This window comes from Abramis brama (assembly GCF_963993115.1).
Source record: "Abramis brama genome assembly, chromosome: 21".
In the NCBI taxonomy this organism is placed as follows: Eukaryota; Metazoa; Chordata; class Actinopteri; order Cypriniformes; family Leuciscidae; genus Abramis; species Abramis brama.
In genome coordinates, this window is record NC_139983.1 from 26,385,308 (window position 1) to 26,529,486 (window position 144,179).

Consider the following 144,179-nt stretch of genomic DNA (forward strand, 5'->3'; position numbering starts at 1 on the left):
AGTCAGGTTTCTGGGCTGTCGCTGATAAACACGGAGTTTGAGCTCCCTCCAAAGATTCTCTATTGGGTTTAGGTCTGGAGACTGGCTAGGCCACGCCAGAACCTTGATATGCTTCTTACAGAGCCACTCCTTGGTTATCCTGGCTGTGTGCTTCGGGTCATTGTCATGTTGGAAGACCCAGCCTCGACCCATCTTCAATGCTCTAACTGAGGGAAGGAGGTTGTTCCCCAAAATCTCGCAATACATGGCCCCGGTCATCCTCTCCTTAATACAGTGCAGTCGCCCTGTCCCATGTGCAGAAAAACACCCCCAAAGCATGATGCTATCACCCCCATGCTTCACAGTAGGGATGATGTTCTTGGGATGGTACTCATCATTCTTCTTCCTCCAAACACGTTTAGTGGAATTATGACCAAAAAGTTCTATTTTGGTCTCATCTGACCACATGACTTTCTCCCATGACTCCTCTGGATCATCCAAATGGTCATTGGCAAACTTAAGACGGGCCTTGACATGTGCTGGTTTAAGCAGGGGAACCTTCCGTGCCATGCATGATTTCAAACCATGACGTCTTAGTGTATTACCAACAGTAACCTTGGAAACGGTGGTCCCAGCTCTTTTCAGGTCATTGACCAGCTCCTCCCGTGTAGTTCTGGGCTGATTTCTCACCTTTCTTAGGATCATTGAGACCCCACGAGGTGAGATCTTGCATGGAGCCCCAGTCCGAGGGAGATTGACAGTCATGTTTAGTTTCTTCCATTTTCTAATGATTGCTCCAACAGTGGACCTTTTTTCACCAAGCTGCTTGGCAATTTCCCAGTAGCCCTTTCCAGCCTTATGGAGGTGTACAATTTTGTCTCTAGTGTCTTTGGACAGCTCTTTGGTCTTGGCCATGTTAGTAGTTGGATTCTTACTGATTGTATGAGGTGGACAGGTGTCTTTATGCAGCTAACGACCTCAAACAGGTGCATCTAATTTAGGATAATAAATGGAGTGGAGGTGGACATTTTAAAGGCAGACTAACAGGTCTTTGAGGGTCAGAATTCTAGCTGATAGACAGGTGTTCAAATACTTATTTGCAGCTGTATCATACAAATAAATAGTTAAAAAATCATATATTGTGATTTCTGGATTTTTTTTTTTTAGATTATGTCTCTCACAGTGGACATGCACCTACGATGACAATTTCAGACCCCTCCATGATTTCCAAGTGGGAGAACTTGCAAAATAGCAGGGTGTTCAAATACTTATTTTCCTTACTGTATATATATATATATATATATATATATATATATATATATATATATATTTATTTTTTACATCAATTCCATAGAAGAACCAATTGGGTTCTCTGAAGAACCCCCTTTTTTACTGTGAAGAACATTTTAAAAACTTGCAGTTTTTTCCACAATAAAGAGCCTTTCGTGCAATGGAAAGATTCAACGGATATTAAAAGTTATTTGTGAAACCATCAATGCCAATAAAGGACCTTTATTTTATTTTAACGAGTGTAATAACTTACGAATAAGAAAAAAAAAAAAGTATAAAATTACAATTACGAGATATAGTTAATATTGTGATATATCACACTAAAGTCACTTAGTGTGATGAAATATTAAGTCTCAGTTGTATTATATAAAGTCACATTGTGAATATACAAATCACATTGTCATTAATAAGTCATACTGTGAGAAATAAAGGCGCAGATGACACAGATAAAGTCTCAATTAAGGGCCTAGCAGACATTTGTCAATATTAAAAATAGAAGTAATTGCATTCAAGGTGAACTGGAAGTTCCAGCTATTTATACCTTTTTTTTTTCCATTTCACCCTCAGTTAGACCCCCTCAAGTCTGAGAGTAGTTAAAGATGACGTTTCTTTGAGGCACTCTGGGTAAAAACACATAAAACCCATTCATCCCTCACAAATTTGAGTCCTGCACTTTACACCATTGTGGCCCTCTTTTGCAGTTTGTTCCTCCCACCTGCTGTTGGCATATATTGACTGAGCAAAAACATGAGACCGAAAAAACAACATACAAATTTCCTGTGTCTCTGCCTGCACGTTGAAAGGCTGTATCTGAGCCATGCAGGACCGTTATGCCTCTCAGAGAGAGCAAAGGAGAGACATAAATCAAGGCTGTTTCATGTAAGATATGAGATTTTCATTGAGCCTTTCAAATGAAGCCTTTTATGTTGGGAAATGACTGACAGTTGTAATGGTGTAATGCTCACAGAATGAGCTGAATAGAAAGAGGCAGTGAGCCAACTCAGATTTGATCATGAAAAACCAGCCTCCAAAATAGAGCTGGCAGCGCAAACCCAGCTGATTCTGCTTTAATGCAGCTCATAATGTGGAAAACTGGGAGCCCTTCCTGTCCATAATTGTGGGGTACCAACATTAAAATGTGGTGGTTGCTTTAAAATGAAAAGCTTCTTAGTGCAAAGGAACTCCCTGTTAACAAGGCTGTAAATTCACAAGGTCGAAGCAGAGAGAAGAACTTCAGTTCTCTGAGGAGTAAGAAAACAAACCATGGCCACGTTAATATCAGTGCTGAAATATGAAAAGTAATGTAAAACAACACTATTCCTTTATGAAGCCATAAAGATACGCTTAAAGTGCTAATCTATTGCATTTCTATAGTTTTGTAAAGACAAGAAATATCTACTACTGGAATATAATGAATTTAATATGATGACAATATATAAACTACTGTTCAAAGGTTTGGTGTCAGTTTTTAAAAATGCTTTTAATCAGCATGGATGCATTACAGTAAAGACGTATTCTTTTACAAAAGATTTCTATTTCAAATAAATGTTGTTCTTTTGAACTTTCTATTCATCAAAGTTTCCACAAAAATATTTATCAACATTGATAATAATAAGAAATGGTTCTTGAGCACAAAATCAGCATTTTAGAGTGATTTTTTGAAGGATCATGAGACTGAAGACTGGAGTAATGATGCTGAAAATTCAGCTTTGCCATCACAGAAATAAATTACATTTTGCAGCACTGTAAAAAAATGCTGTACAAAAAACTGCCAAATGTTTACAGTAACATGCTGTTTTCCATTAAAACAGCAATATACCGTAGAAAAAATGCATTCTGGGTTTTCGAGAAAGTAGCCTACAGGTATATACTGTGAATTAACAGTGCTCAAAGTCGACACTCAGCGGCTGTGTTCCAAATCACACCCTATTCCCTCATTCACTATTCCCTATATTAGTTCACTAATATAGTCCACTTGACTGAGTGAATCATTTCATAGTTAATTCAGTTAATTTAATTTAAGTTAATTAAGTTAATTGAGACACTGATGAACACCTGCTGTTAACAATCAGAATCACTGAAGGAAAGAGAAACTAGAAGAACAGAAAAAAAGACATTAAAAGACATTAAATCTTAGCAAAAGATTTTAGCAGAGGAGGATTAAACAGCTTCACAAACAGCATTAACAGTTGCACTTATTACTAACCAGTTTGACTTCTGATTTCTGTCAGGCGTCTACAGAAGTTCTTATTAAAAGGTGGCAGAGAGAGTCAAAGATGTCATTTTATTTTCATTTGATGTTACGTTACCATGATGGCGATCAGTGATTGCTTTAGTTGGGCTCTTGACCCTTGACTTTTGAACATTAGTTTTTCTTTGGCTGCTGCAGCTGTGTCTTTAAAATACATTTGCCATGGCAAAAAAGCTGAAAGAAAACAGGATCAGATGACAAAGGCTGTTTGTTAATGGTCACAATCATCATATAGTGGCCCAATTCACTGATCTAATTTATTGTCTAATGTTTTTATATGGGTGATGTTTTGTATTGTTGATTTTGGTGTCATTGTGATTTTACAGAACAAGATCTATCAGGGATTTGACATCCAGAAAATATGAAGGATTTTAAAAAGTTTATACTCAGAACATTTTGAACTTCTAGATCAGCTAGACACACACAGGCATCAAGAATCGGCAAATTAATCTCAACAATGGTTACAATCATAAGTTTTATGCTGCAATGAATGTTGGGTACCAGCATAGTACAAAACAAAAATCAGCCATGACTCCCAGGATACATTGCAGCATGAATAAATTGTGCAGCTGAATTGTCTGGCTATTTTCTTTAATTTGCACTTTTTGATTTTATTTTTGCTGTTGGTTTTGTGTTGAATTTTAGTAGCGTATTTTGTGATGTTCAGATTTGATGTTATCTTTTTTGCTGATTGTCACCATTGTTGAGATTCATTGGCTGATTCTTGATGTTTGTGTGTGTCTAAGTGTAGACAGTATAAGACTTCATAACCATAGACAGTATAAGAAATGGACACAGTGACCCCATTGGATTCAACGAAGAAAAGTGAAGTCAATTAGAAACACTCACTTCCTGATGGCCGAGCGTACTGCGCAGACTCAAACTGAGCTTGACGACGTAGATGTCACTTGAGCAAACTGTCTGTCTTCTAGTAGCTGTGCCAAGAGAAATCTGAATCATTCCCTTCCGAAACTTGCAGAGACGGAGAGCGTGAGTATGAGGTGTCCATGAGCTAGGAGCAGGAGCAACTTTTGCTAAGTATTCTGATTGATTACTTTGTCATTTTGCCTCCACGTTCCCCCGATTGCGCGCGAGCTTCTCCTCTTTTCCATACAGTAATTTCTCTACTGTGCGACAGAGAGTCACGTGGTTATGACGCAATCGTTAGCCTATTTTTACAAAAACTGTTTCTACTGGGCCATAACGTAAGATACAAGGTAATGGAGCCTTTTATACATTTTCGTGTTTCTTTAGAAATAAATAATGGACAAATGGAGTCTTTAAACGCCTCAGATGTAAAGTTATTCGCTGTCAAAGTGACACCAAAATGAATGGGAGTCAATGGAATGCTAACAGCAGGTGATGGTCTGCTAATCAATGGCGGCGCCCAGGGAAGCTTCAATGTTTTCCGAAACACTGCCCCCCTGTTCATAACTGATTTTGCAGCACTGCTCGATCTTTTGTTGTAGTTTCACAGTATCTACACATTTCTGATAAGGGATTATACACAGGCTGAGATCAGTGATCCAAACATTATGTAATGTATGTATTCCTTAAATCTCATATTTGATCTCCAAAATGACATATTAAAATATTTTTTTTCCTGTGAAAAAAAAATCTTCATGCCTTAAGATAGCTTGAATGTACAGTAACACTACACCCTTGCTTTGTTTAGTATACTCGGAACCATGAATATGCAAATGAGCCCCGCCTCCACTCACTCACTCACTCACACCAGCTCAGAGATCCACTCGGTCAGCTTTACTGTCGTAAACGCTGCACAATGGTATCGCTCTTTACAACATCGGACACATAAAGGTAATTAATCCCGTTCGCCATCTCAGAGTCAGACAGCTACCTTCTTAGAAATGCATTGAACAACTTCAAGTCAGTGGAGAAAGGCATCTCATAACATCGTAATATACATCATATGCATAATTCACCCGCTATATTGCTGAATGTACCTTATTTTCATATAAACAGAAAAATATACAGGGATAACCTGGCTTCTCTTGAGACCTCCCTGCTTCGCAGTTAATTAAATGCTAAAGCCCGCCCACATGTTGACGTGATTGGTTACAAGGTAGTTTGTGACGTCAGAAACACCGGCGATTTCAAACCGCGTTTTTGAGACTGTCTTTGTTCAATGCAGTTTCAAAGAGAAAACACTTGCACATGGTTTATCTCAAAGCATATTAAAATACCACATAGACATATTTTGTTTAGGAATTGGGTAGGATTACATGATGTAGAATATGGTCATGCATTAATATGTGCTTTATAAGTACTAATAAACAGCTAATATGCATGCTAATAAGCATCTAGTTAATGGTGAGAATTGGTCCCCAAACTAAAGTGTTACCAAGATTTATAATGTTGTATAAGATGTAGTAGTTGTAGATGTAGTTGGTTATAGTCATCTATCAGTCCTTATTTCCATGGCTCTATATTTCCATATTACTTCCCTGGATAATTGTATGGCACAAAGCACAGGAGTTGGTGCCATGGTGCCTGCTGGGCATGTTGTATCTGGAGTTATGACTGCATATAAACGAAGCACCATATCTGCTGGCTTTTATGATGTGGAAACTTTCCAAACAACTACTGTTGTGAGTGTGATTTAGATCAACCCATTAACAATTAAGTTGCCAAAACTGTGACTACACACATGCCAAGGGCATCTCCTTTCAACATTTCCCATGGAGACTTCTGGAGGTTCCTGGAAAACTAGTGTTCATATTGCAAATGGATCAGATGACCCTTTGCAATTGGGGAGGAGCCACCTTGGAGTCCTCCATCTGCTGCCTATCAAGGGAATGAAGATCATCTTCAAGTGTCCTTGTCTTGAAAAGCCCCTGATAGAACAACATGATGGAAGGCAATTAATGATCCCTTTAAAGTCATGTAGGAAGATTCTGATCACGCTGCATCCTCATGCATTTATTATATCAATTGAATTTGCATGTGACTTTAGCAAAAAAAAATGTTAATGATGGCTTAGAAAAGCACTTTTGTTATGGCATTAGTTTGAAATCAGAAATTATTATGCTCTCTCTTTTTGCACATGCATAATAATGGTTAATTATTGTTGAAGCTATGGTGTAACAGTTAGCATATACCCATGACTTTGTACCAATAGTGCTGCTGATGCAGGTTTGGTAATTAATATCCTAGTTCTTCGTCTCTTTACTTTCCAGTAATTCTATACTATCCTGCAGGACATGACCAAAGTCTATGTCATAGTATGAGTAACTGAATATCACAGTAAATGTCACAGTAAACTGGACTATCCGATAATATTATATTATATTATATTATATTATATTATATTATATTATATTATATTATATTATATTATATTATATTATATTATATTATATTATATTATATTATATTATATTATATTATATTATATTATATTATATTATATTATATTATATTATATTATATTATTACAAGTAAGTATTATTTTCCAAATTACAACAAATAATAATAAAAAAAAAACTTTCATTCATTGCTGATAATTTTGGCCCCAGCATCTAAAGGATCTCATTGTGTATTTTCTGGTTAGCCCGTACATTCTCTCTTCCTGTGTTTAGCTGAGGCAGCTATCTGGATCATCCACACACAGATTACCCTGCTAACCATCAATCCCTTTTCTAACAGTTGAGGGGATGAGACAAGCTTTTGGCTTCTATCCATGGCCTTCTCTCTCTCATCAGCTTCTAATCTGCTGTGTTTGAGTTAGGAGAGCCACAGTCCGTGCCATTCTGGACCCCGTCCACCCAGCAGGCCCAAGGCCCAAATGGCCTTGTATCTACCTCCATGCTGTCCACATCTGCTACCACTCTCAGAACCTCATGCCCTATTGGGTGTACAGAGCACACGGACACACAAACATATGGATACGCACACAACCAGGCTTGTGCCATTTCTCATGCAAGTAACTGCAGGCGCCTGGTCAAATTCATCCATCAGTCTAAGACGTCCTTCAATCTGGACCACAGCTAATGCATTAAAACAACTGTGTAAGAGCGACTGCAATCATTGGAATGTTCTTTAAGCCAGCAGAGAATGCAATCAATCTTCAAAATATTACTTTAACCACAAATGTACATGCACAGAGTGACAAACAAAACAGGCAGAAACCATACAGCTAATTGGACACATGTGAGAATGGTATTATTAGTGTTTTACTTCGATTACATGCTGGTTTTGTTCCTCCATAGTGAAATTGTGATTCTGTGTGTATTCCCTAAGTGAAAATAAGAGCTAACAGACTATGTAGCGAATCGATCTTCAGTATTGAGTGTTTGTAGTTATACTTGTACCATATTATTTTAAGATGAAAGCCACACTGATCCAGGCCATTTGTCCACTCTGAGAAAATTTCACATGCTGGGAGAAGCCTGTTATCATCTTCTGTTGCATTTCTTTTGTCTCATATGTATGAAAGCTAATTTCAGCCATATCATAATATATATATATAACATCATAATATCATAATATATATAATATCATAATATATAAATCCTAATTATGATTCGAAATCATAAAAATAAAAAGTCATGAATATGATATGTCAATTGTTTTTGTCATATTGTGACTGTTTTTTGTCAATTTAGACTTATAATTTAGACTTTTGTCAATTGTTTTTTGACATTATTTTAATTGAAATTATGAGATAAAATGTCAGACTTTCACAGTCAAAATGAAAAAGTCAAAATTAAGAAATAAGAACAAAAGTAGAAATGATGACAGTCAAAGAAATTTCATGTTATGAAATGAAATTTCACATTAGAATGTCATGATTTAGAATTTTTATCTCATAATTAAAGTTTTTGTAATAATGACTTTTTATGATAATTTACCAAAGCATGATTTTTTCCCCTTATGTCCATACAAATGGCTTATTCAAATAACACTTCATCAAACAAAAGCTTGATTAATATCGATATCGTAATTACACTTGTTTTTAAGGTGTCCCAGTGTAATTATACATTTAAGTACTGTGTAATAATAATGAAGAACATGTGCGTACTATAGGGTTAGTGTTAGGATTTGGTTTTAGTTTAGGGTTAGTTGCTTGTAATTATGCATAAATCACTGTTGTTACTAAGTACATGTAAAATATGTAAAATATGTAACAAGGACACTAAAAAAAATAACAAATTCCTCAAAAAGTGCTAAATTACATTAAATTATAGAAACTTAAAGGGCCGTTGAATGCTTGATTCTGACTAGCTGACGAATGTCCTAAGTATGCAAAACAAAACATTTGTTAAAAAATCCATCCACCACTTCTCAGCCAGTTTTTTTTTCCTATAACAAAAGCTGTTGACATTACGTCATCCATAGTCTGGTCTCAGCTCTATGACTGGTGGTGGCTGCGGGCCCTTGGCAGTGATGACATACGAGTGAGACCCGTGCAGTGTGGGATATGCTGCCCGCTGCTCCAATGAGCCAGAAGCTCCCTGCCTCAGCACTGCTGCGAGAGAGCAGATAAGCACGGACGGGGGTTCGCTGCTCCCATTTAAACTGCACAGTGCCGCTCTGCCTACACTCAGCCTGGGAACCACACAGCAAAGAAACAAAGCACCCTCCCGGTGAGGAGACTGTATTATCATGCCAACCAGCGAGCAGCCAGCGAGACACAGGGAGCTAGAAACCCTTTAAAAGCACAGCAGTGGAGAGCAACACAGAATGAAAAACTCTTTGGATAGGATTAGTTTATCAAAACGTCATTTGAGTTATAATTATTAACATAGGACGCCTGTGATGTCATGGCCTGTGATTTTACTAAGGCCTTGTCCACACTAATACGTTTTCGTTTGAAAACGCATCTTTTTTTTCTCCGATTTGGCTCCGTCCACACTGAGACTGCGTTTTTATTAATGAAAACGAAGCTTTTTGAAAACGCTCTCAAAAGTGGATAAATTTGAAAACGCCGTTTTCGCGTTGTAGTGTGGACTGTGAAGCCGGAGGTTTTTGAAAACGATGACGTAAGTTTAGTCATGTGATCCATGTTGTACCAATCATGTTTACCGGGCTGTTATTGTGGCTGTTATGTGCTTCACTTTTACACTGTTGCTAAAATATGTTACTTTGCACACTCTTCAAATCACAGTCGTGCAAAGATGACAGAATATGTACTCACATTTGCTGTCCTGTGGCAATACAGGAGAGCAGTTGCGTTTTAGACCAAACATATGGTGACTGAGTGCGACCTGGACGCATCAGTGAATGGTGAGATATTTTGCTAAATAAAATTATCCTGTCAGAAGAATTGCGCGATAACTTTATTATTTCTTTTTCCATCTGTATCATCTCAGTGAGCTTTTGTGAGGTTTTACGCATGCGCAGTAAGGTGAATTTAGAAGTTTCTCATCCACACTGAAACGTCGGAAAACGCCTGAAAACGCTAGTGTGGACGGAGAGCGTTTTTAAACGAAAACGCCGTATCTGGATTAATGTAGATGTAGCCTAAGATGGAGCGTCTATTACCTGGAAGGACAAGTGATCTGTAAAACCCATTGAAAATATTAATCAAGATTATGTGGCGTAAATTTATATATATATATATATATATATATATATATATATATATATATATATATATATATATATATATACTGACAATTGGTTTGTGTTGTGCACCTGTTATTTTACCCAGGAAGTTAATAAGGTGCACAAGGCAATGGAACGATAAAAGTTAGCTTTGGGTACGTTATGAAGGTCAAAAGAAATGGAGAAGCAATCACAGGAATTCCTGTCCGGGCAGGATTAGAATTACACGTACAAGTACATCTGTGAAACAAATTTACCTGATCTCCTCAGGGAAATCTAGTCCTGTGCGAATAGCGCTTAGAGGCAGACAGACAGACAGATAACGTCTCTCACAATTCTCCATGTATCACCAACTCATCCAGATTTGGTGTTTGCATTGTAGATGTGCTTTGCAGGCCACGGGGGAGTGTGTTCCTCTTCTTTAACAGGACTGTATTAACCCTATGCTAATGCACCAGATGTCCAGCTCAAATAAATCAGTTGGTAACAGAGTCCACATCTGCAGTGGAGGGAGCGAAGGGAACTCAACACCTTTAGCTTCTTTCACCATAAACTATTCAGCTGCTGCTTCTCATCCATCTGGGTGCAATTTTGTAAACGAACAAAGGGTACGAGCTAAATGGCTGCATCCTATTAACCAATCACCTGAATTAACAGTGAAGACCAAAGGAAGAGAGAGGGAAAATTATTAGGCTGCCATTCATTTATTCAAAGGTGAAGTGTGTATGTTTTCAATGTTAAAATGCTGAAACAAGAATTAAACCACTTGGAGTTTGCTCTGTCCCAACTGGCACCCTTAGCCTTTGTGTGAATTTACACTTTGCTGCATTGACTCTTGGGTAAGAGTCCGCTGTGAAGTCTGTAGTGCACCAGTGCAAACTTGACAAAAGTGTGCACAGAGGCCCACAAAACACCCTGCTGAAACATAAAAGCAACAAATGGGACACTTGTTCAAATGTTTGGGGTCAGTAAGATTTTTAATAAATTAAAACTTTTATACAGCAAGGATACACTAAGTTGATCAAAAGTGAAACTAAGATAAAATTGCAACAAAAAATATACTATACTAAAATATATATAACAATGCTGTTCTTTTGAATCTATTCATCAAAGAATCCTGAAAAAAGTATCTGGTTTCCACAAAAAGATGAAACAGCAATAAGAAATGTTTCTTGAGCAAATCATCATATTAGAATGATTTCTTAAGGATCATGTGACACTGAAGACTGGAGTAATGATGTTGAAAATTCAGCTTTCCCATCACATGAATATATTACAGAAAACAGCTCTTTTTAATTCTAATATTCTTTCACAATATTACAGTTTTTGCTGTATTTTAGATCAAATTAATGCATCCTTGGTGAAGCATAAGATACTTCTTTAATATATATATACTGTATAATGTATAATGTATATATATATATATAAAAAAACATACCAACCCCAAACTTTTGAATGGTAGTGAACTGAAAATCATATCTGTTATACAACGAACGCTGGTATAAACCTTTATCCATGAATACATCCAGTGATTAGCTGTCCAGTACACTCGATTTTAATAAAGCATTCATTTATAGACATTGAGGCAATTTTAATTACTCTCATGTGACTGTTAACACTCTGAAATTTTCATGGCTAAACTATTAAAAACACTACACGGCTATAAATTGCATTTACCACATACCAAAGATTATGTAAAAAAAAAGAAATCCCTATATAGTAATATTTCTGTTGATATGATGAGATAACTTCCAGTGAGAAAAGCTTAAAATTGCTAATAATTAAACAGCCTCACCACCTTGTACTGTACTTCACACTGTCCAGAATTCAGAGGGATACTACATACATATTCATGCCTTCTATTTAATTAATTTTTGTTAAATATGCCGTTTATGTATAAAACCATGCTTCTTTTGGCCATTTTACAAGCTGTGTTTGAGAGAGCGTGGTATGAATCAAATGAATCATTCCTTTTGGTTTAGCTGATGAGTGATCTAAAAATGATCATCTCATAGGATTATTCAATGCTCTACAGTTTGTGGACTTAAGGTCATCACACAAAATATGTTTTATGGTCTATGAGAGGCTGTACATTTGTCTTTGTTGTCTGCGGCTGCCATTAGATGATTATTTCTTTAATTCTTATTTAAAATGAGGTCTATGTCCATGTGGAACCTCTGGATGAGTGATTCGAGACACACTACTGGCGATGTGAACCAGAAATAAACAAACATTTTGTGCTCTAGCAAAGCGATACTTGCCAAACCCAACATATTTTCAAGTAGTTTAGTTTTTCCACTTTGGATTTGTAACCAACCCCCAGCAGCTGTCAGGCCTGTGAAAGGTCCAGACACACACATAAACACACACATGCAAATAAACAGCTCTGCTGAACACTGCCTGAGGCAACTACGACATACCTACAATGGCCATTACTTGAACATAGATAAACAGGTACAGCTGTAATTGCAAACAGACTGTCTTATCCATAATAAGCTAGATTACAAGGGTTGCACAAAATCCAGAATGTAATTAATGAGGGTGAATTGACTTGAATTAGGGGAATTGGAATTGAATTTAGAATCAAAGGTGTCCTGTTTTCACCATTATGGTCTAAAAAACATTAAATGATTAAAAAGAGCTATATTTTTAGCTATATATTAAAACATTGATTATTAATATAAACTAATGTTTTTGGAAAATACTCCCTTTGTTACTGTATGATCATATTTTAATTGGTAGTTCATACTGAAAATCAAATGTATTATTAAAAAATACACTTGCACTGTAAAAGCAGTTCTATCCATTTCTTTGAATCTAAGTTTAAAGCAATTTTATGCTATAAAAATGTAAGTGCAGTTCTTCATCTTGTTTCACACTTTGGTTCTACCAGAAAGACTCGGGAGAATTATTTCAACAAATCGTACATTTATTGACAGCTCAGCAAGCTGATAATATACAAAGTCATTTGGCGTAGGCCCCGTCCGTAGTGCATAATCCGAGGGTATCGGATCTGCAATTCCTGCCTAAAGATGAAGGCAGGGGCGCAGCCGACCCCCCCGGGAGGTATGGACAGGACCATCCTGGTGGTGGTGGGGAGGATGGGGGTAATCGTCGCTTCAGTATCTGCGAACTCAAACGTGTAAGTACCGAGCTTTTATACAGTGAGCATAAGAATATGATTGGATAGAAGTGAAGCAATAGTTGACGTAGTAATTGAGTCTTCCCGGCAGAACTTATGCTAAAGCTTTCATTTCTAATTCAGTTCATATTGATAAACTGAACTGAAATTTAAAAGCCATTCTCAATTTACTTATGAATGGAGCACAATCCTATTGTTTACATTTTAATAATGAGCTTTAAAAAAGCATAGCACATATTCAGAAACTGTAGGAAGAAAAAAACTTGCTTGTTGGAGCTGTGGCTTAGTGGTTTGTGCACATACTCTGACAAATATTGAGTTCTGGTACTCATATGGGCAAAGTCCCTTTCAAGGAAAGTCTGTTAACTCAGCGGCCATATTTGCAACATCTCCGGGCAGTTATTTCGGGCATCCAAAGTCATATCTATTTGAATGGGGGAATCTTGAAATCTCAAAACCTGCTTAGCAGCAACAAATTCTGACATGAACTGCCCCATAAATGATGTTTCTTATACTCTATTAGCATTAAAAAAGGGTATTTTTCAAGCTAGACCAGCAAATGCGCACATGCAGTCCTAAGCACGAGTCTCAGGTTGGGAACCGGAGCTTCTAACGACAGCTCCAGTGACACAATGACTTTACTAATTATCGATTGGCTCTTTTATTTTGAAGGCGGGATGTATTCCACCATATTGTGAGTTGTAGTTTCTCCCATTCATAAGTAATAGGATTGCACCGAGTGCACCTTATACGTTTACTAGAGTATCTCTATAGTTTTTGAAATGGGTGATTTGAGTTCAGATTTGAGTTCACCCTCTCTTTTCATCCATCATTAGAGAGCATCACTAATTAAAAACAAAAACAAAACAAACTCTTGATAAAAAAAGTGAAATTAGGTAATGCACAATGTTTACTGCAGTGCTTTTCAAGCTAATCAAAGCACTATAGCGAAGTGTAATATTACAACAAAGGAAAGAAAAAAAAATCAACCAAATTTATTCTTCAAAATCAAGTCTGAAAGACACAAAAGTTGAAGTAAGAGCTGATATGGGTGCATCAGAGCAGCACTAGTCAGATGCCACGTCTGTTGAGAAACTCTTTCAGCGCTAAAGCCTGGCCTCACCTCAGCTAGCTCTCAAGCCCTGTATACTCACTTAATACCCTCCTCTGCTTCCTGCCCCAGCCTCGGCCTCCTGTCATGCATATCAATGCTGCATGAGAGCTAGAACAGAAGGATTGAGGATTGGGCCGAGCACTGAAGCCTACACAACAGTCGGAATCAATCAAGTCTCTAGGATTACTGCTCCACTGAGTTGTGATCAATAGATCCACAGCACTATCCCCCTACCAGGAGATTGACGGGGGTAAATAAGAGTCCATTGGCTGATGCCACACCTCTTATGTAGCCCCCCCTCTGCTCCGATCTTCCATGAATGCCCACACCAAAAGGGAAGGCTGGGGAGCAGAGGGCAGGTTTTGTAGTAAGTGGGCAGAGCAGAGGTTCCTCTTTGGTCCAGCGCCTTCACACAATGACCACAGAAGAGAACAATTATTCCTGTTGTGGCTTTAAAATGTCTCGACAATTGAATAGAGTGAAAGAATGATTGATTGATTGATAGACAGATAGTCGCAGAGACAGAGGGGGAGGAAGCGCAGATATAAGAAACGTCCCTTTCTGATATCTTGAACTTTAGGACAGAGTGAGTCTTGTGATATCAAAATGACACTGAGATGAACAAAGTGGGGTTTTAATGAAAAGCAGGGGGCTTTTTCATGCGTTGGCAGCCGACTCAAATGTCAGAGCTGAACATACATTAAGCACAGAGCTTACGTCAGTGTGTTTTTCTAAGAATGACCAGAAGGGGGCACTGCTGTAGTTTTGAATGGGATTTAAGGGGAGACAACTCAGCAGTGAGGCTGTCACACATTTTGAACACACACAAACACACACACACACACACACATACTGTGCCAGGCCAAACATTCCTGTTTACAAATAAATTCCTTACATATGCCAGATCTACAAGAAACATCATACATATCTCCTCACATTTCCTAAAGTATGTGCAATTCACATTAACATAAACCAGTCTATGGAGGTCTTAGCTGGTTTGAGGTGGTCTCTTAACCTCAGACCATGTTAGTGACTGCATAGCAACACCCTGGCAACCACACACATCGTAGTGACACATTCTGCATGAGCAATTGTCAGAAAAAATGTACAACAAAATTAAAACAATTTTTTACAATGCTCATTTATTGGTCTTAGCTGGTTGTTCAGCTGGCATCCAAGCCTGACTAGCTGATAAGTGTCCAAAACCCCTATAAAACCTGTGAAGACCAGCCACTAGTTATCCACTTTAGTCTGGTGTATTCTATATTTCCTCCAGTAATGATTCTGGTTTGTTTACTTAGCATAGGGTTTGCCTAATTTGGCTTGTGTCATGCATTTTGATAAAAACCACAAAGTATGATTTAATGCACTTTGTGTGGTGTTTTTTTCAGCATGGAGTCTGGTTTTATGTTATTTTACCCTAGTAGTTTTGTTCCTGGTTCAACAGTATGTCATGCCATGTTGTCATCTGCCTAACTTGTCTAGCTTCTACCAAATTTGCACCAAAATATCACAGAAGTTGGACTTTTATGCATTTAACATCAACAACATTTACCCATCTGTCTGCATATGAATAGACCTGTGACCACTGTTAGTATAATTGAGATGCTATTACATTTTAATAAATATTTCAAATCTGAATAGTTTTAGTTATCTATAATAACCCTGCCTGCAACCCACTTTTGGGTCACGGCCCAATAGCTGAGAACCACTGGCTTACATAACCAGCAGGCCTTGTACTTATTACAGTGGCGTCATTAAACAAGACACAGCACATCTGGCTAATGCTACAGACGACAAGTAAGAGTAAGTCTAACCTCATGAGAGCCATAACAGCGGCAGATAAAGACTTTAGCAGAGGCACTGACCTCCTGCGCATGGCTTACCTGCGGAACAGCTGCAGTAATGTCCTCAGTCAGGTAATTAGTCTTGCATTAATACACACACTGATCTTATCTGCTCTATTAGACGACCATACGGCCACAATGATTTATGCTCCTCTGAACTCTCTTATGCTGCCTGCAGTTCAGGCTACATAGTTATATTGGTGGAAGGCGTTATTCAACAGACCCTTAGGGAAGGCCAAGAGAGCTCAGCTTTAATACTGAGGCAAACGCATTGCTGACCTTCTGAGATCGGCAGGATCAAATGGTAGTTTAGTGCAGTTTAAATTGTGCTGTGACACCGCCAGGCTTCAAATTAAGACATTTAGTTGGGGGATTCAATAACAATGAACAGCAAATGTTGATTTATGCATTTGTTTGTTTATTTGGTGATTAGTGCTGAATAAGGTGCGGCCTCACACAAGAACATCTGCATGATTGCGAGTGTAATATTGCATTAATAGAGTAGTTTAATTATAACAAGAAGTTGTTTAACTTGCCTTTTAAGGCTCGTTCACACCAAGGACGATAACTATAATGATAGCAATAAAGATGACGCTGTAAAAATCATTCTAAATGTAAAAGAATAGCCGAGTCAACACCACAACTAACAACAACGACAGAGAAACAAAATAATTGGAATTACTTTCACAACCTTTTTTTTTTCCAGCTGATGAACAAAATAGTTATCACTATAGTTAATATTCTTGGTGTGAACGGGTCTGTAGACACAATATTCCCAGTGTTTTTTCTTCTTCGCCAACAAAAATAGTTATAAATGAAGCCAAAAATCAGCTGTGCTTCTCAGAGAAACCCAGTCATGTACTACGTCAGAAAACTTGTTGCCTTACTGCCTTATTAGACAATGACTTTGTAGGCAGCATTTGTGCATGAAGATAACTCATGAAACTTCTGAGGCAGCATAACGGTATCTATAGCAAAGTAGAGCAAGCTTTGGTGATAACTATGCAAATATTGAATTACTACAATATTAACAAAATTTCTTGCTAGAACATTGGTCAGAAACACACATTTACACATAAACTGATGACCAACCGCAACTTTCAGACGCCATCTTTATTTTTAAGCTCAGCTGTCACAGAATGGAAAGCACAGGATTGTGGGATATCAAAGGCAGCAAAGAATATATCTGCTGCCTTCAAAGATCAAGGGATCTCAAGAGCTAACACTGCATTCAGACGTGCTTTGATGCCTTGAATGCATACTCCGAAGGCAGCATTTTTAATCTTTCAGACGCAGCCAAGGTGTTTAGTTCCTGAATGAATCTGGGGTTTCCAATGAATCGGTTAAGTGAATGATTCACTGATTCATAACACCCCAATAGTCACTTGTTGCCACCCACTTTTTTGTCACCTTTTTCTGTGAAAAAAAAAAATTCAATTTGTTATTTTTCTGTTTGTGTTCTTTGTACTGAGCTAAATGGTCAGTCTGTGACATTTACATGCATATTCGCCATACTTCACCAAACTTGAACATTCATACGCAGATGTGGTCTCCTGTGATTGTATGCGTATGAAATGAAGTCAATGGATCACAGTCTAGCGTGACATTGAGGTTTGACATTCTATCTGAAAGACAAACACTAACAAGGAGAGTGATACAAACAGTGAAAAGTCATTGTGCTTTTGGACAGCACCTCAATAAGCACACTTCCCAACTGTATAGTATGTGAAAAGAGTAGTATGTCCAAATTCACAGTATTCATAAAACAATAGGCAAAAATTCATATTACTACTTCAGGCAATATTTTGTAGTGCACATCCAATGGACACTTTACTATCCATGAGGCCACGGGAGAGGAATTGTGAATGGCGGTAAAGTGAAGCAACTGACGCTGTTGGTCACATAACAATGACAACATGACAGATGTAGTGCAGTACATCTGATTGAAATTCATACTACATTATATAGAACATACTTTAACATACAGGTCATGAACTAATTACTAATAAGTACCTACTCAGAGAGTGTGCGACTTTGAACGCAGACTTTGAAGTCTGATGCTTGACCAATCAAATTTGAGGGCTGATTAATTGTTTTATAATCTATAAAATGGCTAATTTACATTTAAAGGAGGCGTGTTTGTGTATACTAAATACTAAAAAAGTATGATAATGGCTTAATTGACATAAATAGACTGCACCATTTAGCAAAATGCACCTGGCTAAATTGGATTGCTGGTGTCTTCAGTTTTGAAATACCACATGTATTTGCCAGTTCAAAAAAAAGTCAAGAAGAGGAAGAAACAAAATAAGATAAGTCTTGAAAGGATTCTGTAAGAAAAAGGAAGTTAGCGCTCTGCTAACTGTCAAAGCATGTTCATCTAATTCAAATGAGAGACACATCTATGAATGCCAAGAATGGACTGGCAAATGCATCAGCTACTGTGTAGAATGTCGAACAGTCAACAGCGAAGGTAAAGCGTTCTGAACATAACGCACTCTCAGTGACAGCCACACTTAATGGCTTTAGTGCAGAAGCTTGAGACGCAGCTAATGATGGCCCCGGCCCTATTAACTTCACCCACGCTGAAAGACACATAGATTATTTATGCACAGAAAGATGTGTTGTACTGACATTGATGCAGAAAAATATATGACAGCCAAAGAGTCGCGCACACGCTAGCACAATGGTTTGAATAATGGCAGGATGACAGGCGGAAGAGAAAGGTGTGATTTAATGCAATTCAATGGTTGTTTTATTTTGCATTAATGCAGTCTGTGCTTTTAAAGGCTGATTCCACTCATTACGCTCCTCAGGTTATAAGTTTGGTCGTTCTTTGAAAGTCTTGTTTTGTTTTGTTGAAGCATAGGCTTTCTTTAGCCTTTGGTTGCAAGCTTGTTTATTGAGAGCTTTCCTCTAAAAGGTCTCAAAGAAATCGAATTCTCTTTCAAACATCCCACCTAAACCTTTGGAGAAACTACTCTTCAGAGTAATGAAGTAATACTTGTCTGGAAAAAAATGATAATATTATAAAGATGAACCATGGCAGGCCTTCACTCACATCATTGGACCCCACAGTTTGAAACCAGATCTTTTCATCTCATGCTATCGACTAAACTGAAGATCAACCTGTAGGCCAACTGGTACCCCAAATGTCCCCTCCCCCATACCATTCTTCACCTCTGATGTGCACATGTTTGTCTTTCGTTAGCTTTCATCTCTCTTTTTATTGAACTTAACCACCGGCATGAATGCGTCTGGCTTTGATGTGATGCTCAACCAAGCATAAATCCATATTTACCCCACTGCTCATCTCCAAGCTAACAAACATTAGCCGTGTTGTTTTTTGATTAGCACGGGCTGAAGTCAGTGGTGTAAACCTGAAATGTCTGCCTTGACTGCTTTATCCGAAACGGATGAACTTGAATCTGACAACGATTTACGCACTGTTGTTGTACGTATCGTGACAGTTCGGAAATAAAATGTCAGCCAATGATGCTAAATATGAATGGGTTAGTTCACCCAAAAATTACAATTCTGTGATTACTTACCCTGATGTCGTTCCAAACCTGTAATACTTTCATTAATTTTCGGAATGCCCGTTCACAATGCAAACAATGCACTCGCGTTGCTTCATACAATTGAGGTTAATCCACTGGAGGCTTGAAATTGGTAGTTGTTTAGCTGTCAATGGAGGGACAGAAAGCTCTCAGATTTCATTAAAAAGATCTTCATTTGTGTTCCGAAGATGAGCGAAAGTCTTAAATAATTACTTGCGAATAAATAAAGACAGAATTTTCATTTTTGGGTGAACTAACCCTTTAATGATCGTGTTCGAAAAAACGTACCACCTACACTAAACCAAACCGATAGTGTTAACAAAAGCAACAAGATGCAAATAAACATTTTCTGAAGCAACCATTCCATTTGCGCTTGCTTCTACAAGTCTTAAACTCATTTATCATGAATCGTGTTTCACAGGACTCGTAATCCTGCTCCGACACACTTACCTGTTATACCTTGCACACCTTGAATAGCTGATTCAGGTGTTTTTGATTAGGGTTGGAGCTAAACTCTGCAGGATGGCAGTCTCTGCCCCTTTAATATTGAAAGCGAAAGTGCCCTTTTCGAACGTATCACGGTACACAGCGCAACATGATTTCTATGCATGCCACTGATTTGAAGGACACTTAAAGCAACCAATCACACTTGTGTTTACACTTAACAGTTTGTGTTAAAGAACAGATAAATGTATAAATGATAATATAATAATAACTATAAACTAAATTGACATTGAAAGACAAAAAGATAAGCCACGCATTAATCTAGGCCCATGTGCTTTGAAAGCAAGCTGAAGAGTTATTGTTCTCCACTGCTTAGAGCTGGTCTGATATGCTGACAGGAGATGGAATGATCAGGGACTCTCTCCGTGATCCCGAACCATGGTGTTGAGGGGTGTGCATTCCAAGAGGATTTGTGTCGGGCTATCGCTGATGGAGAACACTCTCTAAATGGAAGAGATGTCTATTCCTTCACAATATCGTATGAAGAGCCCCACCAATTCACGGCTATGTGCTTAATTACCACTGAAGAATTTTTTATTTATTTATTATGGACACTTGCATGAATAATGTAACATGTCTTACATAATCGTATGCGCCATATTTGAATGTATGTGAATGCAATGGATAGGATTGGCAATGGATATTATGAATATTACATTCCTCACACTTGATTTTAATTTTTCATTGAAGCAGTCTTCTTTGAATGCCAGGGAACCCAGGCAATGATTAAACTCATTCCCAGCTAATTCCAAATAGAATGAAGAGTTGACAAACTGTGACATCATAGCTCATGCACAAAGACAAACATTTTTCTGTGAACCTCACCAAAAGCAGTTGTGAACAAAGGCTCAGCACAGGGCCCCAAATTCTTCAAAGTGGCCTACAGAGCTAATTGTTTTCTTTTGTCTTTTAAAGTAAAAAAAGAAAAAGTACAAAGAAGAAAAATCACAGCAATAATGTGATTAATACTTTTAGCCCACAGTGAGAACAGGAGTCTAATGTTAAAATGAACAACTAGTTATGTAAATGAGTGGCTATGAAGGGGTCTTATTTGAAGTTGGAACGTTTGTTGTGGGCTCCCACTGTACTCTCTGCTTTCTCATCACAGCGAGGGACCTTTTAGGCATTTCAGTAGGGAATTAATCTGAATTATTAATCTCGCTGATCCACAAATGATGTTGCCTCCAGTCTCTTTTGGGCCTCTTGTTTTGTGGTACACAACACCCTTATCTGTTAGAAGACACAAAATGTATTCTGATTTAATAAAACACACACATATATATATAACAATATCACCGATAGAGTGTGGGTTCCTTGCCACTGTCTCCTTTCAGCTTGCTTAGCTGTGGACACTTAATATTCTGCAATATTATTGATTTGACTGCACTGACATTATTGGAATGAGAACTGAACTGAGCTGGACAATGACATCAGTTTTCTACAGAGCTGCTTTATAACTGAATTGAGCTAATTTCATATTTGATCATCTTTACAGTTATTGAACAAAACTGAATCAACTCTGAACTGACACAAGCTGAACAATGACACTATTTTCTTTTTAGAGCTGCTATACAGCAGAATTGAACTGTTTGCATCATTGAATCATTATTTTTGTTGTTTATCCCTGTAAAGCTGCTTTGACACCATCTCTATTGTATAAAGCACTATATAAATGAAGGTGACTTGACAATATAATTTAACAGTTAGTAGTAAACTTGTGACGTTTAAAAGTCAGTTACAAGGCAAATCCGGCAGATCAGAAGGCAAAGAAAAAAAAAAAAGCATTTTAAAGACATTCTCAAACACATATCTTCCATGTTAATCTGAGTTTTTCCCCTAATTATACCACTGTCTAGCATGGTTTCTATTTCTGCTGAGTTTTGCTGGTAGACCTGATCTACTGTTCAACTTTATTGGTCCAATAGTAAATATCAAATATGTTGAGATATGTTGCAATTTCATTTCACAGTAACATCCTGCCCTAATATGCCTGTCAACACTGAACGTGAAACTGCAGCACAATGTGACAAAGCCAGGAGATGCAATGTTTAATGTACTGGGCCCGGTTCCCCGATAACGCTCACTCTTAGCGCGCTAAGAAGACTCAAAAGATATATCTTACCAAAGTTGTTTATGTTCCTAAGTGTGTTCCCCGAACCATACCTTAGGAAGCTGTTTAAGATATACCTTCTTACGTGCGACGTTACCGGGTGCTGTCCGTGACGATGGTGCTGAATTGGTTGATATCGACGGCTCGAGAATCAATTATTCTCTCGTGCAGGGGCTGTTTATGTGAGAAAGCGGTGTTCTTTATAAAAGAAGCACTTCAGAAATAGTTGAAATTGCATTTATTAGGACGGATATTATAAAAAATAATCCAAACTATAATAGCCTATAATAGCCTAGCCTACATATTTTTAAATTGTATCATATATTGCTGCCATAATAACCATTTCAAATTTGTACGTGCTTTCTTCTCTTTCCCATTTTTGTTCGCTGAGGTGGAGCTGCGATGAAATATTGTTCTTGGAAATACTTTCCAGCATTTCAGTAATAAAAGTGTAGGCCTACATCTCGGTGCTCGGCAGTGATCAAAAAGGGTTTAAACAGTGAATTTTGAATCTCTTCTTGTAAACTCAGAGATGTGGATTCAGACGGCAATTAAATCACCACATGACCTGTTTGTCAAAAAACAGTAGGTACTAATTTGGCCAGGGATTTTTACGCGGGTTGGGTGAGAAAAAACACTGATATTATGGATTCGGACGGCACTAAAATCACCGACTCACCCCTATAAATGTTTAAAATACCATACAAGCCCATGAGAAACAATATTAGCGTCCGAATAGGACTTAACTGACAGTAGCCTATGCTTTCACTGGCCTTTAAAAGAGCGTTTTAATTAAATTAATAATATTGTATAATAATATAATTAAAAATCTAACAACAATCAGTGTAATGACAATTTTATTCTTTGCATGAAAACACTTGAATTAGCCTAATTGAACACTGACTGGGTGTATTAAAGCTTCAGAATTATATTCGTATAGACCTGCAACAGTGATAAGGTAAAGCTAAGAGTGGTCCAGACCAACCTTACGAAAGTGTGACTTACAGAAGATATACTTAGCGTACGAATGTGTCGGGAATCGTGCCATGACGTTAAGAGAGAGGTTAAGGAATAGGTTAAGAACTTCTTAGCGATAAGAACGTTTTGGGGAACCGGGCCCTGGTTTGTGAAAGTAATCTTTGGACCAATGATATTTCATTGTGGGCAGAGTCTAACGGCAAAGAAATAGAAACTAAGCGTCCATCAATAACGTTCAGTTGTTTGTTACGATGATTAAAACTAAAAACTCAAATTAGCATGTTTATCACATCTCGCCTGGTTACGACTTGAAATGCTGTGTTCAAGACTAATTTATTTGGATTTAATTGGCTCACAACAGATTTATCTTTCTACAATAAAAGATCACTGCAAGCCAAAATAATCCCAATAATAATTCATAAAAGCATAACGGAGGAAGTATCTATGAAAACTGTAGGGATTTTTATCAACTCAGTTGTTTTAATCAAACACTTGAATATGTAAAGCCGAATGGAGGAAAGATCAAAGAGAAAGGCCATAGGGCACTCATATGTAGTGTTGTAGTGGTGCGAAGAGTCTTCCTGGTACATTCATTAATTATTGAACCACAAAATATCCTCCAATGTGACTTGTAAAGGGAACCATGTGCTGGAGGAACATTTCTGGGAAAGATGTATGTCGGTTTGGCACATATATGGTGTGCATGTGTTAAATGATTTAAAGGAAATCCCAGAGAAAATAGTATGTGTGCCACTTCTCTCTGTTTTTAGGATGGAAGGAAACCAATGAATGTCTTGTGTTTCAGCAAGCAAGATCATTGTTTAAAGAGACAAAATGTACCTTAACCCACCACAGAGAGGGGATGGGGCTAAAGGCCTGATAAATCCATGTCAGCAGGGCCAAAATTATCTATCACCTTATTCAAACAAACTATCTGTTCACTGACACTCTCGGGCAGATGTTGTGTGTGTAAGTAGTGTCAGCACATGCTCCCCCAGCCTTCATCACTCTTGTCTTATCTAGTCTTTCTGTCTTCTTCTCATTGCATGTGGAATAGTCAGAATATCTCATTGCCTGACACACGTAGACTCACAATCCCTTTCCTGTTGTATTGGCTGAGTCTGGAAAGAAGAGATTTGGAAAGAAGAACAAGAAGAAAAAGTTAGAATTGGTGGGGAATGTAGACATTGAAGATGAGGACAGAAAAGAAGTAGGTTGAAAAAACACTAAACGGATCTCTTTAGTATCTCAATTGTTTCTCCAAGACAGCAATGAGATTTTGTGAAGAAAATGACCACATAAAATAATTCCATCTTGTGCCTCAGTTTGTGAATACAAACAAAAAATGCTTTGACAATTATGTACTTACAATGGTAGCTAGAATTGTCGTTGTGTTTACTGAACTGAAATACAACTGCAAATTATTTGTGGTAACTTAAAGCATGACACAGAGACTGAAACGAGTGGAACACAAACAGCCAGAAAAGTCCACTCACAACTGTTTACAACAGTTTGACGTTAGCATGTTGCTAAGCTAACAGCACAGTACTCTAATAAGCTTAAAAATACATAAATATTGGGTGAAATATTAAATTACTTTTTCATATATATATATATATATTTTTTTTTTAGTATTGACTAATTAGTTTTAATTTTAGTATCGATTTTTTTTTTCCAGCAGGGTTAACAATTGTCTTAGTTTAGCCATTTTAATATCTTAAACCATAATGAGAACCCCACTGACTCTCCTGAGCTGTAAAAGAGCAACCTCTGAGCAATGATTTTTTTTTGCTTTGGGCAGGAAGGAGAGTGTGGATTGTGGATGAATACCGGAGGGCAGAACCTGGCAGCTCTTTGGGAAGCTGCCCATTCTACCTCTCTCACATTCCTGGCTTATGGGTTTCAATCAATACTCACTCCCTGTGGTCACCCAAAGCAAGCTGTTTGAAAAGTCAGAGTAGCATGAAATGGCCATTATTAAATTACCGTGATGGACACATGTAGAACACTATTGTATTAAGAAAAGCAAGCTCACCAATTAGATGATTGAAGCATTAATAAATCAGAGATAATTTGGGGATGTGATCAGAGATAAAAAAAAATTATTCCGGTTCTGTGGTGTATGTTTCACTATTGAAGTGCGTTACTAGGATTGCATTATGGGATGGGTGTTTGGATATGAGGGTAGGTAAGTGAAGTAGTTATGTAAAAAAAGTAAAATAAAAGTTTTTGAGCAAAGATTTTGCCATTTTTCAATGCAGAAATGGTTGAGAATGTAGGAGGGGGCAGGAAAAAAACATACAGACATGTTGGCAAACATTTTATGTGAAAAAATAACAAAACTATGAAAAAAAAAAAAAAAAAAAAAAAAAAAAACCTGTGCAGAAATTTACAATATCTGCTGCCCTTTCATAGAAATGTCCCTGGAGTGATTTGACCTAATTTAATTATTAATCATTGAGCTTTCTATACCATAAACTTGTAGTCAGATTTTGTTCTCAATTCTTCTATATTACAAAGAAAAACAAAGAGCATGTATAGTTTTTTATAGCACTGTCCTTTAGTTCTGCTGGCAGCATACCTCGAGCATATTTCAATCTCCAAATCAAACCAAGACATCTGGGGAAACGCTCCAGTACGCTACACAGAACAGGTCTATTTCTAGAGCGTAAATTTGCTTTAGCTCCGGGAAGATGTCTGAAACAGATCTCACTTCTATCTACAATCTCCTATGTGGATGAATATTATGTTACAGGTGTGCGCATCTTTTAAAGCCCGCTTTGCACACTTGGTCTGTATGGCCCTCGGCATCTATTGAGTGCTTCTGTGAAAGACGTTTTTTAATATAAATTATTTACTCCACAAAGAGGCACCGAGCACCTCCCTTGCTCCTAATTTTACAGATGGTCAGGCAGAGTTACACGAAGTAACCCCTGGTCATGTTTTGCAGAGGGAATTGCTTTCCTGGCACTCCTCTAATTTACATTGCCATAGTACAAAGCGTGTTATGATGTGTGCAGAAAACAACTATCCAGGACCAAGGCAGCGGAGGCGATTATTGGTATCCGTCTGTCCCACTCTTTTATTTACCAGTGCTTTCCTTCCCTACCTCAGGCATGATGCAGGTGTGAGAGAAAACAATCTGCATTTGATTGGTTGTTTCATTGTCTGTTCAACTGACCCATAAACTTGGCCAGTGTTGCATATCTCTGTGAGAGGGTTTGAATGTACAACAAAATTCTGATAACAATTAAAATCAGCTCATTATGCTGAAAAAAGTCATATTTACATAAAATTGCCAGTTTTTTTACTTTGAAATGTAAATTGATATGTGCATGCTTAGAATGCAGATAAATGTAGAAATGTCTGAAAATGTTCATTGGGTATTAAATCCATTGAAAATGCTCAGCCAAAAAATGTTTCTTTTATCTTTTTTTGTAAACAATAATGAAGATGAGAAAAAATATTAAAAACTGTTGACAAAAATATGGGGTTATTATACTTTATTTTAAGGTTTGTTACAGTGTAATTAGACATTTAGGTACGGAGTAATACTAATTAACTACATGTACTTACTATAGGGTTAGGGTTTGGTTTAGGGTTAGTTGCAAAAAAAATTATTATGCTGAGGTTATAGTTATTTAAATGGTAACTACATGTAACGTGTAACAAGGACATACAAATAAAATACAGTATTAACAAACATGGACATCTGTTTAAAATCTGCCCAAAAATCCCAAAGCTTGATAAAAAAAAAAACACACACAAAACAAACAAGATTAATAATAACTAAATAACTTGAATAACTAAACAAGAATTTACCAAACAAACCGTGTGACAACAAACAAACCTAGAAAAAGACAGATATACACCAGATATACACCAGAACTATAAAACCAGACACACCTGGACACCATCAGTTTAGGGTGAGCAGACAAAAACAAGACAAGAACATTAAAAAAATAACTTAAAAGTGAAAGCCGAAAGGAAAATATCAAAATAAAACAGTCGAGAACACAAGACATCCCCAGATCCCTTACACACAGCAGTTAGTTTGACTGTAGAATCAGCAGAATGTGTTAGTTTAAGATCATGTTATGATAAACACTAGAGACTTGGTCTGACGAACTGCAAAAAAGTTTTGTGCTGTTCAGCGAATTAAAAGGTTAGGTTGATCTGAGATTTAGATCAAATTATGATGGAAATACATTCTATATGCACAATAACTATGCTATTCTGAGAAACTAAGATGCCATGTACACTTGGTATGAACCAATCAGAAGTGAACATAACTACGTACAAAATGTTTTGCTGATACAAATAGTTTTGTGATCAAATTACTAACACCACATTTGAAGGTATAGTCAGAAACAAACCTTTCAATCAACCACTGTGCTAAAACAAGAATTTTAAATTATACCTTAAAGGGTTAGTTCACCCAAAAAATTAAAACAAAAAATTGTCATCAATTACTTACATCCGTAAGACTTTCGTTCATCTTCAAAACACAATTGAAGATTTTTTTACACTTCAAAAAGTTCATGAAGAGATTGTAAAACTAATCCATAAGAATCGAGCAGATTAGTCCAAATTTTCTGAAGAGACTCGATCAGCTTATATGATGAATAGATTGAATAGGCTTTTATTCGTAAACATTGATCGGCAAACATAAACAGAAGCTCAACTGTACCTGCTTAATGCGTAAGAACAAACCTCATTGGTTGATGCGGAAGCTCAAACGTGCTGCCTAACACACGAGAATGAACCTCATTGGTTGATGCTGAAGCTCAAACATGCTGCGTAACACGAGACTGGACCTCATTGGTTCTCGCACGTCAAGCAAAAAGCTTTTGTGTTATGATCTTACCTCAAAGGTCCAATTTTAGCTTTTCACTTCAAAATAAAAATATAATTTAATAATTTTTACTCCACAAATCTAAAAACATTGATGTGTCCACATTAACAAATAGACACAAAATCCTTGATATTAACATAATACAGCTCATTATCTTCCAGAAACACAAAATTAGATCAGTTAACCTCAAAACTCTTTCGACTGAAAAAGTTAGCATAGCCATTTATCTAAAGGGTTGAGATGAGATATTGTGCCTTCTATAGTCAAGAGAAAAAATGAAGGTGGGGCCCCTGCGGGCATCTTACCCCAGTTTACTCTATATTTATTTTTATTGCATCATCCCTTTTGTGTCACTTGTATTGAAGTCCATTGTTGTGCACACGTGTGTGCTTTACACAAGGACTATAAGTATGACGTTTAGAGTTGTTTCATTTGTGGAGCATTCAAAATCTGTAACTTGAGATGATCCATGTCGGTTAGGAAGCTGGCATCTACCTATTTAGGCAATGAGGCAGCTTACTAGGTTTTGGAGCAGGGCTATTATGTCAGGTACATAGAAACTGAATCTGAGTTCCTTTTTCATATCTCGCCAGCAGCTGTTTGTGAGGTGATGCAAACCACGCAACACGTCTACAATCTCCATCCTTTGTTTTGCTTCCTCCCACAATCTTCTGCTAGATAAACAAGCTCTGTAGACAAACATAACACCCCAGAGTAGATTAGATAGCAGCGCTTTAAGCAGGCACACATGGACCCATCCAAAACTGGAGAATGCTGAGAGGAGCCAGTTCAGGATCGAGAAATGTCTGGACTCCTTCCAGGCTGCACAAGAGTGTTGAGCGAGACTTGGAACGGTGTTGGTGCCCTCAAAGCTTGATGGATGTGTGGCGGTTCCTTACAGAACGGAGAGAGCATCAGACAGCTGTACAATTGTCTCAGGACATCCGAGAAGAGAAGTAAAGCCTGCCAGAGTCATCAGAGGATTCCTCTGTCCATGCTGCACACGTCTCATCTATAGGCCGCTGCAATCCGTTTGAATGATAAGGCTTTCCTAGACCGTGACGGAAGGGAGGAGAAGACGCTTAGGGAGCTAGAACTTTCCAGAATGATCTCCTGATAGCGATGTGGTTCGCTTTATGGTTCAATCTTAGTAATGCCAGGGAAAGCAAACGATCCACGGAGGAAATCTCATTGAGAAGTGCTATGCGTTATGGTTTTCCTCCAGAAACATGGGCGGTTAAGCTCTTGATGAGGAACACAAGAAGGACATTTTTAAATTATATTTATTAGATTTTATGGCAGAACATTTTCAGATACGAGCCTCTAATTTTTAACAGCATGAATTAGATGGATGGATTATGCCAAGCTAATATCGGAATAGGAAGAATGGCACTATGCAGTGAAGCAAAAACGTAAACCTTACAAGAGAAGTAATAACGCTTTAACTGTATACAGACCTCTGCATTATTTATGGACTAAACTTTCAGCTGCCACACACCAAAGTGTTCTCAATAATTTATACCCATGGAGACACATGTCAACTTGTGCAGTTGGACACCTCATGAATTTCAAATAAATCATGCAAAACAAAAAAGAGACATTATTAACACTGCTTAAAAGCTGTGCTAAAATATTTGTAGATTGCTAACAGGGTTTGCTCTCATGCGGCAGGATTGGGATTTGATGATATATTAGTTCAAATATATTAATGTCATATTAATAATTTTCAAAAGTGCACATTTCACAGAGACTGACACACTGTGTGAGATGATGTGTGTTAGATATATATATATATATATATATATATATATATATACATATTTATATATATATGTGTGTATATATATATATGTGTATGTATATATATATATATATATATATATATATATATATATATATATATATTGGGTTTTCATGTTTTATAGTGACATTCCATAGACAATGATTTTTATACTGCACAAATTGTATATTCTATCCCTTAACCCTACTTCTAAACCTACCCATCACAGAAAACTTTCTGCATTTTTACATTATCAAAAAACATCACTTAGTATAATTTATAAGCTCTTTTCCTCATGGAGACCAACTAATGTCCCCACAAGGACAAGGATTTCGGATATTGCCATTTTGGTGGGATGTTTGCCCTAAAATGCTAAATGTAAGGATGTAAGGCACACACACACACACACACACACACACACACACACACACACACACACACACACACACACACACGCACACACACACACACACACACACGTTTATGCAAAAAAAAAAAAAAAAAAAATTTGGACTAAGACTAGGAGGGTTTTCAATTTCCAGGAATAATAATAATAATAATAATAATAATAATAATAATAAAAAAAAACTATATGGTGATATACTGTTTCCGTGAAATGGAATTATTTATACTGTGATATATTCACACTGTGGTATTTTGGTCACACCTTCCATCCCTATTAGAGACTAAAGGATTGAGTCACAAAGGTCACACCTGTTATGGGAAGACTTATAGTCTCATATGCACAATAAGAGACGTGGATATGAATATGAATTATGCACAAACCCATCTGAATTATGCATTTAATGTATAATCTAAGTGAGAACAGGGGGTTCCAATGGTCCAGGACTACCATAGATTCCCTGATATTTCTATGGTTTATTTTTCTACTTTTTTTCTCTCGGCTAAAGTCTTTAGTAAAGTCTAAAGTCGGTTAGTTTTTGTGAGTGCAATCTAAAATGATTTCTAAATATCAAATATTCAAAAAAAGTCATGCAATTCACTAAATCCTTGAGATATTTATTTATTTATTGATTTTTTTTTTTTTTTTTTTTGTCATTTATTTTGCAGTTTTGAAATGTGTTGTTTTGTAAAGTATACGTTTTTTCACTTTATCCAGTTTTGGGGTTGGTATCGGATACCTTACAGTACAATTGTTGTGCATTATAAAAGCACCGAGCAACGCTCAACACCTTTCACTCTGATAATTTTCTCTCTAAAGATTTATTATAGATATGTAACAGTGCAAACTCAAAGTTGAGCTATAGGGAGTTGAAGAATAATGATTTTCAGTTCATAGAACAAGGTCAACAAATGTCTGAAACAAAACAAATCACAAGTTCTCCATCACATGTTTCAATAGATTATGTTCATATTTCCAGACGCATAAACATGCGTAAACAATGCAGACAACCTCATGGCTTCTTCATATTTACAGTAATATCCATATTCCATGAATATTTACTAAAACAGTAGATATGTGGTACATTTCATGTTCACCTTGATCAGCGAAAGCAATAGGCCACAAGGTTGAATCTGAACATGAGGTTGTTTGTGTTAATGCATGTATGAGTGTATATGCAGGTAGGAGGTTGTATGGTAACCCTTCAAAGTAATTTACTAATTGAGTAATAAGCCACCAATCTATTTTGGCAAATTTGGATTATTATAAAACTATTCAGCATTTGACCTAAATAAATCATTTATAACATTAAGAATTGGTTAGCTTTTCAGAAGTACAGCTCAAGGTATCAACACCCTGATTCAGAACTGGAACATAAATCACGTTGACCCTGTCGCTGTCCGGATTAACATATTTCAACCGCTACTACTTTAGAACCTGAATGCAATAAAATGCAACATCTTTCCTCTAACCTTCTCTCTATGTAATGAGCTGAATGGGCAGGCGAACTAGTGAAAATGTAATTTAAAGCAAAGATGTAAGTTATTTAAATGGGTCTAAATGTTACTTTACTATGGGAAAACTATGCTGTTCTCTCTAAGAAATGCTTCACTAAGTCTATACAATGAATTTAGACAGAGTGCATTGTGACTTGAATAGAAAATGAATTGAATTGTCTTTCTGGCTCCATGTACAGACCTATTTCTATATGGTCTACAGACCAAGCAACATTTTCAGCGCACAAGGACCTCCATTTCCCAAAGTAGATGAAGGCGACAAGTGCTGAACCCTAAGCCAAATCCTGCACTGCTGGGTCCATTTAATCTACACATGGAAATGAAGCCGGTGTTACAAGGCATACTCCAGAGGAGGTCACTTGAGAACTAATCAGACTGATCCATTTAGCCAGCTCCCGGAGAAGCGTCTAGCGCATAACACTACGACAAACGCTCTCCATTCTGTGCTCACTTACCCATGCTCAATTTTTTCAAATGAGGCTGAGGGATCAGACCAGATTCTGCACGTTTACATAGATGAATCCTGAATGTGTGACGGTACTAAGGTGTCTCGTGTGACAGGGCCGTTTAAACGAGACGGAGAAGAACATTTAACCTCAACCCTGTTTAATGCACGGAATAACTGCGTCTCCCACTATCTGGAAATTTCATACTGTCCGAGTCATCTGCTGGGGTCAGATATGATTTTCAATATTTTCCAATACATTAGAGTTAATACTCTGGCAGAGAAGTCTATCTGTGATGTCTTTAAACCAATATTTGTGATTAATCACCCGCCATTAATACTGATCTTATTACAAAATACGAATATATGCCAGATTGGATATGGTAATGGTCAGCTCATTTAATAAAAGAAATGTCAGTATGTGACTGGATAGAGATGACTATCGTTTTGATCATATTTCAAATGCAGTAATATTGCAGCTGACATTAAATTAGAATAGTCCATAGCTTCTACAATTATTCCCCTAGAGCTAAAGGAAATAATTTATTTCATATTTGGCTGTATTCCATAAGTGCAAAAAGATAACAGAACATATAAGCCACTCAGATCCGCCAAAGCAGCAACAGAAAGTGACATAAATCAGCAAACAAACCAACATCATGTTAAGTAGCAACATACATCTATTTCAAAACACTTCATGAAATACACTTCTAAAGACGTAAAGTTTATTTTCACTGTTGAAAGTTTTAGCTTAAACTATTAGTCCTGACTCCCGAACAATCTTTAAACCTTTGCATCCATGGAACATTTTCATTGCACAAAAGGTTCTTAAATATTTTTTAAAAATGTTCTTTACACTAATAAAAATGGTTTTAAAATGGTTCACTGAATCTTTATTTTTTAAGTGTATAAGACTTTTTTTTCTGTCTAAAACACAACTCAATGAAAACCAATAATTCAAAATACGGGTAAAACACCTGTGAAAAATCAATACAGAAAATTTCTTTGTATTACATTGGTCCATATTTTTAAGGACTTTTCTTAAAGTGTACAATGTGAAGTAACGGACAGAAGCAGGGAGACTGTAGTTCTCTGAAATGATATCCTTCGGTCTCTCAGAGGTAGTTTGCTTCATAAGTCCTTTCTATTTTCTGTCCATACTAGGGGTCCACAAACCCTCCACATAATGTAATGGGTTGGCAGTGTAGCTGAACAAACTCCTGCTGCACCATTACAGCACAATTTCATCATCTGGGGAGAAAATTATGACAGAAAGCCATTGCATATTTTATTTCCATTTCATTTCACATGTCTTTAATTTAGTCTGCACAGGTGAAGTCTGACATTTTTTGGTGGGCTAAAAATATTGTAAAGCATCAGTAGCACTTTTGGGATAAAAAAAAAAGTCAGAGTAGGAATTGGCTCTCTTTCAGTTCATGAGACGGAATCTGAATCGAATTGAATTGACCACACATCCCACAGGAAGTTGAATAGGGATGACAGAAAAAATTATTTACTGATTCAATTAAATAAAGTTTTCGGATAAAGCATAAATAATTAGAGCGTTAATTTAGACTATGGGCCCTATTTTAACGATCTGAAACGCAAGTATCAAACGCGAAACGCAAGTAACTTTGTGGGCGGGTCTTGGGCGCTGTTGCTATTATACCGGCGGGATAAATGACTCTTGTGCCCGACGCAATTCTAAAATGGGTTGGTCTGAAATAGCTTCATTATTCATAGGTGTGGTTTGGGCGTAACGTGAAATAAACCAATCATTCCCTTTAAGAGCAGGCGCGCTTGTTCCATGGCGGATTGCTATTATAACGGCAGATTTGCCAGGTGCGCGCCAGGAGCGGTTCACAGCCGAGGAGACCCACGTTCTCGTCAGGGCCGTAAAAGACAGAGAAGTGACATTGTATGGGGATGGGAGAAACCCACCCAAATTAGCTTCGGTTAAACAGGCGTATAAATATTTGGGTAAATGTGTAAGCTAGATTTATGACTATTTTTTCACATCTTCATGGACACAACAATGATTTCCCTCGTGTGTTAATATTTTTCCTTGTAATAATGTATGGTTTTCTAAAAATGAGAACTGCTGCGTCTGTGTGTAGATGAGATAAGCAATGCGCGTTGTGCACATGCTACATTGATTATGGCCAAGCATGCGCCCTTAAATGTATGATTATAGACTTATAGTTATTTTATTTTCTTTTAATTTTATTACATTTTAATTCTATTTCTGTAAATCAGATCACAATTACAGTTCTGCATACAGTTATTTATTTCAAATTCATTTTTTAAACAGGTATTTTAAAGGCATTCTAAAGTTTTCTAAAGAGTGCATGACCCTGTCTCTCTTTTGCTTTTCTCTTTTTCCCCTGTCATCATATCTGACAAAACATGATACATGAAACACCCGTTTAAGATTGCAAAGTCATAGGACAAAGTCCTGTCAAATGGCATGTGAGCTTAGTCTTTCTCAATATTTGGGTGAAATGTATCAGTCTCCAGCGCTTTGTGACATATGATCTAGTGTAATAGCTCCATGTCCCTGAGGCACAGATGAATGATGGAGAGATGGAGGCATGACATTCAAAGACTGACAGATTGAGTGGCAGAGATTTGAGTATCTGATTATCTGCAGTTTTTTCCCCCCCACACAGCTCAAAGGGTGTCTATACACACTGTGTCATTCTGAATGAGAGCCATTCAATGCTTTCTTCAGTATTTCTCAATGGCATTTTTGTCAGTGATAGGGACATTTCAAAATCATGGAAAAATTCTGATTTATACAACAATATATTGGCTAAATCCACCTTTTGCCATAACAATGAATTTGAATGATCTTAATTTGGGGCTTTTATTAGTAAATATTAATACCTACAATGAATTGTGATTAATTTGATGTGTATATCTGCATATCATTAATTAAGTAATTAATTGGTGTTTTATGAAATAATCTGACTAAATCTGAATATATATATATATATATATATATATATATATATATATATATATATATATATATATATATATTTGAATATAAAATATAATTACAAATGCAAATTTGTATTGATTGACAGTTAAAATACTTTCTCATATCCCAGATTATTATCAAAGACAACTATAAATAAGCCATTTATAGGTTGACTTCTTTAAAAAGTGTAAACACTCTCTGGGTCTGAAATCGAATAATTACCTACTATATAGTTTCGAAAAACAGTACGCCAGCAGAGTACTATGTCCAAATACATATATTCAAAAAACAGTATGGCAAGAAGTACCAGTATGACCTACTACTTCTGCCGAGTGCGCATTTGATGGACACTTTACTATCCCACGAGGCCATGGGAGAGGATTTATTAATGGCAGTGAGGAGACGCAACTACACTGGTAGGTCATGTGACAGTAACAACATGCCGAATGTAGTACGTCTGAATTTCATATCCATATTCATACTATATAAAACATACTTTTTTAACGGCCACAAAGTAAGTTCAAATTCAAATGCAGTACCTACTCAGACAGTATGCGATTTAGGACGCATCGACTGTGTCTCTGTGGCGCTATTAAAACATTGCAGCAACACTGGCACTACCAATGACGTGATTTTGTGGCGGGACTAACATTTTGTCTGACCAGTGGAAGAGCTTTAAAGGATTCAGTGAGATGATTATGCCAGTGCATGTACACCTATGCATCTAACATGAACGCAACACATTCATGCTTACAGTTCAGTCATGATTGAGTGTTTTGAATGCTAGCATCCCTCATGTGTCAAAGTGTGATTATACATGTTATCTATATTCACAGGCTGAGGTGTAATTTGGTCTCTAATCTGCTCTTCTTTCCACTTTTTAATGAAGTAGCCACTTCAGTGAGGAGAAACGGATGTCATCAATTTAGAACAATATTCATAATCATTTATTATTCAGATTCATTCATTTCCACAAATTCAGTATTATTCACTGATTAATAAACACTCTCAACCTCTTGTGGTGTCATCAATAAGAAGAGAAACATCTCAAAGTCGCAGTAAGGTTATTACTGCTATAATTTGCACTACTGGAACTAGTTAAAATTCCAATTGAATACATTTTCATTAGCAAGAAATATTATGTGTTCAAACACATTGCTCATCTGACTTAACTGTTAATTTTTTATGATGCAATTTCATTTAAAAAATGAAAGTAGTCTACATATCTCTTATTTTTGCATTTTCGTGCAATCATAAATCACAAAGAAACATCCTGCCTATTAGTCTATGTTGGTCCATGACTTTTTTTCTTTGCCACACATGAGAATCTCGAAGAACATCCTGGACAATTTTTTTTTTTTACACGTAAAGAAAGTGAACAAGGATTATGGACAAGTTAGGGTAGACAATGATTTAAAAAAAAAAAAAAAAAAAAAAAAAAAAAAATTGTTTTATTTATATTCCAAGTGTGTTTTATTCCAAGTTTTCAGAAGTCTTAAAATTGCTTAGTGTAAGAACAGATATAATTTTAAGTTGTTATTCACTGTTAAATCTTTGCATTAAGTGAGCAGGCAACCTTGTTATCAAAATAGTCTGAATATAGTGCATAAGTTTTATGGACCACATTTACACTCTTAAAAATAAAGGTTCCAAAAGTTTTTTTTCTTTTGAAAAATCCCATAGAAGAACCATTTTGAGTTCCCAAAAAAACATTTCAGAGAACAGTTCTTAAAAGTAAAAGTCTTAAGCCGCTTTTCCACCCTCGAGCCAAACCGTTCTCGTTGCTTAACCCATCCGTTCCGTGCCGAACTGACCCAGCCGGTACGGATATGGTTTAATTTTCCACTGTGGATCTGATAACAGAGGTCATTGGAAGGTAATACAAATACGTCAGTCGTTGCCTTTATAACGCAAGAGTTGTTGAGATGTTAATAGCAGCCACGTTATGGAAGATCGGATGGATGAGTCCAGCCAACCATGCTGAGTATTCTGGGCTGAAAGTGGTTTGTAATCGTGCTGTAAAAGCTCAAGTGGAACTATGCAACTGTTCCTTATTTTTCTTAGAACCATTCGGTCCAATGGTGGAAAGCGCCTTTTGTTTGAAGAACATTTTAATAAAATAACCTTTTTCCACTATAAAAGAACCTTTTGTGCAATGGAAAAGTTTCATGGATGTTGGTTCTTTATGGTGCCATAAATGCCAATATAACCTTTATTTTTAAGAATGTATGATACTATTGTAGACAGTTTGGGGCTTGACAGGCCTAATTCTCATTAACTTGGATTAATTTAACTGGAAAACTCCAATTCCACAGAAGAAAGAAAACCATATCAGTTTGAAGCGAAAAGACATAATTATGCTATTTTCTTTTTGGCTGAACTATCCCTTTAACAAATCCATAGAAGAGCATAGAACAATCTGCTTAAAAAAAATCAGAACAGTTCCTGCATAAACATCTGAATATTTATGTGAACCAAATCTGAACTCGCTACAGTGTCATACTGTATTTATTTGGATTACATCTTTGACACAATTCATTTCTAAGTATCAATAGCCTGGGGATGTTTGCATGAATTACAGTCTGCTGAAAACCATTACAAAGCATAGTGGAACATACAGCACTCACATTCTGCCTGTGAACTCGATGGAAAGCTCAGGATCTTATCCTTCCCACAGTTCAGTCCTGTACCGCATCTTTCTGACGCTGGCCCCAAAGTTGTTTTCTCTTTGCCAATCGTATAGGCAAGTATGACTTGATTAGACTTCAAAAATCCAAGGGTAAAAATATTGATTGTCTCCAGATGGAATTAATCTAGAGCACAATTACTTAGGGGTCTCTTCTCAAACCATTTGTCTTAGTCCACAGCCTCCAAATCAGCAGACCCCATTTTGCAGATGCTCACCGAGGAATGGGAGAAAAGAAAAACTCAATCCAATTATACAGATAAATAGGACTAATCATGCAACCAAAAAATTTGAATATGAGGTTTATGGGTGGGTCGATAAGCATTATCGTTTCACCCCTGCTGAAATTTACAGCATAATTTCAGATAACGCTAGAAGAGAAAGGATACAAATTGCACCGATAAATAGTTCAACATTAGACATTAACATATGGATTGTAAGGGACCCTGATAAGGGGGAGACATTTTATTAGAGGCGAGAAACATCTCATTAAAAGGCCTCACTAGGTGAACCATTTCCATTATTCATGCACTAGAGGCATCAGAAAGGTAAGGCTTCCATTGTGGAATGGGTAAATTGACTTTCAAAAGCCGTTTCAATGAGGATTATTCTGATACAGGTGACCGCATGACTGGTGAAATTATTTCATCAAATATGGGATCTGTTTTCCACATCAAGAAATTCTTAATCACTCGGCTGTAACTTAAAGTATCGTTTCATTAGCCAAAAGAAAATGTACTGAAAATACAGAGTTTACACAAAAATATTAAGCAAGATAGCTGTTTTCGTTCTTGTTTTCTGAAAGATCATGTGACACAATGTGAACTATTCATTGTATTCATACTCACTGCCATTTATAAAAGTTTGGAATAATTACAATGTATTCCTGTGATGGCAAAGCTGGATTTTCAGTAGCCATTACTGCAGTCTTTAGTGTCATATGATCCTTCAGAAATCATTCTAATCTAATCATTCCAAACTTTTGATTGGTAGTGTATTTACCTCTGTTGATGACAATAATATAATTTTTATAACCCACTTTCCTGTTTTAAAATACTTTGCTACAGCGTCAAGCAAGTTTGTAAAAAAAATTAAGCGGGGGACATTTTGAGGATCAGAATCAGGTTATAATCTTTTTAACAAAAACACGTTTCATAATCAATATCTGGGTCTTGAAATTGTTGCATCAGGGATACGCGCCACAGCTTTATAGCTCACAAAAACCTTAGCATTAGCATATAACAGTAACATACACAGATTCATTCCTCTAAGAGAACCATTTTCATTCATTCCTCTGAACCATTTTCAATGAATAACAAAGCTAACGAAATTGTTTCTATAATTCACGTTGCAATTTTAGTTGTTTTAAGTATTGTTAGCTCTGCTGCAGATTTGATCAATATTACTTAGATTAACCTTCAATTTCCATACTTCCTCTTAAGACAGCTGTAACTGCTTTAAAGTCACATCCTTGTATGCTGCACATGGAAGTAATTATGAATATGCAGCAGAGAAATATGACAACACGACCGCACAATCATCACACACGGCTTTAATTGTGTACCAATGAGCTATTGCCTAATTGCTGGAGCCAAACTGAATCAGCAGACAAATTTATAAGGGCATTTAGACCCCAATTTCATTGGAAGCTTAATGATGTCGATCGATGGAGGCTGTGTATCTGAAGGACAAACACATGTTTTCGCTCTTCTTTTGCCTAATGGCTGTGTGCTTCAATCACACTAGTTAATCAAGTGAGACAGGACCGGTGTGGGCCAACTGCCAGACATGGCCGTGTTTTCTGAGAAAACAGACCCAGGAGATGCTTCTGTAGCAGGTTGGCTGTAGTACAGATCTAGAATCAATTGAATCGCACCCATTACAGGGTACAACACACACACAAAAACTGGTCTCAGGATGTCTGCGTCACCTCCAAAACCCCATCAAACGTCACCTTATCCACCTACACAATCCATTCTGTACAACTAGCTGGCATGACGTCCCCGTTCCCCTTGACTGCCTCCCTCAAATCACCTGCAATCTGTACACAATCCTCTTGAAGACCCTCGGAGGAGCTTTATAAAGCTGCATGTCTCCATCCGTGATCAGGAATGAATGTGGTTTTCAATCACGTAATCAATTTGAGACATGGTGGGTGTGCGGGAGGTCATTTGAACATTGGCAGCAGCCATATTCCTTCAAGAGTATCGCCTTATGTTCTTCACGTGTAATATTGTCTTCATGTCCATCGGCACTCTAAAACTGTGCATGCCGCCAGAGCACGTTGCAGGGTCAAGCGTATTTCACCGCATTCTGTCACTCTACAAACATCTGACCATCTATATTCACCAAATGAAAGAGTCCAGAGCTCTTACATCCTCTGGAAGTTTCTCCATCACTGTGAACTCCATCTCAGCTGGCAGCAGAAGACAATCTTGCTTGATTTCATGCGTAACTACGTACCAGATGTCATCCGTAGTCCAGGAAACATCAACAGAGACCTTGATAAACACAATGGGCCTTCATGCAACAACACAAGCAGAATACATTTCTGTGTAAATCATTAATGCATCCAATTGGTGACTTGACTGCAACAGTAGGCTTTGTGGATTTTTTTTCTCCACAGAAATATGTTCTGCTAGTGTTTTATGAATAATGAAATTACAATACTCAATTAAAACCAAGAAAATACTCTAATTGCTAAAAATTAAAACCCAGGCTCATTGTCTGTGGCGACATTCCTGCAAAATTATTTAACTTTGGTTCTTGCACATTTCACAACACTTTCAAAGTGAAGTATCCAGTGATTGACACTAAAAGCATGTTCAATTTTATCCAAAACAGATGAATGTGAATCTGGCAACGTTTTATTACATTTGTTATTGTATGTAACATGGTTGATAATCACGTTTGAAAATAAGGTACCCTAAACCCAACCGATAGTGTGAGCAAAAGTTAAAACAAGACTTTATTAATCAATAATCTGCCACTGTCATCATCATTCCCAAATGCTCAAAAATAAACTGCAGTGAATTGTATGTACAGTATGTATATTTTTGGAGTTTTGCAAATATTTAGGTAGATGCATATTTTTCCAATGAGCCCATGTTTGGAAATGCACAACATTTCTGGTGATGTCATCCCAACACACTACAGGCCCAGGAACAAAGGCACTGCCAAGGTGCATAACATGATTTATTAGTTCCCAGTAAGGATATATCTGTACCATAATGGTTACTGCTCCATATTAGAGATTTTTTTTTAATTAATTGGTATTGATTTAACTGTACAAGCTCATTTCCCGTATTTTTACATTTATATAAACAAAAGCAATAAAAATTGACCATATTGATCAAACTGTGGACATTGTCTTAAGATGCTGAGAAAGAAAATAAAGTGAAGAAAATAATGTTGTTCATGCTGTTATTTAGCACATTTTGAAACATCCATATCCCTTGAGATATGTTGCCAGGTTAGAGTAAATTAGATTAGAGAAAAAAGGTTAATCCACAATATTGACAATCTATGTATTTTTAGTTTAAAAATTGCACAAATGTCAAAATTCACGTGTTAAACTCATATTATTATATTTAGTTGACTACATCTTTGCATTTTTAACTAGATATTTACTTGATATATATATTGATATATATATTATTATTTATATATATATATTTAATATTTTTGCATCACATTAAACACAGCAATATTGATGACTTTGGCTTTTTTATACCTTAATAGGGCAATGTATCCTTGGAGATACAGCTCATAAAATACAAATTATATCCAAAAGTTTTACTTAAGTCTAGATAATATAAAAAGAGGCATGGAATGATTTTTTGTTTGTTTTTGCTGATCAATTTCCACTCTTGCCCTTTTCAGTGTTAAAGTTACAAGCTATTTTTCCCCTAAAGGTGCCATTTTTGCACATTTCTAGGACCAACAAAGGATTGATCTAGAAACTGATGTAACCATCTTTCGTCCAACTTCAATGTTAATCACGTTGTGCAGTCTAAGGCAGAATTTCTTTGAGCAGTCGTGACGATAGCAGTTGTGTACCCTCTGTTGTAGGGTCAGGCTATTCTGCTTCATGTAGGGAATATTGATGTTCTACACATTATTCTCTGCAGTCTGCTAAAGCCTTCTCCATGGTCAGGTTTCTCCGTAGTGCCTGGAAATCCAGGAACATGACATTTATTTGATGAGTAAGCTGCAATATCTTTTTGGTCAGGGGCCTAAAGATTGACAAAAAGAAGAGAGGAATAAGTGAAAATTTAACATGAAGTGCTTTGGATAGAGTCAATTTAATTTATTCTCAATAGTCCTTTTGGCTGACAAAATGTTAAGATAAATGTGTCTGCTCTTGTTTTTGTGAACCCGCTGCATTAAAGGTTCAAATTATGCTGGGATCATAAGGACGGGAGGTAATGAAAAGATAAATCATTTGGAGTAAGTGGGAGGGATATTAAATTTTTCATAAGGGGTACATTCAAAAACACCCCCCCCCCCAAATCTCATTGCTCATACACAGAAAAGACATGTTCTGCTGAATAATCAAAATCTCTAATGAAACAATACAGAAAATGCGAGAATGCAGCGGCTGTTCTGAATTAACTGGTTGAAATGTTTCTCACGTGCATGCGATTCTTACTCCTAGCTCTCGCCATCAGGACGATCAGTGAAATTAATTGCACATAGAATTAATCTATAAGCCATTACACATATAGTCAAAACACTCTTACAACACACTGTGAACAGTACAGTCTAAGGCCTTGTTTACACTCTACACAAATTTGATTTGTTCTTAAAATCTTTGGGACTGACTGTCCCAGCTCTGTCATTTTGCAAGTGATAATATCAGATGCATCTTTTTTTCACCCAGAAAGTATAAAATGAATTAACATCAGTTGCCACAATCATAATTTCAGAAGCAGCACAATGCAGCGTATCTATCATTGTGAAAAGAGAGGACAGAAAACATACAAATTTCCAATTTTCCTTGCTTATGACCATCACAACATTGAAAGTAAGGGACCTACCATGAGACAAGGGGGAAAAAAGCGTAGTGAGGGCTGTTAGCTTGAAATAGGAAACATGAAATAGAAAAATGGTGAAAATATAGCCCTGATAAAACATGAAACCCATATGATTTTCTTTAATGGAACTAAAAATGAATTGTTTAATAGAATGCTCTCTTCTATTCAATGAAACTGAATGGCTTTCAGAAAAGATTTTCAATGAAAGAACAAATTACATTAGCATGGCTTCAGAATACTTGGAATATAGCACATGAGCCATATTGGCAACTTTTATTTCGCTTTTCGTCATTTTTCATTTTTAGATCTACTTTCATTATGGTGAACCTTCTTCAAAATATCTAATTTTGTTACACAGAAGAAATCTATACTAGTAAATAAAGACAAAACTATAATTGTTGGCTGAACTATCCCTAAAGTGCTTTATATATTCTAAGGTTCATATTCTGGGACTTTTTATTATTATTTGAAGATCTTCTGTAAGCACAGAAGGTCAGGGCATGTCTCAGTGTGACAGAGGCTGCATTCAAGCGGTCCGTTCACTAAATATCTCATCTTTGAGATAAGGGAGAACTGAGCGTAATTATGTGGTGCTGTCAAGCCTGAGAGGAATCCCGAGCAAAAGCCCCAAGTGCTGATTTAGAGCAGAAGGAAAGAGGAGAGATGTGACAGTGGCAGAGCCGAGAAAAGAGAGAGAAAGAGATAACATTCTCCAATCATTAAATCATCCCCCTCCACTATCTGCACATGAGTGTCACTCAGAGGAAAAAAATAAAGAGGTGCAAATGAAATATTAATGTGTTCCTTATTTTTGAGATTTACATTAATCTCCCTCTTTTTGTCTCTCCCTCTCGTGGAAGGAGCTGAGAGGTTTCAAATCTTTTTTCTTGCTGTTGATGTTGAGTATTCATCTAATGAGATTCTTCAACACCCTTGATATGCTTCGTCTTTACTCTTGCTTTTAAACTCTTAAATCTTTATAAAGCGCATAGAAAAGAATAAAAGGTTGATGCAAGCTTGCCGTACTGTAGAAAGTCCCACGCCTGCACCTTTGGCATGCTTTCAAACAGAAACCTCAAGCACTGAACCCGATTCCCGCTGGGAGGTGGGGGGATAATCTAGGGAAGTCAGGTGAAGCTGTGTCGGATGCTGTCAGCCTGTTCTATATATGAAAAGATGAATGTGTGCCCATAATTACAGCCCTATATGAGCTCATGTCGCTCATGTTAGGGCTTGAGAGCTGAACATTTGTGTAAATACCAAGAGCGCTTCCAGACATCAGGAATATAATTATTCTCTATGGTCAGGAAACAGAGTGACTCATTACTGATATCTACCGTTTCTGGTCACATACAGACTGCATGCAGATCGTGTTAGCAAGATTTACCAATCAACCAATAATATTAGCAACAAGATGCGTATTATCATCCATGATGTATGAATCCTTTGTGGAGAAAACAATCCCAAAATTTGTTGTGATAAGCTCAAAAAGAACCCTTGTGAAAAAGAAGTGTGTTATTTTGAATGTGCACTTGTAGAGTAGTTAAAGGGATAGTTCACCCAAAAATGAAAATTCTGTCAGTAATTACTCACCCTCATGTTGTTCCAACCGCGTAAGACCTTCGTTCATCTTCGGAACACAAATTAAGATATTTTTGATGAAATCTGAGAGCTGATCACTCCTCCGTAGGCTGCTAGGTGGCCCAAACTTGCTGGCCCAGAAAAGTTATTAAAGAGATCGTTAATCTAGTCCAAGTGACTACAGTGGTTCAATCTTAAGTATATCAAGCGACGAGAATACTTTTTGTGTGCAAAAACAAACAAAAATAACGACTTTATTCCATTATTCATTTCCCTCTCTCTGGACCTCTAGTTGGTTCGCGTAGTGTTTTTGCGCAGCGCGTCTGTGTTACACGTCACCACGTAGGCTCACTATTGGCCGACGCTGGTCATGTGTGTGATGCGTGATGACGTATAACACAGACGCGCAGCGCAAAAACACTACGAGGCCCAGAGAGAAGGAAATGAATAGTGGAATAAAGTCGTTATTTTTGTTTGTTTTTGCACACAAAAAGTATTCTCGTCGCTTGATATACTTAAGATTGAACCACTGTAGTCACTTGGACTATATTAACGATCTCTTTAATAACTTTTCTGGGCCAGCAAGTTTGGGCCACCTAGCAGCCTACGGAGGAGTGATCAGCTCTCAGATTTCATCAAAAATATCTTAATTTGTGTTCCGAAGATGAACGAAGGTCTTACGCGGTTGGAACAACATGAGGGTGAGTAATTACTGACAGAATTTTCATTTTTGGGTGAACTATCCCTTTAAAAAAAAAAAAAAAAAATACAATTTTAATTATATTTGCAGATAATATAATATTAATTAAATAAAAGCCACTTAAGTGTAGTTCAAGAGAGTACACTTTCATGATTATGTTTCCTAATTAATAATATTTCTTAATATTTCTAAGTAATTATTAAATTAGTTATAAACATTTTCTTACAGTAGGTGGGTAACAAACACTCTAAAGTTCAACTGCATGTAGAGCTTCGACTGTTCTGAGAAGGCTTTCCACAGGAGTGCTTCTGTGGGAATCTTTGCCTGTTCATCCAGTAGAGCCCAACCCCTGAAAAACAGCCCCATACCATTAACACTTCCTTCACTTGACAGTTGGCACAATGCAGTCAGGCAGGTAACGTTTTCCTGGCATACGCCAAAGCCAGACTCGCCCATCAGACTGCCAAACATAGAAGTGTGTTTTGTCACTCCACAGAACAGGTTTCCACTTCTCCAGAGTCCAGTGGCGGCATGCTTTACACCACTCTATCTGACGCTTGGCATTGTTTTTGGTGATGTGAGGCTTGCAAGGCTTGCAGTTGCTCAGCCATAGAAACCCATTCCACGAAGCTCCTGTCGCACAGTTTGTGTGCTGATATTAATAGATGTTTGGAACTCTTCAGATATAGAATCAGTTGGTGACTTTTCTTTTTTTTTTTTACGCTGAATGTGCCTTATCACTAGGTGACCCGCTCTGAAACTTTACGCGGTCTTCAGCTTCGTGGCTAATTTGCTGCCATTCCTAAACATTTTTTTACTTTCCAATAATACCACTCACAATTGACTGTGGAATATCTAGCAAGAATGAAATTTCTTGAACTGACTTATTGCAAAGGTGGTATCCTATCACAGTAATAAAAGTACATAAACATGGTTTAGTGTAATCACAAATAGATGTTTTTACCTTATATTTGCATGTGTTAGCAGTATTTTATGACTATTTGAATATTGTGCTCTTAGCTTAGCAACTTGCTTACATCAAACTTTATTGAAATCAACTGTTGATTCTCCCAACTCTCCTTGAGTAATATATTGGTGTGCTGTATAGATTTACAGATTTCTGCCTATTTAGAGGGTTTCAGATTATTCACTTACACGGTTTCTTGAGCATTGGCATGCTAAGTAGAAAGCTGCAGTGAGACAGTAAGTGATCAGCCTCTCTCTTTTTCTTTTTGAGGAGTAGATGAACAGCTGCCATCCTTCTTTGTTTTGATGTCTGATGGAGGCACTTGATGCGGCTAGAACCACAAGCACTCAACATACATGAAGAGAAAAACCACAGATGTGGTAAAACTTAAAAAAAAAAGCACATCTGTGGTTTCTCACTGCCTCTGCTAAATGGCATTCACCAAAATAAAGCTTAATTGGTTTCATGATAAGAGGCCACTTCCCTATCACAAAATGTTATCATTTTCACAAATCTTTCATGTCCCCCCAATATTTTATTGAATGAATAGGCCTTTCTAAACATGCAATTTATTAAAAGAAATAACATTTTGAACAAAGAGCTGAGAAAATTGCGTATTTGTCAAAGACAAGTGCATATGCAATGCTTCTATCGCTTGTTTCTGCTTCTTTTTTGTCTCTGTCCTGTCGCCCCCTACTGTATGACAATGAAAACATGGATTGTCAGAAAATTCCATCAATGGCGGGGAAGCTGTGATATAAAAAAAAGGGAAAGAGTTAAACAGTCCAATAGAATGACTGTATGGTTCATGGAAGACTTGAATATGTTGGTGGTTTTTAGACAACTTATTTGGTGCTTTTATGATACATTTACGTCCTTTTGAAATTTGAAAACTTGAAAGTTCGAAAGTTCCCATTCATTGAAAATGCATGGAAGATTTTTACTGGAACATTATTCAAATATCTTGCTTGAAGTGATACAGGTTTGAAATGACATGCAGGTGAATAAATGATGACTAAAAATTACTTTTGGATGAATTATACCTTTAAAATAATTGTAAACATTACAGTATAATGAAAATGGAAATGTTCAAATAAATAACCATTAGAAATTAGGATTTACTCAATTAGACAACAAGATAAAGACTGCCCCAGCAGAACATAATAAATGTATAATTTCAGGCATAAACCCCCCCACTTGAGAACCTGACGTCTCTTAGGTTCATCTCAGAAGCACAAGCTCCAGTTTTATTGTGCCAATCCTTTGGGTAAGCTAAAGAGGAAAAGCAGGAAAAATTGATCCAGAATAGAGCCTGAGGAAATTGTCTCATCTCTCTGATACTCCTTTACTTTCTCTCTCTCTCTCCTACTATTTTTCTTTCATTCTCTTTTTCTCTCATTATGCAGTCTGAGCTACAGGGCTCTATAATCCTTGAAGGTTTAGCAGAGCAGTCATGTGATTGGTTAGACATTACATCAGGATGATGTAATACTCCGAGGACTGGCTAGTGTGTCAGACACAGTGAGAAAAGGAGAGAGAGTGAGGGCTTTGCTGAGGAGAGGAGTGCAGCAGCCTGCAGCACACTGAAAGAGAGAGGGTGAGAGAAGGTAATCCCAAACCACACAACAGCGCTTTAGAGAACGGAGGGGAGAGCAGAACTCTTTTTCGTGAGCCCCGACTGAACAGTGGAGATAAGCACAAGCACTTGCTGCAGCAGCCGACTGGTGCCAAACACTCTTGGCTGTTGCATTTCTGTTTATGCAGTCATTATATGTGTTAAATAGAAAGAGTCTGTATGTATGTGCTCTCATTTGTGAGGTAATGGAGGGAGACAGACAGATATGAAATAAAGAATGCAGTCACATGAGTTTGCATGGTGATTCCTAAAAAAGTGGTTCTCAGTTTCAACTGGTGTTGTTCCAGGACCCAGATTTTATACTAGGCATCCAGTGGCCTAAAGCAGTTGACCCAAAGAGTTCACCCAAAATTTGACATTTTTACTTGCCTTGATGACAATCTAGGCAAAAAAAAATCTGTTATTTGTATGATTGAAATTGTTCGGTATCTATTGTAATGCAATGGCAGTTCATAGTTACATTTGTCAAGCTCAAGTACAAAAACACCAAAATCAGCACCAAAATCTGAAGTATACAAGAGGTCTAATGCAGTACACAAATTGTCCACACACAGCTCACCCAAAAATAAAATATTACACACACACACACATACACACCAAAAACAGTATTAAAAATGGGTTATATATATATAAAGTCCTTATAAATCTCGAGACACATAAACTTTGAGACTTTTTTCACTTTTTTTGCTATCCTATATGGTTATGATTGCACGGTTAGTTGCATTTTATTTTTCTACATTTAGACCCCCATTTTTAGGTCATGAAACAGAGTTAATACACACTGACATAATTCATTATATGAGCCATGATGATATATGAAAATCACATTCACAGCTGCACTGAATATGTAAATGCTTACAACCACCATTTGCATGTCATAACAGCTGTCGAGATTAGCAGCAAAAAAGCACAAAAATAACCGTGTAATGATCATCATTTCAAGACTACAATGTTAAAACAAAGGAAAAGATTAGTTATCAGGTGTCAGAACTGGCAACCATAAAAATGACACAAAAATTATGACAATCCTAATTGGACCCCAGACTGATTGTAATTGTGCTACATAAAAATATGCAAAGCTGCTGTTAACTCTCAAACCAATATTAGTCCTTAGGGTACGTTTGAATGAAATATCACTTCAAACCTCATATCTGTCCCACTTTCCTAATGAATTACTTCTGAAATATTCAAAGAAGAGACATAGCCACAGGTTCTCTGTTTTTGGCACACAGAACCAAGAGATCCAAGAGCAGTTACTGTTGATGAGGACGGCAGGACATGTGCATAAATTGAGACTGTCTAGAGAAAAACACCTTAAGGCTGCATTATAGACAACAGAAAGTGGCATTACTTCTTAAAAGCATCTAGCAAGCAAAGTGCATCCACAAAACACTTCGATTAAAGTCTACAGAGTTAAATGAGGACAAAAGACTGGTGGAAATGCAGCATTTAAAGAACAATTTGTTTATTTTAAAGATTATTAATTGAGTAAGCACTGTACAAATGCTGTAAATGAGCTAATACACGCACAACACAATGTTCATCTTAATATAACATTGCATGCAGCCGCATTTCACTATTCGCTGATTTGAATAATGTCACACGATTTGATAGTGATTTATTTTTTTTGCAGAAAAACTCATTTGCTCTGTGCATCTTTTGTGGGCAATCACTGATGGATATCAAGTAGCGAATGTTCATATGATGTTCATTTATCAGAGACAGCTTGTTGAAGTGTAAAAGCTATTTGCAGCCTTGTGTTGCTTCCTCCTCAGGCTGTTATACAATGGAGTTCTCATGTGGCCCGGGTCGAGAGTGACAGCCCAAGTCTGACAGAACAAAAAAGTACCGAAATGACAACTTGATAAAAGCGAAATGACTTTACGTCTGTGTTTTGCCGAGAGCAAGGTAAAAGGTATGGGGTGGCTGGGTGCAGAGAGCATGAATAAAAGAGTGATGGGAGGCGGGAGAGATCTGACAGCCAGAGAGTGTGATGTCTGCGCACTGATGCCTGTGTTTGTCTGGGTCAGGGTTACGTCGACGTTGCGGACCGAATTTGGTGAGTGAGTGCATGTGAATGAGACATGGGGGGGGCGGGGGCGGAGGGGAGGGGGGGGGGGGGGGGTGGTCAGCGGGTTCAGAAAGGCTGAGTGGTTCTGTTACACGGCCGTGTTTTTCTTCCCCTCAGTTGCAGCTGTTTTACCTCATCAAGACCTGAAGTAAACATATCACTTATTAAAAGCTACTGTGTTTCAATAACAATGTCTATTACTGCAGAAAATGCCTTAATAATAATGGAGATCAGCCAAAGAATCTCTTTAAATCAGCATTTTACAACTTTTAAAACAGCTGTATGTTACTGTTTAGGCTGGACTGATTGTCTGATTGTCAGAAAATACTGGCCAAGCTGGTTTAACTGCTTTTCCAATTTTGACTATGTTGGGATTCAGGTAGTTTAGCAGGTGAGAAAGATCGTCTTCCAGCCTGACCAGCTGAAAAATGCACCAAACCCTTAAAAAACCCTTGTCTCAGACTCTCAGGGCATGGTCTAAGCGCATGGTCTAAAGCGCAGGGCGCAATTGCACTTAGGGCATGTCCGGATTTAACGACGGGAAAAATGGTTGGCGCGCCCCAGAGTGTAAGCGCGCTGTGGACCCGCCTATAGGCGCACATTACTAACACGCTCTTCAAATAACAAAAAAATAAATATTGCGCCATTCACTTTAGAACTCAAAATAGCAACGCACCAACAATGCGCCTGAACACACCTCGTTTTCAGACCAGCACGTCCATGGGCGAACAAATGGGCTCAAATGCATTTGCTATTTAAACAACGTGGCGCAGGACGTGAAAATGATAACTGCGCCAGGCTGAAACTAGCAAAAAACACTTGCGTCACGCTTGCCGCTGCATTGCGCCGGGTGTGTGATAGGACCCTCAGTGTTTTTTGTTCATACAATGAAAGTTGAAAGTCACCAAAACCGTTTTGGTTATTAACGTTCTTCAAAATATCTCCATTTGTGTTCTGCAGAAGAATGAAAGCCGTGTAAATGACAGAATTTATTAATTCATTCATTTTTGGGAGAACTATCCTTTTAAGATGTAAAATAGTGTCAAAATCTCTGCAGGAATTATGGATATAATACATACAATGACCAGTTTACATTATTCCACTTATGGCATACATGATATAAACAAATAAACATAAGTAGTGATTTTTAAAAAATATTTCATTATGACTGTGATACATGTTCCAAAACCAGAAAATATCAAAATACTTTTAGAATCCAAAAACTTCTTTTATTAAATATTTTGCTTGAAAATGGGCTTTTACTGTTTTTTTCCAGTAAACACCACCCAAAAATATGTTCTAAGAATGTTTCGCTAACATTCCAATTAACTTATGAAAACATTAGTTTTTTTTTCCAAATTCTTTTCTTGGTTATGCGAACGTCAAAGGAACATAACATTCCATTTTTTCTTTTTGCAATCATTATTGGAACATTACTTTTGAATATTCTAAAAACATTCTGAAACAAGTAATAACATTAGTAACAACTAAAACATTAGTACATACACGTTCCATGTATAAAGAACATTATTAACATTATAGAACATTATTAAAAACCAGGTAACTTTGAGCAAATGTTCTATTAACACTACTGGAAGAATGTTTGTTCATAACTTTGAGAGAACCTTGCCAGAACGTTAGCCACATTTCTGAGAATGTTCCCTGCAGCTGGGCATTGTGCTTAATATATTTGTTTTTTATCTAATGCAATGATATTGTTTAAGTGTCCAAACAATTTCTGAGCTGCTTGTTTTGATCTCAGATAAATGAATACTGTAATTCAGACATTTTGTTCTGTGATTTTAATGTTAAACATGATAAGCAGTGATATGGGAGAGATATGGGAGCAGTGTGCTCTTCACCTTTGCTTATCTGACACACAGTTGGACTCAGCAGTTTTTGGCCAATCTCTCTCCATCACCAAGGGCAGGAAGAGCTAATCTGGCATGTACGCATATGCAAATATGAACCGTAACTGTCTGGGTGCTGCTTAATTCCCCATTATTTTACAGACAGAAGTCCAATCAAGTTGACTTTGAAATGGATTGTGGGCGATTAAGCAGGATTTCTGGGTGTGTGGACAGAAATGCTGTGACCTGTCTCTCTCTTGCTTTCCCTCAGCTGCCAGAGGCGTCAACTAGCACCGATCCAGGTAATTAATTCTCTGACAAGCATCACTGATTTGCTAAATCAGTGAGAATGGCATGCGCTGATCAAAAGAGAAACAAGAGGAGAGATGTTTGAACACATGGACTCAGAGATGTCAGTCACTGGGCCCTCACAACTGGCCCTGAGTCGCAGTGGCAGATTCAAGGACGTGAGCGGAATATACATTCAAATCAAACGCACACAACATATATGCCGACTGATACGCATGCCTAATGCACAGCAGCGCACGCTATACCTCAAAGACATGCTCAAACATACATGTACACATGTAGATTAGATTCCTGAACAATTATAATGCACATGCAGATATATTAATTCATTGGCACAAACTGGGTTTGTTAAAATAACATGTTTTACAAATGCGTTTCCTCTATAAAATGAGTGATATTCTGTATGCACAAGGGGAATGAACAATTCAACAGTACGAGTTGAAAGTCAAGTCCTTAGTTATTGAACCAAAGGTCTGCAGTTTATCTGATTGCAAAGTGGAAAGATAAATCATACTTTCGCATGTAGAATATTGGTGCTTCGCAATCCACTGGTAATAGATTTTTCTCACCCTAAAGAAAATCGTTCTCAGTGTAGATCAGGGGCGTAGCCACGGGTGTGCCGGTGCCACCCACAGTGGCAGCTGGCACACCTAAAAATGGATGCAGAATTATTCTTTATAGTCTCAATAAAAAATGTTTTACTAAACTTGGGCTATTGTTGTTTACTTAGAATATATATATATTTTAAATCAACCCTTTCACGCGCAAGTTAAAAATATTTTAACTGACCCCTTGTTTCCATGGCGACGCGTCATGATTGTCACGTGACACGCCGCAGCCACAATAACTAACAGATGTATCGCTATTCGTTTTATTTCGTTTTTCCTTTTTTATTAAAAATATTCACAAACTTGCTTACCATGTCAACTATCTGATATTCCGATTCTTCGTTTAAAAACCTTTATAAATTATCTTGATCTATAACGAGATGAGCGCTGCAGTTCAGAGAGTCCTGTCAGCCGGATTTACAGCACCTGAATTCCACAGTTTCTCCCGAAATACATGAAAGTAAGTGGCTGTTGAACTGGCAGAAGAATAGAGTAAACTTTATAGCTCCGCTATGTGTGTCTGATATATGAATAAAACACGTCGGCAAATTACATTTGAATAGATTGTTATTGCTGCTTCCATAGACATCAGTGTGTATTTTACAAACTACAAATGTATTAATTTACTAGTACTTATGTATATTTAAATGTCTGAAACATAAAATAAACATTATGTGGTTGAAAACACTGCATATTAGTTGTGATATATCATATATGACAAGCGCTGAGCGCGTCCGTGGCCGAAAGCAGTTTGAATCAGTTCTGTGACGTCACTGAACATTCTAACTGCGTTCTCACCAAACGCGAATAGCGTGTCAAATTCGCGTCTTGCGCATCTAGTGTGACGCTTGAACATTTTGAAAAAATTCGCGCGTAAAAAGCAAAAGTTTGAAGCGAAATTGAGGCTTTCAAGGCCAGGCCACGCCGTCTCGCCCTTTAAGCAGCTAACATGCACTATGTTATGACTATGTTACTGGCGAGTGTAATGTATAGTTATATTTTATATAGTTTTAAGGTTATGTGGTGCATGGATATATGGTTATCTATCTATCAAATCAAATCAAATCAAGTATATTTGTATAGCGCTTTTCACAATACAGATTGTATCAAAGCAGCTTCACAGTATTAAATTAAAATAAAATAATACAACAAGGTTTGTTTCTAGTGGAATTTATTGATTGATAAATTAAAATTAAATATCCCCAAAATATCCCCAACTGAGCAAGCCAAAGGCAACAGTGGCAAGGAACCGAAAAAACTCCATCAAGTGACCTAATGGTGTCCTAAAACTCCATCAGTTTCCACTATCTATCTATAAATTACAGAAACGTCTGTCTGTCTGTCTGTCTGTGTGTGTGTGTGTGTGTGTCTGTTAACCACATATCTCTCGAACCGTTAGTCCGATGGATTTCAAACTTGACAGGTGTCTCGCCACGGGCACGAGTAAGTGCAGTGCCAAGGTTGACGTTGTTTGGATGAGAAATGCTAAAGATATCGTTAAATATATCATTTTTAAAAGGTTGTGGTTTAAAAATAAACATTCTGACATTAGAGGGTTGTATCGGTCAAAGAAGCCCCAAGAAGGTTGTGGTTTAAAAATAAACATTCTGACATAAACACTCAGTCAGCTACACTGTTTACTTCTGAATATTATAGTTTGGTTCCAGAACGTGATAAATCCATTTTGATTAATTTGAGTAAAAATGTGAAAGTGGCAAGATGAAAACCACTATTTTCCGTTTCAAACTTTCACATAGCATCTTTAGGTTATAATATCATAAAAAATTAAAATCCAGATTTTGATTTTCAAAGATCTATTATAAAAACGGATTATTTCCCCCCAAAAATGCAATAAATTCATGACACTTTTTTTTTCAAAATGCAATTAATCCATTGAATCAATATAAAAGTTATTTTTTATCATATTGAAACTGTTGAAATCAGCCATCGCTAAGAAATATCTCCTGAACTTTTTTGACGGCGATCAGCTCACAAAAACTGATTTTGCACGGGCACTTTGCACTGCTCCCTGAATCGACGCACTTATTCATTTGTGGATGTAAACTGAATCTGTAAGTCAGCTATGCTGTTTACTTCTGAATATTATATTTCATTCTGGTGCGCTTAACGTTATCGCTACTGTGTAATAGTAGCCTATGCTATTCACCAACTAAACATATCCTATTCAATGCGATCACAGTCTCTTTTGCGGGCATCATTTGTAGTAACCTATTCACAAACTGTTTGCTCAAGCATTGCGTTTTCTCTGAGTTCACTGTGTGCTTTCTACCATGCACAAATAAAAATGTCACTGAACTTTTGCTGTGTATTTGTACCAATGAGCACTCAAACACACCAAACCAACAATTACTAAAAAGACACACAAAAACTGATTGTGCACGGGCATTTTGCACTAGTGGTTAATAATTTTGCACAGTAATCTGACAATAAATGTGGCACACCCAGATTTTCAGATGCACACCCAGAGTCTCTTTTCTGGCTACGCTACTGGTGTAGATCATAAATGATTTCTGTTAAAAGTCAATGGCCCAAAATATATTCAGACATACAGTATAAGGAACACTTAAAAAATTAATGATGTATGAAAATTAATTTACGAATGCCACAGCATTATATATAAAACAAATATTTAAGTGGCATTTAAAAATATAAGCACATAATATTTTAAAATTTGTTTAAAACACATTCTTAGATAAGTTCTCTATTTTTTTAATTTCATTTTTTTTTTTTTGGCTTGAAAAAGTGAAGTCAGCTCTGAGAAAATGTCTATGATTTTAAAGATAAAACTTGTTTTGATATTTTGCATGGATTGCACAATGAAATAAAATTCATACATTTTTATGTGTAGCTTAAGTGTCTATATACTTTTTGTTGCCACTGCATGTAACTTCATGCAAAGGCGTCACTCATTTCCCGCTGAGTGTGCCAATCATTTGATGCAGTGTGTGCTGAATTGAGTACTATTGATTTTTAAATAAATGGATTGGATTGCAATGTAACAGCTTTGGCTCGATGGCTGTGCTGTCTGGCTCTACAAAGCAGGGAATTTGCGAGCTGCTGAAAGAATCTGGCACGTCTCTTGATTAACTGGCTCGTGTTTCGGCTCTTTTCCTTGGCCATTATCAGCCCTCGGCCTCTGCCAGTGTGGCTCAGGGCATCCGCTTTTAAAAGAACTTGCCAGATCAAACTGGCATGTCATAGAACATTAGGCCTGACATTATTTCAGCCCACTGACTTGCTGTCTCTCAGGTCAACTTAGCGGTCTTTGCTGGCTTGGATGTTCATTGGTTGCCATGGCTGAAAAAAGGAGTGTGACTGAGAAAACGGACTGAAGTGGATCAGTGGACAAAGCTGGTGTCTTTACATCGCTTGACTCGAACAGGAAAGCATTAGATAATGACTCTTGCCAAGGTCCCCACCAGACCAACCTATGTAATCCAAGCTACGCTTAATCACCACAGCAGAGAGACTCCCAAATGTCATTAGTTAGTGAAGAAAACAAAAGTTTATAAAAATGCAAAGGGAGAATCCCTGGGGAGTCCAAGTCTGCAAAATAAAGGCTTGCACTACAATAAAATGAAATATAGGTTAATTATAAATGAGTTCTCGGCTCTGATAGTCAGAAAATCATATGTATCATGTGTTCTGAAGGAATAATGCACTGAAATACTGGAGAAAGACCCTTTTTTTCTGTAGTAACATGCCAATGGGCATTTAAAAGTGAAGTTAAGTTTTGATTCTGACTCTGTGAGAAGCATTTGTCATCAATCAAACTCTGAAAAATAAAAAAACAGAATTTATTTGTAAAACAAAATGGAACCACATGCCTGATATTGTAGGCTATATGTTTTCATAAATGCACCGTCACTCAATGTATGTCTACAGAAACATATACTGGTAGTTCAGGTCCTCGAATTTTATTGGCTGTGCCACGTTCGAAGAGTGCTGTAGTCCAAAAACAACTGGAATTTTTCAGTGTTTGTATCACTTTCATCTCCAGTATGGCAACAAGTAGCTGTCTTTATGACTGAGTCATTTGAAACACTCAACAGATTCACAAAAACAACAACAAAAACAGTTATTAATTTCATTTCAGGAACAAAACAAGAGTTTATTTAATGAATGAGTCATTGAATCATTCACTCAATCATTCACTCAACCCACTTGTTCAAAATACTAGTTCATTCTGGAGCAAAACAAGATACTTTCACTCAGCTAAATTGTTTAAAAACACAGTTTTTTTCAGGAAAGCCGGCAACAGTTTATAATAACTGCACGCTATTAATCATTAGTAAACAGTTAAATCATCATTTATAAAGCATCGATAGACATTAACAAACAGTTTATAAATACAGCTATAAATGCTTTGTTCTTGATTATAGCATATCTATAATGTGTTTAATAATTTTATTTTCATAAATTAAGTATTGCATTATTTACAAACCAGTTATTTAGGAGTTGTCAGTGGTTCATAAGATCACTTAGAAAGCACAAGTAAATGATTAATAAACTATTTAAATGTATATTCATATATCTTAAATATTTCTATGATCTGTATCACTGTGTTTTGTTTGTTTCCTTTTTTCTGTTTAGAAGATAACTGTGCCTTTAAATCTCATGTGTAAATGCTTTACAAGGCATACATAGTCCTCACTTTAGATAAGCTCACAAAAATAGTTAACTGACCACTACTAAATGCTTTATAACTACCTGAATCAACCATAAATTACAGTAGAAATACATGTTAATGAAGCATTAACACACTAAGTAACTATTACTATAAGTCTGAATAATAAGATGTATGAATGTACATGAATGTGTTTAAATAGTTTATTAAACATATACTTACACTTTCTAATTGATCTTTTGAACCACTGTTAACTCCTAAATTAACTCCTAAATTACTCCTAAAAGGTTTGTTAATAATGCAATGCTTCATTTAGAAATTACAAATTGATCATTAATAAAGTGTGAAAATACAATTATTAAACACATTATAGATATGCCTATAAATCTGTATTTATAAACTGCTTTTTAATGTCTATTAATGCTTTATAAATGATTAATTAACCTTTTACTAATGCATAATAGCGTGCAGTTATTATAAAGTGTTACCGGAAAGTCTGTGTGTTGCTCTGAGACGCAAAACAGAGAATTCAGCCGTGGCTTCGTTTAAAACTGTTGTTGTTGCAGAGCGGATGGTTACATACTGCCAGTGTTTGGGCTCATTAACCTATTGCAGCTTTTATACCTGAGTAATGCCGCGGTCACACTTTGAGCAGTTTCTATGGACACTGCAACGGCAAGTTTTTTTTTTTTTGTGCATTCCAAAGGTCATGTTTATGTGAACTCTGCATTCATAATAATAATAATTATTATTATGGATGTATTATATGTTGAAGTATGTTTTAAAAAAAAGATGCCACAGAATATCCGACCAGGCAGTGTCCGTAGAAATTTCACGTTTAAAGTCTAGTGTGACTGCGGCTTTATGCAAACAGCTTGAGTGAAAGAGTGGATGTAAAACCTTTAAATGACACATAGCTCATATCTGCATCGCTGTGAGTTATCGAAACCACACATGAAAACACACAACACACAATAGACATGTATATGTTCAGCACAGTGCGGCTCTCTTACACTGTATGTTTTGACAACTAGTGCTCAGTCCAAGTCTGTTTACACAACAGGAATCACAAGTGTAAGTTTGGTTGTAGAATGTGATTAACTCTGCCATAAGTAACCGAACTATGTGTGAATGTAACAGTATTAAGGACTGAAATACAGGACTGACAACCATATTCTGTAGATGTGTTAAACATGGTCAAAAAACACATGGAAACTGGCAATATTGTTTCTAAAACACAAGTGACTCAGTATTAACATTGTTTATTAAACTGTTGTATTAAAGCAATATCACACTATAATCACAGTTGACGCTGGTAAGGCAAGGCAAGTTTATTTATATAGCACATTTCATACACTATGGCAATTCATGTATGGCAAAAGATATTTCCCATGGTGATAAAACTGTGTCTGTGGTGTTATTTCGGCGCCTAAGAAGTCTATTGGACGTCTCCGATGGACCCGATTTTTCCCTAAAATCGGACAGGAGGAGCTCTAGGACTGACTCACAGGGTAACCTCGGGTTCACTGCCCCATCAGTCCAAACCCCAAAAACCCATTTGTTCGGAAGCTCTAGGAATGGAATCAATCCAGTCCGCACCCCGCAAAACCTTGAGTTTAATCACGTCAAACTCACAGACCCAGGTCAACAGTATTGTTTCATCTCTCAAGTTCCCCAATTAAGTAATTTATGTTTGTTTCTTACACAATTCTCAGTGCCATTTGAGTTCAGTTTAGAATCAAAAGGCGGAATACAGTGCAATCAGTCGGACATACAGTGGATACAGTGGATACAGTAAGATTATACATAAATAAACAAGTGGTCTGAATATTACCCTGCTCTGATTAACAACAACACTCTTGCTCATGTGATATTGCTATCTCATTAAAGCAGGCAATGTATCTATAAGAAGGTGAAGGACAATGAAAATGCCTCTGTAGCAGCTCAGCACATACCTACAGGAATGACTATGAAACCTCTAAATGTTTCTGCTCCTGTCAAGCAGATACCTGAAAGCACTTTCTTTTGCACAGAATGACTTCATCTGATAACTGCTGGGTATATTGCATTTTGTCAGCCAGATGGCAGCTGTGTGGTTGTTTACGTTGTGTTTGCGGTAGGCTTATGTTTACAGGCGTATACGTACGGTTGCAGCAGCGTCTAACCAGCTGATACTCTGTGGAGTGGATGTAAATGCAGGCCAGGGGATCAAGGGCTGGTGGCATATGCTTCCCGGTTCTCTGTTCGCTTGTGTGGAGAATTGATAGTTAGGAGGGACCACGCGTGAATGGATGCGTGTTTTTGTGAGGGGGTGCTGTCATATTGGCAATGCGGCAGTGTGTGCGGTGACAAGCTTCGTGCGGGAAGGGGTGGGAGGTCGTGTGGGGAGGAGAGGCGGGTAGCTGACAGGGACATCAGTTTCCTCAGACATTAACTCCCCCTGTACCTGAGAGAGTGGAATAATCACACGCCGGGGCCATGCACCATGAAATGGAAGTGCAGCAGAGATCTGGGGGAGTGGACACACAGCCCCGTCCAAGGATATGAGAGCCATTTTTTTAAAGTATGGGCCAGCGTGGAGTGTGCCTGTGTTTGTGTGAGATACAATAGGAGGGAAAGAGCAGGAAAGAGAGAACATATGTGTATGGGATTGAGTAGGCTATATGCCAATCACCACTGCATGTAATCTCTTTTCCACCAAAACAGAGCCACATTGCACTGAGGAAAAAATCAGCACCGTAAACCAGCTGTCGAACTAAACTATATGGTACAAAATTAGATCTCTACCATAATAATCAACAAATTACCAATGTAAAGCTTTGCAATAAGATGTACGTTCAGTTAACATACATTCACTTTCTGTTGTTCTGGCATTTTACCCCTGTGGACTTTTAGAAAATAATCTAAAAACACACTTTTCACACTCTCACTAGTGTCCACTTACAATGTTGAACAGTAAATATACAAACATCACAGGAGAATTTCTTCGACAAATTATGAAAAATACCACAACAGTGTCATATCGACAAGAATATGCATGTGTGCTATGTATCTTTGAGAACGGGCTACACATTCACAGACACAGACACCTTGGTCGAGCACTATTTCAGTGGTAACGTGTTATCAGATTGGATTATCTGTTCCACCTTAGTGTTCCATGTTTATTTCTTCTCACACAGAGACTACAATCAGATTTATGCCTCAATTCCAGTTATAATGTCACCCATTCTCTCTCATACAACAGCAACCAGCTCAGTGCTCCTGGACATCAGGATCTGGGGCTGGATTCTTGAAACATTCTTACGAATAAAATCTTCTTAAATGCTATTTTCTTATTTTTTTGTCTAAATAAACAATAAAGTTAAGAATATCTTGTATTCCCTAAATCATTTTTTAGAATGTTATCTTTTTTATTGGGTGCTAAAGACAAAATTTAAGAATCTGAATAACAGAAAAGTCAACGCATTCTCATCCCCAAATCGTCACTTTCAGACATTCTTCAATATTCGACGCACAAAGCACCCTTTAGCGTCCATATGAGACGCTTCGGTTATGGGTAGGTTTAGGCGTCATGTAACTGACACTTTCGAAAGTTCGTCAATATCCGACGCACAAAGCACCCTTAGCGTCAATATGAGACGCTTCGGTTATGGGTAGGTTTAGGTCTGTGGTAGGGTTATGCATCTCATATGGACGCTAAAGGGTGCTTTGTGCGTCAGATATTGAAGAAATTTTGAAAGCGTCAGTATATGACGACTTGGGATGAGAACGGGCTGGAAAAGTCCATTGTTTTCATCTTTAAAAAAAGAGATATTCTTAAGAAAATATTTAAGAACCTCTTAAAGCCCAACTGTGGTGAAAATCAAGCTTTTAATGTTATTTATATGTCTATGTGGTGTTTTTAATATGCTTTAAGACAAACTACATGAGCAAATTCATAAGTCAACACCATTGCTGAGTATTTTCTCTTTAAAACTGCAGTGAACCAAAGACAGTCTCAAAAACGCGGTTTGAAATCGCCAGTGATTCTGACGTCACAAACTAACCTTGTAACCAATGTCAAGTCAACGTGCCAGTGTGAGTGAGTGGAGACGGGGCTAATTTGCATATTCATATACTAAATGAGGCAAGGGTGTAGAGTTCCATTCAAGCTATTTTAAGTCATGAAGAATTTTTTTTTTTTTTTTTTTTTTTTTTTTAGAAAAAAACATTTAAATATGTTATTATGGTGATCAAAGATGAGTTTTAAGGGATAAAATAATTGACTACAGGAGGACTTTAAGAATTTTTCAAGAATTGCACTTAGTGTACAAACTTCTTAAATTCTTACATTTCTTAAAGGTTATATCTCACAATCCTGAGGGAAAAAAAAAAGTCTTAATTGTGAGATACAAATGTTTTCACACAAACATTTTAGTCTTGATTTACTATGATTCACTAAAACCCACTGAGGCTGCATTCAAATTTCCAGTGGACCGGTAAAGCCCTTCCTGCGTGAATGCGTGTTGTTTTGTGCCTCTTAAAGATGCCTACAGCATTATCACGCTCTGATGGTGTGTGACAGTGGCTGTGCTGATTAAATGTATTGATCACTGTCTGTCTGTTGAACACAGTTGGAGCTGTCTGACACATTATGAGAGTAAAAAGTGGAATACTCTATGTTCATCTGGAGCCGAAATCCATATACAATTCTCATGTTTTCCATGTTTACAACAGCTCCCTGGGAGACGATGCAGATTTCCGGATCCGCTAACTCCATCTGTGATCGCCGCTTGCTTTGCGTCTCCCATGTTTGAACGCGCGGACAACTGGCAGCGCGTGAGGCTCCAGACCATTACTCTGATGTTGTTTACATGCAATGCAAATGATTGGTAAACAAACAGCGCCGCACAGAGCCACATGTTCCCCCCGGCCGTCCTTGCAGCCTATGCAAATCAGTGCCCACCAGGCTCTCGGCTCGCATGAGGCAGGAAATTAAGAGCTGAGGCTAAATTACAGTGTAATATGTAAATGTGCAGATGTGTGGCTATGCATTGTTGCTTCATTATGACTGGAAAAATGGCCCTGCTTAATATTCCAACAACTTTGTAAACAAAAAAGGCAGCGCATGCTTGCAGTCCCACAGGGGCAGCGGGCCACTGAATGTTTGTCGCCACGCAACACGCACTGTAACTGTGTTCATTTACCATCATCAAATACATCACAGTGGGCAAACAACTTCAAGAGCCAAACGTATTGGACGGCTTAATGCGAATCGCAGTCGTGTGTGCTAATGCGCTCGGAGTGACACACTAGTCATGATGCTCATTTATCAATGTGGCATGGTTCTTGCCCGGTCGGAGAGGGAATCTGGCCTTGCTGACCCCACTCGCAGGTCGCCGTCTCTCCCACCACCCACACCAGGAAAACAGATTACTGCCGATCAATATCTCAGAATGCACCTCATGCTGGGATTCAGCTGGGATTTTGGAGTACTACAGGGACCATGTAACCGGCAATGCCAACGTAATTCGAATGTGCGCATCAGTAACCTTCTCTAAATAATGCCACACCAATGTTTGATGTGCGTTTAAAGGGACAGTTCATCTTAGAATTAATTTTATGTCGTCATTTATGTCATTTACACTCATGTCATGCCAATCCCATATGACTTTTTCTTGTAATGAACACTTGCATAACAAAAATAGGATTCAAAAATAATGTTATTACTTTTTACGTGATTACACCACATCACACCGCAAAGTCATTAAATTCAAACTTGCCTTGAAAATGACAAACCATATGAATACATTTCAAAGGACTTGGCACATGTGTTTCAGATTTTTCTTCTTTTTAATATATTATTTTCCTTTTATTGATTATGGACATTCTTATATGTAATTAACTCTGATGTTGGTTTCACTTTATTTTGATGGTCCTTTAACACATTTTGTTGACTATAAGTAACATTGCACCTACGTCTACTAACTCTCATTAGAGTGTTAGTAAAGTATTAGTAGACTGGTTGGATTAGGGTTAGTAGAATAAGTTGACATGTACTTGCAAAGTTACTTATAGTAGTAGAATGTCTGTTGGTGGACCATCACAACAAAGAGTTATCAGATATGAAGCAGACAGTCTACTAATACTCTAATGAGAGTATTAGTTAACATGCAAAGTTACTAGTCAACTGAATGTTCAAAATGGACCATCAAAATAAAGTGTTACCAAGATATTTAATAGATTGTTCAAGATGCTCTTTTCCATAAAATGTCAGTAAATGGTGACCTCAGCTTTGACATTCTGCTAAATATCTCATTTTGCTTTGCACACAATAAAGTAAGTCATACAGGTTTGAAACTACATGACAACGAATAAATTATGTCATACTTGTCATTTTTAGATGCTCTATTCGCATTTGTGCTTTGAGCCTACCAGATTGTTCATGGTCAGATGTAGTGACTGGTGAGATTTATGTCTATAATGTAGGTCACACTGAGATCTATGTCGAGTTCACATATCAAAGATCTTGTGAATGTCAAAAAGAGATGCTGCATCAACACACGCTATGGGTATTTGTCTTGGCAGTGTTGAGGAACTGGAGACGATGTATGTATGGCTTCCAGAAACTTTTCCACTAACTCTCACAGGTCATTGACAATGCAATACGATCTACCTTGGCATGTTCTGCCCATGATTAATGTAACCCATGTATTTCGTGAATTATGGAATGATACAAGAACATTGAACTCAACGCATTTCCCAAAGAGATCTTTGTTGTATTTTCCTAGTACAGATTTATCTGTGGATTAAGGAAGAGTTTACTGATAATATATTGAGTTTACATAGATCAATGTGGCACTGTGCACTTGGAAAGTCCAAGAAAAGACAAACACACAAACAAATTAATACATTTATATCTATAAACAAAGAATTTACTTCAGAATACACAACAGAGGTCTCTCATTAAAAATGATACCTACATAACCTAGGCCTATAAGAATGTGTGTACGATGTTCACGAATGAAACAAACAAAAGGTTTCTTGTTTGTCTTTTCCGTAAAGCTAATTCATAGCCATTTCAAAACTTCCTCTGCAGTTTCAGCACAATAGCAGAATTATCAAAGTTAACTGGGGACATAATTAAGAAAACATATATGCTTGTTATTCTGAGGTGAGCACACTCATGAATATTTATGTCATTACTGCTGTCCTCTGATAGTCTTTGTGTGAGTTTTGATAAAGAACGTGGCAGAGGCATGAAATTTGTAATTTATTCCTAAATGTGTTTTCAGCTAGTGTTGTGGTCCATTCAACATTTCGTCACTCCCTATTTAAATCTCTTTTCATTGCGTTATTAGGAAAATTCAAACCGCCACCTCTCTGTTATCCAAGCGTAGAGTGAAAATAAAAGCTATTTGTATGTGAACATGCATGTTGGCCATGCTGGCTGAACAGCTCTAATGGTTTCATAATTTCAGAATAATGGCTCCATGTCAGTATGAGATTGCCATTAGCCAACCGTGCCACTGATGTGGGCATCTTTCGTCTCGTGTGGGGTTTGCTACTCTGGGGAGCTTCAGGTGTGTATTGTGCTGTTTGAAAGCCTTTGCACAGACACAGGGAAATGCCTTATATTCAGTGCTTGTTTTTATATGGGCTTGTCTGAATTCTCTGATTGTGCCCGCGAATCAGGGGATTTCACAGACCTTACAAAAAATAAGTATATCGGTACTTGAAGTTCATTTTATTAAGTATACTCAAGTAAAGTTCAAGTATATTTTAAGTATACTTTGTGTAGTAAGTATACTAATTTCAATGCAGTATACCTATACGTATACCATATCAATACTTTTATCTTTATCTTACTTCTACTAATGCTAACACTCTTTAGTGTATACAAGAATACTTTTAAGGATACTTTAAGTGTATCAGTAGTAATCTGAGTACACAACTAGTTTACAAATACGTTTTTTTGTTTGTACTGCAACTATATTACAAGTGAACTTATGGGTATACTGATAGTTAACTTGTCAAATACTTGTAGCACTTTTTTTAGTTTATAAAAGTACACTTTGAAGTATACTCAGCTACTAGTTTAGTTGTTTAGTTTTATGTTGCAAGTATACTAGGAGGTTTTCTTTAAAGGGATAGTTCACACAAAAAATGAAAATTACCCCATGATGTACTCACCCTCAAGCCATCCTAGGTGTATATGACATTCTTCTTTCAGATGAATACAACTGGAGTTTTATAATAAAAAAAAAAAAAAAATCCTAGCTGACCCAAGCTGATTGAAGCCCAAAAAACTGCATCCATCCATTATAAAAGTAATCCACACAGCTCTGGGGGGTTAATAAAGGCCTTCTGAAGTGATGCGTTTGTGTAAGAAAGATATCCACATTTATAACTTTATCGACTAAAATAACTAGCTTCCGGCTTCTGGCTTCCGGCATGTTGACGAAGTGCAAACATAACACAATAATGGTTTGAAAATGGCAGAGCGAGATTGTTGCTAGCTGGATTCAAACTTGCATAAATGCCACAACTCAAAGTGTCCAGGCATGTGCATTATGGCTCTGATTATGTCATGTTTTGGGATTAAATCTTATCTTAGACTTTAAAGTCAAGAAATGGCCACAGGAGGCCTGATGATCTGTTCCTGAGGTCAGGGATGGAAAAGGTTATGGGAAGATTACTCAGGCTCTTTTAATAATGCATGCATGCACAAAAGCATGTGACATGCACACACAATAACACCATACACCCTTTGACCCGATGTATGTTTATGTATGTGTACGAGTTGCAGACAGCTACGAGGGGAAAGTCTTCTCATCTTCTGGTCCAATCCACGGCTGCCACTCAACTTCAAAGCTCTGGCCGTTCGGTCTTTCTCAACCTCCAAACACAGAGTCTTGTTACAGCTGTGAGCAGGGGACAGAGTGCATAGTGTGCTGGACTCCTGATTAACCCTTGAGCCAGTGTTGTTCTCCACCGCCAGACAGATCCTCTTTCTCTGGGCTCGGCCCTGTAACGGGAGCCCTTTCACACACTGCCCACTTCAAAGCTCCCTGCCTGCCAGGAATGTCAGCTTCAGAAGTAAAGAGAGATGGCCACTGAGAATGAGTGTGTGTGAGAAGAAAACCCAAAATGTTTGTGTGAGAGTTCGTATTTGAATATACAGGGAGAAAGTGTCCATCTCTATTTCTCAACAGGAATTGCCTCTCCTTGGCCTGACACAGTTAACTGCTTCCTCTTTTTTTCATTTGCAGCAGAGACAAGTTGTTTTTAATCTAATTTGGCTGCAGAGCAAAGGCCCTTGGGCTTGTTTGGCCAGTCTCGACTAGTGCAGGACGCACCATGTGTGCAAAGCTTAACAACTAGTTCTACTGCGCCTGCCAATGTATCAGAACCTCAATAGACTACACTGCCAGCTATTAATAAATGAATAGCTACATAAAAGTATTTTTTTCCCCAATGTTTTTCCTGTTTTGTTTTTTATACAACCATTTTATGTGAACAATTTGGTGGCCTGTACTGTAACTTTTCCAGAAAAGTTTTGAATTGAGGCAATGTGCATTGTGTGAAAAAAGCCATGGTTAACAAAGCTTCGATCATTCCTAAAGGTTAAGGTTTTGGCACTTGCTATGTGAACACAAATAAAAAACCATGGACATGATTCAAAAAGGTTAAATTGGCCTGAAAAAAATAGTCACACTTGTACTCATCGCATTTAAAAATGACCGCATTGGAAATAAATGGGAAACCAATTTCATCTATTCTAGTGGAAATGTTTGATGGGTCCAAACAAAATCTTAATGAAGGCTCATTTTTGGAGATATCAACCTCAAATCTGGAACACAACTTGCTTTGATTTATGGCTTTGATTTTCTTGAAGTTTTAGAGTAAAACATGATTTGGAAAATATATATTTCATATAAAAATACATTAATTTAATTTAAGAAAAAAATAAAATAAATGTATGACTGCCACATGAGGAGCACCATTGGGTTAGGCATATACTGTATGAAGTCGAGACGCTCTGATGTAAGAAGTTTACAGTCAAATAGTTTGAGCCAGTCACTAAATTCTGAATAATCTGATGTGATTACTCCATAATATCACTTTTTATGTAGAAGTCAAAAATCATAATTATAAATTTTGGAAAAAAAATGTATGTTTTATATTCCCCAATTACAATTGCAATTCAGTATTCAAGTCTATTTGCATACTGTGATTTTAATTAACCATCTTTAACACTATGCTTTTCAGGTTCTGGCATTTCCTGAAAATGAAAATCTAGTTACAGTATATACTTTTCTAAAACGTTGTTTCTAAAAAGCAGTCCCTAAAATAAAGGCTTCCATTAGAATCTTTTTATTCTGTAACTCATTCATCATCTACAGGTGCTTTAAATAATCCAGACACCAGTATGTTAATCTGAAGAACCTAATGACCTTTTTTATTTAAAAAATACAAAGAACCATATATCCAATTCAATAGCTCTAGACAGCAAAAAAAAAAAAAAGAAAAGAAAAGAAAAGAAAGAAAGACAACCCGTTCCTGATGACAAATTCTTGGTGAACTTACAATGGCGCAAATAGTTGTTATATAACCTGCTGCATGAGGGCAGAAAGACAGGTGAAACCTTTCTCTCGCTGTCTCTCTTTCCTAATCCTCACTGAGGACTGCAGGTGACCTCTGCTCTGACAGACTGGGGAAGAGCACATTTCAGGCCCTCAGGATGGGTCCTAAGACACTATCTTTGATCAAACCTCAGTTTAAACCAAGATCAAGGCCTGCCAGCTCCTTTGTTCTTGTATGGTTTGAAGACCCTGTTAAATCCCAAGAGATCTGCCCAAAAGGCCTGAAATATAATGGGGTAAAAGTAGGTTCAATGGGTCCTGCTTACCTTTTAGGAGCTCACCATGAGCTGAGGCCTGAATCGAAAAATGTAATGCATCTGACAACCTAAATAAACAAAATATATTGTATTATAACTGCGACTGTTTCATACGTTTCATATGTGCAAAAAGTATGTCTGTAATACAGATTGTTCATGTTGAATGTCTGAATGGACATCTAGTGGTCACAACGGCTGTTGTGTTGGGTAGGGGGGTTGTGACACTGCCAATAAAGCTCCACTGACTAACTGCTCTGTCGATCATTGTGATCTTCCTTTTGTAAAGAGGAGACAATGAGCCGCTTCTGCTGCCTCAGAGCCAGGCAACCTGAACCAACCAGAGGAAGCTCTCAAAGCCCCATGAAAACAAACTGCTGAGCCAAGCCATTTCCCCTCCTCTTGAAAGACTATCTCCAGCACTGTTTAAATGTGAAGATGCCTAATCTTCCCCAAAGTCACACACGTACACAGCTTGTCCTTCCTTCCTATCATGAAGATTTCCTTTCTTTGCTGTGAAAGAATCTATCTATCTATCTATCTATCTATCTATCTATCTATCTATCTATCTATCTATCTATCTATCTATCTATCTATCTATCTATCTATCTATCTATCTATCTATCTATCTTACCTACCTACCTACCTACCTACCTACCTACCTACCTATCTACCTATCTATCTATCTGACAACCGTTTTCTGCAGAGCTGTTTTAAATATGATTCGACTTATAAGATTTATTCCAACATTGACAATGTTATTGATCTGAATTGAATCAACATTGAACTGAATTGTGCTATCTAATGGCACTATTGTTTTCTGTAAAGCCGCTTTACTGCAAAATTTTTATTTGTCTTATATCTGATGAAGTTTGCATCATTGATCATTATTTTCATGCTTATTAAGCTGCTTTGAAATAATCTGTATTGTATAAAGCGCTATTGTATAAGATGCCCCAATTAAATTGATATTCGGTAAAATACTTAAGAAACTAAAGTTCTGGGCCCGGTTTCCCGATAACGCTCACTCTTAGCGCGCTAAGAGAGCTCGAAATATATATCTTACCAAAGGTGTTTATGTTCCTAAGTGTGTTCCCCGAAGTGTCCCTTAGGAATCTTCTTAACAGGCTGCCTCCTACGTTCGACGTTACAAAGGTGCTGAATTAGTTGGCATCGATTGTTTAGGAATCGATTTTCCACTTCACACGCAGGTGCATTACGGCGTTAAAGAAAGACAACACGTTCTATGCAAATTAAACATTCCTCAAATTATTCCAGTAACATTTATTTTAACAGTTTAAGTTATCAGTAAAATATAGACTAGGCTATTAATTAAATTATCAAATTGTCAGTAATATGTTCACACTGTTGCTTACGGGTAGCCTAGACGAACTCATTATCCCGTTGTGCCACTTGTGCCGCTACATGGGTTTAACGACTTCTAAAAATTATGTAATACACTTTTATATTAATGTAAGGTACTTTACAATCAGAATTGATTGGTTAATGTTTTCAATAAAAAGCAACCTATCTACAATGAACAGAGTGAGAGAGTTAGATACAGAATATGATGGGGAAGCAACATAAAAAAAGGGCACCAATCTTCTCGTCAGAGGAACTTGAAGTTTTGCTGGACTTCAGGGCTTATAAAGCAAAATTCCGCCGCGTTAGCCTGGCAAGCGCAGGTCTGAGAAGGTCCAGCAGCTCCATAATGAGTTGTCTTGGGAAGCGAATTTTTTTTTAATAGCCACGTCAGGCAAAATGTCAAAAGGGCTTAAGTTTTGCCGAATAAAAAAATTGACATGGACTAAACGGCTCCACGGCTGGCGCCGTCTTTGATTCAATACAAGGACACGTTGGATCGCTGCCATAGTTGGTCGCTTACTGGACACCGCATGCTTACCCATTTATAGATCTTAGCCATTTAGAGCCAAATTGTTTGCCAAATTTTAATTATCAAAAGTGATTGCCAATTTAAACGCTTTAATGACATTTCGAAATACCACCATATTAGCTCTGATACCAAATAAAGTCAACTTCATAAATAAGCCTGTATCCATTGCAAATTTTATTTTATTATTGGTCTTATAATGTCCATAACATAAAATCATTGTTGAGCCACAACATTGTCAACATACCATAGTTTGACTTGTACTGCGCTGTGCTGATTTCTAACTGCACAGTGGCGGCGACTAGCGTCTTGAGCTCAAACAACGCTAAGAGAGAGCTACGAATGGTCCAGACCAACCTTACGAAAGTGTGACTTACAAAAGATATACTTTCGGGAACCGTGCCATAAGGTTAAGAGAGAGGTTAAGGAATAGGTTAAGAACTACTTAGAGATAAGAACGCTTTGGGAAACCGGGCCCAGATCATTAAATAAATTTGGGGTTCAAATCATGTAAGATGCTTTGAGAATCTTTGAAACCCAATTTCAAGAGAAAACCTTTTTTACAAGATTTTTATGAATTTGTACGATGTGATTAGTATGGAAGGTAAACCTTTAACTATCATGGGGTGTAAAAGACCATCCAAAAATACATAAATGAGATTGTACAAATTTATGCAAATTAGCCACCAATTTGCCAAAACTCAATATGATTACAAATTGAGTTGTTTCTTTCAAATTATTATTATTATTATTATTATTTATTTATTTATTTTTTTTTTTTTATGTGGTGGCAAATACCTAGTTAGACTTACCACAGTTTTTCTGTGGTCACAATGCTATACTTATTATGGCAGAAAAAGTTGTTACCTCTCTTGTGGCTTATTATCTTTTCTGGTATGCATACTCCTTGGAAGGGCCCTCTACTGTTTTTAAATGGCACCACAAATGGGGCTCTCTTTAAATTGTATTCAGGGCTACCATTACCCTATCACATCTGCTTTGCCTGTGTGCACACCATCTCATAGTTTGGCATAAATGCCACCTTAACCTCCATTACAATCTGCCCCAGTAATTAATTACTTTTTAAGCTATTGAACCGAAAGCAATTAGGTTATAAAGGCGAGCTTGTTAGGTAACATGAGCCCGGCCCTTTATTAGTCAGCTGTTGAAGTGTGGACACGAATAGCACCTGACAATGAGCAAAATTAAGATGCTAATATGGCGGCCTATTGGACTTGTCAGTCAATGCTTCTGCTTCGAAATGGTTTAATTTTCTCTGGTTTAGCGGCATCATATGAAAACAGCAGTTTTAATATAACATGAGGGGATTTTAGTCCTTGTATAATGGACGACCAAACGATGTTTCAGTTTAACTTTTAGTGTATTCTTTACTTTTTGTTTTACTGATACAAAATAGCATTATTTACACTTTATAATACCACATACATCACTATAGGACCTGAAGCAGTAGGACATAAGACAAAACCTGAATACATTAATAACTACATATATGCATCATGTATATTGACCATAAAGGACAAAGCAGTGTGAGGCATGTGGAGTTGATTGCACTGGCCAGCAAAGGGTCAGCGTGAGGGTCAAGCATCACATTAGTCTCTGTCCAAGGCGGACAAGCCACAGAGCACAAGACTAATGTTGCATTTCATATAAAAGGTCACCCGTGGAAATGAATGTGAAACCCTAACTTGAGGAGCTTGGAAAACAACAACAAAAAAAGAGGAAACTTAAACTATGAACACAGTGTATGTGATATAGATAAATATTCAGACTGCAATTACGCAGGTCATTTCAACATAACCCTCACATATCTCTAAACAAATGAACGCACGAGCAGTTAATTTATTTTCTCAGGGGCTGCATGGTAATGGAAGAACCCAAATTACTTTTCTTGGCATTTTCTATCCTGGTCTGTGTAGTATATTTGCAATGACATCACATCATCACATCATTATTTACTTGAGCGATATAAGAATATGTTATGATGGCCATCATTTGCCTAGTTATTTATCTTTCATCCACCTATGGCAGATATACAATAACTTGATCACGAAAGTGATACTGCAAAATAGTTTGAGATGGATTGAGTTGAGATGATGTCACAAATACAACTGAAGTTCACGTAATTTGCTAATATTTTACCTGAAATACAGCCATACAACCACAGGCACACTCGGACGCTAGCTAAGGTTTGGCTCAATCAGAGGACAGCCTGGGAATACTAGATGCTGTAAGCTTTAATAAGTGCAAGTATGAATGTGTGTTATGTCTTAGTAAAACATACATATCAGTTTTGGGTGTATAAATGCAAAAAACACTTACATCAAATACTTGTGCAAAAAGTATTATTATAGTTATAGGATTACTAATGATATAATGTTGATAGGTTTGTGTGAGGTACAGACAAATTCAGTATGTAAAATCTCAGTTGTTTTCGCTTACTGTACACTTCAAAGATGGTATGTCAATTCACTGCAAACCCTAATGCTCAAAATAATTAATTGGTTTGAGTAGGGTAGACTCGAATATTATATATCGCCTTCCTCATTCAGCAATTGTTAGCTATGCTAATGCTTTCAAAGCATTGTTACCAATTAGCAAGTTAGCATTTACTGAATTAGCTAATTTAAGATAACTAAAACTGTTTAAGTTGAGATTGCATCATCATTTTAAGAAAATGTATGACTTTGCTTAAGTTAAAAGCAATTAAAATGTATGAGTAGAAAATAAAATTCTGCCAGTTCTGCTTGCTTAAACTTTGAATTTCTTAACTTAAATAAATTGATGTAACTGATTACCTCAAATTCTTTGAGTTTTGCCAACTTATTCGGGTTTACAGTGAAGACATGTCACTTGTTCCTCGCAAAGAGTTGTACGGCAGTATTATATTTGTGTTTAATTTGCGATTTTTGGAGCTTGACAATTGTTATTCTCAATTTACTTTCTTTACGCAGAAACTAGCTGCATGAACATTGGTAAAGTGTAACCATTTCGTGTTTGAGCGAGAAACCTGATAAAATGCGTGTTCAATTAAAATTAGTTGTTTAAGTGAATAGGACAGCATAAAAATATGTTTTTGACTGTTATATGTCTTTTTGTGTGTGTGGAAAGAAAGAAAGTTAAATAGGTTTGGAATTACATGAGGGTGAGTAAATGATGACAAAATTTGGTAACACTTTATTTTACAGTGTCCTTGTTACATATGTTACATGTACTTACCATAGTAATAACCAAGTAAACTTACTAAGTAAATTATGCATAATTACATGCAACTAACCCTCAACCAAATCCTAATCCTACCCTAACCCTGTAGTAAGTATATGTAGTTGCTTAATATTACTCAGTACTTAAATATATAATTACATTGTATCAATGACACCTTAAAATAAAGTGTAACCAAGAATTTTAATTTGTGGGTGAGCTCTTCTTTCAAATTTCCTATACAGTTAATTGTTTATTGTTGTCAAATATGTAGCAGTATACACAGTAAAACCACTTTGATGTTGTTTGCAAATGTTTGCAGAGCAATTTTGTTTGTTAACATTAACCTATAGAGACACGACTTCACTTGGTCACCCGAGTCGAAATAGTTCATCAATATCATTACAGTGTAAAATTTGAGCCGCCATCTAATTGAGTTTCATCTGCATTGACTGGTGCACTTTTATGGTGTCAAATGCACACCTGTTCTGCTGACTGGTCTTGTGTGTGTGTGTGTGTTTGTGTGTGTGTGTTGGCTGCTGCTCAGTAGACTCAGGTCACCTTTATGTAGTTAACCTCTCTGGAGATTGATTGATCTATGTGGCTGTGCAGGAGTTACTTCCTAACAATGTTGCTTCTCTATTTTTGAAGTTTGTAGACTACTTTTCAACCATCGTTGGATAATGATCGTCCTCCAGCCCCACAGTATCGATTGCTGCTGGAGGTATTGATTAACTATGATGATGAAAAAACTAGAGAGAAATGTGCTGCACATAACGTGTGTGTGTGTGTAAGCCCACATTCTGGTGTCTCTCCTGAGTGAAGCGTTAAATCTAAATCCCCAGCCTTATCAGCGTGGATGGTGACAGGTTCCTTTATAATTGACATTCCTGAGGCAAGCTTTGGAGCCTGGTGTTTAAAATGCACCCCACGATTCTCTCCGGGGTCATCTTTTTCTTTTGCGATTTTGTTTTAGAATTCATTATTTGGCATGAAATGTAAAAGTCTTCTTCATAAAAAGGTGTGAAATCCCTCACTGTCTGCAGGCACTCCAAAGACTCCCGAAACCATTTTAATGTGTTCTCCGCGCTAGCTGCCATCTAGCCATTAAAACACACATCTGTGGGGAGATAATTGCCTCATTACCTAAATGTATACGGGTTTGCAATGAATATTATGTTTTTGAATGAATATCATTTTGATGCATGCTTGGTGTACATACTGAACTGTGCAATATTTTACTGAAAGAAGTGAGAGGGGCAGAGAAATTCCTTTGTGACATTCACACACAGTGTTTGACATAGTAAATATTTCCTATATGTTTGGACACAAAGCGTTCAACCAAATTGTTTTGTATCTGCTATGTTAGCTAAAATGAAAGCAGTACAAAAATAGGTACAAAATAAACATATTTTTAGTCTCTCACTATTTAAATTTGCTTCACTGTCCTCATCAGAGCTCATTTCCCAGTACATTCAGAATCTGGGTCATATTCACAATCTCAAAACTATCATTTTCAACATCTTCAAAATCAATATTTTGATTGCTGACAGCTTCTTCACCTGGGGCCCGTTTCAGAAAGGAGGTTAAGTGAAAACTCGGAGTATGTTAACCCTGAAATTAGGAAAACTCTGCGTTTTCCGTTTCAGAATGGGAGGTATGTCAAACCAGTTGAGGATGCCAGATGGAAGGGTAGAGATATATGCCGTAATCACCACCACAGCTGTTAAATAAACTAATTATTCACAATTTATTTGTTCATCTTTATTTCCTACAAATACAAAAGCAACAGTAATTCTTTTTCCTGTTGGATTTTATATTCTTCCAGTATTGTGTATCTCGTCCTCATCTATCAGTGGTGGTGCAGGTCCAGCCTCTGCATTCTTGCTGTTGAGTAAATTAGAAGTCAAATGTTAATTTCATTAGCCTAATTAAAAAATGTAACAGGTTGGATTAGAGAACATTTAATTATGTGAAAAGAGCATCATACTACATGGGAACCGCTGCAGCACATTGAAATAGACACTGAATTATATATATTTAATATGTCAAATGTTTGTAAAGTCATGTAGCCTACAGCCTTTTATGCTTAAAGATTTAACTGATTGAATTATGGTTTTATTGGTTATTTTTAGTTCCTGCCACGTTCTTTTGCCTATGGGATACCATGAAAATGAGTATTAGTTCAATAACTTACCTTTCTGTCAGTTTTCACCTGATATTATAACATTGAATAAGAATTATACTTGCGTATAGACTCAGAAATATGCAGACGTCTTTTTGTCGGGTGCTGTTGCCATGGTGAATCGTAATTTTGGAGCTCCATTGATCATGGCTTTTCATAGTCATGGTGTACGCACTTAACTCAGAATCAAGCTACTCAGGGTTGATTGAACTAACTCAGTTCAGCTGTTCTGAAACCAAAAACTCAGAATTTCCCATCTCAGGGTAAATCAACTCAGAATTCAAGTTTTACCTCAGAGTTGGTTGAACCTCCTTATTGAAACAGGCCCCAGATCCACCAAGTGACAGTGGCCCTCATTTATCAAAAGTGCATACACCAAATTTCCAGCGTACACCTGGCGTACACCCAAAACCACGGTGACTTTGAGATTTATCAATATGGACGTTGGCGTATGGCACGCTCAAATCCTACGCCAGCTCAGGAGGTGGTGTACGCACGTTTTGAGTTAGTGCGGAAATGCGCAGAAAAACAATTCCTAACACCACAAAACGCACTGACAAACTAAAAGATATGATATATTATGACCCACTGTAAAAAAAACAACAGCATAGTAATTATAAACTTCAGTGTTTATTTTTGTGCAACATGGACTTCAGTGTTTAATTTGTGTGACTTTACCAAAGCATTTGATTTGTAGGCATATGTATTCCTTCAGTTGCGAGCCTGTGCGCTTTACCTGACGTTTCAAGCCTTGTTTATACTTTCGCCTGGCTCCGCAGCGCGAGTCTCCGCAGACTGCGTGCGCACCTCTCCAAACAGACGAGGCGTTTATACTCGACGCGCTCGCCATTGTAGGCTACTATTCTTTGAAACGATGGTTAGACCATCGTTTGCGCACGGACTGGGTTCAGTAATGAAAGGTTTTCAATGACCAAAAAATAATTCAGACTGACAAAATAATAAAAATGACATTCTTCTTCTTTTAAATAATAATAATAATACAAATAATAATAATAACGACATTCTTCTTCTAAATAACAATAAGCGTCATTAATAATAAAAATCATAATAATAATAAGAAGAAGAATATTACAAATTGTCATGCAATTATTAATGTGAATGAATGGTACTCCACATCACATCATCATCACTATTGTACACCCCAATACATGTGACGTGATACGAAATGAAATGCTAATTGTTTCAAAACACGTGCTGTAAAATAATGCATTGTGTCATTTGCTCATCCAAGTTTCTCTTCTTTGCCGTCTTCCGTGTGTCCATGGCGTAAAATGAGGGCGTGGGGGAAGCGGAGACTTGAATATATAGGGGCGTGTTATTCTAATGACGATCGTTTTCAGCCGCAGCATTTATCAAGGGCAGGTATTGCGTACACCTGGATTACAAAGGTACGCACAGCTTCATAAATCAGACGGTGAGAGGAGTGTAAGCATAATCTTACGCCAACATATACGCCCGTTTCTACGCAAGAATGATAAATGAGGGCCAGTGACACTAATATTTTATTGTGTTCAGTACTTGCTCTGCAGTAAATCACCAAGCTATTTCAAGTTTTGCTGATGATTCTTCCTATTCTTTTGTTTTCTGCCTGCGGTAACTATGAGTGAAGCATCACTTCATCATTGTGTATCAGATACTGCCACCTTGTGTAATAAAGGTGAATTGCATTCATTCAGTCATCAAAGATTCAATTATTGTTGTGCAGAAAAGAAAAAAAAAACGTACACTGTTACACACCTCGGATCGTTAGCGAACCTATACATTTATTTTATTTATTTTTTTACAAAAAATGAATGGGAAAACAGGAATTCTTTTATAATGAATTTTATAATGTTTATAATGAAGTGATTGATAAATACTAAGAAGTTTAATGTCTAACTTTAAAAAATGAATGAGGATGAGGGTAGTGAATGAGGTCCCGGGTCACTAAAGAGGGTTAACTACGGGTGTTCCGGGAGTTGATATTTATTAAACGGATTTAAAGCTGCAGTCCGCAGTTTTTCCTCTTTGTCGCCATCTCTGTTCGAAATCTGCAATTGCAGTTATTCGCGGAATTATCAACTCTACGTGCGTTGTGCCTCGGCATGGCACAGCGCGGATGAATCCAATGTTTTGAGGAGAATGTGCGGCTGTCAGTCACCGTGCCAGTGTGGATACTGTCATTCGCAATCACAGATTCTACTTTTTGGAAGTATGACCAACATAAGAATTTTCACCGGAAAATGTCGTCTGATCAAGTAAGTAACATCCACTTTTGTTCTGACCAACTAAGGGGAAAAAGCATTGCAGTAAATCGCGCTGATTAAATCTAACGATCGCTTATCATATCACGTCAAACCGTGCAAATTATACTTTGTTCTCAGATTGTTAATGTTAACAACATCAGCATTGCGTGACTACATTTGATGCCCTTCCGATATTTGTCCTTGTTTTCGCATGGGCCGGTTGCAGTCTCTTTTTTTCTCCGAAGTCCGGAGAAGTTTTACAACGGGTGAATCTCCAGTTGTCACTGGTGATTGTCATTTTAACCTTTCTGGATCCGCCATCAAATTGATAAGTTTAATTATATCAAGTGCTGTGAGAAAAGGCTATAAATCTCCACCACCAACATCCTCACACACAATATAGCCTACTAGCCGAGACTCCTTCTTTATGTGTACAGATGTGACGTAATGACGCAAAGACATGCTCGAATTTCCAGCGGAAATCCACCAGTACCACTGGAATTAAAAACATTATTACAAGCTTACCATTTTGAATCGAGCTACGGCAAGCAGATAGTTTTGAACACTGGTTGGTTATGTACTTGCTCAAAAAATTATTTTGGATAATTTTTAACCCAAAAAAGCTACGGACTGCAGCTTTAAATATTTATATTTTTGTTATGATGGTCACATTGTACAATTGTCCCAGACCTAGACTTTAAATGATAAAATACAAAAAAATCACCATAAAAATATGAATAATTACATTTTAAAAACTGACAACGAAACAAAATGAATAAGAAATAATCATATATTTTGTCCATAATAAAGTTTTTAAAAAAGGTGTACAGCAGTGGTTCTCAACCTTTTTCACTTAAAGTTTCATATTTGTCCAATAAAATATTTGAAAGCCCCCATATATTTATGATAATTATGATAAGCTGTTTGTTTCCAAACTTTTAATTAACAGAAATTAGGAGAATTGATATTAAATTAATTAACTGTGATTCATTTTTTGATTTAAAAAATTTGAAGAACTAAATGAAAATCAACAGTTTAGAAATATGATTTCAATTTACATATTTTGTTTTTTAATTTAGATTAGAGTTCAATTATTTTAATATATTGAAATAATTTACTAATTTAAAAACCTTAAAGTCATTCTGCAGCCTCTTTGAAAGTTTGCAAAGGTAAAGATGTAATAATGTAAAATTGTGCAAAACAAATAAAATATTATTTATTTGTGAGTATTAAAAATATGTGAAATGATAGCTATGAAATATCCTTAGCAAGAGTATTATAGTTGGCTATTATATTCCAAAACCTGTTCAAAATGTAATTTCCACCAAACCATGTCATTAAACAGAATACATAATTTGAGGAGATACAGAAATATTCATGCATTTCATGGAAAAAATATTGTGACATATGTCCAGCTGCTTTTGGACACTGTAGAGAGCACCTTGTATATTAACAAACTAAGTGAACAGACCCAGGTGAACTACAAGAGGCTGCATGATGCTGACAGAGGGAAGATACTTCACCTCCTGACACAATAAACCAGCTGACAAACATGGCTGCCAGTGCAGTCACTGGCTTGTATAATTCCCTACTCAACCTTGCTCACGATCATATTATCCCAGACCTGATGTATAGAGTTATGAGGGAGCACTGACCCCTCTGGGCTCAGAGGGTTGGTTAGAGGAATTTGATGAAGGTGCAGGAGCCTGTAATTAAAAGATATGTTATCAGTATTTGTTATGGGTAAGCACTGGCCCAGATCCAGCCCTGATTTAATCCTATTCCAGGCTACGCTGAGGTCAGGGTCAGAAGGTTAGAAACTGCTTCTACACTGGCTGCACCTCAGCTAGATTGCCAGAGAAAGCAACTGATATCGTTTCATTCTCTATCTCTTACTCTCTCCACATCCCTTGCTTTCTCTCTATGAACCTGGTAAACTTTATATAACCTCCATACTTCATTGTAAGTGTTTCACTGTAACCAAGAAAAAAATTATTTTTGTAGCAATCAACATTATGCCACAAATGCTGTTGATAGAGTCTAAAGGGAAAGATAAAAATTCTGTCATTTTTATTCACCCTCATGTCGTTCCAAACCTGTATGACTTACTGTCTTCTATGGAACACAAAAGAAGATATTTTGAAGAAAGTTGATTTTTGATCCATACAATTGAAGTCAATTGGAACCAAAACTGTTTGGTCACCATCATTCTTTAAAATATTTTCTTGTATGCTCCACAGAAGAAAGTAAGTCATACAGGTTTGTAATGACATGGGGGTGAGTAAATGATGACAGAATTTTCATTTCCGAGTGGACTATACCTTTTACTTGTATTGAACTAGAAATATTTCTTGAAGCTTTTAGTAAAAATCAGTTTGTTCTATGTGTTTGCCTATAAATAGATTACCCTACTCATTTCATACTGGACCTGATCAATCGAATCCAAAGTCATTTTTTTGCTATCCATTCTCTCTGAGAATTGATATCATCCTAATGAGCATCTGGCTGGAGATGGTCATGTTTAAATCATGACGGATGTGAACTGTGCCAGACTTTTGGAATGAATGCACTTCAGGGAACTGTCTTGGCTTCTCTTCTTTCAATTGTACGGTATCAGCATCAGCATCATCATGTCAAAACTTCATTAAAAATGCAAGATTTGAAAAAACAGAGTGCATGCATTACATTTATTCATACACTGACCGGCTACTTTTTTAGGTACACCTCACTAGTACCAGATTGGACCCCCTTACAGAACTGCCATAATTCTGCATGGCATAGATTCAACAAGGTGCTGGAAACATTCCTGAGAGATTTTTGTTCATATTGACATGATGGCATCACGCAGTTGCTGCAGATTTGTCGGCTGCACTTCAATGATGTGAATATCCTGATTGAGATCTGGTGACTGTGCAAGCTCTTTGAGTATAGTGAACTCATTGTCATGTTCAAGAAACCAGTTTGAGATGATTTGAGCTTTTTTGATAGAGATAGCCATCAGAAGATATGTGAACTGTGGCCATAAAGGGATAGACATGGTCAGCAACAATACTCATATAGGCTGTGGCGTTTAAACAATGCTAAATTGGTACTAAGGGGCCCAAAGTGTTCCAAGATAATATCATGCACACCATTACACCACCTGCTGCCTGAACCATTGATACAATGCAGGATGGATCCATGATTTCATGTTTATGACCAATTCTGACCCTACCATTTGAATGGTGCAGCAGAAATCGAGACTAATCAAACCAGGCAATATTTTTCCAATCGTCCATTGTCCTATTTTAGTGAACCTGTGTGAATTGTACCTCAGTTTCCTGTTCTTAGCTGACAGGAGTGGCACCTGGTGTGTGTTCAGCTGCTGTAGTCGTTCTGCTTCAAGGTTCAGTGTGTTGTGTGTTCAGAGATGCTCTTCTGCAGACCTAGTTTTGTAACGAGTGGTTATTTGAGTTACTGTTGCCTTTCTATCAGCTGAACCAATCTGGCCATTCTCCTCTGACCTCTGGCATCAGAAATGCATTTTCACCCACAGAACTGCCACTCACTGGATATGTTCTCTTTTTATGACCATTCTCTGTAAACCTTAGAGATGGTTGTGCGTGAAAATCCCAGTAGATCAGTTTCTGAAATACTCAGACCAGCCTGTCTAGCACCAACAACGATACCAAGTTTAGTCACTTAAATCACCTTTCTTCCCGTTTCCGATGCTCAGTTTAAACCAGCAGATTGTTTTGACCATGTCTAAATGCATTGAGTTGCTGCCAATGATGAAATTTGGGTAAAAAGTCCCTTTTAATTGTAAAATGAATATCCAGTCAACTGCACAGTATGTGTACACCATTTTTCAAAACGGTATATGAAGCAGTATGAACATTTTAAATTGTAGTATGCTAAATTCTTCTCACATTACCTTACTATGTTGTATGATTACATCAGTGAGAAAATCATATCAAAAAATAAATCAAGTAGTTTGGTTTGTAATACAATTTTGAGTGCAAATGAGTAGTTCAATCAAATGATTAATTCGCCACTTCCATTTATTAAAATGGATGAATGGAGTTGGGCACAGTGCATTGTGGGATACAGTATTCTAATCAGTGTGGCCTGGTTGTTTACTTCACATAATCATATGTGCAAAATATACATGCTGCATTCCTAGTATGAGTAGTATGTTAGTATGCCACATCCCTTAAATCTGATCTGGTTTAGTCTCAGTGCTAAATGATCTTCACTATCTGCATTTCCCTTCATGCAATGTGGATCTGATTTCAATCTATAACTTTGATTGAAATAATTGATCAGGGTGCTCCTGCGAACTTCCCAGTGAGGTTTTTCTGGATTTGCTCAAGTGAAGCCAGATGTTTGCCACAGCGATGAAGCATTTGAGATGCCTGTTCCAGGTTAAAACAACAAACATGTGTTAGAGGAAGGTAAAGGCTTTATCTCTGGTCAGCTAATGTTTAGTTGGCCTGGAAATGGAACCATTGCAATGACAGGTAGCAGAGCTTTCTTTAAGCAAACTCTTCTGAAATGCATTTGAATGAAGTAAGCATAACCATAAGCAACTACAATCAAGTCAGCTGGATGAGACATAGCAGGCTGATCAAAGAGCAATTCTTTGTGTTCATGATGAGGGTGAGTGAAGAGTGCCTGCTAAACAGATCAGCCCTACATTACTCTGGGTACAGTGCATTTTCATTAGTAATCTCCTCATACAGTATCTACCCTCAAATAGTACTTGTCCACAAGAGACTTAAAGTAACTGTTCACAGATGTGGATAACAATTCCTTCCTGCTTTTACCACATTTATTTGGGTAACGAATTGCAGTTCATACAGAATTCTCACTTAACCATGTACAGTATGCAACATAAGATAACATTAATATTCAATACCACAGAGTTTTGAACACTCTGGGACATAGCTGCAAGCAACAAAAAATTGCACACATCAGAAAGTTAAAGTCAATGGAGAGTAAGGAAACATATCACACGACAATGGATCAACTTTAATGTGTAATGTTGCTGTTTGAGAACAAAAAGATCTGCAAGGTTACAAAGTTCAAAGTCCATTTCAAAGGGAGATATTTTATTCAACAGAATCCACTTTTCAAGAACTACAACGAATGGCTTGTTTGGACTACAACACACCAAGTCATAATGTTCCTCATTTAAATAATCCCAGCCCACGAAATACTTGCGCAAAAAAAGTTGGCGAGACCTGGTTGAGCTGCATTAGAGAAGATGAAGTTAGGGTGTTGTTCCACCGCGGAAAAAGTTTGTCCTAATGTTGACGAGTGGTTAAAATTTATTTTTAACACTGTTCCTGAACATTATAACCTCAACGTTTGTCTGTGCGCTGCACATTTTATGGAGAACAGCTTCCAGAAGAGAGTGCAATGCAGGCAATGCGCAATAAAAAGATTCTCCTGAAAGACGTAGCCATTCCCATTTTGTCAGGACAATCTGTTGTTTATGGATCACAACTTGTAAGTAGGTCTTATTATTTGTAGTTGTGTTTTCTATTAACAGTTCCAATTATAAGTTTTATGTTGCTATGACATAAAGCTTTGCCTCCGCTAGCCTGCTAACTAACATTACAGTATTGATGTAGTGTTTACTGTAGCTTTTGTAAGCTCTCGCTTTTTTTAAGACTGTTCACCACCCCTTAGGACAATTATCCATGATTTTGTGATCGATTACTGCTTGTATTACCAGTTTTCTGACAAATATGATTAAATGGTGGATAACATCATACATATAAGAAAAATACAAAAAAACATACCACTCAGAAACATCCTGTGAAATCCATGCTTGCAAAGTCTGTGCTTGAAATCCGTTCAGCACAATCGTTCATTGTCAAGGTCTGAATCGGGTTCGAAATGGTTTGAAATTGACGACATTGTTAATATTTACATCCGAGTAGAGCTTGTGGTTATGAAGGGGCGGGACATTTCCAGAGCATGCACTAAGCGCTGCTTATCACAACACACTAGGCCAGCAAACCAATCACAGCACATTTCGTATTTCGGAGGGGCTTCATTGAACACGACGGGTTCAACCAGACTGGAGATAGAGAGGAGCTGTAATAATGTAAAATTTTGCGTTTTTTTTTTTTTTTTTTTTTACAATCAAACATGAAAACATATTCTACACCCCAAAAACGAAATCAAGACTTTGTAAAAGGGCATAATAGGACCCCTTTAAAAGCATCAAAGATTAATCTGCAGTAAAGGTTAAAAGAATGTAAAAGTGATGTGAAACCTGAAGAGTATGATGGATTTATGCATTTATGTGAGGGAATGAAAATAAGCTTTGTAAAGTCTTCACAATGTCAACAAATGGAGAACAATCCCAGTTGGAAAAAAAGGATCACCTCTCAGCAGGGTTTACAGGACAGAATAATCCGGTTTGCACACTTCCAAATAATTATAGTAATACAAAGATAATTACAATGGAGGCTGGGTAGCCTCATCACAGCCAGCCCTGCTTCTCTGATGTAATTCAATATATGTTTCCTATGAAAATAATCAGTCATACAGATTACTTAAAACAGAGATGACATGGTTATAATTGTGTTCCATTTATTTGCGGCAAAATTATAGGTTTGAAATATGCTGGAACCCTATTATCTTTTAAAAATAAGAAAAAAGTCTATTTTCTTCATGATAAATTAGGTGCTTTAACTCAAAACAGGCATTTTGCATTTCTGTGCAATGCTTTGAAAAGAAATCTTGCATATTTAGATAAACAGTAAACGTGTATCTAGAAATGACTCTCTCCCCCAATTTAATTGTCATTTAGGTAAATAAAAAAAATAAAAAATTTGTTGTTGTTGTTTTTACCTAGTAAAGTACATCATTCTTTACCACTCTGTCATCATAAAGACAGTATGCATACAGAAAAGTGACTGGAAATAATTGGATTTTAATGCAAGTTTTGCAGGCTGGACGATAATATGATTATCTTATTTGAAGTGGGTTGGTTGGCAAGCTACAGGGAGCAGCTCCAGATGGAGAAAGATGGGCGGTAATACTAAACCGGTCACTGTGGGCATAAACCTCCCACCGGTTTACGTACTTCTCCCTATTCCCCCCCCCCCCCCCCCCCCCCCCCCCCCCCCCCCCCCCTCTTTCTCTTTCTCTTTCTCTTTCTCTTTCTCTTTCTCTGTGGCTGTCATTCTACCCCTGATCCCTCTCTCTACTCCCATGGAGGTGAAGGCAGCATCAGCAGTCGTGACCCCCTCATAGCTGAATCCCACATTGGGGGCGATGGAGCACTGCCCTCCCATTATCTCGAGGTCTCCGGGTTGGAATAAAACCCTCAGGCCTAGCAGCTGTCAATTAGCGATAACTCTGCCCACCGATGGACTCCTTAATCAGGCCACCATCACCTAGCAACCAGCCGCCGGGACACCTCACAGTGGATCCCTGATGTAAAGCACAAAACTGTGGACCCTAATGAGGGAAAGCCACCCCAAACCCCACCACTGTGATCCTGAATATTGCAAATCAAAGGCAGTTTCATGAGAACAAACTGCATACGGTTTGTATTTTGCTTAACACAAACCATTTTTAGACTGTCATCTTTTTAAATGTTTGATTGTATTAGTGTCAGTTTTCAATCAGTTTAATCTGCAACACTTTAGATTAGGATCCAGTTCTCACTATTAACTAACCATTAACTATGGCGTTTGCACAATAAACTCCTAATTACTGGTAGTAAGGTAGTTGTTAAGTTTAGGTATTGGGGAGGATTATGGAATTTAGAATTTGGCCATGCAGAATAAGGCATTAATATGTGCTTTATAAGTACTAATTAACAGTCAATATCCTACTAATATGCATGCTAATAAGCAACTAGTTAATAGTGTAACCGGGTGGTAAATGCCTTTAAAGTTTGTTTTTCTCCCTTATGTTAAAGTCTTTTATTTAATTGTTATTTTCCATGTTTAAATATAAAAAACAGAGACTACCTGTATTTCTTTGGAGTCATCAGCGGGTGGCGCTTTGTGTGTTGCGCACGACAACGCGTTTGCGCTCTTGCCTCACGGCATCCGTAGTATATTTTGTTGGTGAGATGTGCAGCGGGCAGTGCAAGAGAGACGCACACTCTCGAGATTTTGTCGACAATTTGAGTCATCCATGGGTAAATACAATGTTTTGTAAATATATTGTTGTTTAATACCATTTGTGGATGTATATTTTGTGTTGATTCGGAGAACTGTCATGTTTGGGAAGTTATGTTGTGTGTAATGTCCACGATGATATGACGTCACTCCATGCGGTCTAGGCCATGTTATTTGGCATTATGCCAAATGTGATATACTTCATCTTTTCCATTTGTCTCAGGTGTTTTTCATGTAATTATAATTTAATGTGATTATTTACAGTGTGCACCATAATGTTGGAGATTTCAGTCCTTCGTGAAGTGAAAGTGTTGGTGTGTAAAAGGCTGATTATGTGAGTGTTATTTTCTCTAATTTCTCTCAAGTGATAAATAAGTGGGTAATATAAAAATGTACTTATGTTGTTTTGTTTTCTTTGAACAGTATTCCCACTGCCGTATTGTATTGTATCGAAAAGTTTTGATAACGGTCGTTACTCTTATTTTTGATTTTCCTTTTCTTTTCTTTTAGCATTTTAAAACGGTTGTATTCTTGTATTGCTGTGTTTAAGAGAGAGAGTATTGTATTCGTTATACACCAGTGGACTGTGATACTTAAGCATACAGTGTATCACAGAGAATATTGCACCCTGAGTAATGTAGAGCAGTGAGGTGGTTTAAATTTTATCACCAGCTCTGAGAACCTCAGTTATTGAATTTTGTTTCTGTTCTTTTCTGTTTCTTCTGTGATCATTTAAACCAAACTATTCCTTGTCAATTAAATTGATAAACAACATTGGAAAATAAGTCATTTTTCTTTATTTTACATCACATGAATAAACTTAAAGTAAATAGAACCACCTTATGTGTTCCTGGTGGTAAATCTAAATCCCCGGTCACAATAGTAAGAATTGGATCCTAAACTAAAGTGTTACTGTTTAATCTTTTAAAAATCCTATTCTGATTAAGTAAACAGATTTAATTATTTTTATTTTTAAAGTTAAAATATGTAGACAGTCGGTTGGCCCATGCTCTGATATGGACCACACCGGATAATGGCCAGCCACAAGGAGATAGTCAGCCTTCGACTTTGCCAAGCGTTCCTGAAGCCACAGCAGTTGTCTATTGGCCCGAATGCCACTTTGGGGAGCTCTGGGCTGCTGGTCAAGGAAGTCGTCAGAGTTGCCACACAACAACACCGTGTCCAACATAATGATCGTCAAAGTGCGGTCTGTCTGAGGAATGCGGAAGTTCATCTCATAATAGTAGTATGGGAAGTTCCATCTCTTTGACTTTTGGCTGTATTCAATCTGAGCAAGGACGTTTCCTGCATGGTCGTGATTGCCAGCAATGACGTACCATGGAATTTTAAGAGAATCCTGAGTGTAGACGTCTTCAAACGTGACCTGGAATCTAGGGTCGTTGACATCACTGACACCCTTATAGTAGAAGTTGTCACCAAGCGCTAAAATGAAGTCTGCGCCCATCTGGGAAGCAGTTTTGGCCATCATGCGGGCAGTGGCCTTCTCTATGGGGGTAACATAGGGAGGATATGGCAGTCCACCCCAGTCCCCCAAAACTAGGAATCTGATGGATGACTTGTTACTTCCTTTAGATTACAGGTCAATGAATGAGGAGTTGTAGCAGAGGACCCCAGGGAGAGCAGTTAAAAACACCAGCATTAGTGGTGACGCCATACCAGCGGCTTTTGCTCTTTGAGAGTCCTCTCTCTACACCTCATTCCTTGAACTCCTTGAACTGCCACCTTAACGTGGTGGAGGGGTTTGAGTACCCGAATGACCCTAGGAGCTATGTTGTCCGGGGCTATATGCCCCTGGTAGGGTCTCCCAAGGCAAACAGGTCCTAGGCGACGGGTCAGACTAAGAGCGGTTCAAAAACCCCTTATGAGAAAAATTAAACCGAAGACCGTGACGTTGCCCGGTATGGCGCAGCCGGGGCCCCACCCTGGAGCCAGGCCCGGGGTTGGGGCTCGTATGCGAGCGCCTGGTGGCCGGGCCTCCCCCCACGGGGTCCGGCCGGGCTCAGCCCGAAGGAGCGACGTGGGGCCGCCTTCCCGTGGGCTCACCACCTGCAGGAGGGACCGTAAGGGGCCGGTGCTGAGAGGATCGGGCGGCAGTCGAAGGCGAGGGCCTCGACAACCCGATCCCTGGACACGGAAACTAGCTCTAGGGACGTGGAACGTCACCTCGCTGGTGGGGAAGGAGCCTGAGATTGTGCGTGAGGTTGAGAGATTCCGACTAGAGATAGTCGGGATCACCTCTACGCACGGCTTGGGCTCTGGAACCACACTCCTCGAGAGAGGATGGACTCTTCACCACTCTGGAGTTGCCCATGGTGAGAGGCGGCGGGCTGGTGTGGGTTTGCTTATAGCCTCCCAGCTCAGCCGCCATGTGTTGGAGTTCACCCCGGTGAACGAGAGGGTCGTTTCCCTGCGCCTACGGGTCGGGGATAGGTCTCTCACTGTCGTGTGTGCCTACGGGCCAAATGGCAGTGCAGAGTACCCGGCCTTCTTGGAGTCTCTGGGAGGGGTGCTGGAAAGTGCTCCAACTGGGGACTCCGTCGTTCTACTGGGGGACTTCAATGCCCACGTGGGCAGCGACAGTGACACCTGGAGGGGCGTGATTGGGAGGAACGGCCCCCCGGATCTGAACCCGAGCGGTGTTCAGTTATTGGACTTCTGTGCTAGTTACAGTTTGTCCATAACGAACACCATGTTCAAGCATAAGGGTGTCCATCAGTGCACGTGGCACCAGGACACCCTAGGCCGTAGATCGATGATCGACTTTGTGGTCGTTTCATCTGACCTGCGGCCGTATGTCTTGGACACTCGGGTAAAGAGAGGGGCGGAGCTGTCAACTGCGGGGGAGGAAGCTGGACAGACTCGGCAGACCCAAGCGTATTGTGAGGGTCTGCTGGGAACGTTTGGCCGAGTCTCCTGTCAGAGAGATCTTCAACTCCCACCTCCGGCAGAGCTTCGACCGGATCCCGAGGGAGGCTGGAGATATTGAGTCCGAGTGGACCATGTTCTCTACCTCCATTGTCGAAGTGGCTGCTCGGAGCTGTGGCCGTAAGGTCTCCGGTGCCTGTCAAGGCGGCAATCCCCGAACCCGGTGGTGGACACCGGAAGTAAGGGATGCCGTCAAGCTGAAGAAGGAGTCCTATCGGGCCTGGTTGGCTTGCGGGACTCCTGAGGCAGCTGACGGGTACCGGCAGGCCAAGCGAACTGCAGCCCGGGTGGTTGTGGAGGCAAAAACTCGGGCCTGGGAGGAGTTCGGTGAGGCCATGGAGAAGGACTATCGGCTGGCCTCGAAGAGATTCTGGCAAACCGTCCGGCGCCTCAGGAGGGGGAAGCAGTGCCCTACCAACGCTGTCTACAGTAGAGGTGGGGAGCTGTTGACCTCAACTGGGAATGTCTTTGGACGGTGGAAGGAATACTTCGAGGATCTCCTCAATCCCCCCGTCACGTCTTCCATTGAGGAAGCAGAGGCTGAGGGCTCAGAGGTGGACTCGTCCATCACCCAAGCTGAAGTCACCGAGGTAGTCAAGAAACTCCTCGGTGGCAAGGCACTGGGGGTGGATGAGATCCGCCCTGAGTACCTCAAGTCTCTGGATGTTGTGGGGCTGTCTTGGCTGACACGCCTCTGCAGCATCGCGTGGCGGTCGGGGACAGTGCCTCTGGGATGGCAGACCGGGGTGGTGGTCCCTCTTTTTAAGAAGGGGGACCGGAAGGTGTGTTCCAACTACAGGGGGATCACACTTCTCAGCCTCCCTGGGAAAGTCTATGCCAGGGTACTGGAGAGGAGAATACGGCCGATAGTAGAACCTCGGATTCAGGAGGAGCAGTGTGGTTTTCGTCCAGGCCATGGAACACTGGACCAGCTCTATACCCTCTACAGGGTGCTGGAGGGTTCATGGGAGTTTGCCCAACTAGTCCACATGTGCTTTGTGGATTTGGAGAAGGCATTCGACTGTGTCCCTCACGGCGGCCTGTGGAGGGTGCTCCGGGAGTATGGAGCACCCTGTTGTCGTGTTGGCCTCATCAAACCAGGACCTTCAGCATGCACTGTGACGGTTTGCAGCCGAGTGTGAAGCGGCTGGGATGAGAATCAGCACCTCCAAATCCGAGGCCATGGTCCTCAGTCGGAAAAGGGTGGCTTGCCCGCTTCAGGTTGGTGGAGAGTTCCTGCCTCAAGTGGAGGAGTTTAAGTATCTTGGGGTTTTGTTCACGAGTGAGGGAAGGATGGAACGGGAGATTGACAGACGGATCGGTGCAGCTTCTGCAGTAATGCGGTCGATGTACCGGTCTGTCGTGGTAAAGAAAGAGCTGAGCCGCAAGGCGAAGCTCTCGATTTACCGGTCAATCTACGTTCCGACTCTCACCTATGGTCATGAGCTTTGGGTCATGACTGAAAGGACAAGATCCCGGATACAGGCGGCCGAAATGAGCTTTCTCCGCAGGGTGGCTGGGCGATCCCTTAGAGATAGGGTGAGAAGCTCGGTCACTCGGGAAGAGCTCAGAGTAGAGCCGCTGCTCCTCCACATCGAGAGGGGTCAGCTGAGGTGGCTCGGGCATCTGTTCCGGATGCCTCCTGGACGCCTTCCCGGGAAGGTGTTCCGGGCGCGTCCCACTGGGAGGAGACCCCGGGGAAGACCTAGGACACGCTGGAGAGACTATGTCTCCCGGCTGGCCTGGGAACGCCTCGGTGTCCCCCCGGAAGAGCTGGAGGAAGTGTCTAGGGAGAGGGAAGTCTGGGCATCTCTGCTTAGACTGCTGCCCCCGCGACCCGGCCCCGGATAGCGGAAGAAGATGGATGGATGGATGGAAGTTAAAATATCTAAACATCCTTAAAACTATGTAAATTTACTGGTAGCACTTTACAATAAGGTCACGTTAGTCAATGCATTAACTAATATTAACCAACAATGAGCAATACATGTTATATTTTTGTTAACAATAGATATATAAATATATAGAACTGATTTTCCTAGAATTAGTGTATTGTCTTATTTCACGGGCAGGATTTCTTACTACTATTACACCTATTATAACACCTATTAAGAGGCATTCAAATTAACAGAGATCAAACCACTAAAGGACTCCAGGTCAGAGGTCGCTGTAGTGGTGGTTCCTACTGTCTGGAATCCATTTGTCAGTTGCCGCACCAGGTCATTGCTAATTTGCATAAAAATAAACTCTGCTCAACTTCACCACATTGCCAGCCTCATGTACCAATGTCACACTTTTTGGAAATAATTGACTTCTAGTTGTTTTAAACATCCATGACAGGGTTTCCCACCAAGAAAGTGTCCAGAAGTCATTTATTTTAAATGGGCGACAGACACCGATGGCGGTGTGTCAAAGTCGATCAAAGTTGATTAGTGATTTGCTGTCTGATACCATTAGCATAGCAACCAACTAGCACAGACACCCTGCATCTGAATATGCCTACCTACCTACAACATAGTATGCAAAAAACAGGGGAGCTGTGAATGGCAGTAAAGCAACGCAACTGTCGCAATGAGAACATGACAGATGTAGTACGTCCGGATTCAATTCATAATACACACATTCATTCAATATAGAACTTTCTTAACTGTCGCAAAGTTCGTTCTTCATCAAATGTAGTACGTACTCACAGTATGCGATTTTGGACTCTCCACCAGAGATTCAATTTAGATTTTCATTACAATGTATCCTTTTTTATGTCCGATTTTTAGAAATTTAAGATCAGAACTGTATTAAAAATTTGTCTCTAATAATCAAAAATGAATGACCAGCAATTTGCACAACTACATAAAATACTGCTAACACAACCTAAACTTATAAAGCACTACACAGGTGCTGTAAAGCATATATTTGACATAGAATACACATCCTTAACAAGTGTCCGTTGATCTCAGAAATATCTGGTTATTCCTGTAGTTCCCCCTGCATCCTCGCTGCATTAATAAGGTGTGAGTTTGACTGTGTATGAGAGATATCACGGCCTGATGGAGTGGCCTCATGTGATGCTGTGAAGGGGTGATAAATCCTTGTCGTTTTTTATTAAAGATGGCCTGTGCAAACAGTTAGCTCATATGCGGCTCATGAAGACAGCGAACGGAGGGCAAAGGGAGAAGATCAGTGTGTGTGCAATTCGCCAGGCGCTCCTCTGTGATGTCATTAAGCAGTTGGTTGTGTGTTTGTGAGTGGGGGTTGGCGTCTGCTGGGTTCAGATCCAAGGAGAGAATCTTGTTAGCCTCCATGAAATCCTCATGCTTGCTATTAATATGAGTCTGGATTTTAAGCAGCAGTCTACCAAACATATTGCACCCACAGGGCTCTCTGACAGATTCAGAATTTTTCAGTCATGTCAAGTATGAGAGCTGAACTTTTGACTGAATATAAAAATACGTCAGGCAAATTAAACCTTAAATCCAACATGAAATCCAAATGGGCCCCATTTACTTTCTTAAATACGCATTTCTGGTCTTATTCCGCACAATCCATTGGCACGTTTGATAGCCAAAAACATTCTTTTAGGCTGTTGTTCAGGTTGTGCAGCCTTTCTGGCAATAGCCAGTAGTCAACACAGTTCTTTAGTGTCAGTCAACATTAAGGTAATACATGTTAACATTGTGATACTTTGAGATGCTTTTGAGGGTATATTTGACATTCAGCCTTCATGTCCCTGGTCCAGTTGCCTCCTTCTATGATCCACTAATTTCCAGATGAATACGATACTTTTTTTTCCCTTGCATTGAATATCTATAATACATATTCATATATTATTTAATAATTATGCTTCTAATTATTTAATTCATTTTTAATTGTTTACCTGCTGCATGAATAAAGTGAACATTACAAAGTTGATCGCAGCTTACATTACAAGAAAAATTGTTGGGTAGGATTTAATTTGATTGATTTTTATCTAATTAGATCATAAAAAGTTTGCCATTACATGCAAAAATGGAGTCAGTTTTGATGAAATTATGCTAAATAACTAGTCCACTATTGTTTAACATTAGTCCACTGGTATGCAGGGAAGAGAGTTGATGATCTGTTAGCAAGCAGTCTTTATTCCATAGATCCACAAACACAAAGATAATACAAACAGGAAGCCGGTGGCAATAATCCAGAAATAGGAAACACAGGAGAAGCAAAAGCTTTACATAGAAGTGTAAAGAAAATGCCCAACAAACAAGGACTAAAACACAGGGGTATTAATACACTGGGTAACAAGAAGCTAACAAGCAACAGTTAAAGGTGATTAGTTGTCATGGTGACTAACAAGGGTAGCTATAGAAACTAAGGTAAACAGGAGCTCGACCACAGGAACTGACAACAGGCACAGCAAGACAAAACAAAAGTACACTAAACACAGGGAATCATGACAGGGGTGGCCTATACGTGATGTAACTGAAAAGAAAAGTTGTTTCAGAAGAAGACTAAGTTACTAAATTTTCCACATTAAAATGATGTCATCATTTACTCAACCTCATGTTGTTCCAAACCTGTATGGCTTTCTTTCTTCTGTGGAACATAAGATATTATATAGATATAAGTAACAAATTAGTGTTTACAATGTCCATCCATACAATGGAAGTCAATGGTTACCAACGTTATTCAAGATATCTTCTACGTTACACAACAAAGCTAGATGGGTTTAGAATGACATGAGGGTGAATAAATGATTAGCCAATTTTCCTTTTTGGGTTAACTTTCCCTTTAAAACCTAAAACGTATATAACGTCAAGTGTGACTTCATACTTGAAAAATGGATGTCTGTTGCTCACCAATGAAAAAAAAAGAAAAAAAAAAAAGACTCTTCCATTGCTTTTACAGTATGTCCTTCAAATATCACAAACACACACACAGTCATAAAGATAAGCATCTCAAACAATCCCGACAAAGCAGACGAACTTTGATGATTCATGATTTTTCATGCAGGGGGCAGATTTTGTCATGCAACGGATCTTATCTGGCATCCTGATACGATCATTATTTACTTGGCAAATTCCAGTTTACTTAAGTTGATTCATGTAAACTCGATGTGTTATCGTCTTGTTCTGCGAGATCAGACACATGCAGGACAACTTCTTAGAATGACCTCACCATCCTTTGTGGTTGACCAGTCTCTTAAAATGCACAGTTATAAATGACTAGCATGTTTTTTTATTCAATCTGTCTGTATGTGTCTGTCCTTCAAGCTCTCTGTCTCTCCCTCCCCTCATGAACTCGTGTGGGTTCGTGTCCTTATGCGGCGGGATGCTTGGCTGACCACAGCTGTGTGTCTGAGCCGTCCAGACGAGACGGCCTCATCTCTCGCTCTGCATGCATGGTGCACATCCATACCTCAGAACAACACTCAGACAGGACTCTGCTGCTTAACTTGGCCTCTCGTTCCCCTAAACCGACATTAAGTTAAATGAGAACGGTAACGATAGTGTAACACTATATGGAAATATAAAAATTGGAGGAATTGTAATAGCTCTTTCCACAAAATGTATTCATTCATTATTTGAGCAGACAGCCCGCTTGTCTGCTTGTCGGTTGACATAAGCCTTCTATGGTTACAAATGAAAGACCATCAGGAGCGTAATATCCTAGAATAGCGATTTGAAGGACAGATTTTAATATAAATGAGAGGTGGGAGAAAGCAAATGGCAAAATCAGCGGATAAGGAAATGAAATTATAATGCCAGACTTACAGCAACAGTCTAATAAATATTGTAAGCACTATCACAAGTACCTTTCAAACTGCTTTCTATATTTTTGACAATTATTTGATAAATTGCACCTAGCTTTGACAAGGCTCCATACAGATAAAGTGTAAAATGTAAATAAATAATTCAATTAATAAAAAGACAATAAAATAAATGAATAATAAATAATAAAATAAACATTTAGAAGCCATAGACCTTTTTTATACTTTTTTTAAAGTATAAAAAAATGGATTATGGATCCAATATTTAGCCAAATCATTTCCCATTAATTCAATTCATCCATACAAAAATTAATCTTTTCATTTTATCTTTATATAAAATATCTGAATGTTTCATTATTCTTTTTTTATAGAATAACATTCAACACTCAATTGTGAATATGTATTTATTTACACATTTTCATAGTGATAACCAGTCAGTAAATAAACGAAAGTAAATCTCACAAACCTAAAATATACATCACAGTAACAGTTCCCGAATCATTTCAAATTGGACATGATGCACAGATGATTCACTGAAAAGATGCTTCACTGTTTGATTTAATAATGCTTTGAACATTTCACTGAGTAAGTCTAATTCAATCTGTTAACTGGATGCTGTTTTGTAAATCTTTGACATTACAAAGAACCAGTTCATTAGAGGCTCTATTTTTTATTTTTTTTGGCAAATTGGACATCTTGTGCTGGGTGTGCTGTTCTGTGCAAGAAACGTTGCCACGCCGCACACATAACAAGCTGGTATGATACCTGAAGAAACTGCATGGACTCAGACAAAGCTAACTAGAATTCACCAGTGTTGACTATAGTTTTCTTTTGTTAAGTCACAGTCTATGGTCCCTTTGTAATATTTTGCATTCATAAAATACAAAGAATCTTACCTTATGAAAGACCACAACACAACTCATTATTATCACCATATATACCTCTCTCTCTCTCTCTCATTACATTTGGGTTCTACCCTATCCTTTTATCCGAATAGATAAACCGAAATAAGACCACACAAGAATGAAAGACCCCGAACCTTTTGTGAAAACAGAAGAAAGCGACATACTGTATATTCTAGAAGAAAAGTGAAAAGCAAACAAGAGGAGCAAATGAAGTCTGTGTGTCGGGGTGAGTGACGGGCCCTGGTCACAGAGGAGTTGAGGCGGACCTGTTTCTTTGCCCCCCACACACAAACTAAACTGATACACATGTAACATCTTCAAAGAGCTCAGACTCCCTGTAATCACCCACGTTTGCTTTGATCTTGGGGAGGGCGAGAGAAAATAATTACATGTTTCTCTGAACCGTCTCACGATGAATCAAAGGTGAAATTCTGTTGGGGCAGTGGAACAGGATGGTAATAAGACGAAGGTCTTTAGCATTAGATGGGGATGTGATGATTTGTACGTGGAGAAAGTATAAGATAAAGCATTGAGAGGCAAAATATGAAGGCGCCCTTTGAAGACTGCTTACCTAGCAGCGTACCCCTCCAAGAACCACGAGACAGGCTCCGCCCACAAGTAGTGATGTCATGCATGATATCATTAGTGAAACAGTACATTATTGATAAATATAGTATACTGTATATTATTTGTTTCTTTTAAGTACAGATAGTGGTTGCACTTTATTTTAAAGTACTTGCACTTACAGTGTACTTACCTAAGAAAGTAATGAGTAATATAAGGTAACTACATGGGTTAAGGTTAGGTTTAAAGGTAGGTTCAGGGTTAGTACCTATTATTACACAGTTATTGCATTTACTATAATAAGTGGGGGAACAGGACTGTAAAAGAAAGTGCTACCCAAGTTTGAATTGTTGTTAGATGCTATTAATACTTATATAGTAAATAGTTAAAAAGTAGCAGATACTATATGCAACAGTGTATATTGTAGTACATAAAAAAAAAATCTTGGGTTATTTTTTCTACCCAAATCTCAGGTTGAGGCTTTTGGGTAATTTTTTGGGGTAATTTTTTTCAGTCAGTATCTGGGTAATTTTTGTGTTACCAAGCTCCTGGATCAGACTTACAGTAACGACCCTGTGTTTGGGTAGTTTTCTTGTGTTACCCAGATCTTGGGTCAGACATAACAACCCAGGGATTGAGTTATTTATTGAGGGCTTTTTGCAACCTCTTCAGGAGAGAGCAGTGCAGCTCCGTCAAAATGGTGCATGAGTTCGGTAAAATTCAGGTTTGTGTACATTTTATTTTATCTATAAATTCGTTATTGAGCTGTATATATTTTAATTTTATGCAAAGCAACATAATGTGGCACCTAAACAAATGTTGCGTCTATCTTTTCTTGTGATAGAAACGCCTATGCCTTGCATAAGTTATTATGATTTTATTCAAAAAGATACAGAATATATATATATATGTATAATGTTAAAATATGTTCTTCTCAGAACTGTAAACTGATTGTTTATGGACAGGTTATGGAGCCTGTCGCCACATATTTCGGCTACAAGTGAAACCCAGGGCGGCAGTCTGAAGTTAGAAGTTCCCCCGCTGAACATGATACAAGCTCCGGCACGAGATCCAGCACCGTTACAGTGGAAATGGGACAACAGAGTTTGGTTGATTACACTTGAAATACTTATACATGTGTAATTCTTACTTCTAATATTTGTTAAACGAGCTTAAATGTTGGCAATATGTATTAAAAATTATATAAAATGTACTACACTGTAAAATATGAAAAAAAAAGAAGGAATTATCATGCAAGCCAGTGGTTGTATTGAGTAATTTAAAAAAAAGTTTAGAGGATTTAAGTTAATCTGTAGACATTAATTCATATATGAAGTAAAAAAAAAAGCTAGTATTGTAGTAAAAATGTATCAGCTATGCTGGGTTAAATCAACCCATTATGCTGGGTTAAATAAACAACCCAATTTGCAGGGTATGTTATCTGTCCTACATTTACCCAGCCCTTGGGTTGAAAACAATCAAAATTGTGTTGTTTTCAACCCAGTGTTTTTAGAGTGTATCCGTTAAACACTATTACCACTATTAAATAATCTTTAGGCACTTTATTTACACTTTTTGAATATTTTCATAATTTTATTTTAAAATAAAACACTTCTCTGAGCTGATGTGCATGGAAAAAGGGAGAAGAATGAGTTCGGAAAACGGACATATTTATTGCACATACTGTATTAACACATACATCTAAACTCTCAGCAGCATGGACGTTATCTGGACGTCTATTAACAGTATACCGCTGCAAAGGTATTTCCAACTTTTTATTTCTAAGCAAAGAATGGGGGAAAAATGCAGTGAGTATATCACAGCCTTGAATCACGTACAGCCTCATGTACGTTACGTGTGTGCACGAGTGCAAGCACGAGCATTAAGTTTCCCAAATGGAACATACATTTGGCAGGATTAATGTCTGCATTCCCATTGGTAGTCGGTGCATTATGTCGCTGCATTTTTTTGCACAAAGTTTTCTCAGCTCTTTGTCCCATCGCCAACAGTCATTGTGACTCATGTTGAAGAAAATTCAAACTCTCATTGACAAGAATGACTTCAGATAATTTCAAAACAATGTCAGTGTGAACTCTCCTTAAGTCTCCATATTTCTAGGAGTTTATAATGCTATGATGAAAATGACAGCAGAACACGCTCTAACTTTGCATGACTGCTTTGGGTTTGCTGTGGCCTGGAACATCAAATAATACCATAAATTTCCAATTAGAGATGTCCAGCTGTTCAGCTGTTAAACGCCAAAATAACTACCCTGCCCAATCAATCACTGGGAATGCGAGCGTAGTATTACAGTGGGATGGATCTGAATGCGAATACTGCCCCATTTTCAGACAGACCGTCTGTTTGTTGAGCTAGCGTGACCTCTCCACAGGCTACCGTTGGGAGGAAGAGGGAATACAAAAGAGAGGAGCCTTCAGTCGAGCCCCTCCGGCTAGATATAATGAAAATAACCCCAGCCCTTCCACGCAAGCCAGTTTGATTGGAAAGAGAAGGTTTCTATTTACAACCGAAGCTGAACTAGTTTCAGGCGAATGTGAAAAACTGTCATCTTCAAGCTTTGCTGAAAGAATTTTTGGAAAACATAATGTGAATGCACTTAAATTAATTAGTCGAAGCTCTTGACATAATGCCAGCTTGTCACAATGCTATCCAACCAGTCTCTGTAATGTAAAGTAATGAATATGTAGAAATGGAAAATAATGAATATATAATAGTGAATATATAAATAATGAATCACTTTTTGACATATATTCTGTGCATTCTGGATGTGCATTGAAGTCACAGTCACTTTACACTTCTTTGAATTGTCAAAAGCAGGTTTGTTTTTCTGTTTAAATATCTTTTGAGCTTAAGCTTTGTGGGCTGGAAATGTACAGTATAGGCCTTTAGATGCAAAGTAATGGATTATTTATGTGCATTTGAGATTTCCTTACAGGCCAGAGGATATATTTCATTTAGAGAAAAACAATACAATATAAATCTGTGTTGATCAAAATTAATCTTAAACTTCGCTAGATTAAATCAGGGTAAATTAAATCACCCACCCTTGTAATCCATAACGATCTACACATGATGCCATGTCAACCGACAACAGAAGTAGGGGGTGAATGAAACTTGTGTGTGTGTGTGTGTGTGTGTGTGTGTGTGTGTGTGTGTGTGTGTGTGTGTGTGTGCGTAAACTAGTGGAGATGGTGTTGCTTCATTCATTCAGTCAGCTTAACTTCGGCCCGAAGCTCCGGCCAACATCAACAACGCACCACCCTTGAAAATCAGTGAGCCAACTCAAATGCACTGGTTGCCTCAAAGTCAGAAGCGAACCATAGACCCAGACCAACCCGATGTCTTGGAACATTCCAAACAGCAGGGGTTTGGGTTTTGACACATAAAATCAATATGAGATAGAAAAGTGTTTCAGCAGCAGCACCGGGCTTAAAATGAAAACACTTCAGAATAGCCTTCGCCGTCTGACACAGCAGACAACAGGATCGATCGGCCTTGAACAAAGCACAAGAGTACCTGAGAACTTTTACAGGACTCCGCTTGTTGCAAGCAGATGCTGTATGAAAAGGGTAATGAGAAAAAACATATATTTAAAAGCTTATTTTCTTGATAAAAGACAGGCATCACTTCTACTAATGTTCATTCGTAAGGTTATTGATTTGAACAAGCCCATACAGAAAGTATGTAACTCGGTTTGTGCTATGAAAGCGATTGGCACCCCAAATCATAAGGCCCATTGTGGAGGGTCATGTCATTAAGTGACTGGACTGAATACACATATAAAAATAATTTCTTTGCTGAATTAAATGTGTTAATAAAAACGAACATAAACTACACCGAAAGACAAATGTCATATTATTGTATATGACTGCAAGTTACTTGGTTGGTTGGGTAATTTTTGAATCCTCATTGCCTGTTGCATACTTTCTGGGAAAGAACAAAGCACATCTTTCAAGAAATTATACTGGCAACTTATCCAGCTGTGGCTCAATGGAGCTGTAGAGATCAAATTGTGTAGGCTACAATCATGACACACATCCATTTCTACTGTTAAACCAATGGGCTTAATCTCAAGAGACCTTATAATAGACCATTCTAGGTCATCACAGATTTACCTGTACTTAGCAACTGTATGTTCTAAGCAGAGGAGTAAAGTCCAGGGGTCAGAAAGTAAAAGTCCTGCCATATGTTTATTCCACCCACTAATTAGTTCTATCTCCTGGCTGAAAAACTGTGCTAATTAGCAAATCCAGGTGAGTGGAACAAAATACTGAGGAGGACTTTTACTTTCTGAACCTGGACTTCACACCTCTGGTTCTAAGCAGACACTGTATTACCAACCGAAAGAAAGAGGATATACCATATACGAGGCAATTGCCAGGAAAGGTAGCTGAGAGAACATATCAAGCACAGATGTTTGGCCAAGATAACTCAATACAAGATTCCTACAAAGGTTACAAATATAATACTAGATGAGTCCCCCAAAATCGTTATTACATTACCATTCAAAAGGTTAGGGTGGGTAAGATTGTTTTAAATACACTCATTCAGTAAGGGTAAGTCAATACCCTGGGGAAAAACTGCTATAAACATTTTTAATATCCGTTATACTGTTACACATGCGTTTTCGTTCTCAACTGTTTATGTACACTTAAAACATACCTGTTTAGGTGAATACTCGCCAAGACCAGTATTTTGACATTATTTTGTGTGTTTTTGACTGTTTAAGTGCAATAAGCAGCTAAAAAGAACTCAATTTAGTACTGAGAGGCGGCTTTATGTGCGCATACTTTGGCTGTAAGCACAATCTGCGGGAATGAGTAAAACTATGCACAATATGTGCAATTCCACGCCGAAATTCAAGCCCTGCGACACATTATCCAGAGCAAATGAAATGAGTGAGTGAGCGGAGGCGGGTTTGTGTGTCAACTCGCTGTCGCGATGAGAGCGCGAGAAAGCACAGATGGTATTGTGTATCTATTCTGCGGAAAATGAGTATTGGAAGCATTTCAGATATTTCAGTATCGATAATCAATATGTATTGAAAAATCTATATTTTTGACAACACTACATTGCACTTAGTTTATTATTTCAGATGCCTTTTTAAAAGACTACAATTGAAAAATGTATATATTATATATAAAATTCAACCCACCACAGCTAAAATCCAATTTAACGTCAATTTAAAAGTTAATTCAAAATTCGTTACTATAGGCCTATTTAAATTTAAAAAAATAATAATGATTTTAAACCTTAGTGTTATTTTACATTAGCTATAAGCAACGACTACATGTCTGTGAAATGATCAATGATGGCCATCAATGTGTCCTCACTTTACACCACATAGCAATGTCAATGAACACAGTCATCAGTACAGGCCATAATAGAGGAACAGAGCCATCAAACGCAGGAGGGCACGGTCTGGGTGAGGACAAAGTAGCCATAAAAACTGACTGAGGAGCTGTTCAGCCCAGAAAGATTGAAAGAAAGAAGGACAGAAAAAAAAAAAAAAAAAAAACAGGAAATGAGAGAGACATGAGTCAGAGGCCTCTTTCAAACTCAATGTTCTCACTTTATCAGAAAACTGTGTCATTCACCCATTTCCTTCTGTCTCACACACACTAAACCACCCAGACACACATTACATCCACTTCACCAGACAGAACGTGAGAAGTGTCCTCATCTGAATGTCAAGCTCATGTTCAGGGACAAGACAACGTGATTCCTGAATTTATTAACGTTACCTGGAATTGCCTTTCTTTGAACACGTTGCTGCAAACAAAAGACATTCTGTTCAGAACAGAGCAAAAACATCTCACAGTTCCAGCAATGCATTATGGGCTCTTAAAAAGGATAATTCACCCAAAAATGAAAATTGTGTAATTATTTACTCACCTTTATATGTTATTTTAAACTCCTGTGCTGTTTTTTTTTTTTTTTTTTCAGTGGAACACATCATTTTTATTTTATTTTATTAATCTTTACACAAGAAAAAACATAAAATCAACCAGCATAATAACGTTATGTGAAGACTGAAATAGCTTGTCAGTGGCACAGGTACTCAAACGTTTACATACACCTTGCAGAATCTGAAAAATGTTAATTATTTTAATAAAATAAGAATGACCCTGTTCAAAAGTGTACATACCCTTGATTCTTAATACTGTGTGACGTTACCTGGATGATCCACGATCATGGTTGTTCATGAGTCTCGTTTGTCCTGAGCCGTTCAGATCCTGCAAATTCTCCAGTTTTCCAGCATCTTTTGCATATTTGAACCCTTTCCAGCAGTGACTGATTTAGAGATCCATCTTTTCACACTGAGGACAATTGAGGGACTCAAACACATCTATTAAAAAAAAAAAAGGTTCAAACATTCACTGATGCTCCAGAAGGAAACACGATGCATTAAGAGCCAGGGGGGTGAAAACTTTTTGAATTTGAAGATCAAGGTAAATTATACTTAAGTTGTCTTCCGGAAAACAATTAAGTATCTTCTGTTGCTTCCGAAGAGCTGTTCAAAATTAAATAATTCGATATTTACACAAAAAGAAAAAAATTGGCATCATCTTGTTCTATCTATACAACCTATTTTTGTTCTATTTACATAACCTACTGTATTTATTTCCATCCTGAACCGCGTCATGAGTTTTTTCCTAGCCCTCCACCTTCCCCAGCACCACCTGCCTAGATCTGCTAGGGGGCTCTTCCTACTTTTCTTGCAGCAGCTTGCATTCTATTCACTGTATTTATGTGCATTTTTCGGCAGTAACCTTCACTCATTCAGCAGATCTAGTCCACCAAGACTAATACGTGCATTCCATTCTTATCAATAAGTAAGGGTTAATGCCCGACGAGGTGTCCATTGTCAGGTATTAATGGACGACGGCGAGGCGTGAACCTCCGGCGGTTGCCTCTGCCGAAGTCCATTAATACCTGACAATGGACACCTCGAAGGGCATTAAAACCCGCTTATACCATGGTCACTTGCCAAATAACACATTTTTAAAACATTAGTTTATATTTTAATTAGTTTTACAATCGAAATCTAAAGTTTTTACAAACAATAACTTGGTTTCCCTGGTTACGCCTGACGGTTTATTTAGCAACTGTCCGCTCAGCTTGTAGAACCCTTCAGTTTACTACCTGTTGCTATGGTTACTCACAGCTGATGTAGCCAGCGCATTTATTTATTAATTTCGAACGGTAAACAATCAGTTTCACCAGAACTCCTTTACTAGGTGTCCTCTATCACTTTTTAATGGACACCCTGCAGCCAATCAGAATCGAGTATTCACCCAGACCATGGTATAAATGCTGTCAAGTGCCATGAAGGGACTTGTGGGAATATCCTTTGACTATTTTTCATCGTAAATTATACAACAATTCATAGATTTACAATTCAACAATTGTGTTTTTATGGTGCATTATTCCATATTACTTTAATTCATAGGGTTCAGTACATTTATAAGGGTGGTCTCAAGTCCCCCCAAGACTCAAGAAGGTCTTTTGCTATGAACAGCTTTATATTGTCTGAAACATGCTCTTGTCAGTTCAAAGCTGTGGTGTCCAAACAGATTTACACAAACAACATCATAGAATTGGGAAGGTGGTTGCATGACTGTGAATTCGATCCAGACAAATAAAAATGAACAAAATCTGACAAGTAGAGGAAAGTGAGTCCCTCCTCAACACGTTTAACAAACACATTCGCTCTTTTCCCGGCTGTTTTCTCAGAGCTACAACTCTCATCCACCTGCTTCTTATTAATCAATGCTGAGCGTCTAGTCTTAAAGGAAATCCACCTTCCTTTTGATCCCATGCAATATTATTGTCTGCCTCTGTTTATTTACCTTCATTCTGCAGAATCAGGTCATAATTCCACAGTGAGAACAGCTGAGAGAACCATTCTAGATCACTAGGTCAGCTATGGAAAAAAAACAAAAACAAGCATGTGTCCATCTCATCAGTGTGGCACACTGGGAAATTATCCGCAGCGAGCATGACTCCTGAGGCTGTGTTGATCATACCGCCATTCAAATCCAAAAGCTCTTGCTCAGAAGGTAGAAGAACTCTCCAACGACCAACTTTCTGTTTCATATTCTCCATTAGCATATGCCCTTATGAGTGCAGAGACTTTGAAATGTTAAATACACCACTAGAACTGTGCTGAGGGACTTTTCTTTCTTTAAAAAAAAAAAAAAAAAAAAAGTGAAAAAAGAACGAAAGAAAAAAGCATACAAGAAGATGATTTTATTTTATTTCTGTTAGTCACTCTTACATGGATTGTTTACAATACAAGAAATAAATACATTTGCTTATTTGTTTACACTTCCCTCATTTAATTTCAAACTCGCTATTTTAGTTTTTCTGTGAAACACAAAAATATACATCTTAGAAGAACCATTAAATAATTTACAAGCTCCAAAATTATATACTTGTGATACTAATGATAATATCAATTCAAGTAGTAAGTATCAAGTATTAATACTATACTAATGATCATACTTTAATTGTATTTTTTTGCTCATATTATTATTTTGTCATATGGGTATTTGGTGCAAAAATTTCATAAATTTTGTTTGTTTGTTTTTAAAATCAGGATTTTAAGATACAATTTGTATGAATGTATTAAATGTACAGGTTCACAAGTCATTTTAAATGATGGTGTACATGTAGTCTATTTAAGTATATTAATTGAAGCTGTATAAATATATGCAAATATGCAAAATGCTGTTTAGATGGAGTATATGTCACACTACAGGAAATGAAACTTCCTAGAAGAATTTAATGTCAACAACCCATATACAGTATAATACAAGTGAACAATATTACAGATATCACAATAAGAAAAATCTCATTTTTACACTCCTTGCTTTATATTTTTCTCTTCTGTAAAACACACACACACACACACACACACACGCACGCACACACACACACACACACACACACACACACACACACACACACATATATATATATATATATATATATATATATATATATATATATATTTATTTATTTATTTTATTTTTTTGCCTTTATTGCAGTTGCAGCTGTGGTCACTATGAACTGTTGTTGTATGAAAGGATCCACAAAAATGTATATGTTTGTTTTTCATAAAATATGTGGAATGAGTAAATTATATGAATATTAATTTCAGCTGAAATATATGAAAATAAATAGAAACTTGGATTTGGAAATGTGTTTTCATGTACAGACCAGATAAAAGGCAGTAAATGTGAAAAAGAGGGAAAAAGTGTTCTGGAAAGGTTGCAAGCTGAATTCAAACCTGCATTGCCCATAAAAAAATCATCAATGCATCAGAGCTCATCACTAAACCACACAACTAAATCCAAGTAAAAAAATAAAATAAAATAAAAAACTTTGTATTTAAAAGTTTAAACCTTATGCTATAACATTTGATATATTTTATAGAAATTTCCTGCAACACAATCTGCATCTCTGGCGACCCCAATCATGTCAGTCACTCATAAAGCAGAAGACAGTCATAAAGGCCATGGGTCCAAAAACATATTCCTCCTACTGGATCAAAGGCTTGGTCATCTGATCCCAGCACACCCTCTCCATCATATTACAGCACACATAAAGCTCTAAGAACCTCTTTTGGGCTTATTGTGCTTTATTAGTATTTTTTTCATTAGTGGAAAAGGTTACAGGCACACCGGTGAGATCCGCTGTTCTCCGGCGTGATGTGTAAATAAATCCCTCTTCTGGCCCGCATCTTCAGCTGCCAGACGGGCTCTCGCACCCCAGCATTATCCATCAATACAGGTGAACAAATATCAGCTCTCAAACACACAGATAAGCCGGGTTAATTATCTGGCAACAGCAGCCTCTCCTATTAATAACGGGAATATAAATGTGAGCGTCTGAGTTAAACACAGGAGACTTTCAGTGTGCGAGCAACAGTGTATGTGTTCAGTTGAGGTAGAGATGAAGCAGACAAGCCTCGGGACATGGTGTGAGTGCGTGAGAAGACATGAATTCAGCCATTTGCTGTCAAAGACACGTAATGGATGGCATGCTGTGTTTTCACTGAAATGAAAGAAGTGATGCTTATAAAGTACACACAGCTTTATTAATAATGTTTTTTTCCCCACATGTGCTGCCAATTTAGAGATTTTTGTATTATTATTATATTATACACTGTATTAAATGTTTTTTGTTTTTTTGTTTTGTTTTGTTTTTTGCTTATAATTGTCTTGTTTTATATATATATATATATATATATATATATATATATATATATATATATATATGTATAAAAAAAACATAAAAAAAATTCAATATACATCAATATACATTTACTTGAGAAGCCAAATGACATGAAAAAATCATCAAATTTAAGGGAGTTTGTGCTTAAAACAAAATAATGTCAGTGGGGCAAGAAAAATAAACTTTTTTTTTTTTTTTTAAATAAACGTAATTTTGCTTCATGTATCTTGGTTTAAAACGTTTAAAAATATTATAATACAATTATTTTTGCAGTGTAATATGGGTAGTTGGTGCAAAATATTCATTAACCTTTAAATCATCCAGATTTTATGTTGAAATTTATGCCCTGGTTTAACAGGCAAGGCTTACGGCTATTTTGAGCTGTTTTAACTGAAAGCATATCTTAAAATATGTCAGTGCCATAGTTTTGTCTCAAGATGCACACCAGTAATATTTTTTTTTCTAAGGCATGTTTATAAAAGCTACTTAAATATCCTAATTTAACTAAGGCCTAATCCTGACTTAATCTAAGCATTGTTTGTGAAACCAGGCCTATATATTTGCTAATTGTAAATGTAAACCAAAAAAATTGCTTTATGTAATAACATCTATATTAATAGATTTTATTTAAGTCAAAAATATTATTTAACATCATTAAATCAACCTAAATACACCACACCAACAAAAAATAAATGTAAAGGTTAAAGTTCAATAGCTCCTTTATACCTCATTTTAAATGATCCTGCAGTGTGAAAAATTACTTTTTTTATAATACAAATATAACAGCTTATTAAAGTCTTAAAAACTGCAATAACTACAAAAGAATATGCAAAACTCTGATTAACTATGGAGTATAGTCAGGAGTCACACTGCAGGACATGTCAACTTCCTGGAAGTATTTCATGTTAACAACCCATATAATACAACTGAACAACATTTCATATACAGTGCTATGCATAAGTTTAGACACCCATGCTAAAGTTGACTAAAAAGAGGAATAAAAAAATCATCTTTTGGAAATTGAACTTAATGCCTTAATTAAAAAAAAAATTAAGGACACCAATTTTCTTTGTGAATGAATAATGTATCGTAAATAAATAAATGTTCTTCCTTAAAATACAGGGTGCATAAGTCTGGACACCCCTATGTTAAATTCCCATAGAGGCAGGCAGATTTTTATTTTTAAAGGCCAGTTACTTCATGGATCCAGGATACTATGCATCCTGATAAAGTTTTCTTGGCCTTTGGAATTAAAAGAGCCCCACATCATCACATAGCCTTCACCATACCTAGAGATTGGCATGGTTTTATTTCAGTTAGCCTAATAGCTGGTTTGATTTGCATTGAGAGATGATCTTATGGAAAGTACTCCATGCCAATCTCTAGGTATGGTGAAGGCTATGTGATGATGTGGGGCTATTTTAATTCCAAAGGCCAAGGGAACTTTATCAGGATGCATAGTATCCTGGATCCATGAAGTAACTGGCCTTTAAAAATAAAAATCTGCCTGCCTCTATGGGAATTTAACATAGGGGTGTCCAGACTTATGCACCCTGTATTTTAAGGAAGAACATTTATTTATTTACGATACATTATTCATTCACAAAGAAAATTGGTGTCCTTAAAGGTTGGATTTTTCCTAATTTTTTAAATTAAGGCATTAAGTTCAATTTCCAAAAGATGATTTTTTATTCCTCTTTTTAGTCAACTTTAGCATGGGTGTCTAAACTTATGCATAGCACTGTATCTATTACTGTATTTATTAGTCTTTTTAGGAAAACAAAATAATATTTAACCTTTAATAAAATAAATAATAATAATAATAATTGCACTAAAATATTATGCAAAAAATCTATTTTTTTATGTAATCTGCAATAAAATATTCAGATTTCAGACTAAATCTATTGAGAGAGAGAGAGAGAGAGAGAGAGAGGGAGAGAGAGAGAGAGGGAGAGAGGGGAAACAGAGAGAGCAGAGCAGAGTGTGTGTTTCAGGATCGTCTTCACCTGATGAGGGCAGACTGGGATCATTTTCCCTGCTGACAGAGCTCTAATTTCCCTTAGGAGAACTAAATCCAACCTTCTCTCTCTCTTTCTCTGTCACTCTCCATGTTTTTCCCCCTTTTTCTCTCTGTTCGGGTTCATTGAGCTTCACTCTTTCCTCTGTAATGCTCTTCTTTCTGAAGAACACACATTTCAAACTTCTTTCAGTGCAAGTGATTTTTTGCAGAAGGAGTGCTTTATAGCAGAGATTTTTGTTGTTGTTTTTTGTCCATTTATTTTCTATTGGGTGAATTAAGGAGAGTGGTTTTGCTTCAGAACCCACATTGTACACTGTGATCACTGTAACTAAAATGGTTTATCACATAAAATAAATTAACATGATTATTTAAATATTAAGAATTTCACAGGCCAAATAATAATGCTACCATTACAATTATTATTGTTGTTGTTGGGCCTGTGCAGTTCATGATAATGTTTGAAAGTATTTTTGTCTTATTTTATATGATAAACGATGCAGAAATCATAGTGTAAAAAGTGGGTTCTGAAGCAAAACCGATTGCCTTGATTTACTCAAAAAAAAAAAAAAAACCTGACAGAAAAAAAAAAACCTGACGAAAAATAAATAAATAATTAAATCACAAGGAAATATGTTGTAACACTGTTAAAAAAAAATGATATGATCAATAAGTTATGACTTTTTTACATTGCTTTAACTCATCAAAATGAGTTAATACATTTTCAAGTTATGCACGATTCAACTCATTTTTAAGTCAGTTTAATGTAATTTAAGTTGAAATGACAAACAAAGTTGATTGTACTTAATTTAAAGCAACAGGTTTTTCTTTACAGTTTGTACAAAAAGGGTGCAACATAAAACAAAGATTTTTTTTTTTTAAATGCATAAACAACAGCATAAGTGTGCTGATAATAGCTTAATACAGAACAGAACAGAACAAACCTGCCGCACATTTTGGGTCATGGCCCACCAGTTGAGAAACTCTGAGATTTGATCATTTGGAACATTTTTACACTTTCAATCTCAATTTAAATGTGATTGTAACAGCAACAATTCAGCAGAAAAATAATAATAAGATAAATCACAAAACAAAGCAATTAATGTTAATCTAAACTTGCATGGGATGGAGCAATTTCAGGTGTCCCACATTACCCTTTTTAACTTTTAAAACTGCTTTTCTTATTTTGAGGGTTTGTCAATACATGTAAAGTTGGACTATAATCACAAACCAAAGAAAATGCATTTCTTTATAAACTAAGTTTGACTTAAATTGTGACTGCGCAGCTGGTTCACATCATACTAAAACATATATCACTCAAACGACTAGTTAGAAATAATGAATTCTTGCGCATATTTTGTTAAGAAACAGAGCTTTTAAAGCAACATCTTGATCACTTTAATTTGAGAAACAGATGTAGCCTTGCACGTGGAGTAGCTCAGAGGCCAAGCTGATAGAACGTTAAGCCCCAGCAGAAGTACTGAGAGAGAGAGAGAGAGAGAGAGAGAGAGAGAGAGAGAGAGAGAGAGAGAGAGAGAGAGAGAGAGAGAGAGACTGGCCCTTCTCCAGGACTTCTCTCATCTGCAGTGTGCACCGGCTCAACAGGGGTCTCTGGATCTGGTCATCTCCATGTAACGGGCCTCTTGCCATCCCACCCTTCCCCCTCAGCCCAATCCCTCTCCTCTCAGCCCACTAAAACACCCACTCCATCCTGCAGGGCCGGGTCCTGCATCCCATCTGCCGCCCGCCCCAGCCGGGCCATTTACAATTCAATTAAAGCCTGCTTCCCCCATCCCTCCGCAATCCAGCCTGGGCTGTAAAGATCAGTGAGCAGCAGCACCACAGTCAAACAGCATGAAGCCAGAAACACACCATCTGAGATCAGAGCGAGCCTCAAACGTGCTTCCACTGTAACAGACAGGGTGACAGGACGGGTGCATTCGCGAAACTAAGCATTCGCTGCTTCCTGTTTTCTCACACTTTGGTGACACCATATCATGCACCAGTGAGAGAACCATACGTAGAAACATGACTGTATGTTCTTATAAAGAAAATGTTATGTATATGTAGATCTGTCTGTCTGTCTGTCTGTCTTTTACTGCAGCAATAAAAAAAAGAAAAAAGAAAAAAAAGAAACACAAATGTGATGTTTAAAGTCATTTTCACTTATTGGTATGGTTGAATTGGATCATCTAAGGTCAGCTGCAAAGACAATGGCTGGTAAAGTAAGATTAAATACATAAAGTATAATTTGTGTTATTTAACATATTTAATTATAGCAGGTTTGTGTAATATTCTGTGTTTGTATTCTGTGTCTGTGTTTTTAATCATTTTGAGGAATACTGAATCTGTTTTTGTGCTAGTGAGATATGTAAATGCCTGCTCACATTTAGTTTAGAGCAGTGCACACAACGCCTCTGCACTTGTCTCTCAACATGGGGACAGGAAAAAATGTTAAATATGTTCAAATGTGTTAGAGTACTAAGAGTACCACATTATTAGTACCTGAAATATAATCACATATCTATAATATACAATAAACAAACATGCAAGAGGCAGCAGATGTGCAACACTTCTGTGGAATTCTATGGAAATCACTGTGAACAGATTCAGGCAAGCATAAACAGAGATTCACTTGCTCATTGAAACCAAAAGTTTCATGAATTTGAAGATTTTCACTTTTACTTCAACTTACCAAGAACATAGAGTAAAGTTTTTTGGTTTTTTTCTTCATTTTTTTCTTTATTTTTATTTGATCTGAGGAACTGCAAAGATTCCTCTAATTTTCATACATCATTTAAAGGGGATACCCTGTATGTGTGATATAATCACTGACTGGAGGGGAAAATGATGTTATGAAAGTAGAAACTAAATTAAGTCTCTCAAGATTTTTCATGTTGTAATATGCAAGCAATATCCACAGGCAACCCCCACGCCGGTAAAAAAAAAGGAAAAAAAGTTATATTCTTTAATGTTTAATTATAGATGAACCAACTTACAACATTCAAATAAGAAAGAGAGAGAGAAAGAAAAGAGGCAAAGAGGAGCAGTGCTTGGAACTGTGAGGATTATGAAAACCAGACACTTGAGGAGACAGACAAACTGAAACAGCTGCTTCCAGTGGCCTCAATTCACCTAAAGTCAAGGTACAGCTCAAATGATGTCACCCAATATTACAATATCACACGGCAACATAAAAACAAGTCCTGCACTTAATTCAAGCCAAGAAGATCAGTTGAAGTACCAATAATTGGCCTTATACTACATAAATACTTAAATATTTTAACAAGGGCCTTGTAATATAACTTAAAATAACTGCTAATTAATTTTAATTAAATACTACTGACAAAACTCATAGGCCTTACACCGTGTCTACACCGGACGCGACCATTGTTGCTCACGCTGCATTGGGCCGCAACAGCTAAAAGCTGTCTACACTGGACGCATCAAAGTGCCCCTTTCAAAGCATTTGTCCTTCGTGTCAGTACGTCATAAATAGAACGAGGCATCAGTTTAATGTCGGAGATTTGTCGCTCGCATCACACTTTATCCAGTGAAATAACATCCAACGTTTTGACAACGTTGTTATCTGTACGCAAAAAAAGCTAACTTTTCCGTTTTTAGTTCATCGTTGTCGAGTGAACGTACCCTAATTGTGCTGTAAACATATGATTCATTAAAAAGAACCGGCTCATAAGATTCATTCATTCTGGGAATTGGATTCACAAAAAATAAAACGTCATTTGTTCTGTAATTGACCTACATTCACACTAGATTCAGAATTGGTGTTGTGGCGGCGCTAAATAAGTAGTATTGCAGGAAACTCTGTCAGAGTATTTTAGCATGGTTAAATTGCTGTGCGAATTGATGGAATAACGAATTATTTTTCCATTCAGCATTCATGATACTTTATTCACCATTCTATGCTGCCTTACGCCATTCCCATAATTACTAGATGACAACCTGGACATTCTACTTGGAGCTCTTCATACAGTTGCCATTTTGAGTGAGCATTACGTTGCAGTCGTCAGGTGGTACAATGCTGCATTCAAGCCATGTCATAATTACAGTAATTATGAAATGACAATATGTGATGTTCAACTCTGATCTCCGACTCGGAATTATGCAACACTACAGACCTTATCCACCAGAGAAACGAGGACGCCGCCATCTTTAGAATATTGTCTTTGAACTTCCGTTTTTGCGGTCGCTATGTATATTTCTATGGCATTGCTGTCTAGGAGTAAGTGGATTAATTAAGTGGATTAAAGTTAATGAAAGTTATCATGAGGATTATAATGTTTAAAGCAGATGTCTTAACAAATGTCAGTAGACCGGGAAGATTTTAAAATGAGCCGTTCATTCATAAATACGCAAGATCGCTGTGAAAATACGGACCGGAAGTCAAAAGACAACGAGTGCAGCGCTGAAAAGGGGCGGGGCTACATAAGGTCTAGAAACGGCAAAATGAATTTACAGTGGTGAGGTGGTACAAGTTGGAGCTCTCAGAAAATTCCAAGTTTACAAGTTGCAATTACGAGTTCAACGAGGACATAAATGCTTTTTACAAGCCAGACTCTTATAATTACAGTAATCCCAAAATGACATGAACGCACCTCTAGTCAGAAGCTCTGCGAAAATTCAGTTCACAAGTTAAAATTATGAGTTTTACGAGGACATGAATGCTTTTTACAAGTCGGAATTTCGTAAGTACGGTAACTCCAACATGGTGTGAACACACCTCTATTCGTAATGATAGAAAAAATAAAGTAAGTAAAGGAATCAAACAAGGTTATAAAATGGCAGATCAGATGCCCCTGGCGGATTCTTTCAATAATGAGGTCTGACTGAGAATGAAAAAGAGATTTATCCTGTCTGATGGTGAACTGAGATCTGTGCCTTGACCTGTCCTGTCCCAACTCTCCCGGCTAAGCCCTGAGCTCCCCTTCCGGAAGCTCTTCAGGACTCCACGGAGAGGTGGCACACTCCACTAATAGGCCATAATGTGTGCAATTATCAGCAGAGGGGCGTCCCAGTGCTGATGAGCAGTCTTAGCTGCTTTCATTAAGCTCTCCTGGTTCCTCTCTGTTCCCTCCGAATGGACCGCAGTGTGACTGCGAGGCCACTAGACGCTCAGACCCTCGCCATTAAGATGACAATAATAATAAAACCGTTCCATTAGCATAATAAAACCTGCCATTTTGATTTGATGTGTCTTTAATTTGAATAGATGGAAAAAGACTGCGACTGAAGAGCAGTGAGCTTGGGTATTCAGTTTGTTATATGATGCCGATATTCCTCATTAGCCTTCCTAATTCACCAGCTCATTTATTTATATAGAACATTTGCTTAATTGCAACTAAAAGCCAATGAAAATATAAAAGCAGAAGGAAAACGGCAATCCGTTTCCACGCGAACACATTCTTTGAGAGGTTTTCCGCTGGATCTTGTTATTAATCTGTCTAAATACTGCCGTCTTTAAACACACAAACAAATTCGTATTAAGAAACACACCTGTATGAACTTATTTAAAAAAAGGCTGAAGAATGTTGACTCGCAGATTCGCAAAAAAAAAGAAAAAGGAAGCTGGTTATGATTGGATGAGAAGGAAGCCGGGCCGTGTCAGGTCACCCGGCAGAGCTCCAGTCCTGGCTCTGGTGGCAAGAGCAGATGGGGAATTTATGACTGAAAGTACTTCCATGTTTTCCCATCATGCGTGCACTGGCGCTTACCAGAGAGGCTTGCAGGGGGAACGTGAATCGCATGTTAGTGCCTTGTGAAAGATGAGAGAGTGTTGCAGTGATGGGTTTTGAGCGATACCATAATATATTCCCCTTGCTTAAACTCATGTAACATCGTGCACCGGGGCAGCTTCTTTTCATCCGCCGAACCGATGTTCCATTCAGCCTTCTAACGTTACACCCCTCAGGTATAAGGCAGTATATTTTGTAGATCCAAATCACATCTGTGCTTCTTCCAACATACTGCCTTCCCTATCGAGTTCATTTCAGATAAATGAGGTGCATGTTCTGTACAGTCAGTGCCTCGCAATGAGTACAGCAGAATCTGGGCCCGATATTCATTCTGAACTCATTTGATGACATCCTGGCCATGATCATGTGTTCTCTGTGCGTTTTTGGCCCACTATGATCCCCTTTGTGTGGTATCAAATTGAATATTTTATAATATCTTATATTTTGTAAAACTTATTTATTGATATATCACCATTCTAAAAAATATTCCATAGATACTTTAGATCAGTGGTTCTCAATCAGGGGGCTGAGGCCTCAAGATGACTTAAAATTATTTAAAATAAGACAAAACAAGCATTAAAGTGAGCTAAAACAAGATATGTATTATTATTTGGAAGTCAAAAAAGGTTGAGATCCTGCTTTATATCATTCATATCACTACAGTTCAGTAAACAAGGAAGCAAGTCATCCTAATAAGAATAAGCAACAGTGTCATTGACATACATATTTGTTGTGACGTCTAACGTTTCATGAAGTACTTGGAAATAATCAACCCTATTTCAAACAAAAGCATCAATCAAAAGCAAATGCTCTGAAGTTTGTTACACAAACACAGTAAATTTTCCTTTTGCGTAATGCACGAACGCAACTCTTCATGCACCGCTAAGTGTATATTTGCATCTGTCATCCAATGCCATTAGATGTGCATTACATCGAAATGCCTCAGAACTGAGGTACTGTATATAATACAGTAAACAAAATAAGATAATCAAAGCTAAACACAAAACAAAGCAAAACAAAACAAAACAAAACAAGACAAGGCTTGCTTAAATACACTTATTATGCACTGCTAACGCATATTTGCATCTTTCATCTCATGCCATCAGATGTATACATTACATCAAAACTGAGCTATATTAAAGATTAATAGTTATGATAAAATAACATACTGATAGCAATGATAAAAAATGATATACTGTAGAAAAGAATAGAATAGAATGTAAACAAAATAATACAGAAGAAAAAAAAAAAAAAAAAAAAAAAAGCACAAACAAAACAAAACACCCAAGCAAAAGCAAATGAAAACGAAACAAGTTACATATACATGAGATTGTGTGATTGTGCATTAGTGTGCATTTGTATTATGTGTGTCATGGGGTACAGCTTCCAAATGCACTAGATTAATATATGACTTAGTTTGATTTAAATGATGAAACATATACTGGCAATCCACCGCTTCAGGCATGCTTGAATATGTGTCTGTTTTTTCACTTTCTCTGTTTCAGCACAAACCTTTACGCACTTAGTGTTCCAGACTGCATGTTGCTACACTTTTTGGATAACAACCTGCTGGGACATTACCCAGGAACCAGCGAGAGGCCCCTCAGAGGCTTAAGCTTTTATAGACATGTGAACCTTTGCCTAAAAATAAAACAGTAAGAACCAAATAAATAATGTCTTTAAAACAGCAAAAGAAAGGTAGGGGCTTTCACGTTTCAAAATGAGCAGCCATAAATCTAGTAAAGCCTAGCATACGAACCGTTATACTGCATATTTAAAGACAACTGCATCTATTCGTTTTATGGGTCAAGGCTTCACAACAAAATAGAACAGCTATGAGAAGATCCGCGTCAGTCTCGGTTAAGACTTGCACAAGGCTGTCTTTATGGTTTGACTCACCTGCCCATCTCTGGTTTGCTGAGTGAGGGGAATACCACAGTTCCCCTCTGCATACCAGCTACTCGCACCATTCCGATGACACAGCATGAGGAGGAATCTGTGGAAAGCAAACAGGCAATGAAGGGCCAGCAGAGGCATTCCTTTAAACTTCAATATACTAGCGGGTAAGACCTGGTACGACCAAAAATTAGGTAAAAGAAAAAAAAAAATAGCTAGGGTAAAATATAACTTAAACTACAAGCTTATTTTCCACAAACTACACTTTTTACAAACTAAAGATTTCCAACCCGATTTGTATTAATGTTGGCAGTATGTGTAATATTTACTCCTTCTTCGTGTTACCTGGACTGAGAAATTCACGTTTATTTGTCCGCAAGGGCTTTCATGAATACGACCGTTTTCATGAAAGAAACTCACTCCCACTAAACGTTTACTCTTTGAATTCTTGCACCCGGGAACAATAAAAGTCGAAACAATTAAGACTACAAGTTTGCTAAAAAGTATTTCCTGCAAAAGCAAGACGGCATTTGACTCTGGTAAGCGCATCCATAGCAGACTGGTGGAAATGGCCTTGGGCGGCAACATGCCCAGTGCATTATGGGTGTTGAAGTTGGCAATAGTTACCTATTTAAAGGGGGGACAACAGTATTTTTTCTCTATTTTCTTTAGGAAATACTTTTTAGAGAAAAGTAACACCAAATAAAAATGAATAAATAAATAAATACAAAATCCATTTTACTGTAGGCAATAGTTAGTAAGTTTTATTTAAGTAACCTCTTTAGGTACAAGACAAGCTACTTACAAAACAGTCAACTGTTTAAAACTACTTAAAGAGACAACACTTTTGCTAGTTTACTGTGAGATTAAAAAATAGTATTACAAAACAGAACCATATTTGGCATGAACACAATCAGGATTCCAGACATCTGACTATCTGGAATACATCAAATTTAGATATATATAAAAAAAAAAGATAAAAAAAAAAGATTTATCTATAAAACCAGACATAATTTGACAAGCAGGGATTTCTGGGAACACTGTTGAGCGATGACTCAGTCATCATCAATCAGTGGGTATGTTTGGAATGGCATACTCCCACTCTTACTATTTTTGCAGTATGCAGTATGTATAGTATGCACAGTATGCAAATGTTTTGTATGCATGGAATACTTGAATGGCTTATGTGCCAAAATTCGAATCCAGAGCTCACTATATGGGATCTGTATCTCACAATGCAATACTCAACCTGAATTTTCAGTTTCAAGAAGTGGATATATATAATAAGTGTGTAGCCACTGTCCTACAGTGATTTTTATTATACATGAATCAAACACCCAAAAGCTTTCACTCTACACTACTTGTTGGAAAACAGTTTGTTACAGGACGAGCATAAATAAATAATGCTCCGCTAATATGATAGTTAATGTAGTTAAGTTAGTAGCCTTACAATTCTTATATTGTTCTTATAGTTAGCTGAATATTTACTCAGTGGTTGTTTGCTTTCTGGCCTCTTTCCCATTGTTTGCCATAATCTGTATTATCTTCAGTCAATAAATCAATCGGTCAATACATAACAAATGTCACGGTGGGTGTTAATGACATGTGGGGCTTAAAACAAATAATGCTATCCAGGAACAGCGATCAATGGTTAGTCATCACACAAGAATGGGTCAACACAACAGTGGACAGCCTCAGTAGATCACCTCTGAGCTTCAACAAACAAAAGCTTTGCAACTCCATCCAATATCTAATAGCCATTCCCAAGATCCAGACTAAGGGAAACGAGAGCCTTCAGGCTAAAAGGTCACACCAGTATACAGGCCTGATCAGACACCTTAATTAACAGAGTTGTAACCATGATCAAGGTCCTTCTGATGCTGCAGTAACAGAGGCAGTAAATGCAAGTGGAAAGCTGAACAGAGCAAAACCCACAACTTCCACCTACTCCGATCAATCCCCATAGATTTTCTGCTTTGGCACAAACCTGCACGCTGTCAACAGGACATAAATTTAGTTTGCTCTCTCTTTACTCCTCGGCTCTGTCGCGGTTCTCCATTCATCCGTGTTTTACAGTATTGTGAATGGAGTGCTGCAGCATTTCTGCAATGAGTTTAATTTGCTTTTTATTTTTCTCTTGGCAGAATATCAATGAGAGAAGTGAAGTCTATTGACTGCTCTGTCTTAATTGTCTTACAAGCTTCAGGATGTGCATTTTCCAGATGTGCATTTTCCAGATCATGTCAAGAATATTTGCATATTTTGCATAAATATATATATATATATATATATATATATATATATATATATATATATATATATATATATATATATATATATATTTATTTACAAATCAATATTTGAATATTGTTCACCAGTAAAAACATCTTAACATGATTAAAACAAGATATATCAGTGAATCTTAACTCTTTCCCCGCCATTGACGGAAATTTCTGGCTTTCCGTGTTTTCACTGTTATACGGTAGGGGGCGCTATGATACTTCTTCTGAAAAAGTACTTAATCTTCTGATCGAAACACAGGCGAAAAATAAGCAGAAACAAACGGTATCATATATAAGCAGATGCATATGTAAAATAATGCTATCATCATTATTAAACAGCTTATAAATCAAAACTGCCTGATGTTACTGAATGAAATGTCGACCCAGGACGAGCTATAGGACTGTGGAGCTTTGGGGGTGTTGATGGCAATCTACTCCATCTATGTTTTGGTCATCGTTCTGAATCTGATCCAGATGTAGTCGATTTTCTCAGCCTTTTGCTTAAAATGTAGCTTTTTTTGTGAAACGTACCCATGTATTTAAGTGTTGATAAAAAAGGAATACATGAAGCTAGAATAAAAAAAATGTTTGTTTAAAAGCAGAGGGTCTGTTCATTCTTTTGACATATTGCATGTTCAGATAATACAACAAAATATTCTAAGGGCCATGATGAAGCCTTTGTGAAAAATTTATAAAAAATGCTGACGGTGGCTTGTAACTTTTTTTCAAAAACGTTAGCAGGGAAAGAGTTAATTAGCTTTTTTAATAAATAGAAAATGAATGACATTTTCTAATAGCCTTTTCTTTTTTAAGCATAAATATAACAAAATTCAATGAGGTTTATGTTAGGTCTAATTAAACTAAAATATATATAAATATAAATATATCTAATTAAGCTAAAATATCTATGTAATAAAAATCATTTAAATATGTACAATGCTTTAGTAGTTAGGTTAGTATTAAAACAAGGGGGAAATCAGTTTGTTATTTTAAGGATGTTTATGGAAGTCAGTTTAAGTAAATGAGATTTCAATTTTGATTTCACATTTGACAAAATCATTTATCTGGGTTTTGATATTTCATTTGAACTTTGTGTCAGAAAAGGGCACATTTGTGTCAATTTGTATTTCCCCTAAAGAATTGCATCAGGCTCGTCTTCTTTACTGTTGTTTTGCTCCAAGGTCAGTTGTTATATCAGTGACATCTTCCTAGGACTGGCGTAGTAGATCATCGTGTGTCCATAGCAGAAGAACGACTCCCTGCCACTGTTATGATTTGCATCAAGCATCATTTCAAACCTAGAGCACTTGCATTCCCATAAATTCCCAGCCCATTGATCCATAGTGATCCTGAGCGGTTCCTGGAGCAGAGCTGTGACTCGTTAGAAGAGTACCGTATTAGCCTGGTGAGTGTGAAATCTATTCACTTCCCCAGTGCTTTATTTGCCCTTCCTTTAGCCGGTTTCCTGCTCTTCTTATTCAGCCTTGTTTACCTGGCAAGCAGAGTGTGACAAAAGGAAATTCCCACAGCCTGAGGTGGGCTCCGAGGGGGAGGAGCGGGGCATTACTCAAGGCTGATGTGGACTTCCTGCCCCTGTGGTTTAATTATCATGTGCATCCTTGTGGAGATTAAATAATGGAGACTCATGGCCTGATGCTCCGAACCGACACGATGCAAGGGTTGCTAGAATTTGCCAATGTTCAATAGTTGTGCAGTTTTGCTTAAAGGCACGGTTCACTCAAAAATTCTGTCATTGCTTACTCACCCTTGTGACTTTCTTTCCTCTGTCCTCCATTTTATAACATAGCAGTAACATTGGACCCCATTGACTTTTATTTTACTGAGACATTTCTCAAAATGTGTTGTTTTGTGCATACAGGTTTGGAATGACATGAGGGTGAGTAAATAAAGACAGATTTTTCATTTTTCAATATTTTTGGGTCAAATATCCATTTAATGCCAGTCAACACTCTTTTGTCCAAAACCAGAGAAACAAGTACGAGAACACTGTGCTATTTTAAAGTACTATTTTAAAACAAGCTAATCATTTTCAGGCTACACATACTTGTACTTCAAAGACGAACTAGTGACTGATGAAACTAAGGAATGAAAAACAAATAATGTGCCTTCTCAAAACCGTCTGGTGTAAATTTGGAGAATTTACCCATAGCTATCTAGGATCGGCGCAGGAGAGCAGAGGTTAAATTATGGTATGGATTTCTCTGGGGCAAATCACATACTAATCCCATTTCGTTGCACGGGTCACTCCTTCCAGAGATCTATGCTGAAGATTACCTGAATATCTGACATGCTTTGCATGCAGCATTCAAAAACGTAATGAACCAATTAAATCTGCATGGCAGTAATGAAAAAAGAGCTAGAAGTCTAATTACATATTTATAGTAGTTTTTCTTTCCTTCTCTAATTCTTTATAATTTGACTGATCACCCTGCGAAAACTGGGATTTGCTCTCTGCGTGACAGGGACTGCGCTACGTGATTCAGAAATAAATGATGGATGCGTCAAACTGCCTTTAAAGGCACAAAACTGTTGCATCTCCACCTTTGTAGTTCTCACAGGAAATAATAAATCACGCTTTGGGATGGACTGCTTGTGGAAGTCACTCAATAATGTCAGTCTGGCTTGTGGGATTAAATGCTGAGTACATTTTGAAAGGAATAATTCATTCTAAAATAATGAAAAAAGCTTTTGGCCCAATAATAATGTTATCAGCTACCAGATTAATAAACTCCATTTCAGGTAATAAACGTCACAGTATACTGGCGGAAACTGATATAGCTCGGCATGATGTGCGCTAGTGAGACATCACAAGACTGAACCTGTCATTCAAATCCTCAAAACCTGTTCTATAGAGTTTGAGGTTTTAAACTATAAAGCATACAATCCAATTTCCTTATCTCGCTACTTCTATGACAGCAGTAGTTATGAAGTCCATACGATTGTGGCTACATTGCAGCCCAGACGCAAGGATCCACAGACGAGTGTATCTAAAAAAAGCAGTTTGAACAAAACTCGCTGACTCTAGTATGTTAATGAATAGACTTTCCTGGTAACCCCAGACAAAGTCAGGGTTCACAAAACCTTCATTTCCTCCCATTAATACAGCTCAGAGACAGACCTTTACCGAGCGTGGGTGCAGGCAGGGTAAAAGGTGAAGGAAACGCTCTGTTGAACCTCGGAGAGGATCAAAGCGAATGTCACATGAGCCTCCGAGTCGAGGGAAGACTCTCTGCGCTCGCAGTTCATAACCGAAGCATATTCTGAGTGTGTATGACTAAATCCAGGTCAGTTCTCTGGAATGGAAAAAGTGCTCAGTTGACCATAGCTAAAGCACACTGCTTAGAAGAAATGAGTCTAACCATTTAAGCAGAATCAGGCGTTAGTGGTCAGGGGCTGAAAAAGTGGGAAAGAGACATTAGAAACCTTATCAGCGTGACCTATGAATGTTAATTAGGTGATGTAACATTCACCCAAGATTTTAGGGGTGGGGAAACCCTAACATCTGGTGACCCTGGTGCCCTGGTCGAGTATGTTGCTTTTTTCAGGGTACTGGCCACTGACTAGAGGGAAGTAAAATACTGACTAACTAAATACTTTCACACTTTTCTGTGGTTAAAGTAACAAAGATTCAAAAATTATTAATTCGTAAAATACTGTATAATTACAGGGCCCCTAATGGGACATGATGATGGAAAAAATATGAGATGGGAGGGAAAATATATATTTCAATACTTTTGCATTCTCTTGCAGAAGTGTTGCATTCCTCCCCCAAAAATTTGAGTTCCCCTGCAAAGCTTTTGGGTTTTGCGAGGGAAAGCAAAGGTTTTGTGAGCAAACAGAAAGTTTCTCAGGGAAAAGCAAAACTTCTGAGTGAGAAAACAAAAGCATTGAAATATATTGTTCTTTCCCATGTCATATTTTTTTCCATCACTATGTCCCTTTAGGGCAGGGATGGGCAACTTCAGTCCTGGAGGGCCACTGTCCTACAGAGTTTAGCTCCAACCCTGAAAAAATCACCTGCCTGTAATTTTCTAGTAATCCTGAGGACCTTGATTAGCTTGTTCAGGTGTGTTTGATTAGGGTTGAAGCTAAACTCTGTAGGACAGTGGCCCTCCAGGACCGAAGTTGCCCATCCCTGCTTTAGGGGCTCCGTAATTATACAGTATTTTACGAATTAATGATTTTTGAATCTTTGTTACTTTATCCACAGAACAAGTGCAAAATTGCTTGTTGCTTGACCACCATATCACTCCGTTTAAGTGAAATTTTTTATTTACAGTCCGACTTAAAAGTGTTGCGCACAATGTAGGATATTTAAAATTTGATGTATGTATGTATGTATGTATGTATGTAGGCTATGTATGTATGTATGTATGTATGTATGTATGTATGTATGTATGTATGTATGTATGTATGGATGGATGGATGGATGGATGGATGGATGGATGGATGGATGGATGGATGGATGGATGGATGGATGGATGGATGGACAATTGTTGCTTTCGCAATGTAGGTTATTTAAAATTTTATACTGAAAAAAGATGGATGGATGGATGGATGGATGGACAATTGTTGCTTTTGCAATGTAGGTTACTTAAAATTTTATACTGCAAAAAAAGATGGATGGATGGATGGATGGACGGACGGACGGATGGTTGGACATATTCTATGGATGGATGGACAATTGTTGCTTTTGCAATGTAGGTTACTTAAAATTTTATACTGCAAAAAAAGATGGATGGATGGATGGATGGATGGACGGACGGACGGACGGATGGTTGGACATATTCTATGGATGGATGGATGGATGGAAACAGAAATAAAAAATAAAAAATTACAGCAAATGTGACTGTTTTAATACATCATTTATGATTTTAATTGCTTGTAATGAACTTGAGTTCAATTAGAAGGAGAGTAAAATCTATATATGGTGATCAACTGCGAGATGCATGGAGAGGAAGTGAGTGTGGAAGTGATCATGCAGGGCTACTGCTGGACATTAATGGGCACACATGCTGCTTCTCTCCTGCAGGTTGATTGTGTATTGAACGATCAGCCGCTGCTACTCAAAGCTTAAGCTGATTGCTAATTAGCCTGTGTCTGCACAAAGGAAATGCATTTCCTGCCAACGTATGATCTACTCAGATGGATATATCCGTATTAAATGGCTTTGTCTTAGAGATGTATTAAGTGAGAATAGAAGTCTGGCTTCAGGACAAAATGTTATTGCTGAGTCAGGGATTTCCTATAAAAGAAAGAAAGAAAGAAAGAAAGAAAGAAAGAAAGAAAGAAAGAAAGAAAGAAAGAAAGAAAGAAAGAAAGAAAGAAAGAAAGAAAGAAAGAAAGAAAGAAAGAAAGAAAATGACTTTAACAGACAGGTAGATGCTGGGATAGATAGATGGAATGAGAGGTAATTAAAATCTAAAAAAAGAAAACACTTTGTAGAGCAGCAGAGGTATTTCTGTTCCACCAACTCTCTGTACAGTGATCAGTATTGACATTACCATTAGGCCCATCGCCATAATGAGCCTTAGGATGAAGAATATCCTTAGAGGTACATTAGACAAACTTTTAAAGAACTACAGGATCACTGTACGTGGACATACTTTTTCCCATCACCATTTTCCTTATGGTGTTACCTGAGAGCTAGTAGCAATAATGTGATGCTGATTTTTTTTGTCCTATCTATTAATTTATTCAAACAAAGATACTGAAAACTTGAACACATCTCTTCAACGAAGAGTATGTTTTTAATATCAAAATGAAAAATAATTTTGATATTTATTTTTTGGGCATTAAGTCAAACATGATAGGGTTATACAACTGTCCTGATATCATAAACTGTAATTTTAAGAAAAATGTAAGAAGACGGTTTGGTCTAATCTTCTTAAAACACAAAAATACAAATTAAAAAATTGATATCATAGATAGGACCCCTGCAGACCCTTCTGACTGTGTCTCAAAGTCAATAAGTCTCTTAAAATAATACATAATTTGACCTTTTTATGGCTAGGCAAGATGAGCTCAGGTTGTAGACTGTTATGTATTGCGACTGGCATAAAACTTTTATTAATTAATAAATCATAATACTTGTAAAACAAGCTTTTCACCTTGAAAAATATTTATTTATAAACTTTTTATTTTTTTGGAAAACACTTAAGATGTGTAAACATGTATACAAGGTAGAAGTAAAATGTTATTAATTTTGGTTACACCACATTATATTACATTACATTATAGAGTACATTACATTAAGATTTTCAAAACCATATGAAATGAACATGAATACAAAAAAGTACATTTCTAAGAAACAAAAAATTTTTTTTTTTTTTTTTTTTTTTTAAGATTTATCCCTTTTATTTATTATGGACAATCTTATGCAACATAGGTTCATTGGAATTACGCATCTGTAAAAAAAAAAAATCAAAACTCCAAAATGTACCTATACAATTCACTGCAGTTTCCAGCTGAAATAAACATTAGAGGCAGTAAATATGCAACAACTTTTAATATTTTTCACACTAATTATGATTACATAGGAAGATTATAGATTAGATTTAAGACTTATTTTCACTTATCCATCTGTTTCAGATACTTTTAGCTGTACATTTCACTTTGAAAGTGTCTCTTATAATACAAGAAGTCTCTAGTTATTCTAGTAGTTGGTTGAAGTTGTTGCAGCGAAATGTTATATTTTCATATTAAAGTATTGGACTGTCCCAAAAGTCTGTGGAAAGTGCTTACGATGGGCCTCAGACATGCTCAAATCTGTACAGACTGACTGAAAGTCCACTCCAGCTGCATGCACTGCATTTGCTGAGAAAGCAAGGTGAAATTCTCAGATGGCCACAGTGTGGATCAAAGAAAAACAGCAGACCTTGAAACTCACATGCAGGCCCTTGGCTGAGGAAGTCATCCATGCATTGTGATCTATTTCAGTTACTGAAAACCTGTGGGATTGAGCCCCTCGAAACTGCCTATGAACATAGAAAACAGCAAGAGTTAAATGAAAGAGAATTTTATTTGAATTATTATCTGGAAATAACCACATCTAGCACTGTCAGTGTGCAGATCTTCCTTTCAGTTGCAAAACATGCCGGAGCTGTGAATGAACGACAAAAAAAAAAAAAAAAAACAAAAAAAACATGGCACCCATCTGCCTCATATGATTCAACATATGACATCCAGAAAACCTGAGCCGGCCAACCACACATATACAATATATATCATATGAGAACTCTGCATAATGTTTCATATACGTAGGCACATCACAAGCTAACATACAGAACCGCACGCAAACAACAATCATTTCAGATCAAACACTTGCATATACAGCAAAAAAACTATTCAGTTTCAACTAAACTGATCAGGGTAATTGTGTGCTGGTTTTAATTTAAAGCACTCTGTCAGTATATATAGCACAAAAGAACCGTAAGTAAAAATAGCAGGCATCTTGCATTCATTAAGCTTGTTTGTACTGCAGTGCAAGTTCGTCTTTTAAGTGCAAGTCCCATAACTCACTCGTCTAAATTACAGCTGAAAAAGCAAGTAATTATTATTCGCACTTGAAAAGTATAAGAGCGGTTTGTAACGTCGCATATTTTTCTATTTGCCGAGCTTGAGAAAAACAAATGTTTTGTTTAGTGTTTGCATGCATTTCTTTCTTTACAAAAAAACAAAACAACAACTCTCATTACACAGACCGCTTGGTGGAGTCTCTGGCAGACAGATGCCACAGCAGACTTTGACATCTTTGGCACCTTCTTCATATTGGGGGCAAAACATCCCCTACATTTTTTCTCTCTCTCACGTGGCATCATACCACATACATTCTCACTGAAATTTACCATGGGACTGTTTAATCTGGTTTTGCTCAGATTTTCCAGGGCTCAGATTTTAAATCAAGTGGAGACTGAATACAGTACTAAAAATGTTTGAAGTATTGACTAATACTACACTCAAAAAAATGATGGGTTGTTTCAACCTATGTTTGGGTCAAATATGGACTTTTTAAAGTTTCGTTATAAGCTGTTCACACTCTGACAATACAAAAAGGCAATACATGACACTGGTGATACATGTTCGTACATTTAGTCCTATAAATACAGGACAATAAAGTTTCAATAGAAAATACATTATAGTATATTTTAGTACAATTAGATATTTTTCCAGAAATGTGACAGAAACTCGCAATTGCGACTTATAAACTTATACATTTTCTCTCAATTGCAAGTTTATATCTTGCAATTATGAGGAAAAAAGTCCGAATTGTGAGTTTATATCTTGCAGTTCGAACTTTATAACTCACAATTGCAAGTTTATATTTTGCAATTTTGAGAAAATAGTCTTTTTTTTTTATTATTTTTTAATTCAGTGTCGGAAACAGGCTTCCATATTCTTAAGTTCAACTAATTGCATTTAAAATAAATTTGAGCTATAACATGCAATTAAGTGTCCAAAAACATTGCATTTAGTTCACACCCCAATATATTCCTTTAAAATATATATTTTCCATAATTAGTTTTCTTTTTAAAAGTATGCTAAAGTGTACTTATTTGTCACAAGAGATGGCGAACAAAAAGACAACAAGTAATAATGAAACTGCATACAGGCTAATTGTAAATGTATGCTAAAGTGCACTTTTTTTCACAAGGGGAGTTACATTTTATTATTTGCATTTAGCATTTTTTTATTTAAAGGTATGCTCATGTAAAAAAAAACAAAAAAAAAACTAATATAAAATCATCATAAAATAGCTTTCCTGGAAACATAGACAGAGAAACAAGGGAGGGATAACAGTCAATACCTATTCAAAATTCAGACCACCAGCATTCAAGTCCAGCAGCAAAATAGAAATTGATTTCACATGTGGATTGAGCAAAACAAGATGAGTTTGTATTAAGAAATTATTAAGCTCCTCAACCTTCAGTCAAAGCATATGGAGGCTGGAGATGTGATTTACCACTAACGTTCATGTCTTAACTTGAAGTTGTAAATCAATCAGATCTCCAGGTGAGATGACCTATTTTTCACACTTGTAAGGATCTGTGAATCAACAACACTGTAACTGAGCATATGACTTTCTCTGCTCTTTCTTTTAATCTTCCTTTCATGCATTCATGTGATCATACAAACAGAGATATTTGTGGCCTCCCGCCTGTTCTCTGACTGGGAATATTGTAGGATAGAGTTTCAGGGACTAGCCCTTCCCTCTTTGTTATATTTATACTTTTTAGCTTGTTACTCTTGCCTGACCAACAACCCGAAGAATTATTATTTATTTTTTTGCTCAGATGTCGCTCTTTTATAGCTAAAGGAGATTTAATTGAGTTTTCAGTTGTTTAAGTATCAACTTTACCCCAGATGTTTCTTCTACAATTACTTAGAAAACAAAAATATACACAAATAAAACTATTATTGCAACTGCAACATTATTTCTCATGGTTGCAACTTTATACATCTGAGGCAGAAACAGTTTCAGAATTAAAATGAAAACAGTTTTGAAAACAATGTGTTTTCTAGAGATTTCCTTAGTGATTTTATATATAAAACTACATCAATCCATTAAAAATTGTATATCATTTGTTACTACTCTATGTGGTGAACCCTGACCTATATGCGGCCTTCACTTTAAAATGCATATTTAGGGGGCGATCAATATAAGATACATAAAGTGCCTACAGGCACTGCTTGCAAATCAGATTCTTTACTATAATGGCCCTTCGGGTCTATTTCTGTTATTCAATAAAAACACTCTATGAGTGACTTGTTTTTATGGGTAATTGCTTGTTTGACAATGTATTTTACAAATTTCCCTCTGTCCGAAACCACCCTCTTTGCCCTTGGACTAAACATTGGATGGAAGCCCAATAAACATTGATTTTTACTGAGGTGTGTGGCAAACTATCGATTTCTTATGCGTCGGCAACTAAAGGCCATTAAGCTAAACAGTAATCGCAAAACTCACCAAAATAGTGCCAGCTGATCTTTTCATGTCATTATTTGTTCATTTATTTTTCGCTTGCTGGGTAAACAGAAAGCCGATGTGAGTTGTGGCACTGAAAGAGCCTCTTACACACATTTTAGTGACCTATTAAGAGCCTTATGGAGCCTGTCCACATGCCCGTAATCTCAAATATCCTCTTAAAAATGGAATTGATTGGATGAATTGATCTTTCCAGAAGCTGGAAGACACAGTCCCGTAATTATCTCATATAAATCTCTGGAGTCTCTACAGAAGTACAGATGACTGATGTTCTGAAATTGAGGTAACATAGTTCACATCAACGTTTTAATGAGTGACTTAATTTTGCTATTTCTATTATTCAGAAATGAAAGAAAATGTATAACATTTGCAGCCAGCCAGTAACTGTGTGATGCCTGTGGGCTTTGAAAGGACAATTCAGGGTCAACAGCATCTACTAAGTCAAATCTGCTAAAACAGAGATTCAGTTCATTTTGCTCGCCCTACATTTCCATGGTGCATGACAGGCCACCCTGTGAGCTGAAGGCAATGATTCATTTCCCAGAATTCCTTTAGGTTGCTCTGTAGCTTGCTCTCAAGTTTCCTTGTGGTTTGTGCCATACTTGATCAAATATGTTAACCCCTTCTGTACATGTACCACTTTATCTGCCTCTTCAAATTGTTTCTTATTTGTCATTCGACATTGGCGCGGCATTCGTTTGACGGGAGGCAAATCTTCCATATGGTGGCACGTCATTTGTTCTGTGTGTAGATCCGGTGTATGCTGCATTTGTAGAAGGCTAGTATTTCAAACAGACGTTAGCTGCGACATACATTAGCTGAGACTACATACGTAGTTCTGTTTCTACAGGCATAATTGGTAAACCAAAGTAACGCTTAATTGAATTGATGAAGATTCCCCTCAGGAAGTTTTCTCTCAGAACAGAACACAAAATGACTGTTAACAAATTGAATCCAGCTTTAACCAGTTTGGCACAGACTACTCAACATTGGGTTACATTGAACCAGTGCTAGGTAGATGTGTGAGGGAGTTCATCATTTGTATTGTCTTTAAAATTTGTTTGATACACAAAACTATCCAGAACCTGGTTAAAAATAATAAAATATAACTCGAAACAATGACCCAAAATGCTTCATTTGGGTTTAATAAATACCCTACATAAAGGAGTGTAGTTCCTCTCACACATGTATATTCAACTGCAAAAGATTTAGCATTTAGCTTTTAGCAACAACAAATTAAGTAAATTCTGCAAGCAAATCATATGTTTGCAACATGGGGATATACTCTTTTGATTTGGACCAGCAATCACCTAGAAACCACCCAAAACTACTTTGCCGGTATACTGTATTCCACATAATAGAATTCAAATTTGGACACAGCGTATGTATTTCCATCTGCGGTAGACTTAACATTTAGCATTGACCAGCAGCAAATTGAAGTAAATTCCGTTGGCAAAACATTAGTTTCCAGTTCATTATAGTCCTACCTCATTCCCATTCTCAATAATTCTCCCCCTGCCTTTATTTTTGCGTGTTCATGTGTGTGTATTTGTGTTTATGTCTGTGTGAGTGTGGTGACCCTAAAGCAGCTGTGCACCTTGGATTACAGCCTGGCTATTACTCAGCTGTGCCCTTGGATTAGGATTGGACATTACTCAGTACTGGAATTTACATGACAGTGAAACTCACAGGCGGCTTTAGAGTCACCACTGTTTACACTCGGACAGAAAGTCAGATTCACTCCCTCTGACAGATGGCCTCACGACCACAACGTGCAGTGTTTGGAATAAGCTCAGGGGCAGAGGAGGTCTATGACACTATAGAGTGCAACAGTCCCCGCCCACATTTTCCGCCCAGTATTTTTCCCATTATGTTTTTCCATAGGGACTTCAAAAAAAGTCTTCATTAAGGTGCTATAAGCCATGAACCAAAACAACCAGCTACATGGTGAATAACAACTTTAAAATTGTTGATTTGTAGCCAAAAAGTATTTGAAAATCTGCCAAAAAACAAAAGGTATATGCAGAGGTGAGAGGATAGTTCGAATCTGAGAGACCTACTGAAGAGTTACATAAACAGGAGCTGAAAACAGCAATTCTAGAGCTTTGGCCTGGTTTTAATTAAGAGGCTCTTGATTGTTCGATTTTGAGGTTGAAAGTCTGAGAGAAGTCTTGATGGGCAGCAGCAGATTTAGCATTTTAAAGTAAACAGAGAGTGAAAAGGACCAGCTGCTAGTTAGAATTAGCCTTGCGATCAGCCTGCAAGTACTTAGCGAGAAACACACACACCTACACACACAAACACATGCAGAGGGGAGGAAAATGTGTCCTGACCCCTTCTGACCCAAGATACAAAGCCTGTGAGGCCCTGAAGGCACAGAATTAATTGCTGCCCACAAACCCTTATACTTTACATGTCAGGAAGAAACCTTACGCTGGTAAAAGAACCAGAGTGGAGGGCGAGAAATGGATTCATTTCATCATTATAAATAAATCTGACACCAGGCATTCAAATGTGAATCATATAAACAGGTGAATTTATAAATCTTTTCACCGACGTATAAAGGGAAACATTGTTCTCCAACCGACGTTCCTAATGTGTTTACCTTGAAACCTCAGGATCGCAGTGCTACATTCATTGAACACAGAAAATTACCCTCTTGTTGTGTACACATTTGGTATCGCACGCAAGAATCTAAGGAAAAACATTATCTCCACTCTTTCCATTTCATTCCCATGAAATGGGGATGAAATCGCACACTTGTGTGATTAGGAGACTAAAGAAAAAGAGGAAGGATCTTATCTGGGAAAAATCTGTTTTGTTTTCTAGTCACTAAATCACACTGTGTTCCGTTAGATAAGGAGGTAAAGGATTCAAGCCAGGCTAGAAACACTTTGCTCTGACTGAACCAGACTTTTGCAGTGCAAATTATGTCGGTGTAGGGGAATTATTTAGCAAGCCGCAATCAATAGTGGTTAAGATGCTGAGAGGCTGTCTCTGAATGAGGGGACAGGTAGACATCAATAGCAGTGTAATGGTCTGCGCAGCATGGGATATACACAAATGTCATGGCTTTGGACTGTGACGTCACCCAATCAATACGCCACCGCACAGAATCCAGAAGATATCATCTGTTTGACTGCTGGTGGCAATAAACTGAAGATTAACCTTTTCATCCAAACAGAGTCCTCAAGAACATTAAAGGGCATGTTCTGCTTTGTGCTAATTAACAGGGAAGTTGTCAAATTTTTTGACATTCAATGAAAAAACTGAAAACTTGGTTTAATGCACTTTTACAAGGTCATTCTGTTCTACAACCTACACAGATGACATTTTAAGGCAACATAATTGTGGTACTGACATAAAAGCAGGTCCAAAAGCTAGGAGTAAAGGCATCCGACACTACAAGGTAATCGGGCCGATTTTGGGCCTAATTCTCCCCTTCCAACGAAAGGATACCAAATCAGAGAGTGAGCTGATCAAGATGGAAGTATAATACGACTTCATCCAAACCTTTTCCTTTTTTTCTGTTAATGTTCTGTAAAAAGCAGTCCAAACATGATTATCACAATTTCTTCTTGCCGGTCATCCGCCATGTTTGTTTACTCTAAAGTCACGTTTGATCGCAAGAGATTTTGCGAGATTTCCCATATTCCCAGTCGTGAAACTGGTTGTTTGTGAATGGAATCAGTTTGTGTGTGGTGTTCTGTCTTGGTCACATCGCGGCCATATGCCATAACTACCGTAATAAAAAGATGGCAATCTGTGACGTTCTACTTGGAGTGGCTCACGTCCTCAGACTCAGATTTATGCATTTCTATGCCAACACTATCAATGTCGAAATAAACCTACAGCAGTCAGGTGGTACAAGTTAGAGCTCTTTACGTTTTTTTTTACATTCATTATTATAGTAATGTTATGTGCTTTGAGACATTAGGTATTTTAACGCCGTCTCAGATGCATCAGATTAAATGTATTTCATTACTTGTATTTTCCTCAATACGGATACGGATTGATCATTTCATCCAATATTTATATTGCTTATTAGAGTATTATGGAATTAGCCAATTGTGGCTTGAATTTCAGAGGCATATAGGCAATTCATTAGGATTTGGAGCAGATATAGTACTTCAGTATTTGAGAAACAAAAAAAAAATTGATGTTTGCCTGTATTGAAATTAAAAAATAAAATACATAAAGTCAGAATAAAATCATAAAGGGGAAAAAAAAACATTATAGGAATCCAGCCAAACTGATAAAGCCCAAAGGAAGACAAGTTCAGAGAGGCAAGTAACCAGTGCAGAAAAGTGATCGATTATTTAGGAATGTCCGGCTCTGGCTTTTGTGAACAGCAGAACAAGAGGTCTTTTCTCCCTCGGCAGTCATTCACCTTTGAGCTACACGCTCGCTCTCTCGCTGAAAGGCTGTGACCTATAGAAGTCCACCTCTGGCCTTACCCACTTCTCTCAGTCAGTGCCTCCTACACACACACACACACACACGTTGGGTTTCCATGTTTTATGGGGACTTAGACATAATGCTTTTTATTCTGTACAAACTGTATATTCTATCCCCTAACCCTACCGCTAAACCCACCCATCACAGAAAACCTTCTAAATTATATATCTATATATAAAAAGCATCTAAAATGATACCATATAAAATGAAATCATATAAAATTATTTATTTTCCTCATGGGGACCAAAAAATTTCCCCACAACGTGGGTAATACCTGAACCACACGCACACACAATAGTTCACCCAAAAATGAAAATTGTGCCATCATTTACTCACCCTTATGGGTTTGGAACAGAATTTGTATTTATGGGTGAACTAAACCTTTAAAGCAACAGCCTTAGTATAAGCACTTAATGTGAGAGAAAAAGAGAGACTTTGAGGTGTGATAGCAGTTGCGCTTACTTTGCATGGATTTCTATGTCTGTTGACAAAGCGCAATTCCCAGGACAGCAAACAGAATGATGTCACTACCACTTAACATATTTTGTTAAGTCAATACAGCTGAAGTCTTGCTGAGTTTTTCTTCTGGGAAACACCATGGCCTGCTAAATTCTCATTAACTTACAGACATTTGAAACAACTACTTACAATACCAAGGCTAAGCAATATTAGAAATTTAAACATTGACTCATGACTTGATTTAATTTAATTGGTCACAACACAGAGAAAGAAGAATTCACATAATTTAATTTCAAAGAAACAGTAAACCAATTGGGGAATCTCATTAGGTTTTATAACAAAATAATGACTTGACTAATTACTGTATGGTTATCAATTCGTTGATATAGAATGCAGTTTTAGATATATTAGATACATTTCTCCTAACTCTGTATTGTCAAAACAATAGACACGGAGCCATCAAACCAGATTGTAAAACCTCTCTTCAAATTCAGGATTCAAATTTCAAAACCATTCTCAATCTGTTCATGGTGTATATAAACATCCTTAATTTAGAGAGAAATCTGTGCAAAACTCAGCATATAAGAAGTTCTGTGTTTTTCTTCTTGAGGCCATGATGAGCAGATTTTACCTGCAGGCACAGAGAATGCAGTTAACATTGCCAACGGCAAAAAAAAACTTTGAGCTTGACATAGAAGGCATACTAAAAAGTGAAACTTAGGAGTGTGCCATTATAATGAATTTTAAGTTTGTGTAAGTTTTTAAATTAGTACACTTAAAACTAGTGCATTTGTGCAACTTTCTTTCAGCCGTACATAGTTTCAACCTTATCATACTTACTCATTGTCTTTGGAACCTGACTTGTTTTGAACACTGGCATCTGTATTAAATTTGCAATTGCAGCAGGGTTCTTGTATTACTGCTCCACAGTTCCCATCAGACTTTGAGGTTTAAGTCTTAACACTTGATCTACATAGGCTCTTCACCCTTACATAACATATACATATTATATATACATCATACTGTAAAGATTGAGGGCAATGCCATCCCAGCAAGTATAATTATATTCAACCTAATTTCTCAGCAAACATTACCTTCCATTCAACCTGGTGTCTCACAAAACTTAATTTTACATTCAACCCCCCCCCCCCCCCCCCCCCAAACCTTACTTTACATTTAGTGTAATGTCTCACCTAAATTTAAATCCAATGTAATTTCTGACCAAACTTTACATTCATCCTAATTTCTCAACAAACCTTTTTAAATTGAACAATTTCTTAACTTAAAACAGTGGCGTGTGGTCCATATAAGCTGCGAATGCTCTGCATACCCAAGCCATTCATGGACTCGCTGATTAGTATTAACACTATAAATGACTATAAATTCCGTTGTTTGAGGTGTACCATAAAGCTTACATGATAAAATGTTAGTAACATGTAACTCAGTCATTTATTTATTTGCCAAACGACGGTAATTTTCTTCAAATCTGCCTCTCAGTTCCGGGTAAGCTGATTCACAGCAGCTTTGGCGCGTATGCTCTGTTGTTATGTGTCGTCGTCACTGTCCCGCGTTCTCATTGGTTTGCTGGTATATGGGTTATTTAATGCGCAGGGTAAGCTGTCCGCGGATCGCTCGCCCAAGAGGAAAATGTGCTGCTGCTGCCAGATCTCGATCAACGAAAAATAAAATTGTCTTTGATACAAGACTAACTGTACTAAATAAAGTGAAAAAAAAAAAAAAGTCATAACTGAAACTATTTTCATAATATTTTATTTTCTCCATGGGGACATTTATTTTTAACGGAAACTTATAAACTGTTAAAGACAGACCTAAGCAGACCTGTAACTATCCGAGGCTGTCAATCGTAGTCTATGCGGTTATTAAAGTCATCAATTTGCATTAGCTATTTCAACTTATTTTTTCAAATAATAATTGTATTTTTATTATACTTATTTATTCTAATGATATTTCACATTTTATTTATAATAGGCTACTAATATTTATTATTATGCTTATTTTTAATTCTTAATAAAAAAATAAAAAAATAAAAAAAACACTTCTGGCATACATTTGAATTGACGCCTGCCCTGGTGTATTTGTCGTCTCGTATAGTAAATGCTTGTCGATGTGCCGTAACGTTTAAAGGTGACGCATGTCATATACATTAGTGCCACCTAGCGGCATTACAAAAATACGGCACATTTTGCAAACCTGACTCAACTCGACAGCTTTTACGGGTGCTTGTGAATATGCACCAACTACTTTCATTAAATGGTCAAATATAGGAAACTTTTAGCTGTGTTGCCATGTGTCACGAGATTAAGCAACTGAGAAGCTAACACTCTGTCTAGTGCGAACGCGCTTATTATAGACCCATCCAACGCATCAGTCAGCATACCATGGTTAAAAAAAGTCACTGCTCGCCACTGACTTACAACCTAATTTCTCAGAAAACTTTATATTCATCCTAATTTCTCATGAAACTTTACATTCAACCTATCACCAAACATTACTTTACATTCAGCCCAGTTTTTCACCAAACTTTATTTTACTTTCATCTGAATTTTGCACCAAACATTAATTTATATTCGATGGAAGTCCTCACCAAACTTTACATTTCTCACCAAACTCTAGATTCCTCCTACTGCCTCACCAAACTTTACTTTACATTCAACAAAATTTCTCACCAAATGTCATTCACCCTTTGCACTTTACTGCATGTGGTGACCAATAACACGAGATTAGAAACCATCTGTCTTTAAAACCAAAGTTACAACCAATGTAACTAATTTGCCTGAATTCATTCTGGTCAGTAGTTTTACTGTATGATTAATATAGTAACATCACAATATAGTTATGTCATCATGAATTAAAAATAGAGGCAATAAATGATTGGGCCTCTGAGTTGTATATTGAGTCTAAACAGATGATGCAAAGAGACAGAAATTTGTTAAGTGTTATATAAACAGAAGCGGGTATTTGTGCGAAGGACAGCAGGTTTAAAGGGTGTGTGGAGTTCTGAGATGCTTGGGCTACTTATTCCAGTCATGGAAGGATGAGAGTGCCCAGCCCCTCATGCACAAACACACACTCACACACATACCAGATGCTCCTTCACAACCCACAACAGCTGCTGCACGCCAACGGCCAGCAAGAGCGAGAGACAGAGATAGAGGCTGATACAGAGAGAAGAAGAAGAGAGGAAAAAAAGCAAACTAAAGAACAGAGGTGGTGCATTGTGTGGATAGAGATTCCCTGAGAAGTGCACTCATGAGATCATCTCAAGTAAGATGCTTTGTGTGGTGCACATGGGACGACTATAATTATAGGCTTGGGAACAAGCCGCCCCTCTACCTTCTGTCAGAGAACTCACTGTCACTAAAATCTTCAGCAAAATACACGAAACCGGATAGATCTGTTTTCCTTAACGCTACTCAAATAAATGCCTGTAATGAACAGTTCACATAAACAGTGAATTTGTCATTGTCAGAGGTGTCAAAAGTATTCACATTCATTATTCAAGTAGAAGATACTAGGGTTTAAAAGACTTCTGTAGAAGTTGAAGTATCAACTCAAGCTTTGTACTCAAGTAAAAGTCTAAAAGTACTGGTTTCAAAACTACTTAAAGTATAAATGTAAAAGTAATGTAAGGACAAAAATGCCATTAAGGACTAAAGCTTAGGTCGCGCCACAGGGGCCTATAGTGCACTACCCCACCTCATCAAAAAAACATTTTTCTAAAGGCCATAATGACTATAATAAAATGTTAATGTTGAAAGATTTGAGATGCACTAGGCTACTGTTTCAGCCGCATATATGCCCATTGAAAATGAACGCATTTTAGTACAATGCAAATACATTAAAGAACCATATATGTGTACTACTCAGCATTAACGTATTTCATGGAGCGGAAGATATGATGACTAGTTGCCTATAAGTATTGTAATGGTGCACAGTGTTGCCAGATTGGGACGGTGATTTCCGGCCCAAATGCTCACCAAAACCCGCCCACTCCAAGAAAAAAAACCCCCAAATTTTACTGCCAAAAATAATGTGATATCATTTCATTACCATGTCATTCAAGGTTGATAAGCACCATTTTTATCTCCTTAAAAACAAAATAATGATAATGAAATAAAACATAAATCAATTTTCCAGGAAAACGGATTAAAACAGGGCAATAATTAATGAGAATTAGCAAATATGACAAAAATGTCCAGGTGGACACTGTCAAAATGGCAATCAAGAAATGAGCCGATGACTTTAACCCTCGGATATACACATTGCAGAACATAATGCAGAATTTAGCAGTCAAAACGGATTCATCGTTGATTCAAACCTTTTTCAGCAGCTGTTAGGGACAAGTAGAGTGCATGCAGTCTGGACGGTGTAAAAGTTGCAGATGTCTGGTTAGGCCAGTGTGCACATGACCATGGACAGGAGTTGTCCAATATTCTATTTAAATTCAAGTCATTCAACTGTGCTCTCCTCTCAGAGTTATATTCACCATCGAGTCATCTCCCACCACATGTGTACGTTTTTGGAGTTGCTCACTATCTCACTCTTTATTGTAGATACAACTTATAGTATGTCACTTTGGCATTAGGAATCACTTGAATATACAGCTACAACTTATTGCGCTAAATCGCGTCTGCCTGCTGATCACTGATTGGCTAAAAGTGCATGCTCGTCGGTGACGTCAACACCAATGCCAGCTCTGCATTGGGCGTGTGTGTTTAGTAATGTCATGATGACTGATTTTATGGACTACATGCACACTTTAGTTTAGTTTTTTTTTTTTTTTTAATTAGACTTTAAAATGTAGATGTTTGAAAACTGCCGAACTGACCCCAAACCAGCCCAAATTTTGTTCACAATCAAATTCAAAACCGCCCAATCTGGCAAGAGGCAGACGATGTAGGCTACACGATGGATCGCGTACAAACCAATAGGGTGTCAGAATGGTATGTTTATACTTCTCATCCAACCACAATAAAATTCACTCTATCCGGATGGTGCAATTTATCTGCATAGTTTTTTTTTTTTTTTTTTTTTTGAACGATGATAAGCCGGAATGAAAACAAGCCGAAATGAAATAGGAGTAACGAGGCTATTTTTAAAATGTAAGGAGTAGAAATTAGCCTACAGATAATTGCGTGAAAATGTAAGGAGTAGAAGTAAAAAGTTGGCTGAATAATAATTACTCCAGTAAAGTATAGATAGGCCTACCCAAAATGTCTACTTAAGTATTTGTACTTCATTACTTGACACCTTTGGTCATTATTTATTTATTTATTTATGTTGTTCAAAACCATCATAACATTTTCCTCCATGGAACTTATATCTATGAAGAATATCATGGCTATTCTTTTCCATATAATCAAAGTGAATAAGGATTGGGCCTGTCAAGCTCCCCCAACAAAAACTCCTTCTGAAGCCATTTGAAATGCTTTGTGTGGCAACACAGAACAAAATATAAGTTGTTATTCAATGAACATCTGCTCTACCAAGATTTTTCCAAGTTTATGAGAAAAGTATAGCAATGTTGAGCCATTTTAATGATAATAATAATAATGTTGATCCATTTAAAACTGGTCAGAATGATCTAGTTCTTGAGTGACTCAATAATTTGGAAGCAATAGTTAATGGCTCACTAGAGAAGAACATTATCAATATGAATTATGACTTTAAAAAGTTGGTACATTCCTCACACATAGCTATCATATGGCTTTGGAATATTCTGTATAAAAACATATAAGCCACTTTTATGATAGTTTTTTGGTACTTTTGCATCCTTTTTTGCATTTGAAAGCTCCATTTTCCACTCATTGTAATGGAAAAGGGCAACCAGTTCATTATTCAGAATTTCTCATTGTGAGTTTCATAGAAACAAGAAAGTCATAAGGGCATCATTTATTCATGAAAGTGAATAAATGATGACAGATTTTTCATATCTGGGTGAACTATCCCTTTGAATCTCCATTTGTGAAATAAAAAACACAAATCTCAAGAGATTTAAACAAGTTCTCAGTTATTTTTTTAATGTATCAACTTAGTTTTAAATATTTATTCAAAAATATTCAAAATATTTCACATTACAAATCTAAAATTAAAGGGTTGACTTTAAAGAGATCTAATTTATGATGTTTCTCACCTACGGCCCCTTAAGAGGTCCAAAAAACCAAAGGCCATTAGCGAGGTACAGCAATCACAAGTTCAAAAGGGGAACAAATAAGAATAATTAGTTAATTAGCAAAGAGCAGCCTGTGGGCTTTTTCAGAGCAGTGCTGTAGACCTCCATTAACTGTCACGTTCTCAAGGACTTCAACACACATTCACACTCACAGGCACAACAAAGTACTCACTACAGGCTCCCACTTAAGAATATGCAAAGATTCACACACGCATTCACAAAAGCAGCCAGGCCATGCATGCATGTGAAGTGTTGAACATGCGTCACGGGACATGTGTGTTGCGTTTTGACTGCGAGTGCTGAGAGAATAGAGCTACCTGATCCCTCAGTACTATACTGCAGTCTTGCGAAGAACATGCTCATATCCCCATGGAGCGCAGGTTCGAATAGAGCTGAAGAGCAGCAGGGTGATAAACAAGACTCCCAAGCCACTGAACCCAGTGCTAATACACCATTTGCTCACTTCGTAATGCACAATCACCATCAGAATATATTATTCATTCTTTATTTATGTTGTAAACAAAGAAAGCATTGATTTTATTTGTCCTCTTTCACCACTCAGCACCAACAATATATGCAGCAGCAGGATATCTATTTCTGTTTTCTTTGTCACATTACTTGAATTTAGCTTAAACTGCATTTTTTTTCTTGAATTCCGCCTATTCTACAAGTATATATAGCCTATTCAGCCTGTCCTTATGTTGGGTCTACTGTCTTGGAGATCAGACAGCCTCAGTCTGCAAAGAGAGACAAGCTATAGGCTGCTCAGACGCAAAAGTGCTTACATCATCACTTATGATGCGGTCTGTCTGTAGAGGGCAGTGTTAATGCTGTGCGCTGTGAGCAGAGACACAGAGAGATAGAGAAGGGAAGAGAAACTTACTGGCTGGTCCCATGGAACTAGGATTTCTGGCATTCTTGGCAGGCGTACGCAGAGGTCACTCCTGAAAAATTCAGTCACCGCAAAAACCCTAACAATATTTTTTTTCCTCCACCCTTAGGGGTTTAATTCATCACCAAGCCACGTCTGTTTATAGGGCTGAATGATTCTGCTGCTGAAAATTATGCTTGGTCTCAGGAGGATTATGCAAACTTCTGACAAGATTTTCTACTGTTCACTGTGTCACAGACATTGATAAAGAATAAAATAGCAATTATAAACTCTGTGTATGTTTTCACACTTATACACCAGTGTATCAAAGTTAAAGGCACAGGGAAGGAAGAGGCGAGAACCGGTGAACGTTCAACATAAACTTTAATCCAAAAATAAACAAATAAAATGAAAGTATAGTGGCAGCCCCTCACGGAAGACTGCCACACAAACATAAACAAAACACAACGTAAAGTCCAGGCCTGGTCCTCTCTCGTCTTGCACTGTCGTCTCCTCTGTGAGACTTGAGACCGGTGTGGCACGCAGGTGACGCTCATTAAAACTCATGCCACCGGCCTCGCTCCGTTCCCATGGCTCATGGCCCCGCCCTGCTTGCCGCATACCCCCATTGCCCAAAGGACACGGAAGGATGAGTAGAGACAGAGACGAGAGAAGGGAGAAGGGAGAAGGGAGAGGAAAAAAAAAACAATCGTGGTCCGGTTCCCAAAATGCACTGCCATCCAGTTCGCCACCAGCTGGGTGAAATCCTCTGCGATGCCTGGCGGTGGCGGTGGAAAACCCCTTGGTGGATGGCCCTCAAACTCCTCCGACGCCTGGTGGACGGCTACGGCTCCTCCGGTTTCGAGCAGTCGCCGAGAGAGTGCCCCGTTCCCTGCTCCTCCCCATCATGACGGACGGCAGCAGGCTCCGGCCTACGGCAAACGGTGGAGACTCCTCCGCTCCCTCTCGGACAGCAGCCGCCCCTCCAGAACGCAGGCGGATGGCAGCGAGTTTGTCCGTCCCGCTGGCAAATCACTCCAGCCCACCGCCTCGAGCATTCACGGCGGTAGAGTCTGCTTAGCTCAATGGTACTGCCCCGCTTGCCACAACCAGGTTGGATGTTTATATTGAAAACTATTAGAAACATAACGAAAGAAAATCTCTATAATTAGAAATGGAGACTTTTGTTTATGTAAGCCTCTTGGTTCTCAGGTTTATCAGGTCTGCAATCAGAAGAAACATTTCTTATTATTTTCAATGCTGAAAGCAGTTGTGCTGTGTAATATTTTTTTGGCCAAACCTTGATACTTTTCTTTCAGGAAAGTTCAAAAGAAAAGCAACAATGTATCAATGTAAAAGTCTCTTTTTGATCAATTTAATGCATCCTTGCTGAGTAAAAATTTACAAAAAAAAAAAAAGAAAAGAAAAGAAGGTTTTTTCCATAATTCCACACATATTCTCGTGTGTATATTTTCCACACAAGAATAGCAAGAATGATGATGCATACTGCAAAGTAATCTTGTGAAAAACCAACAAAAAAACCCTCAGAAACCAAAAAGATGAGTTTTATTCTTTGTGTTTTCCTTGCTGTATGTTTTCCTCTATCCCTGTTGTACAATTGCTAGAGTGATCTGAAAGAGTGACGCTCTCTACACTGTAGATGTACATTATATCCAGTCATGTTGTTCTGAAGGGTGAGCTCACCTTTGTGATGATGATAGAACATGAGTTCTAAATCCATTATACATTACAGCATCATGCTTAATATCTTGGCAGAGGCCAAATATGAGCGTAAAATAATTTATCAGTCACACTGAACTTCTCACGGTGAGAAGATATGCTGGGGCATAATACACCCATTTATTTTAAATGACTAATTATTGTGGGGGTGATTTGAGAGTTCAGATGATCTGCAGAAGATGTTCGATTGTGCTGGCATTGTTACAAATGATCAAATTTACAAATACTTGTTGCATTCAAAATCCACTTCGCTCAACAATCTGAGTCGGCGCTTGTGAATTCACATGACACTTTTGGGTGGGTGTGTACTTCATAAAAAACGTGGAATATTGGCAGAGTCGAGGGAATGTCACCCCTCACACCCTGTTTAGACACGCTTCTCTCAGCTGTTGTTCCCTAAACACAGCTATGGGAGACTGAACTTGTTTGCTACTTCTTTATTTATTTGAATTGCCCACAGCTGAGAACGTGAAGTAGAGCACAACTGATGTCAATGAGAGCCCATGTAGACTTTTGGGAGCATGTTAGCAAGTAGAAAAAGCAAAACTGTATATGTGTGTGAAGGAGAGATAGGGATGACAGGAGAGAGATGCAGAGGGGAAAAAAAAAGCTGGTGTGCAAAGGAAGATAGGGCTAACCTCTTTAATCAGTCGTTTCCGACCACAGGAAGCACCTGCAATCCATCTCCCATGGTTGGGTTGGGACCGCTACAGGCTTCAGAGAGACAGCTTCGTTTCAGAGAGAACTTTTAATTAATTGATTCATTGACTGATTGTAGCAGGCTGTATTTGTCACTGGATGTAATGTCTGAGTAACGCTAGTGGCAATGTCAGAGTTGCACAACTTTGACATTGGTACTCGCCAAGCATTTCACATCAGGTCAAAGGCAAGAGAAAGTGATAGGACTGAGAGTAAGAGAAAAAAAATGTAGAGAAGAGAGAGTTGGGGTGGGAAGAACACATGTTTATGGTGATGCTTTCTTTGCATTGTATTGAGAAGGGATCTTGGCAATGGCATGCGTGAAATTAATTATTAAGGCCAGGGGTTTTCACACTTTTTGACACAATGGACCCGCAAACCTGCGAAATAAGCAAAAGGTCTAAGGTTGTGGAGTTCAAATATTGTATTAATGAAGTTGCGAACCTTACACATAAATGCATAGTAAACATCAAAGTTAAGCACGAAGAAGCAGAAGAAATTGAAAGGGAGTGTGGAGAAACTGAGTTAGAAAAGATTCATTTTGTGATATACTCGCAGCAAAGTACTTTTTCGTTCTTTGCTTATGAGTAAAAAGATGTTTGAAATGCATTCGCAGCGAAATAGCTACTGTCATTGAACATCCCGATGCTGCTCATGCTGCTGAGAGCGGCATTTAGATGAATATGTAAATATGTGCAGCAAGCTTTCCTCTCAATAACAAAATAAACACAACAGAAATGACAGCGGTGAGAAAACAGCAGTAAAGAAAGCATCTAATCATAGCGATGTAGATATGTTTGCACAAGCTCTGCAAATCAGCACTATACAGTCAAGTCACATTTATTTATACCACTTTATACAATATATACTGCAATATATAATTCATTACACACAGAAAAACCTATAGTACAGAGAAATTTCATGTTTGGTTTTGAGTGTCTTCGTTTTACCTGTGAGTGTAAGTGGTACATGAGTAGAGCGTTGATTTGGGCCGTGAGTGATTGAGCGGAGCGCACTGGCAATATTGAGCGGAGAGACACACTGCTCCACTTTTGCCCCCTGGGGGTCCCTGTACTCCAGTGTGAAAACCCTTGCTCTAGGCAATATGAAACCTAGCCGTATATGTAAGGAGGTCTAATCCAGTCTTGTCTGAAACCATAAAAGTAGAGCCAGCAGGTCTACCTAAACCTCATAAAATACACAGAGGATTAACAAATGCAACATCCATCAAAGATAAGCTCGGGACGGTGACGTTTTCTGCAACATTTACCGCAACCTTCTAGCCTTTCGATGCAGTCCTCTATTTACTCACCATCTAAAAGATAGTGGAAACATCTCCACAAAATCCTCTTTGACATGAGTATTTACATATCTCCTCTCTTGGACAAAAACACAGGCATCCTATTCGTCAGGACATGAAA

At 37.6% G+C, this 144,179-nt stretch overlaps 1 pseudogene across 1 annotated transcript; it reads right to left on the bottom strand.

The window, feature by feature from the left end:
* Window positions 1-7,245: 7,245 nt before the first annotated feature.
* LOC311071779 (tartrate-resistant acid phosphatase type 5-like) lies at window positions 7,246-87,641 on the bottom strand (annotated as a pseudogene). The gene is made up of 2 exons: window positions 86,960-87,641; window positions 7,246-7,385 (listed from the first exon to the last, which is right to left on the bottom strand). The product of its transcript is annotated as a tartrate-resistant acid phosphatase type 5-like (transcript).
* Between the last annotated feature and the right edge of the window lie 56,538 nt (window positions 87,642-144,179).